The following is a 144,179-nucleotide window of genomic DNA, read 5'->3' on the forward strand; positions in this document are numbered from 1 at the left end:
ATACACAGTCAAGCTGGAAATGGTGCTTGTGTCAATAATAAAATTTTCTAAATTAATACTGATGCAATTATATGTGTTACCTGTCATGCAAGCCTTAAATTTCAAGTATTTTAGAACACTACTTTTTTCAGAATATTTTTCTATTTTTAGACTTAAGTCTAAGAATTGGTTGGTCAATACGTTCACATATTCAGAATAAAAAAAATGGAACATTTGTCTTCAAAGATAGTCTGTCAAGCAAACTCTTCCAGTATATGCAATTAGAGATACTGTAAAACCATTACATTTCGTGTGGTACAAATTTTCGTGAATTTCGATGGTCCGCTGAACCACGAATTCAAGTACCAACGATTATTTATACATGTTTAATCTGAAATCGGTCATTTCCCAATGTCATTTCCGACATTTTCTTTTGTTGTTGGTTATTCGAGATATTTGTTTTTTGTAATAGTTAGTAGGAGAACGTGTCTGAACTGTTCCCGTTTGCAACCATTTTGAAAGAGGCATTGTTTGATTGGGATATGATGGTTAATAAAATATGTTGTTTTCTTGATTGAAAGTGTTTGGGTAATAATACTCAAATTAACAGTTTGCAGATTTATCACATACATCAATTAGTGCCAATTAAAGTTAAAAGAGACATAATGGTTTTCATGCGTGTATTTTGGGGACCTTATTACTCAATTGTTTCTACTAAGGGAACGATTGCGCTGAGAATTGCAAATATTGTTAAAACAACATTGATGGCAATTAGCAAGCAGGGACCCACCATTTAAGTTAAGTGCGCCGATTTATCGCTCTTATCGACAATTATCGGTAATACTTTCATGCTTCAGTGCACATTAACCTCATATCTTGCTGTCAACACAGATTAGCTGAATATGCTTTATTATCACTCTGATTGTTTTAATAAAAGTTTAGTTATTATGACAGTCAGACTTTACTGAAAATTTGATATCCACGAAATTACGTGTCAACGAATTAGTTGTTTATTATTAAACCACCAAATTTCGTACTGACGAATTTCTATACGTTTACAGTAGTCATACAAGGGGCAAAGACACCTTACACCGTAAGTGGTTGTATCTAGAATGTAGAGATTTTAATTTAACCCTTAAATTTCCCCCATAAGCAGCATTCAAAGCGAAAATGGCTTTTGCAACCAGCATAAAACCAGAACAACACAATTATATAGAGGATATTTGTTGGATTCCGTGAATTATACATTTTAATTCACAAGTGTTCATAGAAAATAATATTTTCAAGAGTGGCGCAGCCACGAGTGAAAATATATATTTTCTATGATCACAAGTGAATTAAAATCGATATTCCACCGAATAAAAAAAAAAATCTTTTTATTTTATGCTTTTTTTTAAACGTTTATATACATTGTTAAAGAATTAAACTAAAGAATTTTGCTGGCACAATGAAGCCATTTCCTAAAACAAGAGGGCCAAGATGGCCCTAGTTCGCTCACCTGAGAGGAGTCGGTTCATTCAATCTTTACCAAATGTCAAACTTGACCTAGATATTGTCCAGAAAAACATCCTGGCCAAGTTTCATCATTATTTCATCTGTAAGTCATGATCAATGTACCTATGAAGTTTCATGATCCTAGGCGTAAGCATTCTTGAGTTATCATCCGGAAACCATTTTTTTAAGTTGAGTCACCGTGACCTTGACAGCCATTGTGTGAATACGTTTTTTGGCACTGTGACCTTGACCTTTGACCTAGTGACCTGATAATCAATAGGGGTCATCTGCGAGTCATGATCAATATACCTATGAAGTTTCATGATCCTAGGCATAAGCGTTCTTGAGTTATCATCCAGAAACCATTATACTATTTCAGGTCACCTTGACCTTGACCTTTGACCTAGTGACCTGAAAATCATTAGGGGTCATCTGCGAGTCATGATCATTGTACCTATGAAGTTTCATGATTAGGGCTGTCACGATTCACCAGTATATTGGTATATCGCGGTGCATGTCGTGAAAAAAATCGCACCGTGGTACGGCGTTGCCGCACCGGTTTTTTTAATACTATTATATTAGCACAGATATAAATACATTACATAATTATTTTGATATAGATATCGTTTTGAAAAATGTAGAAGCTATTCAAAAGGGCTAAATAAATCATCCGTTAATATCCAGGTCAAGCAAGCGCTTCCACTTGTAGATGTTTAACTTTCATGTTTAAAATACGGCGATGTATGGGTCCGTACCTTTTTTGGAATTAGGGACAGATTTCCTTTGCAAATAAGTTCATAATTATCCAAAAGATGTTTATTCTATTTCTTATTTTCTTTCTTTAGTATATCGATCATTCAAAGCATGGCACTTCCGAATCATGTTATCTTAAGATTCTGAATAAGTCGAGGAAGAGTCAGAACGCTACGGATTTCCAATACTGGTCCCGCTGACTCCGCATTTTGAACATGCCCTTGAAGCGTTCGATTTACACAGATCGTAGTCACAGCTATTGTAAACAACATGGCGGACATTTTAGAAAAAGACGCGAACAATAACAATGACTACTTCTATCAAGTTTATTACAGTTTCTTTTACAGTTTCTAGTCATACTATGATACCAGTGTTTTCTGATTATTGAGTTTAATAAAGTTTGTAAAACTTGTTATTCTGCTGTTTTCTTCACAGATACATATTCTGTAAAATATCGCGGTACGTACCGCGATACAGTGTTGCCGTACCACGATATACCGCGGTACGCTCACGGCGTATCGTGACAGCCCTATTCATGATCCTAGGCATAAGCGTTCTTGAGTAATCATCCAGAAACCATTTTACTATTTCAGGTCACCGTGACCTTGACCTTTGACCTATTGACCTGAAAATCAATAGGGGTCATCTTCCAGTCATGATCAATGTATATATGAAGTTTCATGATCCTAGGCATAAGCGTTCTTGAGTAATCATCTGGAAACCATTTTACATTTCGGGTCACCGTGACCTTGACCTTTGACCTAGCAACCTGAAAATCAATAGGGGTCATCTACGAGTCATGATCAATGTACCTATGAAGTTTCATGATCCTACCCCTGCGAAATGTTGTTCTGCAGTTCACGAATAATTTGTGAACAGTTCATGAACTGTTCGTGAACTGAGTTCATGAATTGTTCACGAATAGTTCGTGAACAGAAAATGAGCCACGTCTGTGAAAAGTTCTTGAAATTTTAGTTCATGAACTGTTCATGAACACTAATGGCATGAAGTGTTCATGAAATATTCTTGAAACCTAATGGCATGAAGTGTTCATGAACTATTCTTGAACCCGTGTGGCATGAAGTGTTCATGAACTATTCTTGAACCATTATGGCATGAAATGTTCATGAACTATTCATGAACATCAATGGCATGAAGTGTTCTTGAACAGTTCATGAACAACAATTCTTGAAAATTCTTCAGGGTTTTGCTGTTCACGAACAGTTCATGAACATTTTCCTTCTATTTTTCAATGGCTCATTTTCTGTTCACGAACTGTAAGTGAATAGTTCATGAACCATAGTTCTTCAAGAGTTCATGAACTGAGGTGGCATTAAGTGTTCATGAACCATTCATGAACAAGAATTTGTCAATTTATGCAAAGGTTATCATAAGTGTTACTAAAGCTCAACAAACAGGTCAGGGTAAGAAGAAACAAGTCTTGTATTAGCACTTAACATATTGATAGCAACATATAACAATAATTTAAATATAACACTAATAACTGAGATACAAGTGGTTTGATAATACTCTTTAAATTTCATAATACAACTTTGCACTATATGTTCATGAATAATTCATGTATTGAAAAGATTATGAATAGTCTCATTTTCAGTTCAAGAATCATTTACTAATCAATGGTTTCCCTGAAATGGTTACACTTACAGTGCCAAAGAACTTGAAATGGAACCAATGGCTGATCAGTTCAGCCGGTAATTTATTAAAGACTTACATTTTCAAATATAACATAAACCATGTGCCTTCCGTTTCAACTTCCTGTGCACACAATATTCTTTCTTTGTAAAAACAGCAATGCAATGTACATTGAGTTCTTGATATCATCTTAAACTGTTCTTGAAATAAGATGTCCTTAAAACATTCTTAAACTTGTCTTTTAAGTCTTCCAAGAACAATGACAGATCCTTTTAAAAACATATTGGATTCTTAAAAAGTCCATCATACGTTCAAAAACATTGTGTAGACCTGTTTAAGAACATCAGAAGGAAACATGTTGTTCAATAAAGTTCTTAAAGTGTTCAAGAATAGTTTAAGAATAATTCAAGAACAGGAAAGGTCCTTAAAAAGTTATAGAAGTGTTCCTGAGGGCAGTTCTTGAACAGTTCTTGTACAAATGTTCTTAAAATTCTCTAGAACAGGTCAAGAACTCTAACTTACAGTGGTGAAAGTACTATGCATATTCATACTAACTTCACAGGTTTCACAAATCTACAAGATTTGTATGCTAGACATTTCAATATTACTTTCAAAAATATGTATGAAACATCTAGCACAAAGGAATTCATGAATTATTCATGATGGATCCTTAAAGTCTGTCTCAGAAAAGTCATTAGAAATACTTGTGCATGAAATGTTCATCACTAAGTATTTATGGTTAGATGAAGAACTGTTCATGAACTTTGAAATGTTCAACAATAATTCATAAACAGTTCATGAACATGTCTTAAGAACAGTTCATGTCCAAAAGTTCATGAACCAAGCTAAGGAACTTTTTCAGAACTGTTCATGAACAGTTCTTGATTGGCTTGAAGTGTTCATGAAATCATGAACAACATTTCGCCGGGGTAGGCCTAAGCCTTCTTGAGTTATCAACTTGAAACCATTTTACTATTTCGGGTCATTGTGACCTTGACTTTTGACCTAGTGACCTGAAAATCGATAGGGGTCATCTGCCAGTTATGATCAATGTACCTATGAAGTTTCATGATCCTAGGCCTAAACGTTCTTGAGTTATCATCCAGACACCATTTTACTATTTCGGGTCATCATGACCTTGATCTTTGACCTAGTGACCTGAAAATCAATAGGGGTCATCTGCGAGTCATGATCAATGTATCTATGAAGTTTCATGATCCTAGGCATAAGTGTTCTTGAGTTATCATCTGGAAACCATTTTACTATTTCTGGTCACCGTGACCATGACCTTTGACCTAGTGACCTGAAAATCAATAGGGGTCATCTACGAGTCATGATCAATGTACCTATGAAGTTTCATGATCCTAGGCCTAAGCCTTCTTGAGTTATCACCTTGAAACCATTTTACTATTTCGGGTCATCGTGACCTTGACCTTTGACCTAGTGACCTGAAAATCAATAGGGGTCATCTACGAGTTATGATCAATGTACCAATGAAGTTTCATGATCCTAGGCCTAAACGTTCTTGAGTTATCATCCAGAAACCATTTTACTATTTCGGGTCATCGTGACCTTGACCTTTGACCTAGTGACCTTAAAATCAATAGGGATTATCTGAGAGTCATGATCAATGTATCTATGAAGTTTCATGATCCTAGACATAAGCGTTCTTGAGTTATCATTCGGACACCATTTTACTGCTTTGGGTCACCGTGACCTTGACCTTTGACCTAGTGACCTGAAAATCAATAGGGGTCATCTGCGAGTCATGATCAATGTATCTATGAAGTTTCATGATCCTAGGCATAAGTGTTCTTGAGTCATCATCCGGAAACCATTTTACTATTCCGGGTCATCGTGACCTTGACCTTTGACCTAGTGACCTGAAAATCAATAGGGGTCATCTGCGAGTCATGCTCAATGTACCTACAAAGTTTCATGATCCTAGGCATAAGGGTTCTTGAGTTATCATCTGGAAACCATTTTACTATTTCGGGTCAACGTGACCTTGACCTTTGACCTAGTGACCTGAAAATCAATAGGGGTCATTTGCGAGTCATGATCAATATGCCTCAAAGTTTCATGATCCTTAGCATAAGCGCTCTTCAGTCATCATCCGGAAACCATCTGGTGGACGGACGGACCGACATGAGCAAAACAATATACCCCCTCTTCTTCGAAAGGGGGAGGGGGGCATAATGAGAAAACTGCCCCCCTCCCAGCAGCCATGTTATTCAACTGACCAGAACCATTTTTGAACTCAACTCTCGTATCAAGGAAACAAATGTTCTGAGCAAATGTCATGAAAATTGGGCCAAAAATGTGACTTCTACTGTGTTCACATGTTTTCACTATGTACATATAGAGAAAAATGCCCCGCCCACTGGCAGCCATGTTTTTCACCGATCCCGACCATTTTCAAACTTGTCCTAGATATCAATAAAACCAATGTTTTGACCAACTTTCATGATGATTGGGCAAAAATTGTGACATCTAGAGTGTTTACAAGGTTTCTCTATAGCCAAATAGGGAAAACTGCCAATATATACATATAGAGAAAAATGCTCCGCCCACTGGCGGCCATGTTTTTTCACCAATCTCGACCATTTTCGAACTCGTCCGAGACATCAATTGAACCAATGTTTTGACCAACTTTCATGATGATTGGGCAAACATTGTGACCTATAGAGTGTTTACAAGGTTTCTCTATAGCCAAATAAGGAAAACTGCCCCGCCCACTGGCGGCCATGTTTTTCAACGGATCGGAACCACTTTTGAACTCAATCAAGATATCATTAAGACAAACATTTTGACAAAGTTACATGAAGATTGGGCATGAAATGTGACTGCTACAGTGTTTACAAGGTTCTTCCTTTTTTGACCTAGTGACCTAGTTTTTGACCCAGCACAACCCAGTTTCGAACTCGGTCGAGATTTCATTGGGACAAAGCTTCTGACCAAGTTTCATGAAGATGGGACAAAAAATGTGGCCTCTTGAGTGTTTACGTGCAAATGTTAACAGAAGGACGGACGGACATACGTGGACAGAGACCGGTCACAAAAGCTCACCTGAGAAATCAGGTGAGCTTAAAATGACGTCATTCCACAGTAAACAGTGAAAATTATCGATAATTTTCACTGTTAATTTTCACTTTTTGAAACAGTGAAATTATCAGTTTAAATCACTGATATTTCTCTATAAACCATCGGAGAGCATAAAATAAAATGTATCTACAGATGAACTGACAAACAGACAGACATCCATGGTGAATCCGGTGCATATGCATCATCTTAAAGCCTGCAATTCTGGGTCAACAACAATACATGTATTAACCCTTTCCCACTTAGATACGTATTTGTAAGCATTTGTAGTATCCCTTGGAAAGTAAAATTTAGTTAAAGACATTCTTACTAAATTCAAGTTTCAAAGGCTTCATTTCCAACCCTTAGATACTGATGAACAGCAAACAGCATAAAACCTAAACAGACTGCGAGTTACTCGCAGGCTGTTCTGGTTTTATGCTGTTTGCACATAGCCATTTTCACTTTGTTTCTGAGTGAGAAATTTAAGGTTAATTTTGTGACAGTGAATGTTAGCTCAACTGGGTTGAGCATTTGCTCTGTAAGCATTATATAGGGTTCAGGTTTGAATCTTACAGTGGTTTTAAACCTGGGGCCGTTTCATAAACAATCGTACTGCAATTTTAACTTACACGATAATTTTATAATCTTAATAAGTACACAAACTTAAGTGCGCCATGCTCGTCAAATATATACGGCGCTTGAGATGCCAATGTAATTAATTAAGTACTGACAATTTATAATCATATTATATGGACTTTAGCAATTATGTATCTTCGAAAAATGTGTCCTATTTTAAATGTGTACTACGATGTTTATTGAAATGGTCCCCTGGCCTGGATTCAGTATGGTATAAAATTTACCAGTACATATTCAATTTATTAAGATTTATTAAAAAACTCTTTTAGAAAATCTTGTACATTTTACAATCATTAACTTAACCTTCTATAAATTGATACCATAGCAGTTCTGTTAAACTGTTCACTATAGATTGACGCTATTTAAACTAGTACAATTAACAATACCATACATAGGGGAAACTAACTGCCAACAACATGGACGTCTAGAGCATTAAATTTCTTAAGTTTGACAGGTGTATCTTGATTGACATGAACTCTTAAATACAATGCCAGGACTGAAGCATGCAACCATAAAACACTCGAGGTACCACAGTTTTTCAAGTGTCTGTAAATCAGTCAGCTAATCTACAAATTGTGGACTCATATTTATAATCGTCAATGATAAACTGATTCTTTTGAAACAGTTTGCGCAATTTGTGAATAGTGCATTGTGAAGCCTCAATTAACTTAAGGGTGGCTTAGGTAAAAAAACCTGCGAGGTTAAAGCGATTATTCATTGACAACCTATAATAATATGTAGATTACGCAGACCTAATGATGCGGGACAAGGCAAGAGATTCTATCTGCAAGTTCTCCGCCTTTTAGGCAGGAAAGTTGAAAGATATGACAAAGACCACAAAGACTCTCTTCAGAGGATCGTAAATTACCTGGGCTTATTTTTTAAACATTGCATAACATGCTCGCTTAATTTGTTTCTCTCTGCATGAAATTGGTTTTAAGCATGCATGATAGAATAACTACATCTGTCAATTAATTATCGTATGCAGCTATATTTGCATTTCAGCAGTACAAATGTTGTATACTGATAAACTGTATGAATGCATGGGAGTTATAGTATTGATAACAATTATCACAAAATATTATTATTTCATTTATCATAATACTAGAAGTAACCCTTTGCATGCTGAGATATTTGTCGTCTGCTAAAATGGCGTCTGCTAAATTTCTAAAATTAGCATTTTCTTTGATTTTTTTAAAGAATACTATCAGAATAGCAAACAGTTTGGATCCTGATGAGACGCCATGTTCTGTGGCATCTCATCTGGATCCAAACTGTTTGCAAAGGCCTTTAAAATTCAGTTCCAGCCCTGAAAGTGTTAAAATATTAATCCATGCAGTCCCTGTCATTTAATATCACAATAAATATATTTAGTTATGACACAATTAATTTTCTGAACGGTACAGTTGTTGAACGTATCTGAATGATAATCATTATTCAATCTCAGAATTCTATTCATTCCCATTGTCTATCTTTCTCTCTCTTGTATTTGATTAAAGTATAAAGTCAACTGTAGTAGAGTTTTCCTCAGTTTAAAAAAAGATAAGGTTTACAAAACTACCCCGGTAAGTAATTTTTTTATAATACCTTAAATCTGCAAGCAGAAGGAGTGTGTGGTGTAACTTTGAATTATTGAACTGATCTCAGGCCAGAAACAAGGCAAACTGCACTGGCTATCATACCATGTCATATAACGCAACATGCAGTCTTTTCATTAGCATGTTTTTAAGTCTCCGAGGGGGAAAGAGATGTCACGTGCACACTGTGCTCAGATTAGACCTCGAGGAAACACAGGGGGGTCAACGTGATAATAGTTGATGCACCATGCCTCAAGGATCAAATCTACCGATAACCGTTATCGTATTTATTACTGATGAGAAAAAATATTGTCAAAACGTCTTAAGAGGGCTTTCCTTTCGACACTTTCACACTGGACAACCTCGGTATGCCAAACATTAGTCTGCAGTGAAAAATTACAGGCAATAATGATTAGTGCTGATAACAGCATATGATGTAGACTGCAAAATTGAAAGAAATCCAACAGATAAGTGATAATATAAACATATTGTATAGCTATACATCTTTGATGGAAGCTAGATCACAAAATAACATCAAATAGATGTTATCTTTTACCCTTTCTCCTCTTTCCTCAATGAAATTCAATCTTGGCTACCATATCTAAAATTTCACAGATGAAATTGAAAGAGCCTTGTTCATAAGTGACTGGTGTTGGGGTTATCACTGCATTAATTAAACAGTTTTGTTGCTGGGTTTTGCCATCAAGATACACAAAAAATCATCTGGGCATTTCATAAATCACATGCTTCAATGCCAAGTTTTTCTTGTGATGATCACATTTATTAAAGTTCCAGACTTAAACACTAATTTATAACTTTACTTAACTAAATTAAAGCAGATTAGACTTTACGATAATGTTAAAGCAACATATGGTACATTGTAAGTCTTAAACATTAGTGTCAATATTCTGTTCTAGTTTTTGGGTGTATATTCCATTTTAATTTAAAGCTCACAACAAAATTATGCTGATCTCAACAAACAATTTAAAGCGAGACTATACGATTTTGTCAAATATTTATGAATTTATATAAAATGTGTAAAAAACTTATTATACATATATGTTTCAATATAAATTAAAAGTTAAGAAGAACATTAATGTTATAATAGCGAAATAAATCAATGGCAATAAAAACATAAAGATGAATGATTAGTGAATCTAAGCCTATATGCCCTTGAAGAGCCCTTTAATTGAATGTCAAGTGAGGGTAGGCAAATATTCAACTGTACAGTTATTTATTCAGGTTTTTTTCCTTCTTTGTGACCCGCCCAAAACGGCCCTTTCCACTCGATTTTTTTCCCCCAGCAGGGGAATTTTCCCCTAGATTTCATTTCCCCCCCCCCCCCCAAAAATATTTTTTTATTTTTTTTTAACCTTTTAATTTATAAGTTAACCTGATCCAATGTAGAAAATAGAAAAATATTGCATAATTAAATTATCTGTTGCCTTGAATTTGTTTTAAGAACAGTACAATATGGTAAATTGATTATTTAGGACTTTCCTTATTTTCCCCAAAATCCGGCATTTCGTGCGATTTTTTCCCCAAAATCCGGCGTTTCGCGCCATTTTTTTCCCCTCAAAAGAGGCCAGGCCCTTTCCCCCAAATCAGATAAAAAAAAACTGTTATTGTTAGGTAAAAGGCCAGTTTGTACCTATCATAGTAAAATAAGAAATTATATATCTGATTTGGAGCATCTACCTGATTATTTCCAATCCCTGAAAGGTGCACAGACAAAGGAAGAGACAGAATTTTGAGCCAGAAAATGGTTCCAATTTCGAAAAAAAACATGTAATGTGTTAGTTATTATGGAAGATTATATGTACAAACTTACAACTGTCAGCACGTTGATTGGTTGCATTTTTTCCAAACATAGTGAATGCGCTAATAAGAGCTGATATAAATGACAATTTCCTATAAGATAAACGAGACAACTTTAAAACGGTCTGACATTTATATTGTTTGAACAAGATGAATGATTGAAGGTTATTTATAGAAATAAGGACGAAACCACATTATGTTTGCATTGGCAAACTATACGGAAATAAGAACCTGTGCACCTATTGATCATTATTGTTACTGAGTCTAACTTCTTTGACAAGAAATGCATGTTACCCAAGATAATGATTTGTTTTTATTTAAACGCTTCTTATTGTGTGTAATGTAACAAGAGGGCCAAGATGGCCCTATAGTTCGCTCACCTGAGAGGAGTCGGTTCATTCAATCTTTGCCAAATGTCAAACTTTACCTAGATATTGTCCACACAAACATCCTGGTCAAGTTTCATCATTATTGAACCAAAACTCTGGCGCAGTGTTTTTGTTTTTGTAAGATTTGACCTGGTTACCTATATTTTGAGTTGACCCCCCTTACCAAACATCAAACTTTGCTTACAAAAATAAAAATCATGACCAAGATTCATAAAATCTGAAACAAAATTGTGACCTCTAGAGTGTTTATAAGGATTTTGTATAATATAATGAAAATTTGGACAATCTAAGGGCAATAATTATGGCATTTATTATGTGATTTTGCTCATTATCAAACTTGACTGAGATCTTTCAGGAACTTTGATAAAGAATGCTTGAGAAATGTGAATGCTATAGTGTTTACAAACCAAATGTGGACGGACGGACGGCATACAAAGACCAATCCTAAAACCTCACCTGAGCAATCAGGTGAGCTAAAAAGTGTATATCGACCATCTGAGCCATTTTCCAACTTGTCAGAGAAATCAATAAAAGCAATGTATTGACTAAGTTTCACGATGATTAGGCAAAAAAGATGACTTCTATAGTGTTCGATCACAAAGTTTCTCTCGAGTCACATAAGGAAAACTGCCCCACCCCCCTGGCAGCCATGTTTTTTTACCGATCGGGACTATTTGTGAACTCATCTGAGATATATATAAAACCAATCTTTTCACCAAGTTTCATGATGATTGGGCAAATAATGTGACTTCTAGAGTGTTCACAAGCTTTTTTTACTATATAAATATAAGAAAACTGCCCCCCCGGCAGCCATGTTTTTCAACTGACCGGAACCATTGTCAAACTCAACTCTCGTATCACGGAAACAAATGTTCTCACCAAATTTCATTAAAATTGGGCCAAAAATGTGACTTCTAGAGTGTTCACATGTGTTCACTATATACATATAGAGAAAAATACCCCGCCCACTGGCGGCCATGTTTTTTCACCGATCTGGACCATTTTCAAACTCGACCGAGATATCAATAAAACCAATGTTTTGACCAACTTTCTTGATGATTGGGCAAAAATTGTGACTTCTAGAGTGTTTACAAGGTTTCTCTATAGCCAAATAAGGAAATCTGCCCCGCCCACTGGTGGCCATGTTTGTCAAAGGATCGGAACAACTTTTGAACTCAACCAACATATCATTAAGGCAAACATTTTGACCAAATTTTATGAAAATTGGGCCAAAAATGTGACTTCTAGAGTGTTCACATGTTTTCACTATATACATGTACATATAGAGAAAAATGCCCCGCCCACTGGGGGCCATGTTTTTTCACCGATCTGAACCATTTTTGAAGTCGTCCGAGATATTAATAAAACCAATGTTTTGACCAACTTTCATGAAGATGGGGCAAAAATTGTGACTTCTAGAGTGTTTACAAGGTTTCTCTATAGCCAAATAAGGAAAACTGCCTCGCCCACTGGTGGCCATGTTTTTCTACGGACCAGAACCTCTTTTGAACTCAACCAACATTAAGGCAAACATTTTGACAAAGTTACATGAAGATTGGGCATGAAATGTGACTTCTACAGTGTTTACAAGGTTTTTCTTTCTTTTTGACCTTGTGACCTAGTCTTTGACCCAGCTTACCCAGTTTCGAACTCACTAGAGATATCACTGGGACAAATCTTCTGACCAAGTTTCATGAAGATCGGAAAATAAATGTGGCCTCTAGAGTGTTTACAAACAAATGTGGACGGATGACGGACGGACGACAGACAAAGACCGGTCACAAAAGCTCACCTGAGCAATCAGGTGAGCTAAAAACTGCCTAAACATTTTATAGACATTAAGACATATATTTATTTAAAAATTGTAATTTTGCAAATTTTTGAACACTCTTTAAAGCTTTGAAAATGAGTCCTCAAACCATGATTTGACGGCAAAATTTAAAAATTGGACTTATTTATATTTCTTTATCAAAATTCTTTTAGATTTTTCATTTCATGCTCATCTGAACACAATATTACCAAGCCATTATTTGTTAAATGGCATCACAGTGTTTTTCAAGGTTAATCATGGTCAATAAACAACCACTAACGAACATAATAGACCATGGTACACTATCTTTTTAATGACCATGGTCAACCATGTTTTTCCATGTTTTTTCGTGGTGTTTCTTGACCATTGTAAGTTTGTAATGAAAAGCCATGGTGCCTTGTAACAACACATGTTCTACCATTGTATATCATGATTATAAGAATATGAACAAACATGTCAGTAAAAAGGGAGTTCATCATTGTTGAATCACCAAAAAGATTTCTGCATAAGTTCACAGGAATACATGAATCACTTCAATTTCTGTTTCTTTAATGTTTGATTTCTGATTGGTTAACTTTTAAAATATTCAATTTAACAGTCATTTAGTTGTTCATAGGGAAACATAACCATAAAAAGTTCAACTAAATGTGATCTTCCTGTACAAATAGCAATAAATCCATCACACAGTCAATGAAGCAATAAAAGTATAATATTATACAGCAATTTGTTTAACTAAAAATAACCAACTACTACACTATCAAATGTGTAATTTGTATATTGCGGATCATCACTACAATACCGCAAAGAGAATTATAAACTTGACCGAGGTGGTATGGGTAGCAAACTAAGGCCGGTATTTGTTTTGTTCTGAGCGTGCATGCAAAATAATACCCCATGAATAACATTTTATATTAATACATGGCCGTTAATCACGGGCTCCACCTCTTTTTTGAGATTCATTAGTAAATGAGCCAATGCAACTTCCGAGATGGCGTTTTGAAATTTCATGGATAATTTTACAGGGTATAAGGTTTTATATGTTTTATCAACATATTTCACGTTATTTTTAAAAATCAGCCAATGTAGTGTGATTCAGGGAAGATAAATTCATCCAAAAATGGACAGAAACAATTTACAATCACAACCCATTTGGTAACGTGAGGACCTTTATCAGTTGTGGCATGGTGGAGTTTTAAAAAGCATTTTGATGAGTTTTTCCTGTGTGACAAGCAAATTTCCACCCAAATGCATCTCAAAAGAGAGGTGGCACCCATGATTAACAGCCATGTAATAGTTAATACGTTAAAATTTTACTACCAAATAAAATAAAATGTTGGAACAAATTTTAATACCATTCTGAGTTATTTAATAATGGAGGGATCCTTAACCCTTTGCATGCTGGGAAATTTGTCGTCTGCTAAAATGTTGTCTGCTGAATTTCTAAAATTAGCATTTTCTCCGATTTTTTTCAAAAAATACTATCAGAATAGCAAACAGTTTGGATCCTGATGAGACGCCACGTTCTGTGGCATCTCATCTGGATCCAAACTGTTTGCAAAGGCCTTTAAAATTCGGTTCCAGCACTGAAAGGGTTAATATTACTGAGTTTTAACCATTAACTTAAATGTATTCAGACACATTAAATGAGTGCTATCATATATAACTTCAAAAGCTGAACTACATATATGATAGCAAGTAAGGAAACTACTTTTAACTCTAAAGTCTTGACTTAATATTATGTACGCCCATGACAGTTGATCATTCCGTCTGTTAAGGAACAGAGTTGCATTAAAATGGATATCTCTTCAAAGAATTCTAGGTTTCTGGAAAATATACATGATAACGCTTTATAACTCATTACTTACAAAATGCATTAAGGGAACGTAAAGGCTGTTTTTGTGCCCTTGGAGTGATTCTTAAGTTTCAATGATGCTCAGAAAGCTTCTTAAATGAATGAACACAAAATGTTAGTCTGTAATTTACTCCCTAAGATTATTTCCTGATAACAGGAGATGTGGTAAAAAATACCAGATCACTGGTAATTTATCTAATTGTCAAACTCTGGCTCTACCTTAAAACAAGTAAATGCTGTCTTTCCCACAGCACCTGAATTCTAAGGTGCCTTTTTTGTTTACACTACTTTCCAGTCTCTTTAAAGGGACATTTCTTGTTTAAGTAAATTGACAAAATTGAAAAACAAAGTTTCAGATTCACAAATTTATGTTGTAGTTATGATATTTGTGAGGAAACAGTAATTTTGAACATTTGCCATGCTCTAAAATATCCATTATATGCATCTTTTAACAATTTAAAAACCTGAAAATTATAAAGATTTGCATCGCAAAACTATTGAATAATTTGGAGATTTCTGTTGTTGTCGTTATATTTTTTGACACTACAAGGATTGCTTATATAAAGTATAAAATACACCAATCATTGTATGAGCATGGATGGCATAGTGATCTAAGTGTTAGACTTTTACTCCAGGGGTCAGTGGTTGGAGCCCAGATGAGGGTGACTTTTTTTTCTTTCTTTAATTTTATTCTTGTTTTTTTTTTACTGGAGTTTTTTTAGATTTTAGATGTTTACATTTATCAATATAAAGCATTTAATGACAAACTTAAATACATGCCAAAATCTGTGAAAAGGTCCCTTTAAATACTGCTAGCTTTTTGCTCTCTAGTTGTCATGTGCCATCTACAGATGAAATTTATCACCTGTATGGGGATACCATAAATAATTGGTACTTAGACTTCATGTCGACTCATAAATATAGCTTAGTATTGGCAGAGAAATTGTGGTGTATAAACATTAAAACACCCTATTTGTAAAACAATGCAATAAATGCATTTAAAAAGCAACACGCATTGAAAACACAATATAATTCTTCTATGAAAAAAATCATGCTATTGTTTTACAGTATAAAATTGTCCACTTTTTTCATGTGCTTTTTTACAAGCTTACCTTTACCTTTACTGTATTATTGCGCTAAATATTATGATTGCATTAAACCTTATTCAAATTGGTTTTGTGTTTACTTTGCATTCATATTCACAGTGCCTTTTTGAATTGAACCTGAGTAGCAAATATAATTTGAAATCACTTTTATTCTCAGTTTAAAGTATTTCTTAGAAAACAATCAACAACAATTTATCAATTTTAGTCAAAACGACAAAACTTTTCCAATGCAAAGGGACCTGGCCCCTGAGCCCTAAAATGGCAGGAAAAAAACACTGTAAGAGAAATAAAGAATTGCATTTTTGTGGTATGAAATAAAGTTCTTAATTTTTGTATGTACAACTGATATGCATCCTTTACCTGTAACTTAAATTTATATAAATTCCAAAAACAGAGAATTACAGATGGCTGGCAGTGAAGCATGTTGTTAATGTAGCACTGATATGCAAACTAAATTCACTAACTTGAATACAAACAATGTACTAATGATATGTCTCTTTTAAGACCTAATTTAAATATGAAAATGGCAAAGCTAATTACAAGTGGCTTTTACCTTAATGCAGATCCCTCTGCAGCTACTGGCCTCATCAGGAATACCTGAACAGCAGTCTGAAAACACATGCACACCGCACATTAAACAATTAAATCAGTCAGGGTCTCTCTTTAAGTACAGCAGTGTGTTCATAATTATTTTGAATTCTGAAAGATGAAGGATTAAAATCTTTGGCTTGAAAGATGTCTGGGTTTTTGTTTAATTATAATTATTAAGTATTTTTAACATTATCAATGCAAAGGTTGTATTAGTTTGCTCGTCACTTGATACATGTGACTATAATTGGAAAACTTTGCAATTAATAATTATATTATACATGATATGTTTACACAACCTAATAACATAATTTCATTCTAACATTTGTAATAAAAAAATGTAGGTTTTCTTGGAAAAATTATCATTTTCAGAGACAATTTTCACAAAGAAAGTACATGTATATACATTTGTGATATATTCAAACAAGCCTGATAACACTAACGTCTTATAAAAATATGAAAATCTTTGTTTTATTCAAGGATCATCAGTCGAGATGAATAAAGTTAACCCTTAGATTGCATGCTGGAAAATTTGTCTTCTGCTAAAATGTTGTCTGCTGAATTTCTAAAATTAGCATTTTTTTCGATTTTTTTTTCAAAGAATAATATAAGAATAGCAAACAGTTTGGATCCCGATGAGACGCCATGTTCTGTAGCGTCTCATCTGGATCCAAACTGTTTGCATAGGCCTTAAAATTCGGTTCCAGCACTGCAAGAGTTAAAAAGCATTTCAAACGCTTTCCATCTCAATAGAAAAGTACTTAATTTCCTAACAGCATTAAAAACACTGTTATTTTCTACAACTTGAATGGCCACCCAACGAAGAAAGCTCGCCAAATACTTTAGTAACTATTTATTGATACTTAAAGACTAGTATTAAAAGATAAAGTTTAGCAAACAATAAAATTAATTGAACTACCATAATTACTCTATGTTTTCGGACACTCTAAGTTTTCAGACACCCCTTTTTTCGTGACTCTTAATTTTCGGACACAAGAGTTTTCGTCCATAATTAATGTCTCTAAGTTTTCGGACAGTATATTTTACAGCCCTATTTTACCAAATTTCGGTCCTGTTTTTAATATCTAATGACACTTCGATCATGGGGTTTTACAACCAGATTAACATCATAAAACATGGCAGGTGCATGCCTGAGGGCAACGGACCATTACATATGCGTTATTGGGTAAATAACCTTGTAAACAGGTATTAAACAATGGTTTCGCCTGATAGCATAAACGTTATGACAATTACCAGGGGTAGTGCCAATTAACAGTTCCATTATCTACCGCAATGGTACTACCCCATCTCAGTAATATAACTGTGACAAATACTAAACGCTTCGAAGTGTGATGCACCCTATTGCAAGTTTTACGAACAATGGAAGGTGTTAGACAACAAATATCGGAAATGAACCAACAAAGAATTTATAGTTTGCTTTTGTATTGCGTTAATTACAGGTTCATACTAGGGTGTATCGGTACATCACAGGCTCATCTTTGAACTCATTGGTCAAAGTACAAATGTAGTAACTTTCTGTCACATAAATGAAGCATTTAAAGTAATTTAAAATGCAGTGCAAACATATTTAACTGTAATTTATACTTTGAGGAATGGTATTTTACAAGCGCGTGCTATTACCGGTAGTCGTTGATACAATTGACGCTATTTTCGGACACTTCAATTTTCGACTCTAATTTTTCAGACACCTGTATTTTGTGTATATTTTTCGTATCTAAGTTTTCGGACATGAAAAGAAATAATTATTTTTACGTGTCCGAAAACATAGAGTTATTACGGTAATTGATGTTAATTAATTAATATTTTTAATCAATTTTCAGAGATAATGTGCAATTGGGTTTTTATTATCATTTCCTAAATAATCAGTTGGATAGTTTGATTGGCTACTAAGTACTAATATGCAAAATGGCAAACAAATTTAGTTTTAAATGGCTGAACAGAGATACAACTATTATAAGGAAAATGATAAATTGAAAAAGTAATATATCATATAATAAATGATAGAAATTTGAAAATCACTGGCAATCAAGAATTGTATCATGGTATGAGAAAGTTGGGTTGTTTAAGTAAACCTCTACTTTGTAAACTATGATAAATTGTGAATAAGTGAAATTCAATTAATTCTGAAGTTTGAATTGCAGCTTTTCCAAATAATTATATTCCCTTATATCATAAACATATGGGAGACAATGTGTGGGCATTGATTTGATTTGAGATTGAACTGCGGGCAATCACAGAGTATGACTTCTGTTTTGTAAATTAACATTAAGAGTATGTCATACTTTATTTCAGTATATTCTTTGTTTTTAGCAAGAAGCAAACATTTACCTTCCCCAGTAACCACTCATTTATCAGAAACGAAAAAGTTCTTGGTGATTTGTGTGCACATAATACAATTAACATTGAAGCCTAAAAAAACAAATTTAATAAGGGGCAAAAGCACTATTACATGTAAACATGTTTTTTGTTAAATGAAAAATACACCTTTTAAGGATTCTTGAATAATCGTTGAAGTCCAATGTAATAAGTTAAATAATATAACTCTCACATATTGCTTTTAATCTACTGCATGTAAAGAACATTCAAACTGCTGTTAGGTTGATTGTCATATTATTTAATGTCTACAATAATGAATTATATTTAAGCAATAAGTATTATACAAATTCATTCATTCATTTAAGTGTCAGTTTAAATTAATTTGGGTTGAGACTCAAATCCAATTTCAGTGGGTTTTTTTAGTAAAAAATCGGGTCCGGTATTCAGCCCAATTCCCATTTCAAAAAAATATATCTTTTTCCCAAATGGGCCGTAAAAATTCCCAATTGAAGGTTTAAAAAAAAAAAAAATTCATATATATATTTTTTTTCAAAATTTTTTTCATCTCCCATCCAGCCATATCAGTTCAACCTTATTTAAAATTATACTGGAAAACACTTCTATTTTAAATTTGAAGCATTTTTTAGCAAAACAGCAACAACACTAATTTCCCAATTTTAGTCAAAAGGTTGCGAATTTTCCCAATGCAAAGAGACCGGCCCCATTCCCAAAATGGTGAAAAAAACACTGAATTTGTAGTTATAACTTTCAAAATTTAAATATTATATTAACAGATAATATAAAATAAATATATTCATAACAAAATAAAATTGTATTGTATCTTTACTTAAAATATTTAAGACATTCCTTGAAAAAAACCTTTAATGAAATAATTTATGTATTAATGCATTTTCATGATTTTACATATTTTAATTGTTGAAGTTGTATTTTTCCTAAGCTTTGCCACTGATGTCACTAACACTTAATGTATATTTTTCATCATATAATTTTTGTTATGAATAATTATTGTCCTATATATTTTATTAGTATAACTTAATTTAATTTTCGTGTTTAACATTTTGTTCAAAAGAAAGGGCCCACTTAATGTTATTCATTATAAGTGAATTATTAGGCTGCAGCTTTTCCTCTCAGATCCCTCTAATACACACTGGTCTTGAGCACTATGGCAATGCAGCTTTTAACTTTAGAATTTTTCGAAATCTACTATCTAGTTTTAATTCCCAATTAAACAGTCAACATACAATTTCTCAGCACATGACTTTGTCAACATAAGTGTGAATACCCAGCTCTAACGTATTAAAAAAAATTAAAGGATTTTATCGTAAACGATATTCACTTTAATACTTCCATACCTCTGACCTATATTTACTGAATACAACTCAACTACAAAGAAACAGAAACTCGTTTGATCTTACCGTCACTGCTTACACGTAATACCAGCGTATCAAACAGAATTAAAACAGTTATTCCAACAAACGTGAACATAGCTCACGTTCCACAAAACATATCCAAAACACACAATTTAACTAGCCCTTGGACAGTTAGACGATTTGTGAGTGAACATTATTGAGCTCTCTTATAACAATACTGCACGGCTGTTCCTTTTAACACCCGCCGTTCATTGCAAATCCAACCGAGCGTGAACGTTTTCACTGTTGTAAAGCAATATGGCTAAACATGATTTACCGTATTCTCCTCGCGAATGGCGATTATGAATCATGGTATTCAACGCACGACTCACCTTACCAGTACCATTCAATAATACTAGTAATAATAATTATTATTATTATTGTAATTATAATAATAATATCATTATTAATAACATAATTATGTAAAGAAGCAATCATTCTAGAACCTATCAAACAGAGTCACAATGACTTCAATACTATTGATGCGTATGTTTTAGACTTAACATATCGACCTTGTTCATAAAAGTGCGAGTGCAATTATACAGTATTATTATATTAATATTAAACAAAAAGCAATATTATTCGCACTCCGACAAACATGAATATGAAAACACGACAGCTACTAGAGTATTGATACCCGTACACAATAAGAATGCAGATGTCCCTAAATTTTATTAACTATGTAAAAGAAAACCATTACAGCTATATTGTATGCAATTGGAAATTTCATAAGCATTGACCATACGTGTGCTTTTGTACCAACATATATCGAAAGGATAATGACTTTCGCATGAAAATTAGCTTACAACTTAAAACTAGTCACTGCTTACATTAAGCGATAGTCACACGGCATAGCTTAAGATACAGTGCTTTTAAAATCAAGACCGTTAACAGTTAGCGGTACGATTGAAAAGAACCGCCTTATTCAATATATCTGCCTCACGGTATTATGACACTGAATGGGCCTATGATGCAAATTATTCTATTACATTATCGTGTTTATCGTATGTTAAATGAACGGGATGAGCTTCATTTTCAACGTGAAAAGGGGAACAGTTTATGACAAATTACACTGTTAGTCGGAGATGCTATGAGCGTACATTTACGAGTGCATACATTAAAGCAAATTTCGGCGAGGATTTTCAAGGATAATGTTTAAGTGAGGGTCAAAACACACCAGGGCAAATGTTGAGTTCATAATAGAAATGTAGTTGAATGGTAATAGGTCTTGAATGTTATTAATTAATAAGAGTATATATGGGCCTGGTAGCTGAAAACTTAACGACCAGTATCTAGATTAAAGCTAACGACCGTTTATTTTATGATCAAGTAATGTATGCGATTTAATTGTTAACCCTTTAATATATGCGTTAATTTTAAACACATTTGTTTGCTAGAATTTTTTTTTTTTAATAAAAGCATTGCTTTTTTAAATTAATTTTATTTGGGCATGAAGTTAACATACAGTTAAAGTTTTCAGCAACGTTTACTATTGATGACGCTACGTACCTACGAAAACACAAAACCGAGTAAAATTACATTCGAGAAACAATACACAATGTGCAATTACACTTACTATTGCTGAAAAATATAATTATTTTACTTATACTTGTGATATTACGGACTGCATACGCCACATCACATCCAGCGTTTAACTAGTGCATTCAGGTCTAATTGTTTTCAGTTTTGCATTTAAAATTATATATGTTCACACCAACAAAAGCGTGTATTGGTAGTCCTGTGGTATCTCAAGCACACAGTAAGCGTTTAAAAATACGACGATAATGCTTTGTTGACGAATCTTTATATATAGATGCACTTAAAGCGTGCATGTTCAAATCGTTAAAACGTCCGTTGTTTCAACCTTGTTTAGAGTTAATATGTGATAAATGTCCATAAATACTGTATATCCATGGGCATACAAATGCGGACATAATTATTTTAGTGATCAGAACCATTTGAAATCGTAAATCCGTCGATTGCAGTAGCCCCGCTGTAGGCTATGTATATTACAAACATATCGTCCACCTAACATATTGAAATAGTTAACATAGTACAGTATGCAATGTAATTGTGTACGTACATTACTGAAATCATCGTAAGTCTCTGTACCAATCGAGTTACAGAGACATTTAATGCGAACTTGCGACGAGGGTGTTTTTTTTCAAAAACCAGCGGCGACCTTACAATGTCCTTGCGTGTTTGCTTGTCCCTATCGATTGATACGACCGAACATTTATTACAAGGTCGCCGCAAAATAACTGTAAGCGTGAGGCAACATTTGCAGTGTCAAAACGTAAGTAGACCCTTAGGTGACGATGTTTTTGTTTTGTTCGATTGCAATATCATCGTAAAAATAGTGGAAGTCCGCGGAAACAAACCGACGGTGTCAAAACATGGTATATCATTTCACCGACACAAAACGAGTGCTAGTAGGTGTTTTACAACTGCAGCAATTAAGTGAAAATGGCGTACACTGCTTACTTGAAGCTTTCCGAAAGTTGTAAACTAAAGTCCGTACAATCATAAAGTTTGAATTAAAGTCTCAGAGCATGAAAAGAAGAGTCCGACTAAGCGTACGCTAATTCCGCCCTCCCTCCTCAAAGGTGAAATAAAACAGAATTCATAGTCTGAGAAAATACCACAAGTGGCGTTTGCCGCAAGATGTTCGTGCACGTCGTCAAAGTTGCAAACCATCGATATTTAAATAACAAAATGCAGTTCCGCTATGGCCTTTGTGCAAGTGTTGACGATGGTTTATTTCTCCTTATTGTGATTTAAATAAGTTTACGCAAATAATTAGTTAACTAATTTGAGACGGTATGTTGCGCGCGAAAATTAATTTGCTACTTACAGGATTGGAGTTCATACTTTGATTTCAATCATAAAGCAGAGCACTTTAAATAGCATTGCAGTGATGTTCAAACAACTTTGCACGATCACTTATATGAGACGGTGTCTTACGCGCAAAAACATCGACGATTCCTTCATGGACAATTTAAAAAAAAACAGACATAGCTAATGCATGTCTTCTGAAGAAGTTTAAAATAAAATGCAGAAATGGCATCCTACATGAGACGTATGTCGCGTGAAAAGACCCTGTGACAAGCTTTAAGTTCAGAGTCGTAATTGAAGTTCTATGTTTAAATTATTATATTTTTAACAGTTTATTGACAAAATAAGACATGTCCGCTTCAAAACTAGACCATGCATTGGAGGACTTTAAATTGAAACGCCACTCATTTTTACTTAAACGCAAATATCCCATGCCTACCTTCAGGGTCATTATTAATCTTTAAGGTTTGAGGTAAACATACTTTGTCACACTGATGATTTTATAATCTAGGACTTAACCATAAATCTGTGAGCTTGGTTGGTGGTCACCATACCGGACAGGAGGGGTTGCCCCGGTACTCCGGCTTCCCCCCACAGAACAAGACCACGCCAAAAAATTAAATATCTTTGCATTAGCTAGCTGTTTTTATGTTGTTATTTGCTCATAACATTGTGCTATTTATTACTAAACCAGTAAGCCTCCAGAACCAACTTAACGATATATTTCGTTACCTTTCTTAGTGGGGTCTTAAAATAAATGTAAATAAAACGAAAATTTGCATATTTGAAAACGAAAAAGCATGTGCAACTATTGATGGTCAATTAATAACGAGTTTATTGAAAGAGTCGATATTTTTGTACCTGGGTATAAATTTCCATTACACTGGAAATACATGTCTAATACTGTTAAAATATTAAATGAACAATTCCTTAGAGCATATTATCATCTTGTATCTCTTTTGAGCCGTGTCAAGTTAGAAATCAAAACCAACCTATCGCATTTTAATTCATAAGTAGCGCCAATCATACTGTATGGCTTTGAAGTTTGGGGCATCTATGACAACTCTGATGTTGATATATTGCATTACAAATTTTGCAAAAATAATCTCTGTGAAAAACAATCTACTTCTTACTTTGCTGTACTTAGTGTTATAGGTCGATTCCATTTAGCCGTTATAGACACACTAAGGGCATTGCGTTATTGGATGAAAATTATAAGTAATCAGAATTCAAAATTATATCACGTGTTTATGGGACAGATGAATATTTTAACCAATGTTAATTGTACAAAGAATAATCTATGGTGCCGGGCTTTCAAATAACGTTAAGACACACATATGCTTAATTCTCCTTAATTACCGGGCAACATTGAATGCATGGTAGCTCAAAGGCTAAAAGATCAATTTGTGCAAGAATGGAATGATACTTAAGCTTCACTGACCAAAATGGACTTCCACCTAAAATTTAAAAAAAGTTTTGAATACGAAAAGTTATTTGACGTCATATCCAATGAAAATTCTAGAATCCAAATGAGCACAGTTCGCATTGTTTTGAAATAGAAGTTGGTAGATATAAATGTTTGTGAATCAGAATATCACATTTTACTGTGTTTTCCAGTATAAAAAGTATGGCGCTTAAAATTTATTATTATGACATCCTGGCCTACCATAAAGTAAATACATATCAATCATGCCTTGCACAAATGCTTTAAAGCTAAAAAAATATATTGCAAATGTTTTGGTGGAAGATTTTAAACTTAAATCAGAGAAAGTAAATCTTTTAGCTGCTGTATAATTGCGTGTTTACACAATGCATTTATTGCCTAGTCTTACATGTTATTTGCTATTATGCCAAAAAAAAATTGTCATATTTGTTTACCTTATAAAAGTTATGTTGTAATGTGTATGGTTCTATGTATTGGCCATCTCTCGTTTGCATATATGTTCTTGGCCAAAGGCAGAATTCCGGATTGCCAATAAAATATGCAATTAAAAAAAGATAAAGCTGGAAATTGCAGCTTCAGTTCTAAACTAAATTTTAACGTTCATGATCAAAGTAAGTTAACTCTTTCAGTGCTGGAACCTAATTTTGAAGGCCTCTGCAAACAGTTTGGATCAAGATGAGACGCCACAAAACGTGGCGTCTCATCAGGATCCAAACTGTTTGCTATTCTGATAGTATTCATTGAAAAAAAATCAAAGAAAATGCTATTTTTAGAAATTCTGCAGACGACGTTTTAGCAGACGACAAATTTCCCAGCATGCAAAGGGTTAATTTGGCAGGATTGCTGGGACACACTCCGAATCCTCACATAATGTAGCTTCAGGACTTTATAAACTTTGAAAAACACACACCCACGCACGCACACACGTGTATTGGAATATTTGGACATGCACAAGACCACATCGTTTCCTTAAAGGAGACTTTTGAAAATCAAGTCTAAATACAGCCATTACTGTCAATGCTATGCGTCAAAGCGCTTTACCACGGGGGTATTAATCAGCGAAGGTAATAACTAACTAGGGCAGAATACTGCTAAAAAGATTAAATGAAACTTACAGATTTACCTCCTTTTAATCAATAATCGATTGATAATCAGATCCCGGCTGCAATATGAAACTCACATACTTGTTTTAGCGTGGAATCCGCATAGTGCGTTAGACTTTCATCGTTTTTAGTGCTGTTATTTAAGTATTTGCTTATCATGAAATCACGACCTAACGCATTCGAAAAAACGGTACAATCAATAGTTTTTCTAGGTCCAGTTACAAAAAAGATATTCTTCAAAAGATATATATTAACTGTTTTCCTGAGAATTTGTCTCCATTTTCAAGTTGTAACACATTGTTAAGATACGAGTCCTCACATGCTAATCAAGGACGACACTTTCCGCCTAAACTTTGCTGACGTTTATGCTCTTCTCAGAAAGACCTTTGGACTGCCGCTTCTACCCGTGGATGCCATTCGACCTGCTTTCGACACATTACGGACGAAATCGGACACTGACGCGACGGACCAATATTTTGACTAGCTAGAACGGACGTGGATGACGAATGAAATGTGGCCCATTGAAAGTTGGTGCGTCTTCGGTCGGTCCATACGCACTAACAACGACTGTGAGGGCTGGCATCATCGCCTGAACCGTCGTGCCAATTAAGAAAGGGAATCTCCCCTTTTATTTGTTAGTCCAGCTCCTGTTCGAAGAGGCCAAGATGTTGAACTCCCAGGTGCGTTTGGTGCGAGAGAGGAAGTTGCGAAGGTACCAGACGAAGCAGACGCTCAAGATACAGGGGAAGCTGTGGGGAGTCTGGAAACGCTACAACGATCGTAGCATCTCAACAAGTCAGCTGCTGGATTTGTGTTCATCAATGTACGGGCCAGTGTAAATAGTGTGTAAATGTTTTATGAATAACACTTGTAAATAAAATCAATAAAATCATGTACACCAATTGAATGTTGATAATATTTGCTCAATAATTAACATTTGTATGTAATGTTATGTATGTATATGCTATTGTTATGAATAACACTTGTAAATAAAATTATGTACTTAATTTTTGAATGTTGATACTATTTGCTCAATAATAACATTTATAATGTTATGTATGTATATGCTATTATTATGAATAACACTTGTAAATAAAATCATGTAGATAAATTGAATGTTGATAATATTTGCTCAATAATAACATTTCTAATGTTGTGTATGTATATGCTATTGTTATTTGTAGATACATATGTTTCTAATAAACCCTTAACAAAAAGTTGTTTTTCTTATATATTGCTCTTGCTATTCATCTGTACTGTTTACATTTAACATAGTTTATAAAAATGTAGTAGTTATGTAACTGTTGTAATGTATAATATTAAATGCAAGAGTTAATAAAACGATTTCATCGAACTTCTAATTTGCCTAATCTTAAAGTATTTGTCCATACCCTACCCACTTTTTAATGTTTCGTTTTTGTTGAAACACAATAAAATATGAAATAAAGCATAAACATAACCGAAATTGAGTCAATGATACTAGGCTTTAAAGCTGGGTTCCCACTGCCGATCAGATCAACTCGATCAAGCCCGACCAAGCGGTCGGGTACTGGTCTGGTTCGGTCGGCATGAGTGGTCAGGGGCGGTCGGGCTTCCTACCCGATATTTTTTGACATGTCAAAACATATTGAGTAGCGGTCGAGTAGGAAATTGATCGAGAAGCGCTCGGGAAGTGGTCGTGTATTAGTCGAGTAGAAGATCGAGTTGATCGTGAAGCAATCGTGTGGCGATCGGATTGACATCTTTTACACGATCTGTACCCGATCCGCTCGACCTCTACCCGAGTTATTTAAGATCGCAACACGATCCACTCGACCTCAATTCGATTTGATGTACATATTTACTAGACTGCTTCCCGACGGCTACTCGACCATACACGATCACTTCCCGATTGCTATTCGACCATACACGAGCTCTATACCCGATCCGCTCGATCTCTACCTGAGTTATTTTAGATCGCTTTGTACGACTGTAGTACGACCATCACGATCTGGTCGTGTGAAGATCTGGTGGCGATCGAGCTGAGGTCCACTTGGTCGAGCTGAGATCGTATAGGGCTCGCGTAGAGGTCGAGATGATCGAGCGGAAATCGGATAAATGGTTGAGTGGACGTCGTGAATGAGTCATGTGGGGTCGTGTGTTATCGACAAGAGGTCGAGAAGAAGTCGTGTATACCATTTTTAGTCGAGCTTGGTCGAGTTTGGTCGGGATATTTCTGTGATCGGGATGATCGAGTTGATCGAATCGGCAGTGGGAACCCAACTTTAACAAATTACAAGAAAATGATACCATATACGCTATGATGGGGCGAGTCGTTATGTATGTGGGGCGAGTCGTTATATAGGTGCGGCGAGTCGTTATAAACATGGGGCGAGTCGTTATGGGGCGAGTCGTTAGTAATTCGGAGAAAAAGTCCGGGTACAATTTATTGATGAAAATGAAAGAAATTTGAAGCAAAACGAATCTCTGATATTTTTTTTCTAAGATATATATGAATTCAGATTTATAACACAAATTACGGAGAAACACGTGCTAAAAATTGCAGTTATTTATCTATGTAAAGTTCTTTTTTATAAACTGCAACTGTAGGGGTTTTGTTTGTAATTAAAAATCATACATGTTTAAAATTAATCAAACTTATTGTAGGGGATATAGGAAAATACAAAATTAAACACATAGACATTAACATTTACTATGCTATAAGATTGTAGGACATAAGCCCCCCAGGACAACCCCCCCCATGAAAAATGAACATTTGGACAATTGCCCCCCCCCCCCAGTAGAAATGACAGGTAGGATATAAGCCCCCCCCCCCCAGTGCTTATTTTGCATCTGGATATTTGCCCCCAGTGCTTATTTTAGAAGTGGACATTTGCCCCCCCCCTCCAGTGCTAATATCATATGTTGTTTCCATTAGACTAGTATATCTCTGTATTTGGATTCAGTATTATTTCATATCTCATAAATATATAATCATAGAAACTTGGATCATTATAATTCGAAATAAAAAAGGTCCAGAAACTCACTTTAATTGCCTAATCTTAGGTAAAACAAACATCTTAAAGAATTTGAATTGTTTTTTAATTAATCAATCAAACGGATAATCAGCTTGTTAAAGGTGTGACATGTGGCTTTGATTATATACTTGTTAATGAAAATTAAAGGCTTCTGTATTTAATAAATCAAAAGGATTAAAAGGTGGTGATAATTGGACATGTTTATCTGCTCAACTGGGTAATGTCATTAAAAATTAGGCACTGGGGGCAAATGTCCACTTCTAAAATAAGCACTGGGGGCAAATGTCCAGATGCAAAATAAGCACTGTGGGGCTTATATCCTACCTGTCATTTCTACTGGGGGGCAATTGTCCAAATGTTCATTTTTTCATTGGGGGGATTTGTCCTGGGGGGCTTATGTCTGGATCCCATGCTATAAATATAGAACTAAAGTTGGAGTTAAATATAATCAGATTTAAAATTAAAGTTTAATCCAAATAAAAGTATTACAAAACTAAAACAGCAATTAAAGATTACCAATACCCTCACAATCGCTCATTTTAAGAAGTGCACACAAGTGTGCAAAGAATATCATCACATACAAACAAATAACGTCTTGCAATAACACATTGTATAAACAACATCTATAAAGTTGAATATTGCAAACTAAGACAAAGGTTTGTGATACAAAGTTAGTATACTGCTACACTAATGTAAGTTTCCCAAATTTAGCCCAACACATTTATAAAGTTTCATGTTGATACACACAAAACTGAGAGAATATTTTGAGACACAAAGTATACATGTGAATGCCTTATTTAATAATGCTAGTAACTCAAATGGTCTGTATAGAAAGTGTACTCTTAAGAATAACTTATATTTTCATTATTTTTTACCCAATGAGCATATGAATAGGTTCATGAATATTAAAGAATCTTTTTTTATCCCCACGCTTTTAAAAACTGAACATCTCTTATGACAACACGGTCTATCTCAACATTCCATGTCCATATACCCCCCCCCCCCCCAGGGCCATTGATAAAGGTAAAGGCAGCTTGGTCCACAGGTACTACTTTCCCGTACTGGTACCTCCAAAATTTTGTTTGTGCCCAATTTTTTTTTCGTACTCAATTGTTTTTCGTAACCTAAATTTTTGTGTACCCAATTTTTTTCGTACCCAATTTTTGTTTCATACCCAAATTTTTTTGCGTACCCAATTTTTTTTTGCGTTCCACAATTGTTTTTTCTTACCCAATTTTTTTTTGTACCCCATTTTTTTTGGCATAATTTTTTCGTACCCAAAATGTTTGTACCCAAATTTTTTTTTCGTACCCAAACTTTTGTTTTAACATAACTTTTATTTTTTTATTTTAACATAACATTTATTCACCAACTGACTTCAAATTAATACTGAACATCTCTTATGACAACACGGTCTATATTGACCATCCATGTCCACAAAACCAATCCCGGGGCCCCACCAACATAGGCCTTGCCCACCCAAAATTGCCTTTTAATATAACCTCTATGCGGCGTGGGGATATGCGTCGGCCTCTGCCGCGCAACTTCTAGTTTAATCTTGAAATACTTTTCTCTAGATATAAGCATTTGGCAGGAAATGGCCTGAAGTTAATAAGTCCTCTGGCCATGAGTGAAAAATACAAGTCCATATTTTAAGCAGATTATTAATAAAATAGGGGCAATGTTAAGAATGCTCAAAGACTGGATATCACACTAGTGACCTTTCAGTCACTAGGAGGACACTGTATAGAACCAGTGCCTTGTGTCTTTAGGGGCAATCTGTAGAATGCTCAAAGACTGGATATCACACTTGTCACCGATCAGTCACTAGGTGGACACTGTCTGGAACCAGTGCCATGTGTCTTTAGAGGCAATCTGAAGAATGCTCAAAGATTGCAGATTATTAATAAAATAGGGGCAATGTGAAGAATGCTCAAAGATTGGATATCACACTAGTGACCTTTCAGTCACTAGGTGGACACTGTCTAGAACCAGTGCCTTGTGTCTTTTGGGGCAATCTGAAGAATGCTCAAAGACTGGATATCACACTTGTCACCGATCAGTCACTAGGTGGACACCTTACATTTCATGTCTGGGTAAGACTGATTGCCTTATTGTGATTATTGTGTTGTGGTTGCTGCTGCTGCTTATGCTGAAACTGCAATTTTATTCATATCCTGCTGCTCTCTTCCTTGCATGCATGCTAATCTTTTTTTAATAAGAGAGACAACCAGACCTGTTAACATTGAATGAAAAACGTTAAGTACTATTATAGTGTCTAATTATTTATTGTGCAAGTAATTTTTAAACAAATATCGTGGAATCAATTAAACTGTCTTACAGACTATTTTGGCTGCCAAAGTAAATGTCACGTAATGCTTAATTTTTATGATTTTTCTGGTTAAAAAATGTCTACAGCCTGGGATGGAATGAATTCGGAAAAAAATCTGATACATCTGCCAAGTTTATAACAAGAACAAGAACGTTATTAAGTATGTAGATTATAACAAGAGGGTCTGAAAGTCCCAAAATCGCTCACCTGAGATAAGATATTACTGAGACAAATCAAATTTCATGATGATCGGAAAATAAATGTGGCCTCTACAGTATTAACAATGTTTTACTATAGCCATATACAGAAAAATGCCCCGCCCCCGTAGTGGCCATGATTTGCAACCAACAGGCATGACTTTTGTACTCGTTCAAGATATTATTGGGATGAATCTTTTGACAGAGTATCATGTAGATCGGACTATTAATGTGGCATCTAGAGTGTTAACAAGATTTTACTATAGCCATATATAGCTATATATTATGGAAAAATGCCCCGCCCCTTGGCTGCCAAGTTTTTCAAGCAAATGTGACCATTTTCGAACTCATCCAAGATATCAATTAAACAAATCTTCTGACCATATTTCATGAAGATTTGACAATAAATGTGGCCTCAAGAGTGTTAACAAGGTTTTACAAAAGCCTTATATACAATTTAGCCTTATAATGAAAAATGCCCCGCTCCCTGGTGGCCATGTTTTTAAAGAAGCCAAAACCATTTTTTAACTCTTCCAAGATATCATTGGGACAAATCTTCTGACCAAGTTACATGAAGATCGGAAAAAAGTGTATCCTTAAGAGTGTTCACAAGGTTTTACTATAGCCATATAAGGAAAAAATGGTCTGCCCCCTGGCGGCCATGTTTTTCAACCAATGGACATCATTTTTGAACTAGTCCAATATATTATTGGGATGAATCTTCTGACCAAGTTTCATGAAGATCCGAAAATAAATGTGGCCTCTAGAGTGTTAACAAGGTTTTAATATAGCCATATAAGGAAAAATGCCCCGCTCCCTGGCGGCCATGTTTTTCAACAAACCGGCATAATTTTCAAATTCATCCAAGATATTATTGGGATGAATCATCTGACCAAGTTTCTTGAAGATTGGACAATAAATGTGGCCTCTACAGTGTTAACAAGATTTTACTATAGTCATATATACATGTAGCCATATAAGAAAAAATGCCCCGCCCCGTGGCAGCCATGTTTTTCAAGCAAAGGTTACCAATTTTGCACTGATCCAAGATATCATTGGGACAAATCTTCTGAGCAAGTTTCATGAAGATTGGAAAATAAATGTGGCCTCTAGAGTGCTAACAAGGTTTTACAATAACCATATAAGGAAAAATGCCCCGCACCCTGGCGGCCATGCTTTTTAACCGACCGGCATCATTTTCGATATTATTGGGATGAATCTTCTGACCAAGTTTCATGAAGGTCAGACAAAAAATGTGGCTTCCAGAGTGTTAACAAGATTTTACTAAAGCCATATAAGGAAAAATGCCTCGCCCCTTGCAGCGATGTTTTTCAAGCAAACGTAACCATTTTCGAACTCATCCAAGTATCATTGAGACCAATCTTCTGACCAAATTTCATGAAGATTGGACATTTGATGTGGCCTCTAGAGAGTTAACAAAGCAAATGTTGACGCCGCACAACGGACAACGGAAAAAAGGCGATCACAAAAGCTCACCATGATGAGCACGTTGTGCTCAGGTGTCTTAGCTTAAAACACAGTTCAAACAACTACTGGTTATTAAAGTATAATGACTACATACAGTGGATGCTAAACATAAATCATTTTCATGAACACATGTATAAAGCCACAAAGATCAACACAAAAATACAATAATGTATATGTATACAGCAACTTATAGTACAAAACAACATTTACAAGAATGTTTGTTTATAAAGCAACTATTCAAAAACTGTATCAATTATACAGATAACAAGAGGGCATGAAAGGCCCAAAGTCGCTCACCTGAGATAACAAGATATTATTGCGACAAATCTTCTTACCAAGTTTCATGAAGATTGGAAAATAAATGTGGCCTCTTGAGTGTTAACAAGTTTTACTAAAGCCATATAAGGAAAAATGCCCGGCCCCCTGGCAGCCATGTTTTTCAACCAACCAGCATCATTTTTGAACTCTTCCAAGATATTATCAGGATGAATCTTCAAGTTTCATGAAGGTCGGACGGTAAATGTGGCCTCTAGAGTGTTAACAAGATTTTACAATAGTCATATAAGGAAAAATGCCCCGCCCCTTGGAAGTCATGTTTTTCAAGCAAACAATTATTTTCAAACTTATCCAAGATTCATTGAAACCAATCTTCTGACCAAGTTTCATGAAGATTGGACAATAAATGTGGCCTCTAGAGTGTTAACAAAGTTTTACCATAGCCATATAAGGAAAAATGCCCCGCCCCTGGTGGCCATGTTTTAAAGCAACCAAAACCATTTTCGAACTCATCCAAGATAACATTGGGACAAATCTTCTGACCAAGTTTCATGATGATCGGAAAATAAATGTGACCTAAAGAGTGTTAACAAAGTTTTACTATAGCCATGTAAGGAAAAATGCCCTGCCCCCGTGGTGGCCATGTTTTTCAACCAACTGGCATCAACTCGTCCAAGATATTATTGGGATGAATCTTCTGACCGAGTTTTAATGAAGATTGGAATACAAATGTGGCCCCTAGAGTGTAAACAAGATTTTACTATAGCCATATATACATGTAGCCAAATCCTTTGCACATGGTGTGGCTGGCAAGGTAAACATCCAATCAAATGAGAGCACTGCTGTTCTTAGTATCCAGGTAAAGATAGGAACTGGTCAGAAGAGATGCAGCACTGACCACTGATGTAAACTATCTGCACCCACACTTACAGAGAGTTTAAAGCATTTATTTCATTTCTTAAGAATTATCATACATTGAAAATATACCTGATCTATCATTAATGAATTTATAAGTTATTAACTATCATTAATGAATTTAAACGTTATTAAAAATTGTAATTTAAAGAATCATTATTGTAAGAATAAAAACAAAGTAAAGTAAACAATTACAAGGCAGGCCTTACAATACATACAAAGAAAACTTCCCCACCCCCTGGTGGAAATGTTTTTCCACTGATCACGTCCATTTTCAAACTCGTCCGAGACATCCACATAACTAATGTTTTGACAAAATTTCATGAAGATTAGGCAAAAAATGTGACTTGTAGAGTGTTCAGAAGATTTTTAATAGATAAGAGTAAGGAAAAAGACCCCCCTAACGGCCTTGTTTTTTACCAATCCAAACCATTTTCGAACTCCACTGTCGTATCCAGGAAACAAATGTTCTGACCAAATTTCATGAAGATTTGACCAAAAATGTGACTTCTAGAGTGTTCACATGTTTTCACTATATACATATAGAGAAAACTGCCCCGCCCCCCCTGGCGACCATGTTTGGACCAAGTTTCATGATGATTGGGCAAAAATTGTGACTTCTAGAGTGTTCACAAGGTTTCTCTCTGGCCATATAAGGAATACTGCCCCGCCCCCTGGCGGCCATGTCTTTCAAGAGACCGGAAACATTTTTGAACTCAACCAACATATCATTTAGACAAACATTTTGACAAAGTTACATGAAGATTGGGCATCAAATGTGACTTCTACAGTGTTCACAAGTTTTTTTGTTTTTTTTGACCTAGTGACCTACTTTTAGACCCAGCATGACCCAGTTTCGAACTCAGTCGAGGTATCAATGGGACAAATGTTCTGACCAAGTTTCATGAAGATTGGACAATAAAATGTGGCCTCTAGAGTGTTCACAACTCAAAATGTTGACGTCGCACGACAGACAAAAGGCGATCACAAAAGCTCATGATGAGCAGGTTGTGCTCAGGTGAGCTAATAAAAACAACAAAGAAGATAATCATGATAACCAAGGGATGCTCACTAACAATGCAACAAAAACTGTGACTGTTATGGAGATAAAAATCTAAATGAAGCTTCTTCAAAGTAAGTTACACATAGACAATACAAAATAACAGACTTTAACAGTAACTCGAATTTTGTGTACAGTCGAAACTGACCTAACGGCCACCTGAATTTACCGGTCACCTGCAGACAACGGTCAGTCTGGAATCCTCCAGACGAAAAACACTCTATATTACACTTGAATTTAACGGCCACCTGGCCATAACGGCCAACGGCCACTATATTCCACTCCGAAATTCATGTTTGACCTGAAATCAACGGTCACGTGTCAGTGGTCTCGAGTCGCGAAAATTAAAAACACAGCACATCAATTGTCCGTCTATTTTGCGGTTAAAGCGCCTGAAAGCGGTAATTGCCTTCGATATTATAAAAGCGGCCCGCTGCGAGTAAACAAATAATAAGGTGTTGAGAAGGTTTCTTTTCCGGGGATAATTGTGGGGGTATCTTCAAAAGAAAATATATCAGAGTTTGTGACACGTTTAAAGAAATGATCGCCAATTAAATGACCGCTAATTAGTACATTGTACTTACAACATTGAGTATCGATTTAAAAATAATATTTTCTGATCATTCTTTAAAAGAGCTTTCTAGCGTACACAATATTTTTTCAAAGCAAGCGGAATAATAAATTACGGAATAACAATGAGTGTTCAAAAGAAGATAAGCGAGTTTTTTAGCGTGGAGTGTATTGTTTTGAATGTAGCGAGTGATAATGGTTGTGTGTGTTTTTAAGTTTTTTGCGTGATCAGTTATCTTCTTTTTTGTGCATGATGTGCTATGTTTTTCTTGGATAAAAAATGAATGAATGTTTGTATTTTGTATGAGACTGAAGAATGAAAATGCTTTTTGTGTGATGTTTGCGTACGAATAAATTTTAACAAACTTTTTTGCGTCTTTTTCTTTGAATTAGAATGGTACAATTACACCATACTATCGGTTTATGACACTGAATCTGCTTTTTAGACTTTTACGGACGTGACGTCAACGGCACGTAACAAGCTTTATTTACTGAATGAACGAGATGCATGAGTAAACAATTATACCAGCGTTGATAAAGTCATTGCTCTAATTCAATAATATGAAATTAAATCAATCTAAAAGATATTATTCTGTATTATTCAATGTACACACGTAAGTTAATGCTGTTATTATGCTTTGTTAACGGCAATGAGCATTTGTTTTACACTGTATGCAAACGACTGGGTGGGGTAACGACGTAGCAATACTACCAACTGACCAACATTCTTAAAATTGTGATCCGAATTCAACGGTCACCTGTGGACAACGGTCACTTTGGTCATTTCCCTTGAATGACCGCTGAATTCAGCTTTGACTGTACTTAAGCAAAATTAGTTATAAAATAGAGGGTCACGGAAGGATCATTCAAGTGGATTTATCTTAAAATCCAACGATTTCTGCAAATATTTTTGGAGGTTTTCTATATAGCCCTACAAAGGAGACTGTACTGCCCTCTTGTGGCTGTGGTTTTAAAACAAATAAAAATAACTGTTAGGAATTTGAAACATGGTAGTCGAGAAATATTTCTGTGAGGTTAATTCAAAATCTGATCATTGGTTTTTTAGGAATAGATTTCGAACTTTCAATTTTTTATACCCATATAATAGACTTAACCCTCTTACCCTGTCAGACTTTTTTTTCAGCAGTATTTCTAGTTTATTTGTTGCCATAGCAAACACAATTTTGACGTAGGAACAAAATGAAATGGGGTGCATAATGTCCATATTGCTATCTATCCATATTTCAAGTTTCATGAAAAAATATGAAGAACTTTTAAAGTTATCGCAGGATCCAAAAAAGTGTGACATACTCACAGACGCACAGAGCCCAAACCATAAGTCCCCTCCGGTGCAACCGGTAGGGGACAATAATATGTCGGAACCTCATAGATGAAATACTTGGAATCAGATTATCAATTTCTAAAAACAATACAGGAACGTGTTGATGAATGACAACAGAGTACATAGGACAGATGCTGGATATTTATTTACTAAGTTATAGCTAACAGGTAAAGCATGACAGCAGATCTTTTGCAATTTTATACAACACCTATCTCCTGTCATTATGTGCATACCATAGAGTTCCCAGATTTGTCAGTTTTCACATAGATACAATATTGACCATTTAGTTGTTTGTCCATGGGATCCCAATAAACTAATTGGATTAATCAGTCATGTGCTTTTGTTGACCATTGCAATTGGGCCATGCTGTTGGAAAATGGGGTTTGATGCATGTGCGTTAAGTGTTGAACCAGTTTAATAAGGGACGACACTTTCCGCAAAAACTGAACTTTTGCTACGAAGACTCCCTTAAAATGAAACATACCATAAAAGCCTACACCATACCATACAAGATTGGACTGCACAGGCTAATCTGGGACAATACTTTGCGTACATGCATTAAGCCTGTTTTCCCCAAAGCGGGACTCAAATCCCTTAATTGGTCCACTCAGTGATTGACACGAATCTCCTGGCCAAAGTTCCTCTACATGTCAGTTTGAAGACAGATACCATGTTGTTTAAGGAGTTCTATGGCCGTGTTCCTCACTTCCTTCACTGTTCCACTGGCATCAATCTCAACCAGCGCAGGATTACCCATCAACCGGTAGGCATTACACAGCCTACAAAGTATGCGTAAGGAAAGTTTGAAAAATAGCACCACATTTTACAGATAGTAAAGGGATAGAGGCTTTAACCCTTTGCATGCTGGGAAATTTGTCGTCTGCTAAAATGACGTCTGCTGAATTTCTTAAATTAGCATTTTAAGATTTGTTTCAAAGAATACTAGCAGAATAGCAAACAGTTTGGATCCTGATGAGACGCCATGTTCTGTGGTGTTTCATCTGGATCCAAACTGTTTGCCAAGGCCTTCAAAATTCGTTTTCAGCACTGAAAGAGTTAAATGACATAAACAATGTTGTGCCAAAGATTTTTTATTGAAGATGTAATTCCAAATCTGGAAAACAAAATAAGCAACAATGACAATTTCTGAATAACTAAAAACATGTCATTAAAAAAAACTTATTTAAAAGAGCAGACACATTAAAACAATAATCACCATTTCTGACACTATTGATCCTTATTATAAAAGTTTTTACTTATTAACATTTTCCAGCTCAGCAGCAAAGTGAAACAGTGTATGCAACCAGCATATAACCAAAATTTCCTGTGCGTAACTCATAGATCACATTCTGTTCAGGTTTTATGCTGTTTGCTGCTCATCAGTATCTAAGAGTTGAAGTCTTGAATCTAGTAAGAAATGCATTGAATTGAATTTGTTTTTAAGGGACTACAGAAGCTTCAAAATGCATATCTTAAGGTTTTGAATTTTATTTGATCTTCTAAGGGACTACAAACATGTCAAAATGCGTATCTTAGTGTTAAAGGGTTAACCGACCTTGCTTGTAACCACAGATTCTGACCATGTGCTGTTTCCTCAAATGCTATAAGAAAAGTTTTATAATGAACCAACCTTTTTGTTAAACAACTAGAGTTTATCAAGTGTTGTTTCTAAAAATCAGAAACATGTTGTAATTAACCAACCGTTTCTGAAACACTGATCCTTAGTTAGCACTGTTTCTTCAAATCCTATATGAATATTTCAATAAAGAACCAACGTTTGTCTAAAACTGGTCATTATCCAAGGCTGTTTGATCAAAGCCTATTAGAAAAGTGTGGTAATAATTATTACAAACCTTTTTTCAAAATAAACAGTCATTTTTATCTACCGGTATGTCTTTTTTCTCAAAACCTTATCAGAAATGATTCATATAAAACCAACCATTTTCTAATACGGCTGTTTCCTTAAAATAATGAACTTAAATGAAGCTTCCTTTTCTAAAACATCTGGTCCTTATCCAGGGCTGTTTCCTCATATCCCAAATAAGAAAACTTTTCAACAAGAAAAAAACTTTTTTGCTACAATCTGGCTTAAATAAATAAGTTTAAACTAACCTTTTTCGAAACAACCCATCCTTATCAAGGGCCGTTTCCTCAAATGTAGCCAGCACGCCGCGGTCACTGAGTCTCCTCCTCCTCACCTCCTCCTGCACTGTAAGAAACAAAACCAGGGTGGGCCGTACCAGGTCCCCTGGCCAGTCATACACAGGGTGACCTGCCCCTGGCAGGTCGCTCATACTGGTCTCGTTGGCGATACCATAGGCGGCTGTGCTGTGCCAGAACCTGAAGCCATATACCTGATGTTTATGAAGCCCAGTTTTCATGGCTCTATTTGCTAATATTATTCCGGATCTCAATATAGTATTTTCATTTGCAAAGATACCATGAAAGAAGATGTTGTGTCACACGATCAACTCATATAGATGTTACATCTGTTATTATAGCAAAACAGTATGTTTGAATTGGACATGCTGTCTGCCTAGCTATTATGAGTTCCCAGGTACCGGTATTATCAGCATTCTGGGCGCTTTGTGTGGGATTTGTTATCTAAGTTTTTTCTTAAAACTCCTTAAGCTGTTCCTACCTACATAATAAAAACAAGTGTCTCAATTGGCATTACACTTTTCATACAAGCAAACTTAAATAAAGGGATTAAACAAGAAATAAAAATATTATTTTCGAATATTTGATTTATTTACTAATTGATTCAACTTCCCTTTACCCTTTAACCCTTTGCATGCTGGGAAATTTGTCGTCTGCGAAAATGTCGTCTGCTGAATTTATAAAATTCTCATTTTCTTCGATTTTTTTCAAAGAATACTATCAGAATAGCAAACAGTTTGGATACTGATGAGACGTCACGTTCTGTGGCGTCTCATCTGGATCAAAACTGTTTGCAAAGGCCTTTAAAATTCGGTTCCCGCATTGTAAGGGTTAATTGTAGTGTTCCTATAAAATTATAGCTTAGTTAACTTGTAATTAACTTAAAATTTCATAATACTTTTAGTCTGAACTTTCTAAAATTGTAAAAATCATAGTCGCAAACTTCTTGAAATTGTGAAAATGTAAGTCACAAACTTCTTGAAATTGTAAAAATTTGAGTTGTGAAATTGTGAAAAACGGCCATTCTCACAGAAGGAAACTAGAAATGGCCAGCAGAGGCTGACGCGTATCCCCATGCCACATGTTTGACCCAGGGGGTACCCCAGGGTTGGTAATAGGGCCATGAATAGTTGAGATTGACCATATTGTCATAAGAGAGGTTCAGTATCAATTGGAAGTGAATCGGTGTAGAAATGAAGAAGTTAATGTAAATAACATAAAACAAGAGATGTGTTTGTCAGAAACACAATTGCCCCCAGTGTGTTTTTTTTCATTCAAAATTGGGTCCATTTTTTTTTTTTTTTTTTTTAGATAAATATTTTGTTCATCTCCCATCCATATAAGATCAACCTTAGTAAATATAATATTTGACACACTTGTATCCTCAATTTTGAAGCATTTGTGAGCAAAACAACAACAACACTAATTTCCCACTGTTAGTCAAAACGCCGCGAATTTTCCCAATCCAAAGGGACCCGGCCCCATTCCCAAAATGGTGAAAAAAAAAACACTGCCCCCTTCTGCGCCGCTTTGATTATTAATTTTTTTTTTATCATTTTGCAGGTTCATTTCTTACCTCCCTTTAAAGCTTATTACTTCCCTTGGATTTTTTTTTACCTTTGACCTTGAAGGATGACCTTGACCTTTCAACACTCAAAATGTGCAGCTCCATGAGATACACATGCATTCCAAATATCAAGTTGCTATCTTCAATATTGCAAAAAAATGGCCAATGCATCATACCGGGGGCATAAAAATGTATGAAAATCTCTGACCCGGCTCCATCCCAACCCCCCATAACTTTTCACCCAAGGGTCAGATCAAAATTCCAAATAGTGCAGGGTCGCACATATTCTCAAAGCTACCATGTGTGTAAGTTTCAAGGTTCTAGTGCTTATAGTGTAGGAGATAGTGGCCAAGATGGACGGACTGACAGCGGAGATAACCACAATATCCCCATGCTTTTCAAAAAGCGTGGGGATAAAAAAAGCCCTGTTTAATACCAACTTATATATCTCACCTGTCCATAATCACAGGTCTGGTTTCACATTCCCGCAGGATATCCATAGCAACAATGTAGTTTCCTAAGCTGTAATAGGCGCGTCTCACAATCTCCGGGTACCGGTCGAAATGTGGTCGCAGGTGGGAGATCTGAGGAGGTGGAGTGAAGTACTTCACGGCTCCCAGCTTCCTCTCTATCGCTTCAGTTAGAGTTGTCTTCCCTTCAGATGTGTACACAGAGGAGGCAGAAGGGTTACATGCACTGATGCAGCCAATATTAAGTATATAGTCTACAGAACTAATTTATCTCACATTACTTTTTTCGTGCAAACATACTAACTATCATACAGTGCATGCTTATTGTAAATAATTTATATGACTACATAAATGACTAGATCTGCTAAATGTCACATCCAAAGTAAAAAATGCAACAACTTTTATTTGACAATACTGTCTAACCTGCCAATAAAGACCACTCAAGGGATGTGGTTGTTGTGGTTTTCATTCGCAGGATCGATTGAAACATGATAAAATATGCTTGTAGGCTTTTAATAGGTACTTTATATATCTATGTGCTCTATTGTTTAAATGTTTGAATACTTATTCATGTATAATGTAATACAGGATTGAAAACAGTTTTGTTTATATATTTATGATTTCAATTTCCTTATGTTTTTATAATTTATTTCAACAATCATATACATGTATAAATAACTATTGACAAATTATACATGTACATAACAACTGTAAACCACTTATGCACTAACTCATTCAAGGACGCATATTCCCACTCTCGCTTAGGGCGTTTACTTTCAGAGCCAACGTCCACCTCAAATTCGCTCATTATCTCATGTTAATTACGCTTCAGAATGATCTGGATTTGGGTTTTGCCCACACCTAGATCACTAGCCACTCTCCTTGTATTGTGCCTTACATACTAATGATGAGCAATCATAACACCTTCTCCAACGTCAAGAATCAAGAACTTAGACTTGGAAGCCATAATTGTTAACTTGAACTGACAATTTAGTTATCTATAATCTAAGACTATGCAAGTCTTATCACAGAGCAATTAAAAATCAGAATTAATATAAAATGAATGTGTTAAATGGGCTTCGTAATTGTTACGAAACCGTACATTTCCTTAATGAGTTGATGTAAACCCCAAACTTTTCTGTGATATTTTCAATAATTTGTACATTAATCGTGATTCACCAAATTAACAAGAGATGTGTTCGTCAGAAACACAATGCCCCCTACTGCGCCACTTTGAAATAAAATTTCTATTCATCATTTGGCAGGTATAAAGCTTATTACTTCCCTTTGATTTTGTCTAATCCAACTGGGGGGTGGGGAGGGGGGGTCTGTAAACAGTCAAAAATGACCATGTCAGACATCACTGACAACCAAGGCCTGTGGTTTATCAAAGAGATCATAGCCAGAGTTCATCATGTATCTATGGACATAAGTCCACAGGTATGTAATTAACTTTACATGTACCATACACAAATTAGAACAGGAAAGAAATGATAATTATATCGTTTAAAAAAAAACCTTTGACAAATCAATCATTTGAGTTATAAATAATCAAAATTAAAAATCTGTACAGTAACTGTGAAAAGAACTTAAATTTTTGTTAAGGAAATATATAATCTGCGATTTATAATTATATAAATCAGTGCTCACGCTGCTGCCAGACATTATCCCCAATGGCGATTATTTAATCCAACTGGCTATTATTTCTTTAAATTGTCTAGAAACAATGGCGATTATTATATCCGCCTACACCAACAATAAATTTGCCTCTACAAGTTTTCCAGCGAATGCGAAACGCCTGTAAATCGGGCCATCAAGCAGGAAAATCTATAATGAGATTACCTGTGTACACACTTGACCCTGTGTATTGTCATACACACGTCAATAACTTCTGCGACATCGTAGCCTTGAGCGTTTTTCTCAATCAGTGTCTGACAGAAGTGATATATTTCGGGAAAAAACGTCTTTAATCTCCCAGTGCTTTACCAGTTATCAGTAACTGTTAGATTTTCGTTATTGTTTCGCCAATAACTATTAAGTATTATTTAAGTGTCAAAAAAAAAATTTGGCTTTTATTTTCTGAAGGCCAGTGTGAGCACTGTATAAATTACTTCCCTTGAAAATAATTGTCTCAAACAAATCTTTTTATTTTTAGAAGCAAATAATTAAAAGCCACTAGTGCGACTGTAGATTCACCACTCAAAATATGCAGCTCCATGAGATGGTGTGGTCATTATGGACAGAGGGTCGCTATTCGAAGGTGCTCGCTGGTGAAGGTTAGACTGTACATGTTTTTTTAAATGAGTCCACAGGTATGTAATTAACCTTACATGTACCATACACAAATTAGAACAGGAAAGAAATGATAATTATATCGTTTAAAAAAAAACCTTTGACAAATCAATCATTTGAGTTATAAATAATCAAAATTAAAAATCTGTACAGTAACTGTGAAAAGAACTTAAATTTTTGTTAAGGAAATATATAATCTGCGATTTATAATTATATAAATCAGTGCTCACGCTGCTGCCAGACATTATCCCCAATGGCGATTATTTAATCCAACTGGCTATTATTTCTTTAAATTGTCTAGAAACAATGGCGATTATTATATCCGCCTACACCAACAATAAATTTGCCTCTACAAGTTTTCCAGCGAATGCGAAACGCCTGTAAATCGGGCCATCAAGCAGGAAAATCTATAATGAGATTACCTGTGTACACACTTGACCCTGTGTATTGTCATACACACGTCAATAACTTCTGCGACATCGTAGCCTTGAGCGTTTTTCTCAATCAGTGTCTGACAGAAGTGATATATTTCGGGAAAAAACGTCTTTAATCTCCCAGTGCTTTACCAGTTATCAGTAACTGTTAGATTTTCGTTATTGTTTCGCCAATAACTATTAAGTATTATTTAAGTGTCAAAAAAAAAATTTGGCTTTTATTTTCTGAAGGCCAGTGTGAGCACTGTATAAATTACTTCCCTTGAAAATAATTGTCTCAAACAAATCTTTTTATTTTTAGAAGCAAATAATTAAAAGCCACTAGTGCGACTGTAGATTCACCACTCAAAATATGCAGCTCCATGAGATGGTGTGGTCATTATGGACAGAGGGTCGCTATTCGAAGGTGCTCGCTGGTGAAGGTTAGACTGTACATGTTTTTTTAAATGAGAGTTATCTGAACCTTTAAGCTGGGACACAGGAATAAAAGGAAACATATTCTCCCAATAAGTGAGGCATTTAAAAAAACAAATGTTTGAAAGATGATGTAACTGTCAGCAAAAGCTTATCATGCCCACATATTGAGCACTGACCTTAACCGTTGAGCTAAGAAAACAGGCCTAGTAAGCAATACATCATTACCAAATTGGTAAACAAATTTGCAAGTTAAAATTGTCAGATAAAAAAATCACATTCTGCAAAAGCTCATGAAGCTCATAGTTGAGCTTTGACCTTGAAATTTTAATAGACCTTTCAGCTAAATAATATAGGTATTGTGAATATTTTTCAGCAAGTTATGTTGCGATTGCCTGTCTGATGAATGACAAAGTTACTGTAAGGCAGCTGCTCTATGCCAATATTTGACTTTTATCCTTCAAGAGTAACCTTGACTTTGAGCCAGTAAAAAACAGGTCTTACATGTGATAAGTCATCTCTACATGGTCAGATCATTTGTTTTAGTTACAATGTATTCTTAAATTGCATCACAAAAGATGAAGTAAGAATCTTGTGCAGATGAGAGTTCATCCGTGCAATTTTTAAAGCTTTTTGTTAAGAGTGGATGTAACTGTCGATTATAACAACTGTGTATGTCATTTGCAACAATTATTTAAACAAGAAACTTAAGATCGCCATGGTGTTGTGGATATGATGTCCGCCTGGCAACCGGGAGGTCAGGGCTTCGTTTGTTCAATATCATCGAGTACTGTTTATTAGTCCCAGGAAATGGACTCCAGAGCATTTTAATAAGCCTTAGGATTTGGATGTAATCGAGCTAAAAAAATTGGTTCAAATTAAGAAATGTGAAAATATACCTGTTGCATCCATGCCTTCAATCACAACAAATGGGAACTTCAATTGGGTTTCTGCATTACACAAAGATGTCACATGCTTGTCTGCTATATCCAATAGCTCTTTCACCTCTGAAGTATCTGAAAGCTAAAACATAAGCACAAAATAAACCTATTCTTTATAAATATTTCTCTTCTTCCTCTTTGAGTTTGGTTGGCGGTAGCCATATCAGACAGGAAGGGTTTCTTCCAGATATTATGGTATTCCCCCACAGCACATGACCACACACAAATTGAAAATATGAAGTAAAATCGAATATTAAAAAGCTGAAAATTGCAGAAAAATTCATCCCAATATTTGTTAGTGTAGTACCTTAATCGAATAAGAGCATATTCTCACCAGCCAGTCCACACATCATGCAGTCCTCATGCAAAGATGGATTCCCACTTACAATTCACTCTCAAAGAAAACTGCATAGTATTCAATTTCCAGTCACAAGTTGTGGTAACACACTAACAGTAATAGCCATCATGCAAGTACAACACTTCCACCATTAGAGCCACACACAAAGGCTTGAGAATTTCTTCAATAGATTTTGTCACATTTGAAATAACTTGTTTTGCTAGAGCTGCAATATACATTGCACACACTCACTTACAAAAATATATTATCTACATTATTAAATCTTTTTCTGTTATAATATAGCTATACCATACCTGTGTTAGAATATCTTTCGCAGTATTGTATTGGTGAAAAACTGGCATAGCTCCTGGAGTTGTAAAGATTGGTGAAGCCACACTCGATTCTGGTAATGAATCTGCACTGTGGACTAGCGATCGATCAAAAATGCTTAAATAAATGCTTTCTTCTTCTAACAATGATCCATGTTTTGCGAGTTTTTTTAAAGAAAAGCAGGAATTTGTACTTTGGACCATTTCAAAAGCAGTCAGTTCAGGGTCCTGTGATATTAAACCATGGATTTTGTTTGTAAGCGACTCATTTTGTTCTTCATTTTTGCAATTAAGGTGTACACCCTTTATGAAAGATGAACATGTTGAGGAAAATGATTCAAACTGCACTGCATGAGACGCAGATACAGAGGGAATAGATGACAACTCCCGATAGACATGGTAAGATTTTAGGGAGGTTTTAACGTAGCAAGTTTCTTCATTGTCATGTGAACTAACGGATGGAAACACCAAATAATTTGTTCCCATGTGAAATAATTTTGAAAGATTGCCCGCTTTTCTACTTTCACTTTTGATTTCACGCTGTTTTGTCCTTTGCAAATAAACGCTGGCATCAGGACAGGCGATATATATGAATTGTCTGTACATGATGTTTCGAGCGTATACTTGGTATGATATTGAATACCTAAACAGTTGTTTTGTCGACGAAATCATAGAAATAACTGTCTTTTGAAAGTTCCGTTTTTTTATTTCCAAATACCTGCAATGCTTGATTGGTGTATGTATACAATTTGGTAATCGGTTACCGCAGAATCGGTTACACGCCACTTAATAAAACGCACACGACAAATTCATTCTACCCATTTCAATATAAGTCCTATTATGGACTAAGATACCATTTCTTGACAAGTTAGTGCACACTGACACTAGAGCTCAAGCTTTCTTATTTCTATACTTAATAAAACAGTCAAATTAGCACAAGAAATTAAAGCGATTTTAAATGCCAGTTCACACAATTTCGGTAAGCATTTTAGCTTGCGCTGCAATACATTCTTAATAATGAAAATGCAAATCAGATACACGAGAACTCAGTTTCCTACAAAAACGCGCTTGTTATCAATCACTTAAATAAAACGTAAAAAACGTTTAAGGACCAATATGCATTGAAAAAATCGCATCTAAGCATTTCAAATTGCATCACTGAATGACATGGTAAGCATTTAAAAGTAAATAATGCTAAAATTATTATCAAAACAAACATATATGTATATAATAGGCAAATAATTCAAATAATTTGGAAATTGAAGCTGAAGTATATCGAAGGGCAATATTTTGTGAGAGCATAGTTGGTCAATTTATACGTTCAGTGCGTGTTTAAAAAACTACGATAGAAACTTGTGAGTTAACAAAACCGATAATAAGATACATGTACGCGCTATTGTTTCTTTATGAAACTTGATCTGTTGTAAGTTGAGAGTATTTCAACGAAGGCCAATTTCAAGGGAGTTCGATTTAATGTTATAACTGTGTCAACATGTGTTGTGTTTGTAAAGTTACTCGGACTAAGTGTGCAACATAAGGTTTGTATCATGAATTGTTTGTTCCATTGTTTTTGGATTAAACTATCACCAATACCTGCAATGCATTAATAAATAGACGTTATATTCGATGTCAGTCAAAGCAACTTGATTTACATAACGGTACATACTATTACGTTAATTGTGAACGACGGTATGGCAGTCATAAACTCATTAAAATATATGTTGAAAACTGGATAAAACGTTGCCATAGAAACCAACGATAGATATATCAGTTTTAAAATCACTTGTAACTATGAACTGACATTAATTGATAGACAAATGGATCCGGCAATTATGCAATAAATGTAACATTTAACATCTTCTGAACATTAAATGCTGAATAATAATACATATATATGTAATGTAGAAACCTGCATATTAATCACGACATTTTTAACTTGCGAGAATATATTGTACATATACCTTTTGTAATAACGATTACAACCAATCTGTATGATTTACGCAAGGTTGATATGTGATTGTTACTACGGAGTGCTTGTATGTTTTTGTAAACTCTTTATTGAGTTCTTCCTAAAAAATAAATATACTCTTTATAAACCGTGTTATGCCCATGTTTACAGATGCAACTACACTAAACGATGACGTCAAAGAACGCCAACGCACCGCAACCATGTCGACGTCATCACGGCGAACTGCTGACCGTGTTCTCGAAGAAGTTCGACAAATGCATGTGCCTGAAGTGTGCCATGGAGCAACACGATCTCCTAAGCGACTTCATGCCGATATCAGAGGGTGTAGAGCTAATGAAATCGACCGGACAAAGCTTGGTCAATGAGATAAACACCTTGACCGATATCACCAAGGTGATAAAGAGAGACAGGATGAAATACATAGAGAACATTCACGCTTCTGAGAAGAATATTAAGGCTAACGTACGGAAAATCAGGGATAAGATAAACCGTCATTTGGACCTGCTCGAACACAAACTATTTACGCAGCTTAAGAAAATTATTGATAATAACGAGCTGGCCTTTCACAAAGATCAGCACGATATTCAGCTTATAGAGACCGAATTGAAAAAGGTTAAACAGAATGTAGATACTAAACTAAAAAGCGCAAGTGATGTCGAGATGATTACAGGCATAGCTGTTGAGAAAGCAAATGTTCAGAGCAAAAAGCTGGACATAAGGGCCCATCAGAGCAGAATGCCAACAAAGTCATTGCAATTTCGACTATCTCAGCCTGTTTTGGAATTAACCGAGCGCGTTAAAGCTATCGGCGAAGTATCGATGCAGAAACCGTTTGACGAATTCGATGACGAGGAACAAGAGCTAGATTTTTCGCCCGTACCTGCCTCCTTCCGCTCATCAGTTGTGCCCGTTACACATCCAGTACCGCTCCCTATCTCCACCCCTTTGTCCTTCACAGCGCACGACGTTTATGCAGGTCAAGGTCTTTCGAAGTACTCAAGTACGCGGGTCAAGAACAAGTACGGTATACACGTATCGAATCCCTACCACTCTGTGAACGCGCAATTTAACACGTCGCGAAACCTACCCAATGGTAACGTGTCGTATCGAACCGAACACGGTGACGAGGCTACGGATCCTTACAATGACTTTGAAGGTGTACGCGATGATCCGATTGTACTCAGTGCAGAACACAGCGGTCCCTGTAACTTAACTGGCATTGCCGCCTTGTCTAGCGGGAGGATCGTCGTGTGCGATTCTAAACATAAATGCATCCAGCTTATTAATAGACGCAGCGAGGTACTTGATGAACTTGTGTTTCATTATAAGCCCTGTGACATCGCGTCTATTTCCGATGATGGTGTTGTTGTAAGCTTCGTCGAGAAGGATTTCATCAGCGTCTATTCGGTGTCAACTCGGGCGCTCAGCCACAAACGCGACGTCTCCATCAGCGGCAGGGGTGGCAGTTACAGCATCGCGTTTTGCAAGGACAAATTCGCCGTGTGTCGACGTGGGGAAATCAAACTCGTTTCCTCGTACGACGGAAAGCTTATAGACACGATACAAATCGAGGCCCATTTCCCGCAGATCGCCATGTCAGATGGCGGCTCGAAGATCTACCTGTCGGATTTCGTCGGCGGAAGAGTAACGTGCATGAACGAACAGGGCCGCACGAAATGGGAGTACAGTCAGGAAAACCTGGAGCCGTGCAGCCTTGCTGTTGACCTTAACCAACTGTTTATCGCCGACGTGAAAGGGGCGATTTTCATAATGTCCACGTACGGGATACTGATGCGGCAGCTGCAATGTCAAGGTCACCTTCACGCCATCTGTGTGGACGCCAACACGGGGACGCTGCTTGTGACTCAGGAGAACAACAGGGATAAGGGGAAATCAAGATCTATCAAAATAATAGCTATATGAACATTAAAACTTATTAATTATTAATTTATAAAATTGCCTTCCATATGTCTTCCACAAAATGATTTAAGCATTCCATGCATACGTAAACTAAATGTTATGATATTAATGCAGCACTTGTCATTAATTTCTGCACCACGTTGTATTTCCACATGTGTACAATGCGTATTGATTTCAGTAAATGTTCCATTGTAATCAAAGACCGAGAAGGCTGTGAAAACAAATTAGTTTTAGTCTTGAAAGGTTATCTGAAACTGTGTACTTTTTCACAGTATCATAACAAGTTCATGCTGTTGGAATACTCACAATATATGTCTTAAACAGTTAAAATTCGTTTCTATTTAACTTACGATAAGCATTTATTATATTGATTTAAAATATGTTACTGTATCTGTTATTTGTATGTATAACATTATATAAGTATTTAACTAGGTATACTACTATTTTGCGATCAATATATAATATTATGTTAAAAACGTTAGTTTACTTTTGTTTTTGTATTATTATTTGAAGACATTGCATACAATATAAAGGCCTTGAGTAAAACTGTAGGCATGGCTTTGACTTATTGGCATACTAGTAAATTTTGTAAAAAAAACAACGTTTTTTTTAAAAAGACTTTGGACTTGATGCGTAGGTATCCAACCAAAACAAGGTGTCAAATTTAAAGTAAAACTAAATATTAAACTAAGCGTCAAACCATTTAGGCGTCAAACCATTTAGGCGTCAAACCAAACCTAGGTGTCTATTCATTGTCAAAAGATCATCGAGCATGTTAGAATATTCAGCATAATGCTTTGAAGGACTCCAACATATTGAAGTCAAAATATTTGTTTACGACTTTAAGTTGTTCGAGTAATTAATTCGAAGAAGAAATACTTTGTTCACAAAATGGATAAACGTACACAATTAACGACGGTTTGGTGTGTAATTAACTGGTTCTTAAAAAGTTGTACGTTGAGTGTTAACATTATTGGCTTATTACCATATTAATTTAAAATACAAACCAATATTCAATATAGGCATAGCTTATTCAAAGTCAATCAACGGCGAAATAAATATCTTACAAACGGGAAAGACATACACGAAACCATTTAGAACTAAGTAATTCTACCCGTAGCCATAACGCATTGTTCTAAAATATAACGTTTACAAGTTAGTCGAATTCCTCAATTACGTGTGGCGTTGAATGCAAATCGATTCGGAAAAATCTTAACCACAGACCACCATGTTAAATAGGATTTTATCGGGAATATTCGTTAAGAACTCTAAAATTAAGATTTAAAAAAATAAAATACATACGTAGCTCTTGAAAAAAATGTTATTAAATGGTGTTAAAATGCCTGGCATGACCAGCAAGTCAACTCAATAAGCGCATAGAAATTCGGTGCAACTATTAGCAAATATCTGGAGTTCTTCACGCACAAGTATGACGTCACCACGCGCGCTGCTGTGCACGAGCTGTCTCCGAAAGTCCGCAGACGTCAATGCGAGCGGCGAGGTTGTTAAGTACTGCATACAGTGCAGCGAGAACCTGTGCAAGCCCTGCCTCAAGGAACACATTCGGTACGGCAGCGGCTCGGGAACGAGACACACATTCCTGGTAGGTAGAATACCCTGTTTTTCAGAAGCTTAGATAATTGGTATTCAAACAAGCGTACTAAAATAGTTGGATACATTGGATTAGTAGCGTACAGGATGTCGTTTTTTACCACTTTAATTGATTAAAACTAACGCCGCCTTAGCCCGCCTATTAATTATATCGTGCTTTTGGCGCTGTGTCTGTTTGTATTACAGGGCGTGCCATATCCAATTGTAGCGCTCTTAACTGCGACTTAGCAATCGTCGTGTTTTAATTCATTGTCTTACTATGTGCCGTGCTGCGTGACGTTGCATTAGTCCACTGCATCGCATTATATTATCTCGTACCGTACACTTTCGAAACAAAGTCTCCTACGTTTACCCATGGATTGTATCATATCCTTTGGCACGTATCTCACTTTATCGCACCGTTCTATATGTATCCTGCTGAATCAACTGGTTCAGCCATATGAGTCTTATTCTGTGAAAACAGGACTTGATGCATGGGAGTATAGCGTCGTCCCCGATCAGCCTGTGCGGTCTGCACAGGCTAATCTGTGTCGAAACTATTAGCACATTCGAGTTTTCACAGAACGCTACTAATATTTGTCCAGAACAAGGACGAGATGCCACCCTGGCTTATTTGGACTGATGGCGCGCAGGGCGGCTCGCAGAAGTGTTCCCGGCACCCGGACAATGACATGGACGTCTACTGTCCGGCCCACCACGTGATCACATGCGGCGCGTGCATCGTGCTGGAACACGAGTGGGTAGAGCAGTTATTCAGACTAAAATTTGCTTCAAGGCACTTGTTCACAGATATTCGTATTTTTTACAAATGTTATTAAATATGTTTACTCAGAAATCTATATTGTTTTATATAGTCTTAGCTTATTAAAATAGAAAGAAGAATAGTTTACCAAAAATATAACCGTCCCGGGATTCAAAGCCGGGTGGTCTTGAAGCAAAAGCCTGTGCGCTACCACTGCGACACGGAGCCTTTCATGATGCTTGGCAAACAATAACAGCTATACTCGACGTATTTTCCAAATAACAGATGAAAAACGTTATACACGCATTATTATTTTACCGATTTCGAATAAATTGAGCGATATCCGTTAATGAACCATAATTTTTGTATTATGTTTCTTTATCATTAGCATTACCTGTATTTCGCATGTTTAAACATTATGAATGCATTGTTTTTGAATATATGCCAATTATTTCGAAAATTGAAAGACAACTTTCTAGCATGACTATCGGAATTATCGACTGTAATGGGAGTTGTAGATCACAACCGCCAATACTTAAACTACGATAACTACTTCAATTTCTACTTCTACTACAATTTCTACTACTACTACTACTACTACTACTACTACTACTACTACTACTACTACTACTACTAACTACGACTACTACTACTACTACTACTACTACTACTACTACGACTACTACTACTACTAGACTACTACTACTACTACTACTACACTACTACTACGACTACTACTACTACTACTACTTACTACTACTACTACTACTACTACTACTATACTACTACTACTACTTCGACTACTACTACTACTACTACTACTACACTACTACGACGAAGACTAATACTACTATAACCATTACTGAAACGCTACTACCACTACTACTACGACTACGACTACACTACTACTACTACTACTACTATTCTACTACCACTACTACTTTCTACTACTACTACTACTACTACTACTACTACTACACTACTACTACTACTACTACTACTACTACTACTACTACTACTACTACGGCTTTCTACTGCTACTACTACTACGACTACGATACTACACTACTACTACTACTACTACTATCCACTACACTACTACTACTACTTCTACTACTACGACTACTAGTACCACTACTATACTCGTACACCTACTACTACTACTACTAATACTGCTACTGCTACTACTACTACTGCTACTACTACTCTGCTGCTGCTGCTGCTGTGCTTGCTGCGCTGCTCTGCTGCTGCTACTACTTCTACTACTACTACTACTACTACTACTACTACTACTACTACTACTACTACTACTACTACTACGACTACTCTACTACTACTACTACTACTACTGCTGCTTCTACTACTACTACTAAGACTACTACTATAACCATTACTAAAACTTCTACTACTACTACACTACTACTACTACTCTTCGCTGATCTACTACTACGACTACTACTACTACTACGCTACCTACTACTACTCACTACTACTACTACTACTACTACTACTACTACTACTACTACTACTACTACTACTACTACGTACTACTACTTCTACTAACTACTACTACTACTGCTACTACTGCTACTACTACTACTACGACTACTACTACTACTACTTCTACTACTACTACTACTAACTACTACTACGACTACTACTACTACTCTACTACTATAACTACTACTACTACTACGACTACTACTACCTACTACACTACTACTACTACGACTACTGACTACTACTACCTTCTCTACTAACGACTACTACTACTACTATTCTGCTACTACTACTACTACGTCTACTACGACTACTACTACTACTACTACTACTACTACGACTTTTACTACTACTACTATACGACTACGACTACAACTACTACGACTACTACTACTACTACTACGCTACTACTACTTTACTACTACTACTTACTACTACTACTACTACTACTACTACTACTACTACTACTACTACTACACTACTACTACTACTACTACTACTACTACTACTACTTCTACTACTACTACTACTACTTTCTCCAAATGCATGCATGAGAGATTATAGTGATCTTTGCAGTATAATATTTCCATATGGAATGGTTTAGGTGTGTGGAATGTGAAACAAATTGTGGTTCCCTCTTTCAGTTCTTGCGAAAATGTCATTGATACCACCGATGATTTAGACGAAGAGGCTGCAGCTAAGGCAAAAAAGAATCTACAACAACTAGCCAATGACACTGTAACAGAGATGAGCCGATTGATAGATGCGAAAAAGAAAACACAAGCGAAGCATAGAAAGAACGTCGCTGACGCCCTGATGAATGTCCGAGAATTCCGACAGTATGTCGATACCATTCTAGATAAACTAGAAAAGACCACAACGGATCAGATTAATTCCTTTTGTATCGAGAATGATGACAAAATAGAACAACAACTAAGGAAGTTAGAGAAACAGGCATTGCTTCTACATTTTGGGACGAAAAATCTGAAAGAAGCCAGCGAGAGAGATACATCTCTCCAAGATATGATAAATGTGTATTATAGTAGAAAAGTTGTGGATGAAAGTAAGACGCTTTGTCAGGAGTTGCGAGCGACATCAGGTGACGATGCGCGCACTTTTCGGATCGCACCATCTATTAAGCAATACTTTGAGAATCTAAAGTCACTCGGGGAGTTAGTAAAAATACACACAACAACAGGCGTGAAAACAAAACTCGAGCGTCAAGTGTTAAATTACGACTCCAGCTCAGATGACGTGGGCATACTGGCACCGACGCCGATGCATTCAGGTAAAATTTACGTGAGCGACTCGGAAAACAAAAATGTCAAAGTGATAGATGATAGCGGGTCCATTTTGAACACCATCTCATTCCAGTCAATTTTCGAGGAAAATATCGAACCGCCTAAGACCAGTTTGCTTTATGAACCTCACTCTATATGCCGAGTAGATGAAGAAAGGATTCTAGTGTCATTTGAACAAGACAAGCTCGTAGGAGTTGTAACCTTAGTGAATGACACATCCAGGGTTTCCGTAATTCACGTGGGGGAGGTGTGCAGGGGGGTCTGCTATAACTCCCTCTACGACGAACTGTACGTCTGCTGTGGAGGGGGAAGTTTGCTGGACGAGGGGTTAGGCCAGCTCAAGGTGTTTAAATTAACAGGTAAACGTGAATTATCAATGTATTCATTTATTGGATGCGGAACTCTTTTAAGGCAAGTCGACGCGTGTACGTCAATATATATATACGTTAAATATCACTGTATTGAGTTCACTGTAGATTGCTCTTCTTGTAATCAATGCCTTAAGTGCAATATTTACATTACTTAGTATTATCAATTTTTATCGTGATTATTCTACAAATATACTGATATAATCGTTTTAGATTCTTTGTTTGGCTGAGTGATATGGTTTTAAAAGGAATAATCGCTTTTTGTAGTAAATAAACTCGACACCAGTATACATTCGCGTCGAGTCTTTAAATGAGTTAAGATTTAAAATAATTCAATTCACACTTATAAGCTTCATTTGTATACGTAAGCGCGTATCAGAAACTTTGCAGGAGATCTTCTGAGAACTGTGAAAACCGCTCCCCCTGACAAGAAACCCGTGTTTTCGCGACCGGTGGCAGTCGCGTGCAGCAACGATGGTTCAACTGTATTCGTCTCTGACGTGCATAAAGGAATTGTGGTTCTAAACCGAAAAGGGAAGCAACTCTCGTTATTCACTGCACGAGAACTCGATCAACCACGTGGTATATGCGTCGACGTCAACGATAATTTGATCGTCTGTGGACATGGCTCTAACAATATTATCAAGGTCTCGCGGAATCTCGACGCTTATGAAGTCATTGTTCGCGAGTCAGACGGTCTCTCAAGTCCACAGTGCGTCTGCTTCGTGCCCTGCAGATCCAAACTTCTGATCACCATGAGTAACTCTAAGGAACTTCTGTACGTGACGTATTTATAGACTCGCTAGGGATTGGACCGATCTATCAAAAACTTTAAGGGTGTATTGTTTGTGGAATGTACTTCATGAATATTCGTGAAAATAAAGCACTTTTTTGCTGCATTGTGCTCCGAAAATAAAATCCCTTCAAGATCGCATTCCTTCTTTGTTTCACAACTTAAGGCGATATAAATGTACCAAAAATACTCAGATGCGCATATGTACATGCTTGTATTCTGAATGTATGTGTGATGTGTGCTTATGTATATGTTTGTACACTTGCATCACTCTGGCAGCCATTATTTTCGAGGTGCGTGTGGCACAAGTCCAACTATACCATTTATTTATTTCGCTAAAAACGGACGCATACTAAGATTACGTCGAAAATAATGCATCAATAGTAAATAGGTAGACATTTTTAAAAACGTAATTTTGCTAAAAGGGCCATACCTCAGGTCCAGTTCTGTCCAAAAACTGAACCAAACCAAACCAAAATAAAGATACGCATGTTCACGTGCTAAAACTCGTCATCTTTTTCATCGCTCAATCGGTTACATTTTGACACACAAATCCAGGGTCGGACAGGGGAAATCTATATGACCTCCATCCCTTAAAGATTTTGCATACACATTCTTCTTATATTATCATAAATGCACTGCACACATAATTAATTTATGTGATAGATTGTCTAAACAAACGTTTCTTCAAAACAAAAACAGTCGAAACCCGATGGCTCGAACTCGCCGGGACCGACAACAAAAGTTCGAGCCATATGCAATTCGAACCAACCGCAAATTTGAGCCACGCAAGTTCGAGCCATCGAGTTTCGACTAGTTACTTTGCACAGAAACTTAATAAATGTATCAGTCTGCAATAGAACGTTTTATAATATGGTTTTACATGATCGCAGATGTACCGATACTTCGAGATCTAAAGATCCCTTTAATATCAATACCTTCAGACACAGACGCATTTGCAGTGTATACACTTTATTCTGATTATAAGCAACAATGACAGCAAACATGAAATGTAAAGTTAACTGACACCAAAACTGGCTGAGTTATATACATGTATATAGAGCTATTGCCAGATAAAACGCATGTTATTTAAATTTATATAACTAGGAATTCATAACATAAATTGTTTCAATTACTTAAAAAAAAAGTTGTCATTTTACTAAGAGCATAGCATTTATGTCAGATTTATCTAACGCTCCATTACAGATCAGTATTGACATCAGTGGTTGCATGGGGAAATCCATCTTCACCCGCAATTGTCTGCATAAAACTTTTGTTGTTGTTATATCTATGTTAACCCTTTCAGTGCTGGAACTGACTTTTAAAGGCCTTTGCACAAAACGTGGCGCCTCATCGGGATCCAAACTGTTTGCTATTAAAGTATTATTTGAAAAAAAATCAAAGAAAAAGCTAACTTTAGAAATTCAGCAGACGACATTTTAGCAGACGACAAATTTCCAAGCATGCAAAGGGTTAAAAGAAGATGCATTACAGTGTTGTTAAACACTATGCACAATGGATAAAAAAAGAATTCATAGTAAAACTTATGGTTTGTCATTAATACAGGTTTTCCTCTTTTTATCAAGTTAAATTTCAGGAATGACTGTTTAGTTTTTAATCTGCAAAATACAAAAGCACAATTAAAGGTACATTAAATATCAAAATTTAAATACGACCTTAACAACTTTAGTATTACAAACTATACGTATTCAGCATTTTTAAACAAAAACACAAACAAAAACACAATATTTTTTAAAATACATAGTAAACAGTAACTGATGCGAACAGTAATATTGCCAGAAATAATATTACAAGTCTTACTTTTAATGGAGAAGACAGAAGAATCTTTTTTGTTCTTTGAAGCTACAACAATAGCAATTATACCAACCTTAACTATGTGTTGATAGTCTTTCCTTTAACAAGAATAAAGCAATTAGTTACATTTAGTATCACTGTTTAAATATCTTATGCATACGGTTTCAATATTGAAACAATATTTGTGAACTCATTAATTGAGAAGTGGTGTAAGACCATCCATTCATAAGGGTACATTTCCTTTAGTTAATTACAAATCAAATTAGAAAGTGTCTATGATATTTGCAGTACGTAAGAAAACGCCATTAGATGTGACTTGGACACGTTCCCCCTGAAACTATGTTTGGATACAAACAAAGGGCATATTATTTGCACTGATTTTTGACGACGTCTATGAGTGTCCATACTATTTGGACAAGTACACAGCTATCTACTGTGACATATAAGTAATGTTCTGAGAAAACTGGGCATAATGCATGTGCATAAAGTGTCAGGCTAATCAGGGAAGACACTTTCCGCTTTTATGACATTTTTTGTTTAAATGAAGTCTCTTCTTAGCAAAAATCCAATTTAGGCGAAAAGTGTCGTCCCTGATTAGCCTGTGCACAGGCTAATCTGGGACGACACTATACGCACATGCATTATGCCCAGTTTTCTCAGAACGTGACTCGTATTGTTATTTTGAACAAATATGTTGGGTATTTGTAAATCATGTGACAATGTACATACAGCTGAACTTACCCTTGGAAATAACTCAAATGTGGTAAAGAGTACTACCTACAACATTTACATCACAAAGTTGGTCTACAAGACGGTTAATATATGAACAGATTATATACAAGCTAATAGTATAATAAATAATAAATACTGAAAGTCCCTCAACCATAAGCACTTGTATATCATGAACAATACTGATGAAGTACAATAACTGTTCATTTGCATAAAGGTTTCACCCATTAACCGTATAGCGATATAAGCTACTTGCATAATGAGACTGCTTCCTGGGTAAAACTATTAAGGTTTAACACTAAAACAAATATTCTCATGCTGAATAAACATCTTGTCTTCTTGTCTGCTAAACAATGAATGCAGATGCATTTCTTTCTTTCTTAACAACAACAAGAGGCCCATGAGGGCCTGAATCACTCTACTGCTATAAACACTGTGCAAGTTTGGAAAGAATAAGATGGAAACTGTGTACTTAATCGCGCAAACAAGGATAATTTTCTCAAATTCAAGGGGAGATTATTGTGTACTTATTTCTCCGATACTGCTCATATTCAATAGGGTTTAAGTCCTCATTGGTATAAAGATACTGTGCAAATTTGGAAATAGTTGGATGAAAACTGTGGAATTAATTGCGTAAACAAGCGGGATTTCAAAATTTTCTCATATTCAAGGGGAAGTCATTCTGGACTTATTGCTTCGATATTGCTCTTTTTATACAAGGGTTTGAGTCCTCATTGATACAAAGACACTGTGCAAGTTTGCCAAGAATTGGATGAAAATTATGGACTTTATCACATAAAAAAATTGAATTTTCAAAGGGAGATAATTCTGGACTTATAACTCTGATATTGCTCATTTTCATTAGGGTTTGACTCATCATTCAGATAAAGACACTGAACAAGTTTGAAAAGAACCGGATGAAAACTGTGGACTTTATCGCGTAAACAAGAAAAAGTCTAATGCACGGACGGACGACGGAAACCACGCCATGACATAAGCTCTTCAGGCCTTTGGCCAGAAGAGCTAACAAAACGAACCAGTTGTGAAACAATGCTATAATAAATTGGTACATACACAAAATTAACATGTAAGTCTACAAATATATATTGCATAAAATAACATAAACATATTGAATGCAAAGTCCCCTCTTGTCCTGAATAAATTGCTTCAGAAACTAGAAATGGCGCGGCAGAGGCCGACGCGTATCCCCACGCCGCATGTTTGACCCAGGGGCGCCCCATGGTTGGTAATGGGTCCATGCATAGTTGAGATTGACCGTATTGTCATATGAAAAGTTCAGTATCAATTAGAAGTGAATCGGTGTAGAAATGAAGAAATTATAGTAAAAGACAATTTTGGGTGGGTGTGGCCTATTTAAGGTGGAGCGACCCAGGGTTGGTAAAGGGGCCATACATAGTTGAGATTGACCGCATTGTCATAAGAGATGTTCAGTATCAATTTGAAGTGAATCAGTGTAGAAATGAAGAAATTATAGTAAAAGGCAATTTTGGGTGGGCATGGCCTATATGGGCGGGGAGCCCCAGGGTTGGTAATGGCGCCATGCATAGCTGAGATTAACTGTATTGTCATAAGAGAGGTTCAGTATCAATTTGAAGTGAATCGGTGTAGAAATGAAGAAATTATAGTAAAAGGCAATTTTGGGTGGGCGTGGCCTATGTGGGTGTGGCCTATTATGGGCGGGCGTCCCAGGGTTGGTAATGGGGCCATACATAGTCGAGATTGACCGTATTGTCATAAGAGAAGTTCAGTATCAATTAGAAGTGAATCGGTGTAGAAATGAAGAAATAATAGTAAAAGACAATTTTGGGTGGGAGTGGCCTATTATGGGCGGGGCGTCCCAGGGCTGGTAATCGGGCCTTACATAGGTGAGATTGACCGTATTGTCATAAGAGATGTTCAGTATCAATTTGAAGTAAATCGGTGTAGAAATGAAGAAATTATAGTAAAAGGCAATTATGTGTGGGCGTGGCCTATGTGGGCGGGGCGCCCCAGGGTTGGTAAAGGCGCCATGCATAGTGGAGATTGATCGTATTGTCATAAAAGAGGTTCAGTATCAATTTAAAGTGAATCTGTGTAGAAATGAAGAAATTATAGTAAAAGGCAATTTTGGGTGGGCGTGGCCTATGTGGGCGGGGCGCCCCAGGGTTGGTTATGGGACCATGCATAGTTGAGATTAACTGTATTGTCATAAGAGAGGTTCAGTATGAATTTGAAGTGAATCGGCGTAAAATGAAGAAATTATAGTAAAAGGCAATTTTAGGTGGGCGTGGCCTATGTGGGCGTGGCCTATGTGGGCGGGGCGCCCCAGGTTTGGTAATGGGGCCATGCATAGCTGAGATTGACTGTACTGTCATAAGAGAGGTTCAGTATCAATTTGAAGTAAATCGGTGTAGAAATGAAGAAATTATAGTAAAAGGCAATTATGTGTGGGCGTGGCCTATGTGGGAGGGGCGCCCCAGGGTTGGTAAAGGCGCCATGCATAGTGGAGATTGACCGTATTGTCATAAAAGAGGTTCAGTATCAATTTAAAGTGAATCTGTGCAGAAATGAAGAAATTATAGTAAAAGGCAATTTTGGGACGGCGTGGCCTATGTGGGCGGGGCGCCCCAGGGTTGGTTATGGGACCATGCATAGTTGAGATTAACTGTATTGTCATAAGAGAGGTTCAGTATGAATTTGAAGTGAATCAGCGTAAAATGAAGAAATTATAGTAAAAGGCAATTTTAGGTGGGCGTGGCCTATGTGGGCGTGGCCTATGTGGGCGGGGCGCCCCAGGGTTGGTAATGGGGCCATGCATAGCTGAGATTGACTGTATTGTCATAAGAGAGGTTCAGTATCAATTTGAAGTGAATTGGTGTAGAAATGAAGAAATTATAATAAATGGCAATTTTGGGTGGGTGTGGCCTATGTGGGCGGGATGCCCTAGGGTTGGTAATGGGGCCATGCATAGCTGAGATTGACCGTATTGTCATAAGAGAGGTTCAGTATCAATTTAAAGTGAATCGGTGTAGAATTGAAGAAATTATAGTAAAAGGCAATTTTGGGTGGGCGTGGCCTATGTGGCCGGGGCGCCCAAGGGTTGGAAAGGGGCCATGCATAGTTGAGATTGACCTTATTATCATAAGAGAGGCTCAGTATCAATTTGAAGTAAATCGGTGCAGAAATGAAGAAGTTAATGTAAAATAACATAAAAAAATGAGTGAAAATCTCTGACCCGGCCCCGCCCCAACCCCCATAACTTTTGACCCAGGGGTCAGATAAAAATTCCGTCACTGTCACCGTCGCACATATGCTCATAGCTACCATGTATGTTAGTTTCAATGTTCTAGTGCTAATAGTGTAGGAAGAGCAGGTGGCCAGCACGGACGGCCGGACGCACATCAAAACAATATCCCCACTTTTTCTCCAAAAAACGTGGGGATAATTAAATGAAAAATGTCATTTTGACAATTTTTATATTATCTTTATTAAGCATACGTTAAGCGAAAATTTCAGTACATCACTAAATATCATTTTCTATATCTTTTCAATTTAGCTCACAGTGGGCTGGTATACCAAATTATAATATTGTTATCCAATATTTTAGTTTACTGTGTGCATTCCTAACTAAACTATTTTGCTGAAAATCTATACTGAATTTCTCACAAATAAAATACAATAGCCATTTGGTGAAAAGAACAAACATATTCAAGTTGGTGTGCTTAGATTGTACATTGAATAAATGCAATGGTATGAGTTACATAAAATACAGGAAATTATTTTGACATTTTTCATATTAAAATTGTTATTGTATGGCTACATTAGATGTTATAATCAGATTCAATTAAGTCACCACTGCAAACAACCATTAAGACAATCAAACCAATCAGCATACACTGATGATCATTTTTATGTTAGTGAAACATAAACCGGAGATTCTTTTCAATCTTGTAAATTATTCACCGTTCATCATGTTTAATTTAGATAGTGTAATTTATACCAAATGAGCAACACATTCAAAATTGTACATTAAAGATAAAATTGAAGATACTTTACAGGGAAAAAGGAAATAAGTCTTTAACAGATCATGTTTTGTGGAGAAAAAATATGTTAATGTATCAGATTCACTATGCAAAATAAGACATACATGTATATTAAACAATTGACAAGAGGGCTGTTGTTTAAATACATCCCTTGAAATGGAGAAATACTAAATATGTCTAGTTATGCCACTTTAAGCTTTAAAAGTATAGGCTACAGTTTAATTAACTTTCAACAACTTATTTAACCTGCCAAACAAAAGTTGCATACATGGTCTTCACTAATGCTCATTTACAAAATAAAATTATGGCTTAATAAAATGCAAAATATAAAACTGTAAATATTAGTTGATAGTGCAACAACCTAAGAATACACATCAGCTGTTTATATATAAAAATACACAAATATAAGTACATGCATCAGCTTATTAGTGTACAAATACTGAATAGCCATTTTAACTCAAATCAGTAAAAACAATTTACACATGCAATAACCAAGTATCAGATCATTTTGAAAATTACAAAACTGCTATAATAAATATTGAAACAATATACAAACACATGCAATGTATGTAATCTCTTGACAAGTCATTATAGCATCCAAATGACATTCTACCACACCGGTACCGGTACTGTATATGAGCCTTCAACTGGGTTTCCTGCATGTTGTAAAGTGTCGTCTCAGATAATCATGCTCAGTCTGGACAGGCTTATCAGAGCGGACACTTTCTGCCTTGACTGACTGATCATGCTCAGTCTGGACAGGCTTATCAGAGCGGACACTTTCTGCCTTGACTGACTGATCATGCTCAGTCTGGACAGGCTTATCAGAGCGGACACTTTCTGCCTTGACTGACTGATCATGCTCAGTCTGGACAGGCTTATCAGAGCGGACACTTTCTGCCTTGACTGACTGATCATGCTCAGTCTGGACAGGCTTATCAGAGCGGACACTTTCTGCCTTGACTGACTGTTTAGAGGAGACTTTATTGAAACAATTCCATAAAAGCCAAATGTGTTGTCTCTGATAAGCATGTGCAGACTTCACAGGCTTATCTGGGAGACACTTTATGCACACACAATAAGCCCAGTTTTCCCAGAGCTGCATATGACTCATTTATTTGTTTACTTTTCTTTTGATATAAATATTAAATTGAATTTGAATTTTTCAATGTTTTAAAAACAGTATCAGATTTGTTGAATGCCTTGAATGGGGAATAACCAAAGATATCCATGAAATACATGTATTTGTACCAAATAACAGAGATATTGATAACAATGCCTTATTGTGTCTATGACATACTGGTTAATTAGGAATGGTTATTTTAAAGCAATTTTGAAATTGTACACTTTTAAAGCAAATTTGAAATTGTACACATGCTTTACATATAGTATTATTGTTTAAATTGATGTATGACTCACATTTGAGTTGTGTAAATGTTCAAGTTGTGTAAATTTTATATTTGAAAGTAACAATGAGATTATTAAACAAAATGCCACAAGAGTTTACAAAACAATATTCAAATCCCACAAAAGGTCACACATGAACCTTTCGAGTTGTTGCAGGATCCAGATTCGGACGGACACACAGACACATTTACTGTCCCTTAAGAAGACAACAAAAATCACTGCTAAGACACTTCTTAAATGCCAAATGCTAATTATAATGAACACCCAGACAGTATATTTGATGTTATGTAGAGTAGATGATCAGATCTTGGCGTAGCTCGTGTCTGCCTTGCATCCACTACAGGTGAAGGCTACCCCTTCCTGTAACAGCACAAAACATAACGGTTCAATGAATTATTTGGATTAAGATTTGCAGCACCTATGATTGAAAATTTATATATTATCAATAATCATGGGCCACAGGTGCATAACAATTCGTACCCTAATATAACACAACAAAGCACTATACTATATGCATTGAGAATCAAAATATAACATGATATAAAGATTTCTCTTTTAATTTTAAAATGTATTAACCTGAAAACCAATTTGCAGTATAGACCCAATTATGTTTTTGCATTTCCTGGAAACAAGAGTGCCATGATATTGCTGATATTGTAAAGATAAACATTCTGACAACGTTTTATCAAGCACGTGTCAAAAATGTGGCCACTAGTGTTGTAACACGGTTGTTATAAAATTTGACAATGTGACCTAGTTATAACACAGATTTGAACTAGGCCTAAATTATGTAAAGATAAACATCCTCACCAAAATTCATCAAGATTGTGTCAGAAGTGTGGCAACAAGGTTTTTTCTGAGGTTTTACCTTATATTACCTAGTTTGAGACTCATGACCCTGATTCAAGCTGAGACTAGAACATGCCTAGATAAACATATTAACAATTTTCATCAAGATTGAATCATAAATATGGCTTTTAGAGGGGTAATATTGTTTTTCTAAGCTTTACTGTTGATCTTATTTTTGGACCCACAAGAACAAGATTAAAACTCAGCCCAGATATTGTCACGATAAAGTTAAACATTCTGAACTTCTGACCAAGTTTCATCAAGATATAGTAATAATTGTGGTCTCTTAAGTGGTAACAATGTTTTTATAAGATTTTACTTGGTAATCTAGTTTGTGAACACTTCTGACCAAGATCTTAATTAAACCAAGATATTTGCTAGACAATCATTCTATTATAACCAAGTTTCATCAAGATCAGAGGCCTCTAGAGAGGTAACAAGTTAATAGTTGATGAAGCACACCACATGGCATAAGATTATATGAATAGCTCATCTTGACAACTCAGTGCTCAATGGAGCTAAAAAAATCATGGGAAAATCATATTTTGATTATTCTGGTGTATGTAGGGCATGTATGCATCTTGCCATGGCCTCTGTATTATGATAGTGGACTTTTCATTCAAAATATATTAACTCTTTCCCACATAAGAAGCAAAGTAAAAATGGCTTTCGCAACCAGCATAAAACTAGAACAAGTTGCAAGTAACTCGCAGTCTGCTCAAGTTTTTGCTTCTCATCAGCATCTAAGGGTTGGAAATGAAGCCTTTAAAACTTGAATCTAGTAAGAAAGGTATTAAATGAAATTTAACTTTAAATTTGTTTTGGACTAAAAATGTGTCAAAATACGCATCTAAGTGGTAAACGGTTAACTCTTTCAGTGCTGGAACCGAATTTTGAAAGCCTTTGCAAACAGTTTGGATCCAGATGAGACGCCACAGAACCTGGCGTCTTATCAGGATCCAAAAGGTTTGCTATTTTGATAGTATTCTTTGAAAAAAATCGAAGAAAATGCTAATTTTAGAAATTCTGCAGACGACATTTTAGCAGACAACAAATTTCCCAGCATGCAAAGGGTTAAAGAAATATAAGGATACCCAGCAAAACCAACAAACCCTTCTCCATACCTTTATAAGGCCAGGGAGTGATGACCAGAACCCATAGTTGGGAATCACTTCCGTTCCAACAGCTCCACGCCCAAACTTCATGAATAACATGCCCGCAACAAAGTACACAAACAGGAAGACGAAAAACCTGTAAAAAACAGGTTACAACACTGTAATCAGCCAATTACTAACTATTCACCTATATCAATTTATCATATGTTTTATTATGTGGTTTCTGTGCAAGCAATAGCCGTTTTAGAATCTGCAGTAAATTTACATATATCAGTACATACAGCATATCCCATGTGCACCATGCAATGCTGGCATATAGTCTCTTTGTGACCATTTTTTTTACTGCAAATTGCTATCTGATCCTGCAATAGAGGTTAACATGTGACTGACACTTTTTTAAAATTATTTATTTTTCAATAGACTATAAATGTCTGCCTTGAATTTCTAAAAAGTTGGAAATAAATATATATCAATTAATATATACTTTTCAGTGGAATATACAATATTGTTTGGGAAAGAAAATTCAATTCAGTGAAAAGTACACGAAAATATACTCTTCACTGATACGAAATTAGCAGAATGGGAATATTTTAACATTAATTTCATAGGTCTACCAGAGCAAGTCACTTTTCCTGACAAATGAAAACAAGAGCACCGCATAACGGGTGCCAACGCTCTGCTGCGGGTGCAGTTTTGAAATAAATGAAAGCTTGACTTATGGGATTGTTTACCCTCGGGACTTCGGTTAAAAACCATTGCCTGAGCACACTGCTTAACATAAAACTTTGGATAAAAAGGTCGAAAACGGCCATAAAATGGACAGCCCGATTTTACTGGGCTGTACCATTGATATAAATAGAAAACTTTGCAGTGTTGGTGCGGTGCCTTAATAAAAATCTATTGGTTTAAAAATATCTATACTTATTTAAGAAGCGTTATAAGAAAAACGCAGTACTTTACACTGGCTGGGCCTAACGCTGTTAAAAAGCGGCGTTTTTATTGGATGATACACTTTTAAAACGATGGCGTTGATTGGCCGAAATTTCTTATTTAGGATTACAAGTAAGTCAATCCGTTTATAAATAGAATTTTCCCTCGGCGGACGTTGCACTTTAACAAAAAGTAAACAATAATAGTTTATATGCAGAAAATATAAATGAAAGAAAAGGATGAATAAATCCAAAAGAACTTGGACTTGTTTTATAGTTATAAATTACTATGTTTATGTTATGTTACTGTACTTCTTATTATTTATTATTATTTATATGATGTTGTTATTGTATGTTATTGTTTGTTTTGTTTTTTAAGGAGGAGAGAGAGAAAGAATAGCCCAATTTTTATAAGTAAAGATGGTGAAAACACACATACTGTTGTATGTGGCATCATCATTACTAGACCCACTGTTCAGTATATACTGCAATGGGTTTGTTGGAGTCTTTAGACTTTGTGATCTGTGTTTTAAATGTTAGAATCCAAATAGGATTATTTTAATATAATGCTTATAGAAAAAGGAATACACAGATGTGTAATATGTTTGAGAAACAAAATAATAATACTTGAGGGTTTTCCAGATCACAAAGTGGTTGAACATTGCCACTATATATTTACATACATAGTCAAGTACCATTATTATGTGTATATTTAAGGTTTAAACGAAATGCCACACAACAAGATCTAATCGTTGGAGAGATATGTTTATCTATGAACATTAATTAGTAGGGATGCCAGAGCCTGATTTAACAGCTCTCAAATGTAAGGTGAATTTGCATGTGTACATGCAATTATATGAAACAGAAAGGAAAAAAGACAATATATAATAACACATAGGGAGTATAACTCTCAAATATATATTAATGTTGCAATTGAGTATTGAGTTATTAAAAATGTAATGTGTATAAGTTTATGTATGTGGCTCAATGTTAAACACTTGCAGACAGGGAATATAGCCGTAATGCTCCAACATAAGACCCTGTCTGTAAGGAACTTAAGGAGGATTGGTCTATGGAGAAGAGAAGTTCCCCCAGAGTGGCATTAAAACAATATTTAAAAGTGAGTTTGGTAAAAAAAACCTTATATGTTAAGGGTAATGACTTACGTGTCTCCAAACAGTCACCTTTATAGGGCCACATAAAAATTAAAGGTAAGACAATGTGCTTTACAGTTAAAAGTGAGACAAAAACAACTAAATTTGTACAAAAGGTACATTATTTACAATATTTACAGAACTATATGCATTTATATATTTAAAATACATGTTGCCACCCTGGAGGGTTGAAAGAAGAAGAGATTTTTGGAAGTGTAGGCCGATGTGAGTGGGGGAAAAAGAGCCAGCAGGGGTGATGTCACTCAGTTGAACTAAGGGAGGTAATTGTGGGGATGGAGTCTACAATGGTTTTTTCCCCTGGACCAGAGGGAGTGCACGGTAAATGGAAAATGGTTTGTATACAATTGAAGGAGAATTATAAAAAAGTATTATGTAAAATGGTAAAAAGACAAAATATTACCTAGATGCATTAAAACAAACCAAAAAGCTCTAATCCAACCAATATTATTTATATATTGGTGATAACAATGGAGGAAATAGTACTAAAGTACCTTGTATGGTATGTAAAATGGCAATTAAACAGAAAAACCGAGGCCATTTGCTATATAAAATAGCAATTTAATATAAAATTAAGGAAATTTGCTATAAAAAATAGCAATTTTAACATGAATTAGTGCAATACAGAGTAAAATGGTTGCTATGGTGTAGGAATAGCAGTATTGAGAAAAAAATTAAGGCAATTTGCTATATAAGATAGCAGTTTTACACAAAAATAAGGAAATTTGCTACACAAAATAGCAGTTATAACAAGATTTAATGTACTACAAGGTACAAAATTAGCAGTATCAACAAAGTTGACAATACTTTGTCCTGGATAGGGCTAGATAAGTGTTTATCATGGTATAAGGCCCTGCACCGTGCACTCCAGTCCGACATGGTTCTTCGAGTTTGAAGGGGAAAGGGTGGGGTGTCAAAGGGGAAGAGAGGGGGTGCAATGCAGCCAACAATCCCAGGTTACTGGACAGCCTCGTCCTTTCTTGTAGTAAGAAATGCCATAAAATATGATTATATTAAAAAACTGAAAAATGTAAATGGTGGACTAACGTCATACTCTCATAAAAAATGTATTAAAATAAAGAAGACCACGTCAATGCCATTGGCCTGATTTAGAAAGGGCGGGGTAGAACAATAAACCCATTAAAAACTAAAATAAAAGTTGTGTAAAAGAGACACAAATCCAACACAATTATTAGATTACATCAGTTTTGTGCAAAGATTACACAGTTTAAAAAGAAAAACAGTCACAAGACTGAATAATTAGGTGGGTGTTGGCTGCTCTCCCTCCCCCAATGACCTAGATTTTGTCAGTTATCTGACAATCAAGAAGGTATTTGGCGAGGGCAGAGAAGACTGGGCCCCTAGCTGCTCCCTTGGGGTCTAGCACGTTGGAAAGGTTAAAAACTAGTCCATGGGAGTGCAATGCAGCTTTGAGGTGGTCCCTCTGCGCCTTATGGTTAGGACAGTGCAGCAGCATGTGGGGCGCAGTGAGAGGTTCCTGGCACCTAGGACATGCAGGGTCTATACCGAGGACATACTTTCCTGAGCCACTGGATAATAGGGTGGTTCCCATCCTCAGGGGCGTGATGGCTCTGTCAAGCACAATGCTTGCTGAGTATCTGTCAGGCGGCCTGAGGGTTTTCGCAGGTCTGGTAAAAGTAGTAGATCTCAGTAGGTGCCAGGATTTCCTCAGCATCTACGGCCCCCCTCAAGAGGCCCTCTTTGGCCCCCCTGTCGGCCTGCTCATTCCCACTGATGTTGACATGTGCTGGACACCATACTAATGTGACCTTTAAAGATTTATCTAGGCACTGTTGATGAAGTTCCAAAATGCTAGCTAAAATATCAGGCCTAGATCTGCTATTTCTGTTTTTTATGGACTCAAGAGATGACATTGAGTCTGATAAAATAGCAGTTTTAGTAGGTTTATTGACCAATACCCAGCACAAAGAGTATTTAATTGCTAAAAGTTCTGCTGTAAAAATAGAGAGATTGTTGCTGAGCCTGTGCGTTTTGGTAATATTTTTTGAAGGAATTACAAAAGAGTTGGCTACCAAACCAGAGTTAGGGCATTTGGAGCCGTCAGTGTAGATTTTTAGATGCTCAGCATACATATTATCTATAAGAGAAAGAGCATCTGACTTGATGAGTTGTGGCAAGTCAGTTTTTGTTATTTTATTAGAGAGTGATAGGTCAACATCAATGGGTCCAAGCGTCCAGGGGGGGGGTCTTGGAGGGCCTCAGGTCTGCTACATGTACCTTGTCGAGACCGGCATCTTCAACCAGGGTCCTAATACTCGCACCAAAAGGTAGGGCGACATGCTTACGCTTAAGTATTTTCCCCTTGATGAAGGTGCCAGTCCCGACAAGTTTGTTAACGGGGTTTGAACCATGCCGAGACTTAGCCCTGGCCCAGAAATTGAGGGACTGTTGTTTTCTACGCAAGTCAAGAGGTAACACACCGACCTCCTCCTCGAGAAGTGCTCCCGGTGTACAGTTTAGGGCTCTCAGAGCTATCCTTAGGGCCTTGTGTTGAATGGCATCAACCATTTTAAGGGCGTTTGGCTTTGCACATGCATAGATTTCGGCTCCATAATCTAGCTTTGGACGTATAAGGGACTTGTAGAGAGCTAAGAGGCTATTTTTATCTGATCCGAAACCTGTGCCTCTTAACATTCTCATTAAATTTAGGTCCCTTTCGCACCTTTCTGCCAAATATTTGAAGTGGTGAGTAAAAGTTTACTGTTTATCTAGGTACATACCTAGAAATTTCACCACTTTTTCAAAGATAATTTTGGTGCCGCCTAAATTTAAGTCCAAAGAGTGCTGTAATTGGTCGCCAAATAGTACTCCTACTGTTTTGGTTGGAGAAATTTTGAATCCCCATTCAATTGCCCATTTCCATATGGAGTCTAAGCCTGCTTGAGCCCTCTTTTGCAGGCGTAACATGTTAGACCCCTTTAACCAAGTGCCTGAGTCATCGGCAAACTGGGAGATAACCATTCCTGAGTCTTTTACGGCATCAGGTAGACCGTTTACAATGAGGGAGAACAGAGTTGGGGATATTACGGACCCCTGAGGGGTTCCGCAGTCAGTTATGGCTACCTCTGATAACTCCCCATCGACCCTGACCTGGATTTTACGGCCCTCCAGGAAAGCTCTGAGGTAGTGGAAACAGTATCCAGTGATTCCATAGTCAGCTAGCTTTTTTAATATGCCAAAGGTCCATGTTAAATCAAAGGCGGCCTGAAGGTCCAAAAAAATTGCTAATACTGATTGCCCTTGATTTTTTGCAGAAAGAATATCATGTTGTAATCTAGCTAGCTGATCAAGAGTAGATCGCCCCTTCCTAATGCCAGACTGGAAGGGGTTTAGTATATTATTTGATTCCAATAAGTGTTCTAATCTATTTTTGACCATTATTTCTAATAATTTACCTGCATGTGATGTTAAACTTATTGGACGATATGAGTTTGGATCATTTTTGTCTTTACCGGGTTTAGGAATTGGAATCACTGTGGCCTGCTTCCACTCGGGTGGTATCCTGCCTGTCCTATACACCTGATTGAATAGGTTAAGCCAGATTTTCAGAGTTATGGCTGGCATATTTTTAAACATTAAATATGCTATTTTGTCAGGCCCCGTGGCGGTGTTGCTCCTGCTGTTAATGGCACTTAATAATTCTGTAATAGTGAATGGTAAATTGAGAGGCGTGCTGTTATCCCCAGGCTCATTTAAAATATTTTGGTGCTCAGTCTGAAAACGCTTTTGATAATTCAAAGTTTCAACGGGAAGGTTTGAGTCACCGGAGACAGATTGAATTGTCGTACCAAAAATTGAGCCTTTCCCCTTGGGGTAGTGGCAATTTCGCCTTTGTATTTAAGTAGCGGTACAGGGGTGAATGAATATTCTTTAATTCTGTGAATTTTTTGCCAAAAATCCCTAGTATTTTTCTTATTAATGAATCACAGAATTCTTTCCAATTTTGAGTTTTTGCATCCAAAATAACCCGCTTTGCCTGATTTTTGAGGGACCTATAATTAAGAAGATTATGCTCAGCGGGGTTCTTTTTAAGAATTTTTAAAGCATTTTTACAGGCCTGTACCGCATTGGAGCACTCCTCATTCCACCACGGGACCCTATTTCTGGCTTTAACCTTGCCGGAGGAGACCGGTATGCTACATTCCGCTATGGACAGTATCTTGCTAGTTAAGTTATTACAAAACAGATTTGGATCCTGGGAGTGAACATCTGCATGGGAGAGATCTGAGCAGAGGTCCCTAAACTGAGCCCAATTAGCTTTTTCCAATAAAATTGAGCCTCAGTTCTCTGTGCAATTTAGTTGAGCAGGGTAACCTGTTGTGGGAGGTGATCAGATCCCATGGTATCTTTAACAGTTGCCCATGCAGACGCACTTGCTATCCTGGCATTAACAGCAGTAAGGTCAATGTGGGAGTTTAAACCAGTGGGGTTAAGTCTGGTTGGAGAACCGTCATTGAGCAGTATGAGATCTTGCTCGTCCAACCATTCTATTACCGCTCGACCTTCTGCATCTAAATTGTTGGAACCCCAAGCAGGGTGATGTGCATTAAAGTCGCCTGTGAATATTACATCAAAGGGTCCTTTAATGGTCCTTAATTCCTTAAAGAGGCCGTTCAGAGTTTCAAGATCACATCCTCTTGAATATAAATTGACCAGGATAAGAGGCCGGTTCTTGTCAATAACCAATTTAATTGCTAATGCCTCAATAGCAGTACTACCATCAGATTTAAATTGGTTGTTCACTCCCAGGTGTTCATAATTAATTGTGTTTTTAATATATATGGCAAGGCCACCGGCAATATTATGGTTTAAAGTAACAAAATTCGTAAATTCACAGTTATACCCACGTATTTGTTTTACAGTACTATTTGAAAATTTGGTTTCCTGTAAGCATAAGATATGGGTACTAGGGTTACTGTCAATACAATATTAAGCTCTGTAAATTTGTTGGCGGTAAGACCACCAACATTGAATGAAATGATTTGCAGGTTACAGTCCATAGTGGTGTGAAATTAACTTGCGTTTAATCTGGTTTCATTTATGATGAGGGGATTTAACTCCTAGTTTATGGCCTGCACAGGCCCCTTTGAGTTTCGCGGGGGTCCTGGCAAGCCGAACATGTTTCTTTTTAACGGGGAGGGTACCGCTGGCCGGGGGGGGGGGGCATCCTGGATCTGCTACTACTATTGGAGGATCCCCAGTTCCAGACTGGATTTTAATAGTTAGGGATTTATCAGGGGGGATGACCTTTGTTATTGATTCTCTGCAATTTTTGAATCGAGAATCAATTTTGTTATAGATGTAGGATATAACACGACTCCCAGTGGCCCTTTTCTGGTCCTTTAGTATCTCAGCAACCAGATCCGCCAGCTCGCTGAGATATATTTTCCTATATGTGGGACCTGTTGCTGGCAGATCCTTGATTTTAATAAATGAGTCCCCAGCAAATGAGTTACGTCTGCTGGTGTTGTCGGTAGGGGAGCTCATTGGGGATGTCTGGGAGTCGACCATTCTGGGACGGTTAGGGGGGACACTAACTCGGGGTTCCTCCTCTATTTCACAGAAACCAGAGATGGTAAGGTTCTGCTGGAGTGAACCGACACCAGAGAGTCTCTCCCCGTCACATCAAACATAGAGTCGTCCGACAGTGTAGGACCACTACAGGTGGTGTCGCTAGCACCGTCGGTCAACGTGTTGGACGGGGAGGACCCCCTGGTAGCCACAGGAGGGCGTCTCTGTGTGGGTGAATCCCCCTGGATAGGCGATACAGGGGGGGTGGTGTGTAAGTCAGGTGTATGATTGAGTACCGGTTCCACAAAAGTAACCTTTGGGGAGGGTTCCCTATTAATAGGCCGAGGGGGGGTACTCTTACCCGCTAGCCCCTCAACTATGGTGCATGTCCTCCCGGCTTGGGGCGAGACAGAACCGGGAGAGGCATGTTTAGGTGAAGAAGCGGAACCGGTTGTGATGATGGTGTTTAGGGTGCCCACGCTGTGGCTCACAGTGTCAGGTGCAAGTAGCCTGCTCTCCGCCTCGGACCAGGTGACCCCATAAAAATTGGCATAGGTGGCTATATGGATAGCTTTCTTATAGGAGGGGCACCCCTGGTAGGATAAGGAGTGCTGGCCGCCACAGTTGGCGCACAAACAAAATTTGTTTGTGCACCTTCTCCGGCAAGTAGTGCCGGCGCAGCGGCAGCAAGAGGTGATATTAGAGCATTTACCCCTGTTGGCTATATGTCCAAAGCCCTGGCAATTGAAACAACGGGCAGGTGTGACAGGGCAGGGACGAATGTCAAGGGTTATACTAGTGTCCTTGACTAAGATTTTATTTGGGACTGGTATGGACGTTAAGAAAGAGATTTTGACCAGTCTCGGAAAGCCAGGTGGGGCAGGGCGATAAGGCTCAACCCTTTCCAAATTGGTGATGAGAATATCAGAGATAGAGATCGCAGGTTTGAAAGAAAGAGATGTCTGTAGTTCCATCAAGTCCTGGCTTTCCGGGATCCCTGCTATATGACCATGAACCGTTCTCATGTTTGCAGGGATAAGGCCCGGACCGCGACTTTGCCATGATAAAAAGTACCCCTAGAAAGAAGGGTGGCAAGCGCTTGAGCGGACTTGAGCTGCAATAGCACGCAGCCAGACGCCAGGGGCACCGCCCGCTCAACTAGTCCGGGGAGTACCCTCGCCAAACATGAGGCCAATTGAAAAATGGTGAGAAAGGACATGATGGGGGCCACACTTCCAGCTGACTGGAGGAGGCACTTAAAGGGCATGGTGTTGTGAGATAGGTGATGCCTATCCGACCCTGAACGTGCCTCCCCTAGTAAAGGGGTCAGGTTTTGACACTGCCCCTTGGATGAGTAGTTGATGTTCTTTTGTGGGACGACATTTTGAAGAAATGAAAAAAGAAAGGAATAACGCTAGTTTAGTGGAAATCCTAGATGTAATGTGTGTGTATATCACAATGATTTTTAGTTGGCACAGTTCACAGTACGTGTAAAGCACTAAATGTAAGCACCGCACCGGTAAACAACCCAATATAGTATATATAAGTAAATAAAGGTGGTTAATTAGTCATTTGGTAATTTTTAATTTATGCGATGAAAAGCCAAAAATAATTCTGAATAACAAATGACGTCCATAATGCTACAAGTTTTAAGAAAATTTCGAAAAAACAAAAAAAAAGAATCAATGGACGGGCAAGGGACAATGCGGCGTAGTGGGTAGGTGTTGATGTAAATGGTATGCCTCTCTGGTTCGTCTGGTCTCTTTGCTTAACTTTGAAATGGCGGTTTAATCTTTGTTTACAATTTTTATCTTTGCTCAATATGGCGACCGGAAACACGATGTGCTTTCACTGGGTCTTTTTGCGGCTATTTGGCTTTTACAATGAAAGCTTGTCAGATTTTTTTATTTTTATTAGAGGTCACAGTGACCTTGACCGTTGACCTAGTGACCCCAAAATCGGTGTGGCATGTAGAAGTTGTAAGTGGAAGCACTTTGATAATAGAGCAAAATGTAAAGGTTTTAGCACGACGCGGACGACACGATGAGCTGACTATGACAATACCTTTTTCCCGAAAACAGCCGAGCTAAAAATGTGTGTAGAATATTAAAAAAAGCTTTTAACACACATTCATGAAAAATATCAACATTTCCCCACCATACACATGTTTTACTTTATTTAGCACATATTTTGATGCGGTCATTTAACACAAAAATATGATTTTTAAGCTTTTTTGTGTCAAATATTGTATAAAAAGAATAAAATAAAAAGAAAAATATATTGATTTTGTCACATGATTAACTATTAATTTCACTCATGGCTACAATAAAGTTAATTTTCACTTATGACTATGCTATTTATGATAAGAGAATTAAAAATAAAAAATAACAAGGGACAAAATTGTCACAAAACCAGGCTTTCAATTTGGAAAAAAATAGAGTCTGATGAATGGAAACAAATCAAAATGTGCATTGTTACTCCCATTGTGCCAAATTCAATCTATTTTTACTCGTGGCGATCTTGATTTCAAATTTAAAAAAAAGTATGATAAAGAGAGACAACTCAAAATGTGCATTGTTACTGATTGTTCATAGTTACCCCCCTTGTTTCAACATCATCTATTTTAAGTTATGGCAACCTTGACCTTGGAGATATCGACGTTATTCTTTTGTGCGACACACCGACCAATGATGGTGAACAAATGTGCCACATGATTTTAAAATCTCACAATGAATGACATAGTTATGGCCTGGACAACAGGGCTCAACATTAACGGTTGTCCTATTGCCCCTGGCAAGTAAATGTTGGGTCCGGGCAAGTTATTTTCTAATCTAGTTGTCCGCCAGGGCAAGTGCAATAAAGAACAAAGAGCATTTAATTTAGACTTCAATTGCTGTAATCATTTTGTTATATGTGCAAAAATAAAAAAGGTTTTGTGGTGTATCATTTTGATCGATATTCAAAAACGTGAGGTTTACAGTTAATGTGATATTTCATTTTTGGGCAAGTGACTTTACGTTCAGGGCAAGTAGATATTCTATGTACTTGCCCGGCAGGGCAAGTTGGTTTTTAGGTTAATGTTGAGCCCTGGACAAGCTCATTTATGGCCATTTTTGACCTTTGAACTCAAAGTGTGACCTTGACCTTGGAGCTATGGACGTAATTCTTTTGCGCGACACACCGTAATGATGGTGAAAAAATGTGCCAAATGATTATAAAATCTAACCATGAATGACATAGTTATGGCCCGGACAAGCTCATTTATGGCAATTTTTTACCTTTGAACTCAAAGTGTCACCTTGACCTTGGAGATATCAACGTAATTCTTTCGCGCGACACACTATCTAATGATGGTGAACAAATGTGCCAAATGATTTTAAAATCTCACAATGAACGACAAAGTTATGGCCCGAACAAGCTTGTTCCGCCCGCCCGCCGACATTCGCCAATCTAATAACCAGTTTATTCCTTCTGAAAACCTGGTTAATAAAATTAATAAAATAAAATTCCTTTATTTAAAAATCAATAAATAAAAGCTGCGCCATGAGCGCATGATACGCCCGTCGTTCGCCAATGAAGTAGTAAGGTAATAAATAACCCTTTGAATCATTTTTTTACTTCAGTTTATTTGTATTTGAATACATGGTTTATTTTATAAGTACATGAGCATGGAAATCACGAAATTTTGACGAACAAAGTCCCATAACTCTGGAACGACAATTCAGAATTCCGTCAAAAACGAAAGGGGATCAGGGTTTATCAATATTAAGATTGTGTTGAAATTTGAAAAAAATCCATCGAAGGATATTTGAGCTACAGTAGGACATTCAATGAAATCACGAAATTTTGACGAACAAAGTCCCATAACTCTGGAACGACAATTCAGAATTCCGTCAAAAACGAAAGGGGATCAGGGTTTATCAATATTAAGATTGTGTTAAAATTTGAAGAAAATCTGTCAAAGGATATTTGACGTAGCGTACGACATTAACAGACGGACGGACGGACGGACGGACGGACGGACAGACGGACGCGGGGTATACCATAATACGTCCCGTCATAGACGGGCGTATAAAAAATCCATCGGGGGATATTTGAGCTACGGTAGGATACATGAACAACAATAACATTTAAGGTCACAGTGACCTTGACCTTAGAATGAATGACCTTGAAATGACCAGTGGTCATCTAAGTGTGCTTGCAAACCTTCATGTCAAGTTTGAAGACTCTATGTCCAAGCATACCAAAGTTATAACAATTTTAACATTTTAACATTTAAGGTCACAGTGACCTTGACCTTCAAATGAATGACATTGAAATGACCAGTGGTCATCTTCTAGTACTGGCCAATCTTTATTTCAAGTTTGAAGACTCTAGGTACAAGCATACCAAAGTTATAACATGAAATAAGAACTTTAACATTTTTACATTCAAGGTCACAGTGACCTTGACCTTCAAATGAATGACCTTGAAATGTCCAGGGGTTACTTACTAGTTCTGGCCAACCTTCATGTCAAGTTTCAAGACTCTAGGTCCAAGCATACCAAAGTTATAACAACTTTAACATTTTTACATTCAAGGTCACAGTGACCTTGACCTTCAAATGAATGACCTTGAAATGTCCAGTGGTTACTTACTAGTTCTGGCCAACCTTCATGTCAAGTTTCAAGACTCTAGGTCCAAGCATACCAAAGTTATAACAACTTTAACATTTTTATATAGCTACAGTAGGACATTCAATGAAATCACGAAATTTTGACGAACAAAGTCCCATAACTCTGGAACGACAATTCAGAATTCCGTCAAAAACGAAAGGGGATCAGGGTTTATCAATATTAAGATTGTGTTAAAATTTGAAGAAAATCTGTCAAAGGATATTTGACGTAGCGTACGACATTAACAGACGGACGGACGGACGGACGGACGCGGGGTATACCATAATACGTCCCGTCATAGACGGGCGTATAAAAATTATGTCATTATTGTCTGTGATGGCCTACTATCTTCTGGACCTACACACAAATTAAAACAAATATTTTGAAACCTGTAATTTTATGTTTAAGATTGCAGCATATTTTTTTAGCATCCTAATAAGCTACATAGTGTTTTAGATCAGATCTGCAATAAATTTCTTGAAAAATGTGTAAGTCAGCTTTAAGAAAAACTGCTTTGCTTATTTGTGTCTTGTTCTGAGAAAACTGGGCATAATGTATGAGCCCCCCCTTCGGCCTATTGAAAGGGACTTCCTTTAAGCAATAAATACCATTCAAGCGGAAAGTGTTGTCCCTGATAAGCCTGTGCGGACTGCACAGGCTAATCTGGGACGACACTTTACGCACATGCATTATGCCCAGTTTTCACAGAACATGACACATTTTATGGAGTTGTTGTATTGATTGTGGTGTTGTTTATATTTCTATTAATGTTCTTTTTTTTCTTTATTATGTTAAGCTTGAAATATCTTTACTATCAATTGTTTGTACACTTAATTGCATTCTAAAAACAACCCACCCTATATGCCATTAACACGGACATTAAGCAAATTTTAAAAATCAACTAATAATGTAATGTAATTTAGTATAAATGGCATTATAAACATTAATGGACATTTTGATCAATCTTTTTGCAACAAAAGAGAAAAGAAACCGTCGGAGACGGGTGATGCTCCCCAAAGGATTTTTTGTCATAATATTGGACTATATATTCAGATAAAAGGAAACGTCTTGAGGGGCATAACTTTGGACAAAATAATACGATGGATGGTTAAGCAACTTAAAAATTTCAAAGGGCCATAACTCTCTAAACAAGAAACCGTCGGCGACGCGTGATGCTCCCCAAAGGTTTTTTTGTCACAATATTGCTCTATATATTCAAATAAAAGGAAACGTCTTGAGGGCACAGTAATTGGGGGGACAATTTTTTTATTATAGAAAAGTGCCAAAACTCTGTGAAAAAATCATCCGACCAGAACCCGCTGATAATATGCACATCTCCTCTTGGAAGCTTCCCATAAAGTTTCAGTGAATTCCGGTCATTAGTTGCCAAGAAATAGCCCGGACAAAAATTGAGCACGGACGGACAGACAGACAGACGCACACACGGACAGACGAAGCGGCGACTATATGCTCCCCCCAAAATAAATTTTGGGGGAGCATAATAAATCATCTAACCAGTACCCACAAATAACATGCGCATCTCCTCAAGGTAGTTAAGCTTCCCATAATGGTTCATTGAATTCCAGTCAGTAGTTGGGCGGACATTAAAGAATTGCACTATATGTACAGTTTATAGAAAATTTCAAAGGGCCATAACTCTGTACAAAAAATCATCTGACCATAACCGGCTGATAATATGCACATCTCCTGTTGATAGTGCAGCTTCCCATAAAGTTTCATTGAATTCCGGTCATTAATTGCTGAGAAATATCACAGACAAAAATTGTGCACGGACGGATGGACACACGGACAGACGAAGTGGCGACTATATGCTCCAAAAATTTTCGGGGAGCATAAAAATTATTTTCAATAAAAAAAACCGAAATAAAAACCATCTTACATAATGTTGGCATTCCAAATCATATTTCATAAATTTTTCTAGATTTCTAAGTAAACAAGAGCTGTGTTAGTGAAACACAATGCCCCCTACTGCGCCGCTTTGAAGCCATATATTTTACCTTTGACCTTGACGGATGACCTTGACCTTTCAACACTCAAAATGTGCAGCTCCATGAGAAACGCATGCATGCCAAATATGGAGTTGCTATCTTCAATATTGCAAAATTTGACTTTTGACCTTGAAGAATGACCTTGACCTTTCACCACTCAAAATGTGCAGCTCCATGAGATATGCATGCATGCCAAATATCGAGTTGCTATCTTTAATATTGCAAAATTTGACCTTTGACCTTGAAGGATGACCTTGACCTTTCATCACTCAATATGTGCAGCTCCATGCGATACGCATGCATGCCAAATATCGAGCTGATATCTTCAATATTGCAAACTTTGACCTTTGACCTTGAAGGATGACCTTGACTTTTCACCACTCAAAATGTGCAGGTCCATGAGATATGAATGAATGCCAAATATCAAGTTGCTATCTTCAATATTGCAAAATTTGACATTTGACCTTGACGGATGACCTTGACCTTTCGCCACTCAAAATATGCAGCTCCATGAGATACACATGCATGCCATATATCAAGTTACTATCTTCAATATTGCAAAATTTGACCTTGAAGGATGACTTTGACCTTAACTTTTCACCACTCAAAATGTGCAGCTCCATGAGATACACATGCATGCCAAATATCAAGTTGCTATCTTCAATATTGCAAAAGTTATGGGCAATGTTAAAGTTTTCGGACGGACAGACCGACTGACAGATGGACGGACAAACGGATGGACTAAGGGACGGACAGACTGATGAACAGACAGACGGACAGTTCAAAAACTATATGCCAGCCTTCATGAGGGTCATAAAAAAAGTTATGGCGAAAGTTGAAGTATTCGGATGGACAGACAGATGCCATATATTTGACCTTTCACCTTGAAGGATGACCTTGACCTTTCACCTTTCAAAATGTGCAGCTCCATGAGATACACATGCATGCCAAATATCAAGTTGCTATCTTCAATATTGAAAAAGTGATCGCCAATGTTAAAGTTTTCGGACGGACAGACAGACGCCATATATTTGACATTTGACCTTAAAGGATGACCTTCACCTTTCACCACTCATAATGTGCAGCTCCATGAGATGCACATGTATGCCAAATATCAAGTTGCTATGTTCAATATTGAAAAAGTTATGGCCAATAAAGTTTTCGGACGGACGGACGCATTGACTGACGGACAGTTCAACTGCTATATGCCACCCTACCGGGGGCATAAAAAACTAGCCAAAGCTCCCAAAATCAGAGTTTACAAACATTCCTAAATTTGTTAAACAATATACAGTATAAAAAATCACGAATTAATCTACAAAGAATAACTGTATGTAAAGTATTCAACTAAACATCAGTACATACAAAATAACCAGGACAGATCCAGGGCTGAGACCACGACCTGGTGAAGGCGTTGGGGATGGTTGACATGCATATGATGACAACAGGATAAATTTCTGGAAACATAAATTGAGAAAGTAAGCTAGCGAAACTTCTAGAGTTAAAAAGAAGGGCTCTGAACACTGCTCCCCCCTTCTTGTCCGTCTAAGTTGTTAAGAACAACAATTTTGAAAAACATTTCATTTTTTCTCCCAGTATTCATGGGAAAATAAATAAATGGCCATTGTTTAAAAACCCTCCACTGAACAGATATGCAGTCTACTCTCGTAATCTCGTCATCGGATATCTTGATTTTCTCGATATGTCGAAGTAAGCTCAATGTCCCAACTTTTTTCCTTCTTTATCTTTATTAATAAACATCGCATATCTCGATTTTCGTTATGTTGAATAATTCGATATCTTGATATAAAAATTTGTCCCCGAGTCTTGATTTTACATGTATTTACTGTGGTCTATCACGAAGTGGGAATAACTGTCCCAGTGTCGGCAAAGGTGAGAAATTGTTTCTTTGATACTTCACCGTTCCGCTTAGCCCGGCTGCTCCCGATAATGTGTGTTAGATAATTGATCCATTAAGTGCATCAATTACCACACGTGTCTTATGTCGTCAGCCTTTAACACTTGAGTAAGGCCTGTCGCTTTAACTGCAATTAATACACAGCCTGCCGAAAGACTAAATTTTTTTACAAACAACATTCCAAAATGCATTGAGTTACATTTTTGCGAATATAAACTGTTGCAAATTTGCAGAATGTTCTTCTATTATTGAACTCCCACAGTCATGATCATTACTAATTGCCCATGTCTATGTGCTGCTCTGTTACTGCATTACAATTGGTCGGAATGCTAAGAAAGATAAATAAGATAAGACTCAGAATGGCTTTTCATTTTTATTTTATCCTGTACTAATAATCGATTGAACTTTGCATTTCAAACTACAAAATGGACATGTACAGTTCAGTATTCCGAAACTTGATTTACGCATGTTCAGATGGAAAACCCTCGTCTTGATTGAACGTCAATATCATCATAACTTTAAATAGCAACATTACGGGATGTTTACTCGACAGTTTAGAAAAATCATAACCGCATGTGTTCATGCAATTCTGTAATACTTAAAACGTCATTTTAAGCATTTAAATAGCAAATTTAAGCGTGCCTCGTAAAAACGCATATATATCAGGTAATAGATAGGGTAGTAGAGAGTATTATGCCACACGGTGACAGCTTTAGTCAGACCACTTAGCAGGTATATAGATGTTAAAAACAAGGTAATTTTCGTCTCAATTTTTCTTTGAAAACGCTTCATCGGATATCTCGAACTCTCTTTATCTCGATATTTTTATTGTTCCCGTCGACTTCAAGATGATGAGAGTAGACTGTATTTTAGACTGAGAAATTCCCTAGAATTTGTAAAATATTTAAAAATGTACCAAGCATGATTAAATATCCATTATTCCCAGTTTTTAGCAGATCCCTGTATCTTTCTTGATTAAATATCTTTCCCTATATATATTATAATCTATACATGCTTCATTTCCTGTATTGTTGGCATGTGTAATGCATAAAAAAAAAAATAAGTCTAAGTTAAAGGGCACAAATGTCTGCAGAGAATGACAACATATGCAAAAATAATGTATTGAACTTCTAGATAGTTTAAAAACATATCAATAAAGTGTCATGTTGATACACAGTAAACTTGGAGACAAATCTACAACACTAAGTACAAATGTTGAACAATGCAGGTATCCAAGGCTTGCATTAAATTAAGAGCACAAAACTCTGGAGGTAATATCCACAAAAAATTACATCTTGTACTTCTAAATAGTATAAACAACAATACATATCTATTAACTTCATGATGATACGCAGAAAAGTCAGGTACAAGTTTGCGTCATAAAGTACACAAGTGCAGCATGACAGACCAACCAACCAACAGTATACCACCTCACCAAGCAAATTAATAATTTGCTTGTTTGTGCCTATAGACAGATTGAGACAGATAGATGTCTGTGCTCATTACAGTATAGCCCCTTCTACTATTAAAATGGGACAGGGGATGAATAAGTAAATACTAGTTAATCAATACAAAAATAGGCTTCAAGAAGATCTGTATTTAAATTGTACAAATAATTTTACATTATTTTTACAATTAGCAAATAAGATTATGACCAAGCCATTTTTACGAAAGATAACGTTTAACTTCATGTATTTGCAAAAAAGTGTAGATTGTTAAAAAATAATTATAAATTCTCAATAAAATTACTTAAATGTATAACAGGAAATCATGTACTCATATCAAGCTTACAGCGTTTTTTCACCATTTTGGGAAAGAGGCCAGGTCCCTTTGCATTGGGAAATACCGCGTCCTTTTGACTTAAGTTGGGAAATTAATGTTGTTGATTTTTTGCTAACAAATAATTTAAATTGATAATCAAAGTCATTTCAATATGATATTTTATAAGGTTCAACTTATAGAGCTGGATTCGGAGATGAATGACATGTTTAAACTTATAATAAGAGATGTGTTTGTCAGAAACACAATGCCCCCTATTGCGCCGCTTTGAAATAAAATTTCAATATATCATTTGGCAGCTTTAGAAATTATCTCCCTTTTAAAGCTGATTACTTTCCTTGGATTGTATTTTATGACTTTTGACCTTGAAGGATGACCTTGACCTTTCACCACTCAAAATGTGCAGCTTCATGAGATACACATGCATGCCAAATATTAAGTTGCAATCTTCAATATTGCAAAAGTTATGGCCAATGTTAAAGTTTTCGGACAGACGCACAGAATGAAAGACTGACAGAGGAACAGTTCAACTGCTATATGCCACCCTACTGGGGGCATAAAAAACAATTTTTGTTCAGAAACCTTCAATTGGGAATTTTTAGGTGAATGGGTACCTCTACCGGTCCCAAATTAAACGAAAAAAAAACACACAATGGCTTACATAGTTCTTTGATGGACTCTCGTCTTCATACTTTAGTTCTGGATCTCCATCTTTCTTGCACACCATCTTGATAAAAGTACGCCTGAATAAAACAATTTCAAAGTCAATTTATATTTCGTAGGATAAAAACCAAGAGAAAGATTGTTCAAAAGAAAACATGTTAATTAATACTGGTACATTTGTATTTGCATTGTGTTTAAAAAACACAAAAACAATAAGAACTATTTATTGATCTGAGTGGTAAGTATTGGATACATGTATTATAGAGGCCAATTACATGTATTGAAAACACCATTTCCTCTCCAGATACAACAAGGCATGTTTGTAAACATATATGCACCTTCCCCAATATGCAGCAAAAATGAGACAGCGTATATAGCGGACCCTCTTGATATATTTCGGCCTTGATTTTCAAGAATCTTTGAATAATTTTTATTGATTGATAATTTAAGGTAAATAACCTTTCATATAATTAAACATAACTATCACTTTGAATATAAACAAGAAACAATGAATGATTTTGTAACCCATTTTATTTGAAGTGTGCAAAGCCAAAAAATATCAAGAGGGTCCACTATATATGCTGTCTCATCATAAATTAACACCCTTTCTGCGTTATAAACAAGAGCTGAAATCGTTAATTTATTTAGCTTCAATAATAATTAGCTTTATGGATATGTTTCGTGAACAAAATATTTCAATTTATTCCATTAAAAAATAAAATAATCATGGCAACGGAAATTTAATGGCCGGTATCTAAACAAAAGTATAATCGCCAAGACCGTAGCATCAGTTCGGTGCATTAGGACCGCGCACTACTTTCTTCCGCCTTCATTCCTTACTTACTTTCATTTTTAAACTATTTTTTTCTATCGTATACAGAATTCTATTCTCCTAAGCAAGATGTAGTTTTTAAAACTGAACTCCAAATATAAACGTCACAAATCTGTATAAAGTACCAACATGTCAACAGTAAATCTAGATTCTTAAACGGTATATTTGCAAAAGTTTTGGTTACAACCCACCGGGCTGCTCAAATCGGAAGAAAAACTTAACATATTTGAAAACTATGTAACATAGGCTTTCTAATGGTATATAATTTGTCAAAATCGGCCGAGGAATTAATAAGCAACACGATAACGTATACAGTCCAACCCCTACTTCTGGTCCCCCTCATCGCCGGTCGCCCCGTGTAGGTGGCCGGTGTGTGCCGCGACCATCGATAAACACTATATAATGCACCCCTCTTAAGCGGTAACCCCGTTTCTGCTGCATCCCAAATGTTAAATTTCCCCCATATGAATGGTCTCGCGCCAGTAAGTCAGTCATGTACATTGGCAAAATTACACCGACGCAACGGCGATAAAATCGATACTAATTTACTTCCTATCTGCAGTTTAGGCTCTGTAGTACTGAAGCGTGTTGTGTGATAAACATTTTGACAGCCACTTTGCAAAATGCAATTAATTAGCGGCGGATTATCGGGTAATCGGGTTAAAAGCAATATGCGACCGTTTGATCTTTTTGTTTCCGCATGTGCGAATATCACCTATTATTACTGGAAAAGAGATTATTAATTCATAATTTATTATTTGTAGTTGTTGAATCATACTATTTCAAGCACACATTATGACAATTATCGGCCAATTAAAAGTTAAAAAGAACAACAAAACTTTTAGCCGAAATCAACTAATCTTACATGTTGTCTGTCCTACAATAATTTTATCAAAAAATCAATACACGCACGCTTTTCATGTGACATTGTACATTGGTGCATAATTTTCGCGCGCTTTTGTTGGGACAAAGGAAATATATGAGGACTTTTTTGATGCTAGAATTTGTAAACGTCTCGTTAACATAAAACAATCGGGAGTGTGTTTCGGATTACAAATTATTACGGTATTCTCATTTGGGAATTAAACAAAGCATTCATATTTGTTTTTATATTAACAATTATTTCAATATACACACATGCATTAATTTTGATAAAACCCTTTACGCTGCAAAAAAATGTTTTTATAATTTATGCATGAAAAGCACGATTGCCAGGAGGATTACACCCGGTTGCTATAATCAGTCTCTTTTTAAGTAACTGGCCACGATTTTATCGTGGAGGAGATCACTGTCGGGACCAATTTGTGCGTTAGGTATTACAAAGCCATAAAACTGCAATAAACCAATTAAATTATCGATTGATAGTGACACTGGAGTTATTCACGCATAACTGATTCACAACTGTTCCCATCTTAAGTGCATTGGGACCATACAACGCGCATTGTGTAAACAATGAATCATGAGAATGATTCTTTTTTATTGACTTGATTCTGATGATGATGATGATATTGATGATGATTAGAAAGATGAATAATATTTTTTTGAATGAAAATTTTGTTTTATAGCTGATTTTAGAAAGGAAGAAATACAATTATTTTAAGTCTATACATTGTTTAATATATGTGCACATATTTACCTTTTTTTTTTAATACAAAAATTGAACAGTTAGCCATGCACTTATCAACTCCAGACTCCCTATGACCCAACCCCCTCTTAAGAGGCCACCCCGCTTAAGCAGCAAATTTGGCCGTTTCCCTTGACTGGTTGCTTAAGAGGGGTTGTACTGTAAACCAATAAAATCCAATGATCAGTTTTTGCTTAAGATTGAATTTACTACAGTAAGGGTCAAATATTCGATTCATCTCCTAACAATATACGCTCCGTGATCTGAGTGGTAAGTATTGGATACATGCACATGTATTATAGAGGCCAATTATTGAAAAACGCCATTTCCACACAAGATACAACAAGGGATGATTGTAAAACATGTATGCACCTTCCTCAAAATGCAGCAAAATTGTAAACAAATGAAATAAAATCTTAAAATAATTTTATATATTGAATACCTCGATCATCTTTGACTTTGACATCAAATTCTATAGTTTCATTAGCAAACCAATTTGTACAATTATACTTCAGAGCATTCTCAAGGTATCATGCAAACAAGAGCTGTGTTTGTGAAACACAATGCCCCCTACTGGGCTTTGAAGCAGTACTGCAGCTCTTTTAGAAAAAAAACACTTTTGACCTTGAAGGATGAACTTGACCTTTCACCACTCAAAATGTGCAGTGCCATGAGAAACACGTGCATTTCAAATCAAGTTGCTATCTTCAATATTGCAAAGGTTATGACCAACCTTAAAGTTTTGGGACAGACAGACACATACAACACAGATAGACAGCCAGGCCAAAAACAATATACCCCCAATCATTTGATCCAGGGGCATAAAAATGAATTTTATACTACAAAGCCCTTTGACCTGTTTACATAAAAATAGTGAAGGGTGTCCCTTGCCCGTTTCAGTACCATAATACCAATATGCATGACGGTAGGTTATACATACCTGCCTTCTAAACCTTCTGTAAACTGTAGTTCCAAGGTGTTTGCAATAATGCTGCCATTGAAATTTGCAGAATTGGAGGTACCAAGATTATATGATACAGATCCAGCAGTTTGGGCTGTTTGGCATGCCTGTTCAATGTAAATGTACATTTAACAAAATTGTTATTATAAAGCCCTGAAGACATAGTGTTATATCATAGAATAATTCAACAATAAGAACACAACAGTTAAATTTAAAACAGTCTAGACCCTTATTTAAATGTCTAAAAAAACATTTACCGGTATATGTTGTAATTATTCAATTACATGTGTTATTTCAAACATATTAAAAAAAATGCCATTTATTTCGCAATTATTGCATCATATCATGAGTGTACCTTGACCTAACCTAAATACACAGACATACATGTACCCAATTCATGCCCTATCTTCAGAATGAGACATGCAATTTTAAAAATGCAGTCAGCAAGAGCTGTATTGTCTTAATATTTTGAGCATTGACCTGTAGGTAATGACCTTGACATTAATTTTGATTCAGCAATACAGAGGCCTTACATGAAGCTCATCCATACTATTATCATTTTGTATCAAGATATTTTTAATTTTAATGTTGAATTGTCAATCTAAAGTCTCGACAGACTGTAACAGTATGATGACGTACTTGTGTTGACATAGACCTTCTAACTAGGGACACCCGTATTATATGTAACATGTACTCTTCTCAAGGTTAGCACTGTGATAAACCTTTTTACACAGCATAATGGATTATGTTACTTCTAAGATCAGAGTCATGCCAAAATCCTGAATCACAGTAACACATTACTTAGGTTAGACTCTTGAAATTATGATACAATAATACTACCCTCATTAATTAGGAAAACATGCTGTGCAGTGACTGATGCAAACAAAAGTCAAACATTAAAACAACAGGGCCAAGATGGCCCTAGTTCGCTCACCTGAGAGGAGTCCGTTCATTTAATCTTTACCAAACGTCAAACTTCACCTAGATATTGTCCAGACAAACATCCTGGTCAAGTTTCATCATTATTGAACCAAAACTCTGGCGTATGGAGTGTTTTTGTTTTTGTAAGATTTTACCTGGTGACCTATATTTTGAGTTGACTCCCCCTTACCAAACATCAAACTTTGCTTACAAAAATAAATATTTTGACCAAGATTCATAAAATCTGAAACAAAATTGTGACCTTGAGAGTGTTTACAAGGATTTTGTATATTATAATGAAAATTTGGACAATCTAAGGGCAATAATTATGGCATTAATCATGTGATTTTGCTCATTATCACACTTGACTGAGATCTTTCAGCAACTTTCATAAAGAATGCTTGAGAAGTGTGAATGCTAGAGTGTTTACAAACCCAATCTGGACGAACGGACAGCGGACAAAGACCAATTCTAAAACCTCACCTGAGCAATCGGGTGAGCTAAAAAGTGTGTTTCACCGATCTGAGCCATTTTCCAACTTGTCCGAGAAATCAATAAAACCAATGTATTCACTAAGTTTCACGATAATTAGGCAAAAAATGAGACTTCTATAGTGTTCGATCACAAGGTTTCTCTCTAGTCACATAAGGAAAACTGCCACCCCCCCTGGTGGCCATGTTTTTTGACCTATTGGGACCATTTGCAAACTCATCTAAGATATATTTAAAACCAATCATTTCACCAAGTTTCATGATGATTGGGCAAAAAATGTGACTTCTAGAGTGTTCACAAGCTTTTTTTACTTTATAAATATAAGAAAACTGCCCCCCCCCCCCCGGCAGCCATGTTATTCAACTGACCGGAACCATTTTTTAACTCAACTCTCGTATCAAGAAAACAAATGTTCTGACCAAATTTCATGAAAATTGGGCCAAAAATGTGTCTTCTAGAGTGTTCACATGTTTTCACTATATACATATAGAGAAAAATGCCCTGCCCACTGGCAGCCATATTTTTCACAAGTCTGGACCATTTTCGAACTCGTCCGAGATATCAATAAAACCAATGTTTTGTCCAACTTTCATGATGATTGGGCAAAAATTGTGACTTCTAGTGTGTTTACAAGGTTTCTCTAAAGCCAAATAAGGAAAACTGCCCCGCCCACTGGCGGCCATGTTTTTCAACGGACCCAGGGCTGGATTAAGCACTAGGCTTACAAGGCTGCAGCCTTGGGCCCCCCGATTGTTAAGGGGCCCCCAACAACAGGCTAGTTTCCCAATGTATGATCTTTTTTTATTATGTCATTTAACTACTCTCGGGATTGCAGTATAATTGTTTTGTGTGATTTTACCAGTTTCCCGATGTATATCGAGTTGTAATGTTTAGTTCGCTTTGATTTACTATGATATGAGTTTTCTTTATGTGTTGTATATCCATTCAGAACCATTAGTTTCTCTGTTTATTATACGTCTTGCCCGTATGGCCATGATAACATCTGGACATGACGACATTGAAGAGAAGGCCAAAGCTTTTGTTTCAATCACCGAATATAAGGATGCAAATAAGGCTAAGAAACGGCAGAAACTATTTCATGATGACGAGAGTACGACACCAGCTGCGAATACAGAGCTAAGAGCACGTGACCATATTGGAATTCGCACATTCTACAGCATAGTTGATTGTCTCACTGTTGAACTTTGCAAGCAGTTGAGCGCATATTCTGGTCTCCACAAACTATTTGGTTTCATTCCAGAGTTTGAGTCTCTCACCTTGGATGATCTACGGAAATGATCTACGGAAATGATCTAGAGGAGTCTAATCCAGATGACATTGAGGCGTCTTCTGTTGACGAGTTCGTTCATTTCAAAACCATTCCAAACGTTGCCATCGCTGTACGCATATACTTAACAATTCCAGTTAATAACGTTCACGGTAGGGGGTCAATTTCAACATTATCAAGCATGATAAACAAAAGGTTGACAGCATTCGGGTTACTATATATTGATTTAAGTTCTCCGAGAACTACACTTTAAACAGGTAATTGATTAGGCTGGAATCTGTTACATATAACATGTATGTTCGGTTCAGTTAATAAAATAGTAATACATTGTGAAACTCGTTTTGCTATAATATATATATATATATATATATATATATATATATATATATATATATATATATATATATATATATATATATATATATATATATATATATATATATAATGTCAAATTTGTTCAAATGCAAGTTTTCTGATCTGTGTAGTTGTAGTACCAAGTATGATTTTCAATATACAAAAGCGGACCAGAGGGAAGGGACCCCCCGTAACAGGTGCAGCCTTGGGCCACAAACCAGCTTAATCCGGCCCTGAACGGACCAGACCAACTTTTGAACACAACCAACATATCATTAAGACAAACATTTTTGACAAATTTACATGAAGATTGGGCATGAAATGTGACTTCTACAGTGTTTACAAGGTTTTTCTTTTTTTTGACCTAGTGACCTAGTTTTTGACCCGGCATGACCCAGTTTTGAACTAGACCGAGATATCATTGGGACAAAGCTTCTGACCAAGTTTCATGAAGATCGGAAAAGAAATGTGCTTTCTAGAAAATACACTATTATTATGAAAACGTTAATAGTCACAGGGGAGTTACTACTGTAAACTTAAATGCAATATTTAGAAGAGTTGTCTCGCATGTTACATGACCTTAATTCATGATTGTTTACAAGCCTTTTTACTATATAAATATAAGGAGTACTGCCCGTCCCCATGGTAACTATGTTTTTCAACGGACTGTAACCATTTTCGAACTCAACTCTCATATCAAGGAAACAAATGTTCTGATCAAATTTCATGAAAATTGGGCCAAAAATGTGACTTCTAGAGTGTTTACATGTTTTCACTATATAGAGAAAAATGCCCGGCCCACTGGCCGCTATGTTTTTTCACCGATCTGGATCATTTTCTAACTCGTCTGAGATATCAATAAAACCAATGTTTTGACCAACTTTCATTGGGCAAAAATTGTGACTTCTAGAGTGTTTACAAGGTTTCTCTATAGCGAAATAAGGAAAACTGCCCCGCCCACTGGCTGCCATGTTTTTCAACAGACCAGAACCACTTTTGAACTCAACCAACATATCCTTAAGGCAAACATTTTGACAAAGTTACATGAAGATTGGGCATGAAATGTGACTTCTACAGTGTTTACAAGTTTTTTCCTTTTTTTGACCTAGTGACCTACTTTTTGACCGGGCAAGACCCAGTTTCAAACTCAACCGAGATTTCATTGGGACAAAGCTTCTGACCAAGTTTCATGAAGATCGGACAATAAATGTGGCTTCTAGAGTGTTTACGAACAAATGTGGACGGACAGACGACGGACAAAGACCGGTCACAAAAACTCAGCTGAGCAATCAGGTGAGCTAAAAAAAACTCTCATCAATTTAGTTGTACGTTTTGCATATCATCATTTATTACCCATGATTGACTTGACATGTGGAATACATAGCATTTTCAGATACACCTTGTTTAAAAAGATCTGATCATGAAAGATCAAAAACATGTTTTCCTAACTTCATCACATGTTTCAAGGAGTGTGTTAAAACCTTTACACGTTTTAGTAAAATGCAGTCCATGGCAGTCCATTTAAATAAATGATGTTGGTATATACCGCTGCAGTGGTAGCTGCTCCGCATTCTGCCAAAGGAGTACATGGTTGAAATGTGTACATATAGCTCGTGCCTGCCGACGTGGCATTAACTGAAAATCTAAAAAACATAAAAAGGGGAATAAAATCAAGTCATATACTTAAACTAACATAAATACTTAAAATAAACCATTATTTCACAAAAGATTTTGTAAAGTTAACCCATAAACAATCAGTGTTCCTTATTGCAATTATAGCCAAAATTTCTACACAAGATTGGGTATGGTAACATTTAAAGAGATACAAAATGCTTGTTTTTATTTTTTGTGCGACAATTCATTCCATATTATAATTTCCCGCCACGATATCCGAACAAGCGAACATGACACTTCAGGCAGAGTCGGAAGAACAACCTATTCATGAGACCTATGTCGTGCTTTGGAAGCTGCCCAAAGTCAATCTCGCATTTCCTCGTAAATGTTCGAATATCGTAGCCAGGAAATTCAAATGGAATATATTATGACCAAAAAATAAAATAAAAAACTAGCATTTTGTATTCTGTTAAATTTATGTTACCAGACCACATCTTGCGTTGAAATTTTGGTTATTGCTATAAGGAGCATCGATTTTGGCTGTGTTAACTTTATTTCTTTGAAATAGTGTATGAAATATTTGTTGATTTTGAGTGTTTATGGGCTTTTAAACAATACATGTACAAAAAACAAAATGTGGTGTAATGTTTTAAACAAAGGGGACTTAAGGAACTAAACTAGTCTGACAAAGTGGAGTTTAAAATACATGTGATAAAAGTAATGGAACATAAATATTTGATTTTTCAGCTCATTGTTGTTTTTTATGTCAGGTGATATATAATTAGAACAAATGCTCTGCCCGACGACTGTGAAGATTTGACAAAGAAATTGACTTCTGGAGAATCAGGGCTCAGCCGTGAGGAAGATATGGGAGATATCTTCTCCCCAGACATACTGACTTCTCCCTCTAATTACATGAAGGAGAAGCGATTTCTCCTTGCGTGATTTAGTTTGCACCAAATATTGATTGATAATATGTCATTTAAATTAAGTAAAATACAATAATAAAAAAACATTATCACGGTAAATAGTGTGTTTGTTAATATTTCTTAATGTTTTTCCTTATATGCAGAATGTGAGTTGTTTCTGATTAATCATGATAATGAGGTGAAGGAAATAAGTGAAGTTGATTAAACGCCGAACATAAACCACTTCTCCTTTACATTGCTTCACTTCAGTCTCCATAATTTTATCTGAGTGAGAAGTCACTTCTCCCCTAAATTTGAATGCAGGCTGAGCCCTGAAAATAAAGATGCTTTTTTTCAATTTACATAGTAACCTATTTTTTTAGCTCTCATGACCCAGTTTCAAGCTCAGCCAAGCTTTCATTCCGACAAAATGTTCTGACCAAGTTTCATAAAGATTGGCCAATAAATGTGGCCATAAGAGCGTCAAGAAGGATTCAAAGTAACTGCCTCACCCAATGGGGCCATGTTTTTCACGGAACCAAAATCATTTTCAAAATTCAGCCAAGATATCATTAGAACAAATGATCTGACCAAATTTTCCTGAAGATTGGGGCGTAATACTAACTTCTAGAGTGTTAACAAGGTTTTACTACAGCCATATAAGGAAAACTGCTCCATCCCCGGGCAGCCATGTTTTTCAACGTACATATGTACCGGGCAAAAGCCATCGATTTGCTTTCAAAAACTCCCCCATGACAAATCGTATAAAGGTCCCCACATTTCCAAATGAATTCATTGTGATTTATGTTTTTGTACATATGTGGATGAATTAATCTACGCTGAATTGCACTTATTGCCGGAGTTTTTTAAAAATAATTTGATACATGTTGAAAAAAAAACACCCATACAAAACTTACTCACCCTGTAGAATTATCAGCGAATTTAAAAAAAACATCCAGTCCTTAGCGCCACCTCAAAGTAGCATTGGCTCATTTATTAATGAGATGGTCCCTGTGATTAACGGCCGTGTTTATACATATCAATTACTATTCTCAATCATTACTATTCTCAGTCTGAAAGGCTTCATAATATATTTAGCAGAGCAGAGACCAATGCTTACATAAGCAATCCCAGTGACCTTTAACCCACTGAATCCAAACTCCAAACTCAACAGGGTTCACGTCCTTATTTAGACCACTCAGATGACAGGAAAAATGAAAACTCGGCAAGTAATTGAAAGAATGCCAATGTCATACCCCAAAAGTAATAAATTTCATTCCTCATACGTGACCCAGATCTATGATATTACAAAATTTAAACTGATTCATGTTATTTGATTAGATGTTATTAATCACAAACTTTGGTCACTCTGTGATGTATATATGGATGAGTGCTTACAATAATTGGGTATGTATGTGTCATACACTGACTTTTTGAGGCATGCCATTCCAAGGTACCTGCTCCACTGGGGGAACATTTTTCGAAAGGGAGTACCCCCCAAAAATTGTTTTCACTAATCAAAAATACAAGAAAAAAGAGGAAAAATATCATATACAGTCTTCAATCAAGAAAGTATAATGAAACTTGTTTTTAAAACTCAAAACGTATTCTTTTATTTATCCAATTTCCAAAAGAAAAGCCTTAAATTCCAAAAAATGCAGTATCATCTACTTTTTGGAAACTGCAAAGACAGGAACTGATGTCATTAAAAACATGGTCTCACAAAACATGCTCACTGATGGCATCTAGTTTGTATTTAATTGATATGCAGCAGACCTCAATTTCCAAATTCCAAAACTAAATCCCAGTTTGGTCCATGTTTTCAAGCGTTCAGAGAAAATCTTATTTCCAAGGCATCAGAGATATGCTTTTGTTAAAATGCACTACCCAACCTTTAAAAATAAGCAACATATCTCAATGTTCTCTGCACTATTTAGTTTTTGTTCAAAAATCATCATACTCATGTTTTCAAGGTGGATAACAAGACATTGTACATGTGCTGCATAATTTTCAAAAGCTTTTATCAATGTAAAGTATTTTATAACATACATGCATGTTGTTCAATTGCATTTAGAATTTGTTAATGTCAGGTAATCAACAATATAAGAAGTGTGTTTTGGATTACAACTTTTACTCTGAAACAAGTTCAAAAATAAATAAATGTACATGTATCAGTTTTAGTAGAATAGGGACAGCTTTGCATTCCCCAAGTTTTATGTAGCTATAATCCAAATAACGTTAACTATATTTAGAATTGAATGTTTTAGGGAAACAGATCTTCAATATATGAAATTTATAAAAATCATTTATGATGAAATAATAAAAAATATTTGGGTTTTCCTATTTGTCCCTTTGCAATTGTGTCAAGATTTTTCAATAAGAGTCTTCATACCGGGTATGTACAGTTTTAATATGTTGATCAGAGCTCCAGATAAGGGTCGTATTTTCGTAATTACGAATTATTTTCAAGTCCGTTACGCATTTATTTTAAAATCTTGTCGTACCATTAAGAATTACAAAATAAAGTTACGAATATTATTTTTACATCGGTTCGTATCGATTTTTATTGAGTTCTTTTCGCGTATTAAAGATCTTTGCGGTGCTTATATAGAATGGTTTTCGGGTTGGTTTAACAAGGCGCATTTTTTCCAATAAAAGCGGCGTATACAGTCTATCCGTCAAAAAACAATGGCGGCGCCCAGAGAGCGTCCTAAAAAACTGCAAAGCGTCCAAAAACACGCTTTCAACATATTGTACGCAAAGTGAGCCGAAGTTAAATGTTCAGAAAGACATTATAGAAAAGATCTTATCAATGTTGTATGTTCAATTATTCTTTCTTTCAGCTCAATATACACTTGTTATATATATACAATTGTTTTGTCGGGAAATAGCTCATGAGCAAATGTTTATTGTTATTCACATCCGACGTTAAATAAAGATTTTTGTATCTTGTATCTTCAGTTGCCGACACAGTCGGAAATGCTAAACAAAAACGCGACACGACGGGTCCAAACTTAAACACACAAAAAACATTAAACTAGTGGACGGGACAAGTTCCGTGGCTAATCATTGAAAAGATTGAAGGGGAGACCCGTTTTAATTGTGAAATATATAAAAATTATCTAAGGCATGCAATCTAAGCACAGTTTGGGCATATGAAGATATTTGAAAAATAAAATTGTATAATACTGAAAAGATACTGTTGAACTCGTATAAATAAAGTTGCTAGTATGTTTATTTAGATTTTTTTTTGCATGAAAATAACCATTTTTTTTTTTTAGGTCATTTAGAAAAAATAAGAATTATTTTCCAAAACTTAGTAGTAACATTAAGAATAAAATTTCAGAGTTAAGAATTCTTTTTGAAAATCTGGTAGTAATTTAAGAATTTCACAAAACCTTATCTGGAGCTCTGGTTGATGCAAAAAGGTAAGACTTATATTGAATGCTGAAAACAATACATTACCCCAAAATGTTAATTATCGCCTAAGTGTTTTTTCGTTTAAATTTGAGTCTGATAGAGGAGCCCATTTTCAATGGAAAAAAGTGTATATTTTTCGCAAATGCAGGGGTTTTCCTGGCTTTATTGAGAAGAGGCCCTAGCCTATCGATTTTGGAAGAAATTGCTCATTTTGGGAAGAATTCTCGCTTAGATTACTGCTTTGGGAAATGAAAAAGCTGGTGTTAGTTAGGATTTTTGGGAAAACTGCATGATTTTAAAGAAATTTTCAGTTGGGAAGAGGCCTTTAATAGGCCCCTGTTATATAAGGCTGAAAACCCCTGAAATAGAAACTATAAATTCCCAATTGAAGGCTTCCAAAGTCTATACATGTCATTGACTCATTCATTTACAAATCAAGCTTTATAAGAAAAAGTTGAACATTTGAAAATATAATATTTAAATCACTTTTATTATCAATTTTAAGTATTTGTTAGGCCTAAAAAAAATAATGTGGTTCTGGTAAGATTGCCAAAATTTCAAGGTAGAGTAGGTCGATTTTTTATTATTTTATTTTATTTTTTTTATTTTCTCCAGACAAGATGCCTGTTTTTTAAAGTCAAAGTATGCTGATGGTTTTCACATAAAACCTCTATGTACACCATGGAAAAGTGTTCCCATTATTGTGAAGTGATCTTCTTTGTATATTTATCATTTTAACAACTCTTTTTTCCAGCAAGTTGAGATTCAACCTATGATAAAAACCAACAGAACAACAACCATGATTCCGGTTTACGCCAAAAAACTAAGTTTAATACTGGTGTATGAACGTAATGAATGCAACTTGCTTAAAGAATATATCAATGTTATTAAATCACGTAATTGAAAGTTAAAAAAATCACTGTTTTACCCCACCCACTCACGATCGCATGAAACTAACCCAGTGCTGGGGGAGTGGGGTATGGGCTGCACCCTCCATACGTTATTTCTATTTAATTTGTAGAGTGAAATGATGTTATTTGGTGCGATATGACTCTTCAAGAAAAAAACAGCAATCACGTCATTGATAACGACATCAAAAAAAAGTTTTACCCTTTCCCGCATAGATACGCATAATCCAGTCTCGATCGATTCCGTATCAACGATACTTTCTATCTGTTACTGCATATACTTACTACTTTTAATTTCCGGTCAGTACTCATTACCCGATAATCCCGTATATTCCAGTTGTAAAGCAAATTCTGGTTAATACCATAAAAGTGCTCAAGAATTTCAAAAAACACAAACATTCGCCATTTTTCTTAAGTATCAAATATATTTTGGCATTTGTTACTATTTAAAGATGTGATGAAATAACGTCCAATCGGCGCGTTTTTTTTCCACTGAACACGCGTAAATCGCCTGACTTGATGTTCATTTTGTATGCAACACAAAATACATCCACACTTTCCATGCGAACTTCTACATGTCTGCATAATTTTCGCGCGCTTTTTATTGAGACAAAGGATAAAGCACTGTTTATTTGGCGCTAGAATGTATTAATGTCGCGTTAGCATTAAAATTCGGAAGCGTGTTTCGGATTACAAATTGAATAATGCTTATTTGAGAATCAAACGAAACATTTACAGTTGTGCGTAATTAATTCAACGATAATTTTTTATTTTAAAGAGCATTACTTGTCGAATAAATGTTTTGACCATATTATGCATGAAATGCACAATAACCTCAAGGATTTCACCCGGTTGCCATCATCTGTCTTCTAAGTAAGTGGCCGAGATTTCATCGTGGAGGTGTACAACGTAGAAACCGATGAGTGTGTTAGATAACAAAGCCAACAAACTGCCATAAAATCACACAAATTACGTCACTCGTCGTCTGCATGATTTTACTGCAGGTACAGGTATGACTGCTTAAGAGTGTTGTTGCTCATTCAAAGCGTGCGCTCTCATTGGCCAATTACAACGACGATCCGCCTTAAGGCGGGCTTTAGGTGGATAAGGAGATACATGACGTAATTGACATAGGATCATAAATAGGCTCTCACAATTTTCTGCTAAGTCGATATCGCTTTGATATTTATCCTACGGGAAAACAGTAAAAAAAGTTTAGGGTCGACACGGTCAATAAAAACTTTAGGGTCGGCGCATTTTCCTAGGTAAGTTCGGGTGACCGGAACCACAACATTTATTCTTTTAGGCCTTAGCATAAGAAAACAAGAGGTCCATGGTGGCCCTGTATCGCTCCACTGTTTTTTTATGCGAAAAAAGCGTGCAATAGGCATGGGTTGAAATGTACTCAAGCATGTGACTTTCTCTTTCTATCCCTCGTCCCACTGGGCGCTTAAAGTTGGAAGGGTGAGCATTTTTTATACATGGAAAACGTTACTACGGTGTTAACTTAACAGACTAAAAAGTCCGGGAATTGTCGCACAGGTCCTTCGCTTATAACGTAGGTACATTTATCTCTCCAAAAGATATTGTTGTTCTTTCTTTTTCACATATTTTTAGATGCTGAAGATCAAATCTACGCATGTTCTACAAGATTAATGAAAGTTCCTTCATTCAATCATGAATCTTTTTCCAAAATTCCAAAAAGTGTTTGTAGGTTTCAAAGTTTCTGTTACTTATATAGTTCATGAGATATGCAAAATACCTAATGGTGTAGATCACCTGAACTTTACTTCATTCTTGAGGCATTAGTGAGTGTAGCAGGATTGTTAACGTGGTGAAGAAATTGTTTATTGTACAAAGAAGATATTTGCCTGAGGAAACATAAAGTTACGAGTTTTTCAAGTTCATGAGGTGCGGAAAGGCAGTAGGAATGATAACTTTGTAGAGGTTGTTTGTTAAACAAAGTAAATGTTTATGAGACAAAAAATTGAATTATAATTCATCAAGATATTGCGATCATGGCAACACTACTTGCATATGGCGTGAGGTTTAAAGAGATATCATGACCTAACTTTCCTTTACTTTTTCCATCTGACATTGGTTACCCGTCATGTTTGTTTTTGAAAAATACTAGGATTGCAATATATATTGAAACTAGAAATGGCGCGGCAGAGGCCGACGCGTATCCCCACGCCGAATGTTTGACCTAGGTGTGCCCCAGGGTTGGTAATGGGGCCATGCATAGCTGAGATTGACCGTATTGTCATAAGAGAAGTTCATCATCAATTAGAAGTGAATTGGTGTAGAAATGAAGAAGTTATAGTAAAAGGCAATTTTGGGTGGGTGTGACATATGTGGGCAGGGCGCCCCAGGGTTGGTAATGGGGCCATGCATAGTTGAGATTGACCGTATTGTCATAAGAGAGGTTCAGTATCAATTTGAAGTGAATCGGTGTAGAAATGAAGAAATTATAGTAAAAGGCAATTTTGGGTGGGTGTGGTCTATGTGGGCGGGGCGCCCCAGGGTTGGTAATGGGGCCATGCATAGTTGAGATTGACTGTATTGTCATAAGAGAAGTTCAATATCAATTTGAAGTGAATCGGTGTAGAAATGAAGAAATTATAGTAAAGGCAATTTTGGGTGGGTGTGGTCTATGTGGGCGGGGCCCCAGGGTTGGTTATGGGGCCATGCATAGTTGAGATTGACCCTAATGTCATAAGAGAAGTTCAGTATCAATTTGAAGTGAATCCGTGTAGAAATGAAAAAATTATAGTAAATGGAATTTTTTGGTGGGTGTGGCCTATGTGGGCGGGCGCCCCAGGGTTGGGATTGGGGCCATGCATAGTTGAGATTGACCCTAATGTCATAACAAAAGTTCAGTATCAATTTGAAGTGAATCCGTGTAGAAATGAAAAAATTATAGTAAATGGAAATTTTTGGTGGGTGTGGCCTATGTGGGCGGGGCGCCCCAGGGTTGGGAATGGGGCCATGCATGGTTGAGATTGACCGTATTGTCATAGGTGAGGTCCAGTATCAATTTGAAGTGAATCGGTGTAGAAATAAAGAAGTAAATGTAAAATAACCTAAAAAAATGAGTGATAATTTCTGACGCGGCCCCACCCCAACCCCTATAACTTTTGACCCAGGGGTCAGATCAAAATTCCAAATAGTGCAGGGTCGCACATATGCTCATAGCTACCATGTGTGTAAATTTCAAGGTTCTAGTGCTTTTAGTGTAGGAGGAGATAGTGGCCAGGACGGACGGACAGACGGACGGACGGACGGCGGAGATCACCACAATATCCCCACCTTTTTTTCAAAAAGCGTGGGGATAATAAGGTATCTGACCTATTCTCTGATAGGTTGCTAGTAATAGACTTAGCGGCAGTCATGTTATAAACAAGGGGATTGTTCACGGCATTGGTAGAATATACTTTTAATACATACATCTTTTTTAAGTTGGATACTCCTTACTTTTTTGCTACTGAATATTAAAATCACTTAATTACAATGTAACAATTTGTTGTTAAGTTTATCTTGAACAAATATTTTTTGCAATCTGTTTATAAATCATAAAATGTCATTCAAATTTTTTTTTTAAAATAGGGCCTATAATAAAACAAGAATTTCGAGAATGTTAACATAAAAGAATAATATACTAACCAGTTGGTGAAAACAAACAAAACAATACAATTTTTTTTATAAAATGTTATATACAAACAAGGTTAATGGACTAAATATAAACAAACACACTTGAGTGTTCTTCTTGTGTTCATGATGTATTCAACTGAGTTAAATTAATATATATAATTTGTTTACCTTTCAATATCTTGCATTTCACATCTTTAGTTCAATGCTATTTCAACTGAACAGCGTGACAAACATAATACAGCAGAATATGCATATGAATCTGGTTATACACAGATCCACCATCATATAAATCAAATCATGTTTGTCTAATTCCATGTTCGTAAGATCCTCTTCTAAATTGTTTTACTTCGCGAGTAAACTGAACACCCAATTTGCAAACAGAAACACTGGTTTCCGTGACACAAATTCACTGTGCACATTTCTAAACAAAATATGTGTTTCTTGTATCTAAAACGTAGTCTTTTACGTTGACAAACACATTTCATTATTCGTATCAAACTATATGATGTCAGTCATTAATTCGATTGATATTTGTCATTTCAATAATCTTAATTTTCGCTTCAGAACGGCACCATTTGCATACGAAATACCAAACACATTTTATGAAACCGATTTTGTTTGGAAGATTGGGAAATGACAGCCAATTATATCGCTCGTTTTAAAAATGCTTAGGCAGAATCTACCAGTGTAAAATGCGGAGAGATTTCGCGGGCCGCGGATATATTAAGCATATGTTCATTTTTGTGACTCCCGGGGCAGGGTCAAATTTGAACAAACTAAGTAGAGAACTATTAGATGTCACTACATACCGAATTTGGTAGCCCTAGGCCCTACGGTTATGGACAAGAAGATTTTTAAAGTTTGCACAAAATAGGCTTTATATAAGCATATGTTCAATTTTGTGACCCCCGGGGCAGGGTCAAATTTGACCCCAGGGGCATAATTTGAAGAAATTTGGTAGAGGACTATTAGATGTCTCTACATACCCGATTTAATAACCCTAGGCCCAATGGTTATAGACGGGAAGATTTTTGAAAGTTTTCACAAAATAGGCCTTAGATAAACAAATTTTCAATTTTGTGACCCCCGGGCGGGCACAAATTTGACCCCAGGCAGGGCCCTCACACTACTTTGGGGGAAGGGGTCCGCAGCCCTTAGGAGGGGGAATTTTCGCGGCGTTTCCTTTTTTGGGGGATTTTTTTACTTACTCTCTCATTATTTCATTTGTACATGTTTGCACTATTTTCATTGCATTTTTCATAAAATAGTATGTTTGAAAAGATTAAATTGAAATAGAATTGAGATATTATTATCATGAGACCCATCTTTAAATAAAAAAAATATAAAAAAAATAATTTTTTTTTGGGGGGGGGGGGAATTTTTCCCCCCAAAAGGGGAAAAAAGTATACTTTTCAGGAGGGGGACAGATTTGATTGATTGAGGGCGCTGCCAGGGGCATAATTTGAACAAATTTGAAAGAGGTTCACCCAAGGAAAATTCCTGAGAAATTTCATCAGAATTGGACCAGTACTTTAGGAGAAGAAGATGTTTAAAGAAAAAGTTAACACACGGACACACGCACTCACGACGGACACAGGACCATGACATAAGCCCCGCTGGCCTCTTGCCAGTGGAGCTTATTATCAATTAGTAAAAAAAACTAATACATCTCAACAGAAGCCATGTTTATCAGATCACATTTGAAAGCCGTGACCAGACACTGGTTATTTCACCTGATTGCATTAGATAAATTAATTTTATTAATTACTAAATTAGTTGAATTGTTTGTAATTTAATGAAAATGACATTTTGATTGTTACTTTTATCACAGACATCTGATAAATATTCTGATTACAGTCAACATTGCTAAATAAACAAACATTATGATGCAAACATTATTTAAAAAAAAAACATGGAAATGTTCTATATAATGCTGTATATTAAAAGTAAATGTCACATGAGTGCAAATCATGTGACGGAGATTCCACTTTCGTTTCCAATTTAATATGTTTAAATACCTCGGATTTTTCGTATTCAAAGGTGACAAATCAAACGTAAATTCTCCTTCCTTGCAACTACAAGCTGATGATTTCTGACAAGTTTGTGAAGTGACAATTTTTGATACGCAAAGTATCGATAGATATATGATTAAACACTGAGCGAAGTCCATTTTCAGTTTTGTTTTCCCCTGTCTGTGTTGCGCTAACAATTTTAGTTGTGAAAATCGCAATATAGGCCGAAGACAAACCGCTACACACCGACTTTCTCCGTAATCCTCCGTAAAGTTGATGCAATGAATCGTCTGCTGATCCAGAGTGGGCCAGACACAACCAAGTTCGAACACGTGGTTGGTGTCTGACTAAAGAGCACTGTAATGCACGTGTTCTCCGTGCATAGACATTCGGCAAACTGGAGAATCTGCCCATACTTGAAATTGCAAACATATAGAAGCCGTAGGTGAGCATAGTTAATGTATATCTAGCCAGCAATCAGTAATTTATTGCTACAAGTCTTAAATACTGGTGTTTTTATACTGTGGTCATTAGTGCTATGCTATTGACGAACTAGACGAGCTTCTTCATTGCTACAGAGACAGTGTATCCTGTGATGTATATGCACGTCTTTTATTGTTCTTTGTGTTCCCATATGACGTAGTGGGTATGGTGTCTGCCCTATGATCAGGTCACAGGTTAAATACTCGTTTTGGAAAGTTATCAGAATTTTCTCTTAAAGGGGCCTTTTCACGTTTTGGTAAATTGACAAAATAAAAAAAAAGTTTCAGATTCGCAAATTTTCGTTGTAGTTATGATATTTGTGAGGAAACAGTAACACTGAACATTTACCATGCTCTTAAATATCCATTCATGTATCTTTTGACAATTTAAAAGCTTGAAAATTACAAAGCGTTGCAACGCAAAACGAATGAATAATTTGGCGAGTTATGTTGTTGTCGTTATATCTTTTGATACAATGAGGATTTATTATATAAAGTATAAATTACATCACTAATTGTATGAGCACGGATGGCCAAGTGGCCTAAGCGGTAGAATTTTACTCCAGGGCTTCAGGGGTCAGTGGTTCAAGCCCAGTTTAGGGTTACTTTTTTTCTTTCTTTAATTTTATTCTTGATTTATAGTAATATTTATATTTATCAATGTAAAGCATTTAATGACAAACTTAAATACATGCCAAAATCTGTGAAAAGGCCCCTTTAAGACACCAAGTAATGGAACTTTCCAGGAAAAAAGGGTTAGAGTAACTGAATACCCATACGGTTGTCTTCAAATTACAAATTCAGGCTTTCCTTATTTTCTATCCAGCAATCGGGCATTACATTATAGTAATTGTTTAACAAGGGTATCCTATAGGATTCGATCCAGCAATCAGTCAAAAAAGAATTGCAATTCAACATACAATAAACAACACTCTGTTTTTATCCAGAGAAAATGTTTGCTAGACAGGATGCATGTTCAATATTAAGTATCCAATATTTACCAAGGGCCAACAACTCAGAGAAGAATATCACAACATGAGTTGCACTTCTACATTACAACATATCTTCCAAAGTTGCATCTTGATATGCAGGAAACTGAGAAACAAGTTCACGACACTAAATACGCATGTGCAGCACGACCGGTTTTTGACCAACCAACCTTCAAATTCTACTTTACCCACAAGCAAACTTCCTGTTGTGATTGTAAAACTATTTATGCCAGTGCCATGCTTATGATAAAGTTCAATAGCACATAACAGTGGACTTTGTATGGATAATTGGTCACGAAAAGTATTGCACTTAATTTTGATGACATTTCAAGTTTTAATTCAATCACATTAAAAATGTCAAGTAAACTACATAAACCTACAAAAAATTTATGTGGACAAACTGCCTGACGGTTTCATCAATATAGGTACATCATCCCTGGTTGGGGATGGGAGTGTTATGAAATATGCACTATTGGTACTGTTACAAATATAGCGGTGTAAACTTTTCAATAACTAATTGCGAGTCAAGCACCAAGAATTAGTTGATAAATTTTAGAAAACGAATGTATTTACAGATTTTATTTAACACATATGGCAAGATATGTATAATCAACACATAAATGATTCAAGAAAATGCAAATGTATAACACATCAAACACATTTTAAAACATAACAAAAGCATGTAATAAATGAAGGCTTATTATTAACAGAAGGCGTACAACTCATTGATATCATTATGTATTATTTTGGAAGTTAATTGACCAGGTGACAGTTTTCAATCAATTCCTGTAGAAGTTGTCAAATCATGGGTGTATATTTGTATTTGAAAATAAAAGCATTTGTTGAAAATTTGTATTGATATACGGTAAACCATTGAACAAATGCCAAAAAGGTATGGCTATACAATTGTGTCTACTTGTCCATTATCATAAAGCAGCCGTTTTAAACACTTAACATCATAACATTGCATGCAAAAAAGTTAAGTTTTCATAACCTTAATAAATATTCTGACAATTAATAAGAACACATGTTATAAAGAAGTCTGTTTACATTTGTACCAGCGTAACACACAAACTTTACAAAATATTGTTTACAATTGTGTTTCTACAACTGATTCAATTAATCACCATGGAAAACATTACATTCATACATGTATAAATCACTATGCATTTTTATGATGTAAATGTTTTAATGCAAGCACATTCACAGTAATTTTTTTTCATGATATGGAAGATTATACTGGTACATTTATTTCTAACTCAAGCAATTTGGTTTTATTTAAAAGTGTAAAATATCAACAAGGCCACAAAGCAAGTGTTTAATAATACGACAGCCAAGACAACAGGCCGTCAACTGACTTAAGGTGAAAATATAGGAAAAAATATAGGATTTTTTTTATCAAAACATAGGAGGTGTTTAGGGTTAAAATATAGGAATTTTATGGTAAAAAGTAATGTTCTAGAGATATGTAGAGAACTTCTTACTTGCTTGTTTTCCGTCAATAATAATTAAATTCATGTTTTACTTAACAAAACAGTCCCTCATCTTCACCACCAAGGCAGATATGCTGATGTAGCAACACATTGTGGTCATCAATGTGAACACCTGAAATTGTTTTATTAAAATAGTTAACAATCAAATTAAAATAGTTAACAATCAACAAAACACAAAATATTATTAAACATAGTTTTACAACATAACATAAGAGTGCAACATAACATTGATAATGAAATTATTGAAACCGAAAAACATGAATCACATACATGTAGTATCATATTATGGTATATAATATGAATTCTGTATTTTATGCACATTAAAATTTATATACACTCTTCAATAAAACATTTTCAAGACATAAAAAGAACATCAACACATCCTATATGATAAAATGTATATACAACATATAAGATTTTTCTGACAGCTTCTGCATATATAGATATTTGAAATTGAACATCAAAATAATTAATTGAACAAAATTGCACTGTGTTATTAATACCAATTGTAAAACAATATTATCTAAAATATTTAAATAATTTCAAATATTCAAAAGAATTGGAAGCCTGTAGATACGCTCAATTTCATCTAAGATCAGAAAGAGCATTACATATCCCCTCAGAAGAGCATCCCTGGGGAAAGACCTGTTACAGATATCTGCTAGAATTTGTTATCACCTTTGAAATGGTTGTATTTTTCTTCATCAAAGGTGTCCATATAGATATCACAATGGTGTACAACAGCACTCCTGCAAGATGGTGATGTGGAGATGATGAGATGCAAGATGCAAGATGGTGGAAGAGGAGGGACCGCTTTTTACATTGTAAATTAAAATATCTAAAGGCAGTATTACTTCTAATAAGTATTTAAAAAAGAGGACACTTTCAGAACAAAATAGAGGAAAAAGGTCAAACATAGAGGAAAAAGGTCAAAAATATAGGAAAATATAGGAGGTTTTGAAAAATATGGGGAAATTCCCCAAAATATAGGAAAACATAGGAATATAGAATCATTTGACGGCCTGAGGCAGCCAAACGCTCTGGTTACAAGGGCCTGACCAGTAACAAACCCAGGTGCATGATCATTACTATATCGTTGATGTGGAACTCAACCGAATGTTATATTATAAATGCTCTGTTGTGCATTTTTGGATAACTTTTTTGTTAAAGTTTAGTTATTACTCTTTAATTATAATTTTATGTGAAACCCAGGGCATGGTTAGTTTTGACCCCAGGGGGGACAATTTGAACAAACACACTAGAGAACTTCTAGAATATTGTACAAAAACACAAAACTCCATCCTTGATGTTTGAGACAAGTTATTTTGACGTTTCATTTCTTTTGAATATATTTTTTTCTATAGTGATCATCATATGCAGTGGAAGGGAACATTTTTTACAACTTTGGTGGAGGGTCAACACAGGATAATTCCTGTAGAGATTTCATTTGAATGTGTTGTATATTTTTAATTTGTACATGGTCTCACACAAGTTTTATACAGGGAATTTCAATCATGACATTCTATTCGTAGTGCAATAGGTATTTGATATTCCAACAATATTCATTTAATATGATGGTGATCGCACATTTTCTTTTATATTTGGTTCTCATTACACCATTTTCATAATTCTTGCTATGCTTTCAGAACTTTACAAAACGGATATGTTGTTGGTATTTGGTCTTAGTTATCTCTATAACATAAATAGGACGATAAACAGTGCACACACATCTCGACCGGTGCGTTTAGACACACTCTTTATAAATTTGAATGGCTTGTGTTCATTTCAAACTAGCTATAACCTAATTTTCACAAAATGAGTTGCGTAAAGGATTATGCAATAGCGAACAACTTCCGTGCCTTCAACGCTTTGATTTCTTAACGCAAGAAGAGTGTCTTTAAAACGCTTAACAACAAAGCTAAATATGTTGAAGTAACTATTAATTGATACACACATTTGAATTTTATTCTTGCATATTCCGTACAGAAGAAGCTATGTTAAATGCTTTGTTGTATGCAATTTAACAATGCTGAGATCAATTATAATAATACAGTTTGAGTTGATTTTTTATCGCTCCTTATGAGTCATTGTGTGAGACTGTACTGATAACTAATGATAATGCAGGTCTGGTTATTGCGATATTATAAATTCATTTTGATTGCGAGACTATGAACATTTTTACATTCATATGATGACTTAAGATGTTGAAGGTTGGGTTGCTGTTATGGTCTTATTATTACATCATTATTGCGACATTGTTTACATTTTTATGTTGGTGTTTCTGCTCTTTTGTATGCAATGCTATTATTGTATGATCAAATACTATATTACGATGAGGTTTTCTGAGATATTTTAGCTTTGTCCCTTATGCGATGTTATGTACATTGTTACATTGTTGCGATGTTATGATCATTCAAGATATTTCGATTATTAGTCGATGTTTTATTCGTGTCGTATTTGATATTTACTTTTTGTGCAAAGCTATAGAATCTACCCATGTTGATGATTTCGCAGTATTTGCATCTGTTTAACACTTGTATATCCCATATGAATATTGGTGTGACATTTTATACTCTTTTCTGTTTACACCAGTTAATGGATGTTAAATACTTGCTATAGCTCTTTGCTGATAGATCAATTACTTAAATGCCGTTTTATGAAATGAATTTTATGTTAGCTGTATGATTAATTTCAATTTAAACCAGCTACCATTGGTTCTTTATTACAATATGTGGTCGTTGCATCGCAATATTTTTTTTGGCAATTCCATGTGTAGGTATTCCCAGTAAAAACCCGTATGATTCGTACTTAACGTCAACGATCACACCGTAACGCACGCTAGGGTACACGTGGTAAAGAGGGTTCTTCCCACGGTGACAGCCAGTCGTATTATACTGAACTGAAAGAAGGCAAACTTGCAGTCAGCGTTAATAATATAACTTTTATATAAAATGTATGAAAATGATTTCATAATTATATACTTTTTTACAACTTAAAATCAACCAAGTAATCATACATAAGGTATGTACAAAGGGTAGAGTATTACCTCAGTACTGTTTATAGTTGTTTACAGTCAATCGGAAGGACTTACGGTAGAATCATCAATACGAAATCCGTTTGCCAGGTCTGTGCGAATAGATATGGAGACGAATTGGTAAGCAACAAACGTTGCAGTTTCATAGAAATGTTCTGCTTCATTGCTGTTCATAAAAGGAACCGTAATCATACTGGGAATCAACGCTATTAGAATCGGAAAATTGTAACAATAAAACTGGACATTTTAACTGGACATTTTGATTCAACGGATGTGGTCATTTGAGCTGACATATTCATAGACTTCCCCTTTATTAAATGTTTTCTTTGGGGCTGCTCCAGTACCAACAGATTTCAATCGACTGACGATATGGAGCGCAGTCTATTGTATCCTTTAGATTTTAGCTTGGTACACACATAGTCGCGTTGTCAAAAAGTCACTGATAATTTTGCTCAGCTAAGAAATCACAGGCTCTTGTACCATCAAGAACTCATTCATTGCCGAAAACAACCGAAACATGTTTTAAACGTTTAATGTACGTACCTGTCAAGTCATGTGCTTATTTAACCAATATGCATTCTACTTATTGCATATACACACTGTTGTTTGCTAATGTAGCTTTGGCCGCCGACGGTGAAAGGTCCAGCAGATATTTTCAGTTGAACGTCAATGTAAGTGCCGTCATCAAATGCAGTGATTAAAAATTCACACGTGAATCATTATTGTTCGTATGGAGCAACACAAACATGTGCGTCGGCAGAAATGGGTAAAAGTAGAAATCCGTCTAACGTACTGTTCTCTCCAAACATTACATAAACTGATACGGTTTGGTCTGATTCAATACATACAGATTTGTTAGACAAATAAGTTGTTGTTGCTACAATGCTGTCAGGAATAGTGACTGCGCTTGGAGTCTTACATGTAGCAAGTGTTGTTATAGTTTGTTTGAAACCGATTCCAAGCGCGTTGATGAAGACTTGCGAGACATACTTGCTTGCAATGCGCATATTGATATAATCGGGCGTTGACCAAATGTCCCAGGAATTCCGAATATGACTTGGCGACCAGCTGAGTCTGTGCATGAAAATAAAATCATTTTACAAAACTTATTATCACACACTTGGGCACTCATTTATAAATTCATTGACGCGCTTGTTTACATGAACCATTTAAATTTTATGTTTTATTTATGACCGTTTTAACAGTGTTATAGTAATGATTATTATGGCGGTGATTTAATCAACTCACACATTTCCTGGGTCAGCTTAGCCTTTCTTAGCCGTTCACTGGTAATAGGTGCACATACTCTTGCTAGTAAGTGACAACTATCCTATTTTACTCAGATGGCTAGTGAGAATGTTATTATCCCCCGCCATAGGCGGAGGGATATTGTTTTGGCGTTGTCCGTCCGTCCGTCCGTCTTTCCGTCCTTCCGTCCGTCCTTCCGTCCGTCCGTCCGTCCGGCACTTTTGTGTCCGGAGCCATATCTTGGAAGTGCTTCTGCGGATTTCATTGAAACTTGGTATGAGTATATATATGTATCAGAGGATGATGCACGCCAAATGGCATTGTACACCATCGGATAATAACAGAGTTATGGCCCTTAGTACTTTGAAAAAATGCTTTGTGTGTGTCCGGAGCCATATCTTGGAAGTGCTTTGGCGGATTTCATTGAAACTTAGTATGAGTATATATATGGATAAGAGGATGATGCACGCCAAATGGCATTGTACACCATCGGATAATAACAGAGTTATGGCCCTTTGTACTTTGAAAAAATGCTTTTTGTCTGTGTCCGGAGCCATATCTTGGAAGTGCTTTGACGTATCTCATTGAAACTTTGTATGAGTATATATATGGATAAGAGGATGATGCACGTTAGCGTTGTCCATCCGTCTAGAAAACTTTGTGTCAAGAAGTATAATGGCGGGGGATATCAATTCAACGAATTTGCTTGTTTTAATTGACTTTGTGGCATTCACAATTGAATGCCCTCGGATTCGCAGTTAAGTCTTCCACCAACTGCGATGCAAACGTTTTTATATTTGTATATGATTTGATCACATCAAGTATATTCATCGACTTTTTTTTATTTTGCAGAAGAGTCGACATATTTGTCCGGTAAGCTGGTATTACCAATAGTACAATTGTATGAAGAGAACAAAAAAATAATGTGTTTAGACGTGCAAACTGTGTAGACGACCAATCATCTGAACAAACTATAAGCTTATTGACTCTTTAAGCATTTTAAATCCTTAGCATAGGAAAAATGTCAAACCCATTCCAGTTCATTGATAGTGCGAGTTGCCAAATCAGTTTTCTACTGAATAAAACTGATTACAAAATCGTATTTAATTTAATTATCTTTAGATCAATCCATGAACTTAAGGTCCAGTTGTTTAGAGAGTCGTCAAATATGCGGACCAGTGTAGTATTCTCATTTAATTGATTCAAGCAACCTTATCAAGTTATTAAGTGCTTACTAGAATAATTTACAGGGATGATATATAAGCAAGATTCTTGTTTTCAAATATGTATAGACAATTAATAAGAATGATTCGAATAAGTGAATTTCTTATTTAAATAAAAATAGTTTATTTGCGATAAAAAACGACTAGCCAAGAGGCCAATATAATTTTATCATTTCAAATCAGTTATAGATGAAGTTTCGGTGACCCAAGTTTATTAGTGTGTATTTTAAGTGTTACGACTCATGCATAGACTATTGGTCACTTGCCTTACAAAAGAAAACATACATACGGCGCATACCATAACGCAAACAAATAATGTGATAATGTAAAACTTGACTAAATGCGAAGTGTCTCGACTATGACGCGCATAAAATAAGAGCCACGTGTCCTTTGAAGTCCCTATTGTAAAAATATAATTACGAGCGAGATGCAGGAGATTGAAGAGATGAGCATGGCCGCTTCGAAGAGGTTTTTATAAATAAAAGAAGACTTATAGTGTTTTTCCGTCTGTTCGTCCGTAATTATGTTTTTCAGTTCGTCGGGGGTTTTTGTTCCAAAAGTATGTCTGTAACATGTTCGTGTCATCGCGAAACCACATATACTCTTTATTTAAATGAATTTCATTAAACCTTATCAAATGTTAAGGTCGTTAAAACGTTGCGCAGTAAGCCTGAGTCAGTAAAACTAGTTAATGTTCAACGTAACGAGGTACCATCCATGATTTTTATGTATTTTGAAGAATTTTCATGACAACTGACTTAGTTTAATGCCATTTATATAATGTAAAAATGGCATCGATTTAACGCCATTTTAATTTCAGCTAAACGTCGCTATTAATGATAACATGTTTGGGCCTCCGCATTCGTAAGGCTCAAAAGTTTTTGCTCGAGAAAATGAAAGTCAAATACAATGTCACACGAAGCAGCGCGATGATTGGGTTGCCATGTCCTTTCCATGTATCTTATTTGACCTTATATGGTTTTCATAACCACAATAACCAGAAAAGACACACTTTCGGTTCTCGAGCTTTTTATCTTTTAAGACAGGAGAATATTTCAGAACAAAATAAATGAAACGCAAAACTAAAAACATATAAAATATAGGAGCAGGGTTTGACGTTGATAACTTTTAGGTTTTAATATACATGTATACTCATGGATAGGCGCTTGGTTGGTCATCTATGACAATAAAAATAACCTAACGGAAGTATTCTACCTAACCATACGGATATAGTTCACAATATGATGATGAAGGTAAAAAAATGGCTTAAAGCACACTGAATTTCAGTATTTCAAGAAGAATCGGCAACAAATCAATGTTATCAGTAAATATACAACGTGATCTTTTTGATATTGTCGATCAAGTTTCAATGTCAACCATAACAATTGAAGCGGATCAATAGCCTCTACTTGCTCAGCCAGCATGAAATGGGTCGCAGAGATATAAAGGGTGAAAGCACCTGTACTGAAGAAAGTCAGAAGCAATATAACGGAACACAGCAGCTGAAATAACCAAAAGTTATTTCAATAGGAGAGACAACATCAGTACCGATTTCACTTGCAACTGTTACTTCTTTCGATGAGATACATTTAGCGAAGAGACACTGGAAACATTGCAATCCACCAGTAGCTGCTTTTGATATAACGAACATATTTGACAGAAACGTTGCACACATATTTTGTGGAATGGCATCTACGGGAGAAGAAGTCATTATTTATGACAGCGTTATAAGACCAGCAAACATGAAAGATTGCACACTATTCAGCTCAGAAGTTAATTTAATAGTTGATCCGGCGTATCCAACCATTTGCATTGGGACGGTAAAATAATGGACGACGTTACTTGTTTAGACGAGGTTCACTTGATAAACGTCTGGTTCTTGTTTCTGGGCAGGATGTTGTAAACTTATTATCTGTTCCTAAGCTCCGAGATGGCACGGCGGCTTCATTGACACGAGCCATCGCAAACTCTTGATGACTGGGGCTTGCGAGACAAGAGCAAGGGTCTCCTCTTTAATACATCGCCTTTATATACTGACATACAAGGTGGCGCTTGTATTCGTTTGGAAGCAGAGCTTGCAAGACAAATAATCATTTTTTGTATTGTCTTCACTACATCTGAGAGAGTATTATTGAAAACGTTTTCAGCGTTCGTTCAAGGTCTCCTAACACAAAGTTGTTTGTCCACTTCAAAGATTGTTTTCCCCGTAACTACCGGTAATCATTTTGTACAGCAGTTGAAGATAACATTTTAGCAATTATAATCGCTCATTGGAAGGATGATGTTATTTGTTTGCTTTCAGCAGAATAAAGCTAACATGTTTGAGGACTAATGAAAATTGCCCGAAGTTTTCTTGTGTGGCACACCGGAACGTGGAATACGGTTTCGGTAACCTGGTCCTATTCACATCGCTCGTTGGATGGTGAAAGCCAATTTATTCTATAACGATGAGGATATTTCGTAAGCAATACGATCCATTACACCCGCCAGTTGTAGAAAGTATCGAGGTCTTTCCTACGGCCAGATATATGGAATCATGTGTAAAAAGTAAGTATGTTAATCAGTCAAGTGTATTTAACATATTGGTTTTACTTCCAGTCGCAAATTTCTTCTCCACTACAAGACTTTGCACTGCTATTTTCTTCATTTGAGTATCTGAACCCTGAAATTCCCATGGCTGCCACTTCAGTCGTAGGCAACTCTATAAAACTAAGGTTTCCTTTGGCTTTTTGATGATGATGTCACTTTAGAGGTGAAGCGCTAAATGGTTGTGGCGTTAACACAAGATGATAACAAAAGATGATTGCTCAGATGAGCCTCTAAAACTTATCAATCTTTTTCATCATCAGACTACTTAGACAATTCATATCTTTGTTAATAAGAGAACTAACATTGTTCACGATAGTTGGAATATCCCATGAAATTGTGTTTAGGTCGGTACCAGCGAATGGGAATCTCAACCATTATCAAGAAATCCAACGTCTTGTGCAATCTGTCAAGGCCGTCAATGGCTTAGCTAAACTTGGGGTTGTGTGAATTTATGAGTTCAACTGGAGTTTAACGAAGAACGCTTTGAAGAACTGAAGCAATATGTACTAATAGTTGTCAAGAACCGTGTATTTTGGATTAACTAAGCATTAAAGGTTTAAAGAAAATGCATGATGGGATTCAAATTACTATTAAATATTGTGTTTAATCCTTTTGATTTTGACAATTCGGAAAGCTACAGTTAAGTATGTATCTAAAACGGCCATAGGTTTGCTTTGCAGATTCTTTTACTCGAGAAGCAGGTTTCGACATAGGTATAAAAAAAACTCTGAAAGCGTTGATCAAGCCCTAAATATAGTTATTTTGAGACAATGTTCAGCTATTTTTCAGTTTTTTCCCTACCAAGCATCATGTTATTGCCGGTTGGAGGACACGATCCTGATACTTTTAAATTTTTAGAAGCACCTAACGAGTTCTGGAGTAATTTCCTTTTGTTCATTTAATAAATGGCAAAGTGGTATGCGAGTGGGGGATATTCATAGTATAGCTCATCCTGAACATAAAATTGTCAGTTTACGTATGTTTACATACAAATCTTTTACACATGTTTTATTTTAATGTGCTGCCACGCTAATGAGGTCTTTTTTGCATTAAAGTCCTCGCTATTGCTTGGAAGTATTAGACTTGAATGTCTTATACACCTGAACAGGCTGACAAAGACACTTGCTCAACAGCCAGGGTTCTTAACCAATAACACCTCGAAGATCTTACTTAAGAAATTGTGAGAAGTTGTGTTTGAGCATTCCCTGCAAACAGAAATTCTGCTATCAGTACTCTTGCCTTGCTAAATATTTTGCGACAGTGTTAATTGACAGAGTTCCTGTAATATCTACTGTGTTTGCAATTATAATGTAACAAGATACAAGGGACTATCACTTGTTAAAAAGGTTGTTATCGTGACAATTTTAATGAATGGGCACATAAAAAAACGAATCGAACAGAATTTAATGTGTTCATATGTTCTAGATAAGAAGGTATTGATCTAAAAAAAAGAAGCATTTGTTCATAAAGTGTGAACAAATATTAGAATGTAAAATGTTATAACTTAATATTGGTACATCTCTTTACATTGTAAATCATTTGATTTATTACATAAAATAATGAAACAAAACGAGCATTTTATAATAAAATGACTTAAATTTACGTATCAAAACATTAATCGAAAAATACATCTCAATTGAAAGTGAAACATTTTTATAGTCTGTATATGTTTTTGTTTAATTGCCATAATTTTGCATCAAAATCAGCTTAACAATTAAAAGATAAACAACAGTGTTTAAAGAGATAGAATAACACCCGACAAATAATGAGTTTTATATCAACATGTAAGGTTTGTTCATTGCTAAAGACTGTTGTATTTGCTTCATCCTGTTTGTTGTTTTTGAACATTTCGTTGTGTGTTGTTTTCACTTATTTTGTTTTCAAAGACCAAAGATAAAATAATAGCCGATCATAAAAATATGTTAACTGTTCTGGTCATCTATACACATAAATGTTGTTACGACATGGTCAGATTTCAAATAATGTCTGTTAGGTGAAATATATTGTCAAAAGCGTTATCACGGATGCCTGTAGATTTATTCAAATATTACATCTTTAGAAAATAATCTGTACTACGAGCATGCTTTGAGCCTGTCAGGATGCGACGCTAAATCGATAATAAACCTACCTACGCATCGGTGAACATTTACGGTTTGTTTGAGATTTTGATTAATATTTCAAGATTTAAGTGTTTTTGAATCCGAATTTGAACCGTAGCAGAATGCTATCAATAATATATAACAATGCCGTCGGATCGAACGCTCTGTCACAAGATTTTTAAAGATTGTATCCTCACTAGAGACCATTATATTGTTTTGAAACTAAACTACTACTTGGCAACGAAGCGGATATAAAGTACATTAGAAGACTCACCGAAAGGATTTTATTTATGTATAAGTTTTAGGTGCCATAGCGTGATTTACCTTAAAAGGCTTCAATAGAGACACGATCGGATATGTTTGCTATTTTAACTTAACTGTTGCATATACAACCAGTTTGTTTGTTTTGATAGTTACATTATTTAGTAAAGTGTATCAAAGATGTATTTCATTTTCTGGAGATTTTGAGGTTGGTTTTTATAGATTGTTAAGTAATGATATTTATAGAAATTAAAAATGAATAGATAGTTTCATCAATTGAGTTTTTAAAAGCGAGCATTTTAAATAATTTCTCATGTAATATTGATTTGTTTACAAAAATGAGCTCTTGATATGGTTTACTTTTAATGTTCGAATGTAGTTATATGTTACTATAATAATAGATCTTAAGATTGACCATGTTTTACTCATTGTGCACAATTGTGGTCCGTAAACAGCACAAAGCCTTGTCGGACATTTCTATTTTAATAAGCTTAACATTGTGATAATCAGTAAAATGTTCGATGCAAGCGGATGTATCAATGAACTTAGTATTGAAAAGCAGATTCTTTTTGTACTTAATGGTGGACTTAAGGCCGCCAAATTTATTTGGAATTTGATTTCAATATCGCCGCAAACTAATTTTGACATAGAAGTGAGTCTTTATCCGAAAAGGGGCGTTAATGGCTTTCCTATTATTAAATATGGCAGATAAAGACCACGATAGACCAAATGTTTCTTAGGTACAACTATTTGGAATCCTTGGTTTTTATTGTTGCTCAAAATGAAGATATATAGAGAATGTATTGTTTAGTTTGTCAAATTTAATATGCTTTATATTAACAGTATAATCGAATATCGATAATTTAAATGATAATATTCTAGCAACTTTCGGAAATCATCTGTCTAAGCCCTACACTATGACCGCTTTACACATTGAAGAGCTATCAGATATAAATGTTCATAATTGATAATGTATTCGTATAACATGTCTAGAGGATGATTTATAAGCATTGCATATTTCAAGTGGAATCTTTGAACTCTTAAACTAATTTTTGGTCGAACCATTTGAAATAGATAGAACAATCAAATTGTGTCTTTCAGTTTTCCGAGTCTACGTTTAAAACATGATGAATAACATGTCTTGAAATGTTTATATATACGTTATTATAACGTTCACTTTTTTTTGAGTTTCATAATCAATTCTGATCATTCATTGTAACTATGGAGTTAGCTTTGATATCAAAGTGTAATGTAATGTTTACTACTGTTTCCTGCGTTTCCTTAGTGTCTTCATATCGTTGTATTTCAGAAAATGCAGACACTCCTTTTCACTTCTTTTATTTTGATAGGTCATGCGCCTTGCATGACCTGTCGAACTGGAGCGGATTTGAAGAATCTGAGAAAGAAACTGTTCGTCACCAATGACTACGACTTCAGGGTCCGACCCACCGATAACGCAATGTTGCCAACTGGTATCATTGTCTCCTTCCCATCCAAAAAATGCTCCTTTTCATATTGCATTGGATAATCGAAAGATATGTCAAATAAATCACATTAGTTTAAGCAATGTCAAATGTGGAGGTCTTTCGAATATAGCTTGTGTTTAGTATACATGTGTTTATTTTAATATCTCGAATGTCAATACCAAATACACATGGCATTTTGCTTTACTCTTTTATCTCAATTTTCCACAACCATCTTTTCTTTAAACACTTTACCAATTTTAAAAGAAGTCCTTAAATGACATGTGTTATTTTCATTTGTTATACGATTACTACGAAATAATAAATTTCACTTGCAGTTATTGTGTATTTATGAATCAATGGTTTAAATCAAGCAAAGCAAACATTGAATTATTATTTAGCCGTTAAAGCACGTTTATGTGAACAGAAAACAAAAGTCACACAAAGCCAACACAAACTATACGCATTTGATAGGATTTCGTAAAACCATGGCAAGCTCTATATAGTTTGTTTCGTGTGCCGGTCTTTATGGAATGCGATTTTTATTTTTCCATTGACACGATAGCTTACTATTCAAAATGTCTGTTCAATATATATTTTTATTTGTAGTCCTGTATTCATGCAATTTGATTTTAATTTTACGCTTAAAGCATTTTTATTGAATATTTTTGTTAAAGCCCATAAATGTTTTTATAGTGTCAATGTAACTGATGATTTAGGAATACAAGTCGCGCAGAGTGTTTTTAACTTGTCGTGAAAGTGTCAGAGACATCTAAAGAAAAATACATCGATGGGCTTAAACGCTGATAGAATATTAAATCAATCAATTAAATAATATTGTATACATGACAAAAAATAGTGTATGCTCCAAATAAAGTTTTATCCCGACTCAACATGATTGTCTCCCCTGTCCTGCCATCAATAAAAAATTGCACGCGGTGGTGGTTCTATGAATGGTGCAGATGTTGCAGTGTGGTGGTTAAAAATTACATTATTTGTGTCGATTGTCGTAATAATTTGAATGAGACAACACAGAAAGTGGATATCAAGTGTCGACTCGGACTGAATGTTCATTTCGTCCCACATGCTATAAGTTTTACTTTTTTGTGTCAACAGTAAAGTTAAATATGTATTTTACCTGTATTTAAATAATTAATTAAATGATTTAACCACACAATATAATATTTTGATTACTGCTTTAATGGGTGGCATTTATCAGGAGAATGACCATGAGTGGGAGAGCACTGTATTGAAGTCTACTCAAGTCTGGGCCCCATCTTGACAACAATACGGTTTGGCTAATAATTAGTAACTGTCGCTTGGTGAGACAATGTCAACCCTTACGTTGGAAACAACATAACATTGATATAAAAGTGGCTTTGTCAATTTCTTTGATTACGCTAAGTATGTTAAAAACAATTATTTTGTCACGGTCCCATGTGCCCCTATAAGAAGCGGGGCCCATAGGTAGTTGCGGACTCTGCCTAATGGGTAATCCGGATCTGATAGTTCGTTCTATAATAACATGACATGATGAATACCGCCGATCAATTATCATGTACTGGATATTTTGTAACGTGTGTCCCAATATTAACTGTGAAATATTGCCTGGTTGATGCTTTGCATCAGTGGCTTTCTTGTACATTATTGACATTTTTTATTCAATTATTCAAGATACCTCAATGAAGTCATACTGGAACCATAGGCGCTCGATGTCAATGGCAATGTATTATTTATTTATTTATTTTTTAGTTACCCGTTGTTTATTTTAATGCATACACATACTAAATTAATAAAAATAATAAACAACGGGTAACTAAAAATAAATAAATAAATAAAACATTGTCATTGACATCGAGCGCCTATGACTGGAACGTGTTGTAAATACGTACCAGTAATGTCGCGTTCACGAACAAATTCATTATGTTTTGATTTGTTTTTTACACAGCAATATCCGTAGAACTTCATCTCTTAGCCATTCACGAGCTGAACGAAGCCGAAGAAACGATGAAAACGACGGCATATCTTAAGGTGAATTGGACTGACGATTTTCTTACATGGACACCAAGCGACTACGGTGACATAAAGGAAGCATTCTGGCCAGGGGTAAACAACGTGTGTTTTATATACATCTATTATTGAGCTCGCATAATCATAACTCTGCTGTACTGTACTTCAGTTACCATTATTTATCCATACATGCAGGTGGTGTAATCATGTATTATTTTTTTAGATCACATCCAGGAAAAATCTGCCAACTGAACTTTATTCGAAATTAATGCAATAAGTGTAATATTCATGTATCTTTGTACCCTGCCTCGATCTGTTATATACGAATAATTATTGCGTCTACTGTTGGTAATCTGCAAGGTATGCACCAGACAAATTAAACACGGTCACACCCATATCGATATTGATTGTGGGCAATAACTTGGTGCATAAAACAACTGATGTTTTAATCTAACGAGCCGTACAAAACATCGGATAAACGTCACGCACTGGCGGTTCAAATATGGTTTTAATACACAGTATACATACTTATAACTTTAACAGTATAAAATACGGATTAATCATAGTTATGAGTAAATTTATTATTCTCTATTCTCAAAATACTATTAAATACTCATCATCATTATCAACCATATCATCATCATCCTTTGAACATCACTATCATTATCATACAGATAATAAACCAAAGACAAATAGGACTGAGTGCTTGTATTTGACAGGACTTTCGACATATAAATGCAAATAAAACAATTCTTCTGACGCCCGTATGTGTTCCATGTGCAACGGAAATCGACCTCAATGACACCGCTAAGTTGATCAGTCTCGAGACGACTGTAAACGGTGTAACATCCTTGTTCAGATGTGTAAAGAACTGAAACGATACTATTTAAATGATGTAGGGCATGTCATTAAGAATACTTAACATGCACATATGTGGCATGTGAAAAGTGCAATTTTATTCATAACAATTCGATGGCAAGTAATTAGCTAAAATCAAGATTTACGGTTTGAATAATCTGATCCCCGCCGATGCCCAAAGTGCACACAGGACTCCCCCAACGCTCATCAATCACGTTAAGTTGCTTAAATATGATAAATTTACAAATGTGAAACATTAATTTGTTCAAAGAGGCTGCTATTATCTGCAAGATTCATCCACCACCACCAATCAAGAGAAGTGTACATTACTTCACGTACACCCTATACAATAATCGGTAGTAATTAACGATTCAGGTAAAACCGCGAGCGGGATACGCAACCCTACTGCTCATTTTTCTTTTCTTTTTCTTTTAATGGCAGGGGGACGTACGAGGACCCATGGCTCAAGACCGGTGTCTAGGTGCCTTCATCACCTGCCGAAACCTCTAATTTAAGAGAAATCTACAAATAAGCAGCTATTATAATACTGTAAAAATTAAGTATTCTTTAGCAAAACATGCAAATAAAACATTATCAATCTCAATGCGCAAATTAACATAACAAACAAACATTAAAAGCATTCCGTACACAACCCGGACATCAATAAAAAATCAACAAATCACTAAAACCATAAAATCCATAAATTAATACTTAAAAAAAATGTAGATAAATCATAAGTATTCCGAATAATATATATATGCATATGACGAAATGTTTCAACAGCTGTACTACACCGACGTCATCATCTAACCAGTCACACCAATGAAGTAAAGGACAAATCAAAATAATCAAGAAAACATAGCTGCTTCAGACGAAATGTAAATACACCCATCGACTTTCTCTGTTTAGGAATCGGTTCGTGTTTAGATCCCATCTCACATGGACTAAAAACCGAACTGAAAATAAACTTAATATCGACTTTATTATTGCAAAATTATAAACGTAAAAATAAGGTAACCAATTATTTAGACATACATATGTCCATTAAGGGCGGGCGGGCGTGGTTATCACCCCTTCGTTTTCCTTTACTTTTGCCTGTCAAATACACCCTCGAATGGCGACTCAATAGATTTGCTAATCATATATACCCCAACACGAAAAACTCGTGCGCTTTCGCGCTAAATCTTAAACACAAAACCCGTGCAATTTTCGCGCTAAACCATTACCATAATCTCTCTTCTAAATAAAATTTATAAAATAAACCGTATTTATCAAACCGAGAATAATTTCATTTTCAATCGATAGGTTCAGTTATATAGCTCTCGATTTTTAGCGAAATGAGGTCTTGCCTCATTGCCATTGTATCCCTTGTTCCGGAACGAAATATTCATTTGCATACCGATTATTGCGTTATAATTCAACAGGGAGAGGTGTGGAAGCCGGACATTGCCTTGACAAATTCCAATTTGGCTTACACGGAACTGGGTGTGCCGTCACTCAATGTTAAAAACAGATATGACGGGGCAGTCGAATGGAGGCCTTTTCAAGTATGTGCTGTATTGATCTAATGACTATCATAATCACTATACCATTTTTATGAATGTGAAAATACATTAAAAAAAAAAACATGCATACATTAGAGTTATGTGTATATGTTTAATTTCATTTGAAAGAATGATACCGATTCGCCAACGGTTAACCAATATATAAACCAATTTTGAGTTTTTTTGTTTCTTATTAAAGGTTTTTAAATCCTCGTGTTCTCTCGACATCACCAACTTCCCGTTTGATTATCAGACCTGCTACATGAAGTTTGAGGCTTGGAGTTACTCGAAACTTCAGGTAATGTGTCTTAGAACACTAATCAAGTGAAATGTGTCATAGCTGTGGTTTAATTAAGACTTAATATCGCTCAAGTGGTTATAAGTCGTTTGTCATTATTGTTATTCCAGGTTATGATGTTCGGTGGATCAAAAGGAATAACAATGACCGAGTACGATCCGAACTCAGCTTGGGAAATAGTCGACTCAAGTTTTGATGATGAGACAGACGACGAAGAGAGCAGCATCAGGTTTTCCATCACTTTGAAACGAAAACCGCTGTATTTTATGTTGTCTGTTATCATACCTATCACGACGTTAGCGATTTTAAACCTCTGTGTTTCCGTGTTGCCAACCTCGAGTGGAGAAAAGGCCGGCTATGCGATAACGGTTTTCTTAGCGTTCACGGTATTTCTTACTGTTGTTTCTTCATCTTTGCCTAAGAATTCCGACTCCGTGGCGTTGATTGCGGTCTTTCTTATCAGCCAAACATGTTGCAGCACCTTGACAACCGTCTTCGCATTGGCCCTTCTGCGCATGTCCAGTTTCGATGAAACCGTGTCCATTCCTCGTATTCTGATCTCTTTCGTGCGATGTTTGAAATGCAAATCTTGTTCCAAAGTGTCCGACGATGCACCGAATCGCGAGACAAGTATACGGGATACAGTGAGAAGAACTTCGGTAGCATCCAGTTCTGGTGAAGTCGAATACTCCTGGAAAGAAATCGTCAACTGTTTTGATGTTTTGCTGTTTGTAGTAAACGCGTGCATCCTCGTCGCTTCGTGGCTTGGCTGTTTCATAGCAGCGATGAACTCTGGACATAAACAGTACAATATTCAACTCGTATAAGGATACACGTTCAATTATATAAATTCTGAATAGGCAAGAGTACTGAAATTATATTAGAATCGTACTTTTTTGTTTCATTTTTTTGAATATACAGGATGTATTTTAATATTGTCAAATATACATGTATTTGTCAAATGTCCCAAGTTACGGATGTCCGGAACTAAGCGATGCTCCTGATTTGCCACAAATACCCCTATAAATAGAATCTGATATGAATCTTTCAAAATGGAGAGGGAGCAAACATTTTGTAAACCATATTTGGTACATGTAACTGTGTAACTAAATACATTTTATTGTCATAAGATATTTCCAGAATACATATGAGCTTTACAGTAATTTATTCTAATGCTATACTAAATTGCATTTTGCCTTCTTATCAGTTGAGAGAGACAACAAAATTTAAACACACGAGAGTGGCAGATTTAACTTAATAGTAGGAAAACATAAAATTGTGGGTGTCCCTAGATCACTTGCCATTTAAAGGTGAAGTCGGCTTGCTGAAAGTGAATAATAAGTCGATTCCTGTAAATAGGTTATACTGGATGTTCCTTAGAAACTGTTACATTAAACCGCTTAAGACACTTCCCTACCCCGATACCCTCTATTATCATCGCAATAATTGATGACAGCCATCAATTACTCGTCAGTGTTAAACCAAATATTAAGACATCGCAGTTGGATACTTTTTTGAAGTTTCTTTAAACAAGAATAAAATATTATCATCGAAATGTTGGAATCGAAAAATCGTTGGATTTTAGAATATTGGAATATTCGTTCCCATCCCTAATTTATTTACTGTAACAACAAAGTCATAAAAGTTACCAGTACTTGTCTTCTTCCAACATTGGTTATAGGCCATGTCCTAATAGGGGTCTCCATGCACCCCCCCTGGGATTAATTTTCACCTATACCAAGTTGTTCAGTGACTCAAGTAAGTAAATTTTTTCACTTGTCCTCAAAGATAAACTCAATTGAAAGTGTTCATATCAATCCGTTTCCATGGCAACCGCCACTCAAAATTGGAAAACGGACCAGGGCGACTATATCAAATCATTATTATATTATATCTTATCGTAATACAAACAAATTAGTGTTTAAACAAAGGCTACACATTGTGCTTCATTTTAAAGACCAAATTATATACTTATCTCATTTGCATATTCATGATTATTAATGAGAAACTAACAAAATCGGGAAAAAATTACTATTTATGATCATAAATATGTAACTATACAATCAAATTCGATGAATTTGGTGTCTATACTTAGGTTTCAAGGGGCAAAGAACACATAATGATCATCTGACATTGTTTAAGTTTAATATAGTACACAAAAATCCAACATGACGTCCAAAATGGCCGCCAAGATGGCCGCCAAGATGGCCGCCAACACCTATGTATGATCATAACTATGTAACTTTCCACTCAAATTTGATGAATTTTGTGTCTATACCCTGTTCAGGGGGTAAAGAACACATTTATATCATCAGACTTTGTTTAAGTTTAATAAAGTACACACAAATGCAACATGGCGTCAAAAAGGCCGCCAAGATGGCCGCCAAAACCTATTTATGATCATAACTTTGCAACTTTCCACTCAAATTTGATGAATTGTGTGTCTATACCCAGGCTTCAGGGGGCAAGGAACACATTTATATCATCAGACAAAGTGTAAGACAAAGATTTATGTTACACAGAAATCCTACATTGTGTCAAAAATGGCCGCCATGGTGGCCGCCAAAACCTATTAATGATTATAAATATGTTACTATCCACTCAAATTTGACGAGTTTGGTGTCTATACATAGGTTTCAGGGTGCAAAGAACACATTAAGATCGTCAGGCATTGTTTAAGGTTATTTCAATACACACAAATGTAAGACAGCATCCAAAATGGCCGCCAAGATGGCCGCCAAAACATATTTATGATCATAAAATATAACTATGTAACTATCCACTCAAATTGATGAATTTGATGTCTTTACCCAGGTTTTAGGGAGCAAAGAATACATTAATATCACATTTATATCATCAGATAAAATGTAAGCTAATTATGTTACACAGAAATCCAACACGGCGTCCAAAATGGCCATCAACACAATACGATGGACCACAAGTCCATAACTTGTTACTCAAATGTTCTGGTTGTTATGTAAAACGCCATATTTTAGGAGACAATGAACACTTTACTCGAATTGAGGTTATCACTAAGCAGTTGAATAATCATAAAATCCTATTTACGACATTTGGAAGAGAGAATGAAATAGCACATGACTTCATGATAGGATCAGGTTTTACTAACTTCTGTAGACTTCATTTTTTACCGTTGCTGAAAATCATTTAAAATTAATTGCAGCCTGAATAAGCATGAGTCCTTTCAAAAGGTTAATATTATACACTTTGTATTCCTTTGACTATTTATTTACATCAAAGCGGAGGTAGATGGTCGTATTGTCCCTTTCGGAGTAAAGCAGGATCAAGATGAGCAAATCTGTATCCTCGCCCACCAATGTTTTGGTGCTAAGACGGGATCGTTATACTGTTGGTTTAACAATTTCAACGTCTGCATAACCTGAAGAAAGAACAACATAGCATCCCACTTTAGTCAGAGCAATCATGCCGGCCTTGTTTCTGTCACGAGACAAAAAGTCTTCCTTTTTTACATGAGCATTCTGTTTCTTTGCTGAAACTCACAATATGATTCACGTTTGTTTCATCGTCTCCAGTGCGTGTTGTCTTTTGTTATAATGAGCCATCGAACCCCACTGTCACTTGTCCGTAATGCCTTTTTTCTGAATCTACATACGACTCGGCTAGTGCGTTATTTGAGTCGCCCTTCTCCATGGTCAACAATGCAGTTAGGTGCCACCATCATGCATCTGTTTCATGAATACAGTTTATCACAGCCTCACATGATGTGTCGCGATCTGAGGCTCATCTGCTGTAAAAAGTATGTTCTTGGCTTCAAAGAAGGCAGCAGGATGGAAGCCCAGTTCATAAGACAATACGACTAAAAGGGAAGCATCTCCAGATTTTGACACCACCAGAAAACGCTGGAACAGAAGAGCAGGATAAAAAGCACGGTCAGAAGCGATCTTAACAACCAAGCTATTACCATAAGCTTTGGCTCTGTACTTTATCGTAAATTTTTAAGCAAATACTGACTTTCCTATGATATCTCGTATGATCGTTTTCCAAACCGCCTCAATTGCACAAACATTCATATCTGACCCAGCCACTATCCCATTGACCATGTTTCTCAGAGTAAGGGCAGCTGTGTATGACGAGCAGGTTGTGATCTGTGTCTGCATTTTCTCTAGATAAGAAGAATCCCCTTTGATGCACGCCTCAGTTGAGTCTTTGTGTTGTCGACTTGTAGTAAAGGTCAGTTCTTTGAAATCCTGCATCGCACTGCTGTGCTCGAATGTTGCAGATAGGGTCCAAGTGGTTTGCATTTCCTCGGTCATTCCACTGTCGCGAGTTAGACCACATGTGCTCTATAAAAACATCATTAATGTTTGCTCAATGACAAGATCACATCCTAGCCCAGCCCAGCACAGATAGGCATCATTCCTTGCCAACTCAGTGTTGCCTGAAGCTGAAAAATATTGATCCTCTTTTCAAAGCCGAGAAATCGCGGCAGGTCCAAACGATGGCATTTCACATAACACGCATCACGTCAAAAGTAATGGACTTGTGGTCCTTTGTATTGTGTCGTTGGACGCCATGTGAGATTTCTGTCTAACATAATACACTTAAACTATGTCTGACAATCTCAATGTGTTCTTTGCCCCTCGAAACCTCGGTATAGACACCAAAATCATCAAATGTGAGTGGATAGTTATATAGTTATGATCATTAAAAGGTTTTGGTGGCCATCTTGGTCGCCATTTAGACGCCATTTTGGATTTGTGTGTACTATTGTAAACTTAAACAGTGTCTGATGATCTTTATGTGTTATTGCCACTTGAAACCTAGGTATAGACACCAAATTCATCAAATTTGAGTGGATAGTTACATAGTTATGATCATTTACAGGTTTTTTTGGCCATCTTGGCGGCCATTTTGGACGCCGTGTTGGATTTGTGTGTAATATAATAAACTTAACAATGTCTGATGATCTTAATGTGTTATTTGGCCCTTGAAGCCTATGTATAGCCACCAAAATAATCAAATGTTAGTGGATATTTACTTAGTTATGATCATTTATAGGTTTTGGCGGCCATCTTGGCGGCCATTTTGGACGCCATGTTGGATTTGTGTTTCCTAGTGTAAACTTCAACAAGCTCCGATGATCTTTATGTGTTCTTTGCCCCTTGAAACCTAGGTATAGACACCAAATTCATCAAATTTGATTGTATAGTTACATAGTTATAATCATAAATAGTAATTTGTTCCCGATTTTGTTAGTTTCTCATTAATATTCATGAATATGCAAATGAGATAAATATATAATTTGGTCTTTAAAATATAGCACAATGTGTAGCCTTTGTTTAAACATTAATTTGTTTGTATTACGAAAAGATATAATATAATAATGATGTGATATAGTCGCCCTGGTTCGTTTGTTTCCAATTTTGAGTGGCGGTTGCCATGGAAACTGGTTGATATGAACACTTTGAATTGAGTTTATCTTTGAGGACAAGTGAAAAAATTTACTTACTTGAGTTACTGAACAACTTGGTATAGGTGAAAATTAATCCCAGAGGGGGGGGGGGTGCCTAAAGAGACCCCTATTAGTATAGTATATAATATAGTAACAATATATTTCGGAATTCAATTACGAAAACAATGAGTGCTTTCGTTCCTGTATTCAATTCTTGAATGTCTTGTATTTTTTTTTCACAACGTATCAGACGGCGCTCTTCATCTAGTTACGCAGTAAGCAGTTGACTTTCACTTTGTTTCGTTTAAGTTTTCAAACAACATTTTGTTGAAATGTTGTTATCGCAAAGTTATTTATAAAATACACTTTTGAAATGACCTTTATTTGGTCAAATTCGCATTAGTAATGATTATTTTGTAATAGGCATTTTCGCGTTTTGTTGCTTTGTTAATTGAACTTACTTCTTTATATGTTGTGTCGGCTTATACTTTTGCTTTGTCGAGAATAAAAGTTAATATTCAATAGTTTTGCCATATACGAAAACATTACCAAACCTTCGCACCGATATAAATATATATATATGGTACGTTTTTAAATGATCCACTGGCAAATCGAATAGTATTTGTACCGCAAAACAAAAAGTGAAGGCGAACTTATCGCGGATGTAGATGTTTTAATCAAGTTTGTATAAAACATACTATTATGCTAACAGCTTTCACATTTTCACGAACAAATAAATAAAGCAATAGAGTTGAAGTTATAATGGCCGGTTAAGGTCGAACTTGATTCTAGTCGCCATAATTGCCACATGGCTATAATGCATGATTAACCTACATGTATATACATTGTTTACACACATGAAAACTCACAGTTAATTTTCATACGGCGACGTGAGTACATCTTCATCGCCAAACAGGAGTCTATAATATTATCACTAACTATGTCTGAATAACTTGATCATATTGAAGATCAAAATGATAATTGACCTATTTGTACATGTTTAATATGCGATATGTTTAACATGTCACTTATGAATATTCTGTGGGAATTCGTTGGGGCTCGAAGCCGAGTCAATTTTGAGAATAACTATCATGCAGGATTGATAACAATATTAAAGCAAACCTGTAAAGAGCTCTCCAAAAAATATTTTTTTCTGGAAATATTAACAGCGACAAACATCAAAACTTTCGGTTTAGCAGTTATAGGCTCGTTACTGCTTTACTGTTTTATTCTTAGTTAAACATGCGTTCCTTTTTAAACTTTACAGTGTTGTTTACTGCACGTTAATATTTGTATTATATTGAATATTTAACATTCAGAAAACATATTATTTTGTTTTAGATATTTAAGTGTTGATGTTTTATTTGATGTTTGAAGATGTAGCTGAAAAGACATCATTTTCAAACGAGTGACATTGGATTTCAAGCCACACCACTGGATCGTATAACGTAGCAGCTGAATAAAATATTAATTCCGAACTTCTTGCAAAACCAACGAAGTTATCTGTTTAAACCTATAATAACGAGAGAAAATTAAAATCCGATTACATTAGTATTTACATGAAAAGCAAAACTTAGAACAGCATACATGTGCTACGCAATAAACTTCGCATATTGTGTATTTTTTAATAGTTTCCTTATACAGCAACTAAAATAAATTAATCTAGATATATTTTAAAAGCGGACATTCATTCTTACATGTAATATGCAGTTGCAATTAAATTCACGTTTACATTTTATACAAATACATCCACATTGTGACTAGAGCTGTAACGATTCGGTTCGATGCATCGGTAAACCGGTTCAACGCCGCCGATTCGATTTCGATACCAATACGGCCAATTTCGATTCGATTCACTGCAATCCCGATTGATCCGCATTTTAAACCTTACTTTACAAATCCGTCGTCAAAACTTTCTTGTCATTTGTCATACGTCTTGTGATTGGTCAATAGCCAATATGGCATCCAATAAATGACTAAATAACATGCTGAGCCGTACATCAGCCGGTAAAATGGCTTCTTCAACCACGCTGAAAGACGCACCGTCAAAATTAAAATCAAAAGTATGGGAACAGTTCGGGTTTCTCGAAGGTTCTGATGCAAAGGCAACTTGCAAACGTGTTTTGTTGACGTAAGTTACCCTAAATCTGGAAGCACTACAAATTTGAGGCAACATTTAAAGAGAAAACACTCGGTTGATTTTTCAGAAGTGAAATCTTCATCTCCCACGACAAGCTCTTTTAACACGTTAAAATTGCTAAATTACACCCATGTGATGTTTTGATCTCATTTTTTTCTTCAAAACATATGGTTTGTTTACAAACTGTGTGCATTCAGTTAAGAAGTCAACTGGAAGTTGTTAATATACTTAAATGTTTTTTTTTCTGTAAAAACACGTGATACATTGTGCATTTTATGTTATTTAAGAATAACTTAAAAGGAAGTTTTGTTCAATAAATTTGTTACTTATAAAACAATGTTGCGTTTTTAAATTTTATTAGCCGGATTTTTTTCGAAAAAATCTCGGCTTATAGATTGATGTTGTCGGGCGGGCGGGGGGGCGGGCGGGCGGGCGGGGTGGCGGCGTGCTCGAAAATGTTAAAGTTCTTATTTCATGGTATAACTTTGGTATGCTTGGACCTAGAGTCTTCAAACTTGACATGAAGGTTGGCCAGGATTAACAGATGACCACTGGTCATTTCAAGGTCATTCATTTGAAGGTCAAGGTCACTGTGACCTTCAATATAAAAAATGTTAAAGTTCTTATAACTTTGGTATGCTTGGACCTAGAGTCTTGAAACTTGACATGAAGGTTGGCCATAACTAGTTAGTAACCACTGGTCATTTCAAGGTCATTCATTTGAAGGTCAAGGTCACTGTGACCTTGAATGTAAAAATGTTAAAGTTCTTATTTCATGGTATAACTTTGGTATGCTTGGACCTAGAGTCTTCAAACTTGACATGAAGGTTGGCCAGGATTAACAGATGACCACTGGTCATTTCAAGGTCATTCATTTGAAGGTGAAGGTCACTGTGACCTTCAATATAAAAATGTTAAAGTTGTTATAACTTTGGTATGCTTGGACCTAGAGTCTTGAAACTTGACATGAAGGTTGGCCAGAACTAGTAAGTAACCACTGGACATTTCAAGGTCATTCATTTGAAGGTCAAGGTCACTGTGACCTTGAATGTAAAAATGTTAAAGTTGTTATAACTTTGGTATGCTTGGACCTAGAGTCTTGAAACTTGACATGAAGGTTGGCCAGAACTAGTAAGTAACCACTGGACATTTCAAGGTCATTCATTTGAAGGTCAAGGTCACTGTGACCTTGAATGTAAAACTGTTAAAGTTCTTATTTCATGTTATAACTTTGGTATGCTTGTACCTAGAGTCTTCAAACTTGAAATAAAGATTGGCCAGTACTAGAAGATGACCACTGGTCATTTCAATGTCATTCATTTGAAGGTCAAGGTCACTGTGACCTCCAATGTTAAAATGTTAAAATTGTTATAACTTTGGTATGCTTGGACCTAGAATCTCAAACTTGACGTAAAGGTTTGCAAGCACACTTAGATGACCACTGGTCATTTCAAGGTCATTCATTTCAATGTCATTCATTTGAAGGTCAAGGTCACTGTGAACTTAAATGTTAAAATGTTAAAATTGTTGTAACTTTGGTATGCTTGGACCTAGAATCTAAAACTTTGCTCATGCCTTGAAAAGTACTTACATTTCATTTTGACCTTTGAACAATATTTCAGTAATTTAAGTATTGCATTGACAAAAACACGAAAGGTACTTTCCTGTCATTTAAATCAAAAATCCGGCTTCAATGCGGTCATCTCCGACCGCGGAACTCTTGTTAAAAAAATTAAACACTTTAAATGTACAACATAATAAGTTAATAACAAATACCAAGCATATAAATTCCCTGGACAAAATAAACATGAAATAGTTAGCAAAATAAGCAGCACAAAGTTTAATTTGAATCAAATCGAAAATAATCGAATCGGACCATTTGGTATCGAAATCGAATCGAATCGAATGATGGGTGAATCGTTACAGCTCTAATTGTGACTAATTTATAAGTTATACTGATAAACGTATTCAGTACGTCACGGGGCTTCATATTTTATAATAAAAAATGTCAATTCAGCGACGATGAGATATTTTTACGCATATGCACTACATCATCCTCAATATCCTCACGAAGACCAGTCAGGCCAAGAAGTGAAAGCAGACGCTGATTGGAACCTCTGGACTGAGAGTGTCGCAGTCCTGAACACGTGGGCTGATTACTAAAGCGACCCTGTATAACTACCCGCTTCAACCAGATCGGAGTCTCTTTAAGAACCAGACCAGAAGCGGACGACGAAGGTCCGTCCATACTTAAGACGAGGTTGAGGGGGCAGTACACAGTGTAAACGTCTATTGTTGGCCCTCAATAGCCCCTCCTGGCAACCGTCAAACGACAAATGCTGGTTTGGTATGGGACATGTCTTCAGGCACGACTTTTGTAAAAGTCGTCAGAAGAAAAGCTTGATAGACAATGTGAACGAGTGGACTACGCTCGGCATTCCACAATAGACCAGAATGGCCGAAGATTTCCCCTCCCCAACAACGAGACCTTTCAAGTGAATGATGGTACGTAAGCAAAAGGGAAATCTATAACATGTGTTGAACACGGGTGCAAACAATGTTGCAGAAACTTGAACATTTGAGAACAAAACTCACGCGGACAATCGCTTGTTCGTCAAATGTTATTGGGGACAAAAGCTCAACCGTGATTTTACAACTCCGAACAGAAACTCACCCATCTATTTTCTGACCCAGATAAAAATAATCGACTTGCGGCGATCGTACAACGGACTGGTAAACTCGTGTTTGCTGCACAATTTTGCCCAATACATTGAACTTTAACTTTGCGCGACATTCGCGCATGTACTTCTTGCCCAATAGCTGTTCTTTATTTGCTGCGTCGTTCATTCCGCATCTTGTCTGATCTCAGGTCGGGCTCATTACGTCACACGTAACATGTTTTTAAATAATAACGTGTTATTATAAAAGAACAATTATGTCCCAAATCTATAAACATCTGACTGATGCGTTTGTGGTTTATATGAATTCGTATAAATGAAGGCCGAATTAACCACAAATATTTGACGTTTGTCTGCATGACTGTCTTTATCAATTAAACAATCTGTGGATGGAAGAAGTGTTGGCAGAACTCATTTGGCAATAGTGTCCACTTCACAATTCATTTACGATTAAATACCTTAAATTACATTGAATCTTAAATTAACCAAGGGGTCATATATGGCGTCCTTTCTCGCGAGTAATTCTTGCGGCTATGACTTGCTGTTTTCAAGGCTTCGTCAATGTAAATGTTCCTTTACATGGAATGCTTTTCAATACAGATTTCGATAATAATATAAAACAAGTAGGACTAAAATAAATAACTCGTTGTTTACCCCATCGTGAAAGACCCAGCAGAATCGCTGCAACACAACCATTTGATGGACTAAGATAAACGGATTTCATTGGCGTCGCTCTGGAGAGCGGCGACTAGTATGTAATGCATTTTTTTCGCTTATGGGAGGAGAAGTTATTTTACGGATCAATGTATATATTTTTGTTTGAAGAATATCTTGCATAGTGGTGATTTTTTGTGTAAATTAGTGTAAATAAGTACTGCATTTGTGCCTATTACATGTATTACAACATTTATTGCCAATAATGCAAAGCTAAATGTTTTAATTAATAACTGATCTACAACTGGTCACAGGGGAAAGATCACAGGGACTGGACAAATACGCGAAACTTTCTGGTTTTTCTAATTTGCTTATTTAGTGGAGAATCAATGTAGTACGATATTTGACGACCTATCGCGCAAGCAAGTTTATTGGTAGGCGTAGTGGTACGAAAAAGTACAATGTATTAGTTTATTAATAGACATATAATAACGATCGCTATACACAACTTCACCAAATAGCAGTACATAAATGATATCAACCGGAATAGCTCAGTTGGGAGAGCGTTAGACTGAAGTTGTTTACGCAACAATCATCTAAAGGCCCCCGGTTCAATCCCGGGTTCCGTCACGAACGGAACAGTTCGGCGGCTGACAATTATTTTCAGTCAGGTTAATAAATATAATAAATCTTTATTTTATGTAGACATTTTAAAATCCATTTTACTACAATTGGACATTTTTATTAAAATTAATGGATGCCGCGTGGTGACAACGTTAATTAAAATTTGTTACATCACTTAAATATCTTATAAAAAAAAATACACGTGTTTTTATATTTACAAACAAATGCCAACAACACAACTATTATCCATGTATTTTTAAGGTTGTCTATCATAGGCCCTAAGTACTATCCCTACCACATATAGAGCGCGAAGCGCGACACGTATTATTGATTGTAACAATGAGTTGCGATAAAGGAAGCAGCCGCTTATCAAGGAGGAGCTGTGTCCCAGCAACCCGTTTCCCTAGAGTCAAGCACTCCTCGGAGTTTTTTTAAGAACCACATATAGAGCGCGAAATGCGACACGTATTACTATCCAGGTGGTATGGACCCTTTAGCATTATCCGACCATTACGTCCATAGTTATCTTCCTTAGAATTTGAGAAATTTTGAAATTGTTGTTCGAAGTCCAAAATTTTCATCCGATTGTTCCCAAACTTGCACAGGTTTTTTATCAATGAGGACCCAACCCAAACTCTCTATATGAGCAATATCGGACCATAAGTCCAGAATTATGTCTCTTTAAATTTAAAAATTAAAGTGAAAAACTGCTTGGTTAGGTGATTATGTCAACATTTTTCATCAGATTCTTTCCAAACTTAGTGTCTTCATATCAATGAGCATTTTTACCTCATTAAAAATTAGAAACATCGGGACAATAAGTCCAGAATTTTTTTCTATTAAATTTGACAAAATAAACAATTTCCACTTGTTTTTTATTTTTTATTTTTCGTCTGAATCTTTCCAAACTTTTTTTTTGATTTTTCGTCTGAATCTTTCCAAACTTGTTAAGTGTTTTTATATCAGAATTACTCGAACCCTATTGAAAATGATGAATATCGGAGCAATAAATCTATTATGATATTTTACTGAATTTCAAAGTATTGTGAAATGCAGCTTCTTTATGCAATTTACAGTTTTCATTCAATTTTTTTTTCAAACTTTTACAGTGTTTTCATATCAATGAGTACTCAACCCCTATCGTAAATGAGCAACGTAAGAATAAGTTCAGAATCATCTCCCCTTGAAGTTGAGAAAAATATGAAATTACGCTTACAAGATAAAGCAGATTTTTTAAAACCTACACAGTTCTGTTCCATTAATGGAAACTGCACACGGATGCCAGTAAAAAAAGGAAACCAATGTAAATAAAATGAACTATGAAATATTTGGGGGTTACAACACAAAATCGTAGATAATGGTTATTTGGGAGTTATAACACAACATCATAAATAATGGTTATTTGGGGGTTATAACACAAAATTATAGATAATGGTTATACCAGTATCTTTTTCTATTTTGTTTAAAATAATCGGCCAATATATTAATATTTACAGTACAAAAACAATCGTTCCATGTAACTTCATTGAGTGCCTTTTACACGGAAATTCCCGACGCCCTTTGATGCTTTGCATCAATACTTATCTTGCAGTATTGTTCAAAGGAAATTTTAAAATATACCCGATATCTCGAACTTTGATGAGCGTATAATGAATACGGAATTATTTTAATAAATAGATTAACTTTGATTGATTATTTAATTAATTAAAGTTGGATTGTTTTATGAAGTTGGTATATATTACTACTATTTCAATTAATAAACATACATTATTTTTTCTATTGATAAACGGACATACATGTTTGACAAGGATTCATGATCTGAAAATGTTGCTGACGCTGAAATAATGGTCAAAGAAAATACAGTGACTATGATTCCCTTATTGAAAATGTTAAGAAGTGTAGATATTCAACGACACACTTCCTAAATAGTTTAAATTATTGTGAACAAACTTAGAACCATACCATACAGTTAAAGGTAAATAAGGATAAGTTTAGTTTATATCTAAATTTGACAAAGGTTTTATTATCTACAAAACACTATCTTTTAACATGGTTCGGCCGTAGTTAAATACCGGTCAACGTCAGGATAGACAATAAATAATCAGCAGTTCAACAACTTGACAGCCACATTTTCCCGTATTAACAAAAGTTCAACATGAAACAATGTTCACATTTAACAATGGTAGCGCAGTAGCTATAAATGATGATGCTGATTAAGGCCGAGCGACAGTAAGGTTTCAACACGCGGTTTCAGTTGAAGTAACCTTTACGTCAACTTCCGTGTTTACACCCGCAACTCCCCAGGCAGATTCCCATTTAGAACGTCACAAAGAGCAACAAGACATCACATACTGGAACATCAATGTACTCTTCATACAAATCGCCGACCCTAATTTTGAAGATATATGTAAAAAAGACAATTTTAACTGACAATTGCAATCTGAAAACATGTATTCAAGAATATCGAAAGAGATTCATACCCACATACAACAAATGTCTCTATTCAGGCTGTATCTCAATATATTACAAAAGCAATGTGAGTGATACGTTTGTTCACAAACATAAGAGTGGGATTATTTGGACGAATTTTTGTAAGTCTGTTTATAATTTCAACAATGATGCCCGTGAATGTTGTTTATTTATTCCGCATCAATTCTTAAATTCCCATGTTTTTTGTTGACATACATACGACGAAATGTAAGTTTGCTTAGAAAAATCAAATCAAAAGATGTACTATTTATAACAGACAGTGGAACAGTAGAATGTCTAAAAAGATTATTTGATTTTTGTAAAATATCTTGATTTCCAAACAAATATCTATAACATTCCAAACACGATAAAAAGGTATTTGATTATAATAAAAAAACGCCTGTTTCAATTATGTTATTATCGGATTATTCAGCACTTATCAACTCTAAATGTATGATAAAAACTAAATTTCACTATATGATGTGAATACATTGTCACTATAATGCGTACACAATGTCAAAATTAGTATTCAATAAAACAATGAAAATCTGTCCCGTTTTATATAATATTTCCAACGATGTGAGTGCATAAAAGTTAACTTGCTTAGCATATATTTAAGTTACATATATTTTATATATTTAATATAGTATAAATTTTATGCAAGCAGATTCATTTATGTTGTCAATAAAACACTACTCTCGTTAGATTATTTGTTGGTATCCACTTTCTCAGTTTTAATGTTATTACTATATCTAAATAGAATTTTCTGTTTAGTCCTACTCGTATGAAAATATGTTAAAGTCAATAAAAAACAATCAACAAAAACAAAAGTTTCTTTCGCTACATGCAACTGTTTTTAAGAAACATTAAAAACAATTGTTTAATAAACGTTTGGAGTTATTAAGATGTAAGTCGAAAACAAATGTTGACGCACTTCAATTAGCTCTTGAAAATGTCTGTGATTATGGAAATTCCAACGTATCTTACCCATCTAAGAGCCACAGATATTTGTTAAAATACTTCATAAATAAAATCATTTCTCAAAATTCCATGTATGTATTCGGTATGGTTTAGTTATTCAAGTAAAGCAATTGTCAAAGTTGCATTATGTTTTTTTTTCACTGATTTTCATATTTCTTACAAGATTTTCTCTACGTATATTTGTGAAACACATTAAAAAGTAAATAGTATCAACTATATTTCAGGTACCTGTTTGCATATTTCAATTTTGTGACTTCGCCGATCACACATTTTTTTAATGCGAAACAATAACATTACGTCGTTTATTAATCAATATTTATTTACATGGAAATCGTTTACAAGAGCGAGTAATTCCAAAACGAAATAACGGATAAATATTTATATAACGGTTTAAATGTATTAAACGGCATATACAGCCTTAAAGCAACCACCCATTACTTCCCTTTAGAAGGCCGTGGTTTCGACTCTCGAAAGAAAAAAAACATAGTTTTATAATAAATATAATTTTTTGTAAACATCAGTTAACACGTTCATGTCTCAACTTATAAAACGTGTCCTATGTCTTAACGATATATATATAGCTTCTCTATGAAGAATTACAATGTCCGCCCTATTTTTTAAACCTTCGACCATATTATAATTAACGTTTTTGTTGATTGAATACAAAATATACCGCACATAGCATTTCACTTCGTGTGTTTTCAAACACGCGGTTGCACTTTTTGGAAACATACATAATTAATTTTGCGCAAACTTAACAAAGTTTTGTATTTTGACAATTGCCGGGCACTCGTCTTTGTCTTTTTGTAAATGGTTTTGAGTTAATGAAGAAATTATCAAAAACGTTACCTGAAGCGATGTTTTGTTTACCACCGATTGTCCCACACATACCCGAAAAGTCACGTGGTACAGGCACCTTGTTATAATACAATGTGAATAACAGTGTTTGGATATAAAACTGGAATGAAACTGGTGAGATTGCATGTTCGATTTCGTTAAAATGTCGAATGCACTCGAATAACGCGATGTTTTGTTGAACAATTGATGGATTAAATTTAAGAAAAGTGTCCGTGAATTGTTCTTTAACTTTTCGAAGGAAATCGATATTGAATTAATAATAATTCTTTGATTAATATTCGTTTCTTTGTCAGTCGATCAAAAAAGTATATCTACAAAGAATTGCCTGCTTACATCATTTGCTTAAAAATGGAAAAGTTGGTTGGCGATGAAGAAATATGTGCAGAATTTTAACTCGTCATGGGAGCAAATTAAACTTGACGAAAATAACATTGTTATTACACAACTTCGGTGAGTAGAACAAGAACCAGTAGATTTTTTTTTACTTTTTTTATTTCAGTTAGAAAAAAGATTGTAAATAGAAGAGTTGTTTATAGACTAAAATTAACGATATCAGCGGGAATAAATGCTGAATCTTGTTTCACGTAGGGGTCTACACATTTTGTAAATGTTTTGGTATTTAACAGTGGTGAAACGAGAATTGTAGTTTGAACAAAACCGTCTGTGCTCTACTTGAGTGTGTCACTTAATTATGAAACGCTGATTCAGTTTGAATCTAGGCATATAGCGATATTTTGTCTCGTTACTCATCTTTTGCGTGGAATTCTTAAGGATTATTTTAGATTCTCATATAATACCGAGTTTTTCCTAATTTCTGATTGGCTGAATCTTGTATTGGCCGACCTTTTCACGTATTGGCCGTGTTTTCCATATTGGCCGCCTTTTTCTTGTATAAGGCGAGTTTTGAGCTTTATTGGTGAGGCTCAACTTGTAAGGGGCGAGCAAATTGAACGCATTCTCGTCTAATATTATAAAGTTAATTAATAAAACACTTAATTGTCGGACATCTGAAATTAAATTAACTGTCAATACTATTGATCCGCAGCGTATTCTATACACTTGAATTATACCAACATGCGTGTATATGGAAGGGAAAGACCGCCAATATTAATTATTACAAGAAATGTTGGACGTGTTGAATATTCAGCTGATATGTTCCATGTTGCAATTATATATTATACATACATGTCAAATAATATCCGTTCAAATAAACAATGTTTGATATTTAATGTTTCAATTTTCAACAATGTTTATTTTTCATCTTGTGCATTGCCCAATTTAAAACTGTTCAATGAATAAAAAAATTACATGTTCAAAATGTAAAATATACATTTACTTTTATTTTTAAATCGCATACACAACGCACAAAAACTTTGTCACAACTCGAACGCTTCTTTACAAAGGTTAATTCTAAAGTATAAATATTTGCAACAGTAACTTTAATGAACTCCCAATTTCCATTGTCAGCATGTTAACACGTCGAGATTAGTCAACGCGTAGCTTTACATCTTGCAATGTTACAAGTTGACATTTGCACAGTTGTAAAGTCTACAATCTACACGCGGTGAGAACGCCAAAATTAGTTTTCGTCTTAGCCAGGAACCAATGCTTCGCTTTCGGGCCGGGAACCATGGTAAATGAAAACAATGAATCTTCTGGTGCAATAACGATAATAGTCAACTTCTGTGAATAAAGTATGTATCAAAAATGGTTTTGTATCAGAAACTGTGGGATATTTTACCGAAAATATATTAAATTCGGTGTATATGCACTCAAGTAATTGTCTTTATATGGGGTTTCACTTTTCAGCTGATTTTGACTTAATTAGTGGGTGGGATTAAATAACACATTTTAATGTAATAGATTTAATTAGTTTTTTTTTAAATTTCAGGACAATTGATTCCAAAATGTTATGTTTCTGTTCCATTTTGGTGTCCTTCAAATATGCCTAACTGTCATGGCAGATTTGCATGATGATGATGGTCCTGTTCACCAAGACTTTGCGTGTGCATGACAGTGATAAATGTCCAAGGCAAGTGTATACTAAAATAACATCCAGAAATAAACCTGAACAAATTATTATAAGTTTCTAGAACATATTTTTTAGTCTGTACTGATAATATATTGTGTAGTGTTCAATCTTGTTTATTTAAAACTAAACATATTAAATAAACCACATGGTTGAAGTTTTATCGACTATCTTTTTTAACAAACATGTTTTTTTGAAATATAAGATTTATTTTCTTCCTATTCATTTGTATTTTTTTAATATCATGATTTATATTTTTGCGTTATTAAAATGTGTTATTCTTCTGTTGTTTTTCAGACTTGAAAAGGATTCGTCGAAAGATTTGTACCAGTTTTAATGTGCGAAGCTGTTTAAGAAATACATGAACACCATCGAACTACACCGAAGATGTTGTTATGCAGCAAGTTTAATATTTCAACTGCAGTGACATACAGGGACTATGGAAAGCTTATTCTCTTAAAGGGGCCTTTTCACAGATTTTGGCATGTTTTGAAGTTTGTCATTAAATGCTTTATATTGATAAATGTAAACATTGGATCTAAAAAGCTCCAGTTAAACATCAAGAATAAAATTAAAAAAGTAAAAAAAGTAGCCCGCAGCAGGGCTCGAACCAGTGACCCCCGGAGTCCTGAAGTAAAAACCAATTAGACCGCTCGGCCATCCTGCCAAGTATGTAAGAAACACGTATTTTATAGTTTATATAAGCAATCTTTGTAGTTTCACAAAATTAAAAGACAACAACAGAACTCTCCAAATTATTCAATCGTTTCGCGTTGCAACGCTTTATAATTTTCAGGTTTTTAAATCGTCAAAAGATGCATATAATGGCTATATTAGACCATGGTAAATGTTCAGTATTACTGTTTCCTCACAAATATCATAACTAAAACGAAAATTTGCGAATCTAAAACAACTTTTTTCAATTTTGTCAATTTACCAAAACGTGAAAAGATCCATTTTATATTTATTTTTGCATAATCAATACAAAGTGTATGTATTAGTAGAGGTATATATTTATGTTTTTTGTTTATATGTTATTATTGATTAGATGCATATGAACTCTGATTATGCATATTAATAAAACTGTCGTTTCACAACAAATAACAATATAAACACAATGATGCTTGTTTGTGGTAGGTTAAAGTTTCTTTAGTTTCCAATATTATGCCATGGCTTTTGTTCTTGATTTGGGAGAAGGGCCTGGTCGTCCAATTTAGGAGGAAAAATATCGACAAAACTGAAAAAGGGGAAGAAAATTTCCAAAGTAAGCTTTACATTTGGGGAAAATCGCATCATTTCAAAGAACTTTTCTTCGGGGAAGGGGCCTTTCTCTTGCGAGAAGGGAACTGTATAAGGCCCTTGCTAAAGAAGGAAACAAAGACCTGTATACCCATATGGGTTTCTTAAGTATATCTAAATAAACACTACGTTAATAATTACAAGTTAATAAGCATACACATCTTACATGTTGAAGACATCAGTAATTCAGTATCAACTTCATAAAGAAGTACAGCAGTATTCACAAAGTTTAATCTGTCAATTTATGAATTTGCGAATATTGCTATACCAACATATAGAAGCACCCAATTGACACTTAACAAACTATCATCATCAAAATTTCTTTACTTTGGTGTTCACTATAACAACAAACATATTAAATTGTACTAATACATGAGCTCAATTTCAAATGAAATCTGAATATCTTAAAATACTTAATGAAAATACTCAACAGACTCAGTCATGAAAGGGGGCTGCAAGATCTTATTACCACTGCATCAAGTAATAGACACGAAATGCTGTTTGATTTGTTGAATTGTCAAAAATTGTGATTACATTTTATTCAATGTTCACTTTGAATTTTTTCTTTCACTGCAATACATGCACCATCAGGTAATTAAACAGAACAGTTTTCTTGTTTGTCAAGACTGGTCAATGAAAAAGAGTTAAAATTACTCCGACCATGACACTTTTGAATATGTTCTATTTTATGTAAACTGTTTATTTATCAATATATCACTTCAAGTCTCTAGAAGATACTTTCATCTCCTCTCTGAAAGGAACTAAATGCAGAATGTAAATCATATGAAGGCAAAACCACTGAAAACCATTAAAAATAATAAGTAAATACACATTACACACTATACTGATAACCAATCAAATAAATGTTTACATTAAGAATTCATGTATATTGTTACAACCATACAGTTATTAGATGGTAAAATATAAAACAAACTAATTTTGAATGACGTAAATAATATTCTGGTTTTAAATGGTTTGCTTGTTGCACAGATTATTTGCATAATAATATATATTAAAATAAAATTTGTTAGAAAATATATGATTGTGATATAGATGACCATGTGTAAACAAACAAATAGAGAATATGAGTAAGCACCTCAAACCGAATATGCTGAGAAGCCCCACGAACTAAGCTTTGGAAGGAAAGGCACAGTCTTTTCAAGCTTGCTTATCAGACCATATAAAATCATGTCAAGAAAAATATGTTTTCTAGGCAACGCATCTTTTCAGAGTACATTGACATATTTATGACTGTTATCAGACTGTTTTTTTTTTTTTTTTTTTTTTTTTTTTGTTATTTATCCTGTTTTATTATCGCCACTTTGTGTATGAGTCGTGCTTAATTTTTTTTTTTTTATTCAATATCATACATATAATGTAAACATGTATATGATTATACAACACAGTGATTGTATAAAGCAATAAAGTTCAGACATGTTATACAAGATATGCTATTATATATATATTATTTTTTTTTAGAGAGAAAAGAAAAGAACAACAGAGGAATAGTTTTGAAAAATGATGAGTTGTATTAAGTCGGAAGAAAGCATACTGGATTTGTGTGTTTTGTT

The 144,179-nt window shown here is 35.7% G+C and overlaps 4 protein-coding genes across 7 annotated transcripts in view; 1 reads left to right on the forward strand and 3 right to left on the reverse strand.

The window, feature by feature from the left end:
- Window positions 1-20,742, reverse strand: part of LOC127855309 (reversion-inducing cysteine-rich protein with Kazal motifs-like) — a 207,139-nt gene extending 186,397 nt beyond the window's left edge. For 3 of the 4 annotated variants that reach the window (XM_052390768.1, XM_052390770.1, XM_052390771.1), the window contains exons 1-2: window positions 20,513-20,742; window positions 16,705-16,760 (exon numbers count right to left, since the gene is read on the reverse strand). In XM_052390768.1, the coding sequence (XP_052246728.1) occupies window positions 16,705-16,760; window positions 20,513-20,582 (126 nt within the window). In that variant the 5' untranslated portion in view covers window positions 20,583-20,742. The remainder of the gene's footprint in view (window positions 1-16,704; window positions 16,761-20,512) is intronic. The other variant, XM_052390769.1, reaches the window with a different exon arrangement.
- Window positions 20,743-37,212: 16,470 nt separating this feature from the next.
- On the reverse strand, window positions 37,213-46,760 carry LOC127855349 (UMP-CMP kinase 2, mitochondrial-like). The gene is made up of 5 exons (XM_052390848.1): window positions 46,015-46,760; window positions 45,322-45,445; window positions 41,266-41,467; window positions 39,198-39,425; window positions 37,213-37,864 (listed from the first exon to the last, which is right to left on the reverse strand). Exons 1-5 carry the CDS (start codon window positions 46,699-46,701, stop codon window positions 37,729-37,731), a joined length of 1,377 nt encoding a protein of 458 aa, XP_052246808.1. The 5' UTR covers window positions 46,702-46,760; the 3' UTR covers window positions 37,213-37,728.
- Window positions 46,761-51,127: 4,367 nt separating this feature from the next.
- On the forward strand, window positions 51,128-56,342 carry LOC127856115 (uncharacterized). Its single transcript, XM_052392109.1, has 4 exons — window positions 51,128-51,521; window positions 52,114-52,265; window positions 54,416-55,431; window positions 55,831-56,342. The coding sequence occupies exons 1-4, from the start codon at window positions 51,348-51,350 to the stop codon at window positions 56,235-56,237; spliced, it is 1,749 nt and encodes a 582-aa protein (XP_052248069.1). The 5' UTR covers window positions 51,128-51,347; the 3' UTR covers window positions 56,238-56,342.
- An 846-nt stretch (window positions 56,343-57,188) lies between these two features.
- Window positions 57,189-104,065, reverse strand: LOC127855180 (cation-dependent mannose-6-phosphate receptor-like). Its single transcript, XM_052390590.1, has 7 exons — window positions 103,861-104,065; window positions 92,888-92,984; window positions 88,266-88,393; window positions 84,868-84,949; window positions 81,875-81,966; window positions 66,201-66,327; window positions 57,189-64,587 (listed from the first exon to the last, which is right to left on the reverse strand). Exons 1-7 carry the CDS (start codon window positions 104,010-104,012, stop codon window positions 64,528-64,530), a joined length of 738 nt encoding a protein of 245 aa, XP_052246550.1. The 5' UTR covers window positions 104,013-104,065; the 3' UTR covers window positions 57,189-64,527.
- Window positions 104,066-144,179: the final 40,114 nt, after the last annotated feature.

Source organism: Dreissena polymorpha, chromosome 13 (assembly GCF_020536995.1).
Source record: "Dreissena polymorpha isolate Duluth1 chromosome 13, UMN_Dpol_1.0, whole genome shotgun sequence".
Taxonomy (NCBI): Eukaryota; Metazoa; Mollusca; class Bivalvia; order Myida; family Dreissenidae; genus Dreissena; species Dreissena polymorpha.

Excerpts from the sequence above, each read along its gene's own strand:
- LOC127855349 (XM_052390848.1), bottom strand. The coding sequence starts at position 46,701 with ATGATTTCGTCGACAAAACAACTGTTTAGGTATTCAATATCATACCAA. Across the intron at positions 41,468-45,321 it reads TGAAGGCATGGATGCAACAG|GGAAGACAACTCTAACTGAA; the intron begins GTATATTTTCAC and ends ACACATCTGAAG. Across the intron at positions 37,865-39,197 it reads GATGGGTTGTTTCGAAAAAG|GCTGTGTAATGCCTACCGGT; the intron begins GTTAGTTTAAAC and ends CATACTTTGTAG.
- LOC127856115 (XM_052392109.1), top strand. The coding sequence starts at position 51,348 with ATGACGTCACCACGCGCGCTGCTGTGCACGAGCTGTCTCCGAAAGTCC. Across the intron at positions 51,522-52,113 it reads GAACGAGACACACATTCCTG|AACAAGGACGAGATGCCACC; the intron begins GTAGGTAGAATA and ends ATATTTGTCCAG. Across the intron at positions 55,432-55,830 it reads CAAGGTGTTTAAATTAACAG|GAGATCTTCTGAGAACTGTG; the intron begins GTAAACGTGAAT and ends GAAACTTTGCAG.
- LOC127855180 (XM_052390590.1), bottom strand. The coding sequence starts at position 104,012 with ATGGACTTCGCTCAGTGTTTAATCATATATCTATCGATACTTTGCGTA. Across the intron at positions 66,328-81,874 it reads GGATCTGTCCTGGTTATTTT|GTTTTTCGTCTTCCTGTTTG; the intron begins GTATGTACTGAT and ends TGTTTTTTACAG. Across the intron at positions 64,588-66,200 it reads CACTCCCTGGCCTTATAAAG|GAAGGGGTAGCCTTCACCTG; the intron begins GTATGGAGAAGG and ends GTGCTGTTACAG.